This window comes from Nomascus leucogenys, chromosome 15 (genome assembly GCF_006542625.1).
Source record: "Nomascus leucogenys isolate Asia chromosome 15, Asia_NLE_v1, whole genome shotgun sequence".
Lineage (NCBI taxonomy): Eukaryota > Metazoa > Chordata > Mammalia > Primates > Hylobatidae > Nomascus > Nomascus leucogenys.
The window spans coordinates 12,499,829-12,644,007 of record NC_044395.1 but is presented as its reverse complement, the minus strand read 5'-3'; positions in this window follow the sequence as shown (position 1 = coordinate 12,644,007).

The following is a 144,179-nucleotide window of genomic DNA, read 5'->3' as shown; positions in this document are numbered from 1 at the left end:
AAGAATGTGTCCAGCCATTTTTATGAAAATTAAAAGCTAAGAGCACAGATGGCTGAGTTGAAGGGAGCTGTATGGCATATTTTAAGTGTAGAGGACAAAAAATGGCAAGTGATAGTAACACCCAATAAACCCCAAAGGTTTTAGAAGGCAAAATCCAAAACCAAATTAACTTTTCCTTTTGTCTTCAGATACAGAAGCGTTTCTTAGAGTCACCAAGAAAAGGCTCTACATCTTAATAAGAATGTTCTGAAAGAGATTTCTATCTAAGAAAGGACTTTGGAGTCAATAAATTTGGATTTCAGTCCTCTCTACCTTATTAGGTGTATGGTGTTGGATGCCTTCCTTGCCACTTAGAGCCCCAATTTTCTCATCTATAAAATTGGAATAATGATGAGATATTATTTCACAAGGCTATTGGAACAATGCAAAGAAATAATGCATGTGAAAGTGCCTAGCCTTGTGCCCAAGATGTATTGAGATTTCAGTCAATATTGAAAAGAAAACACACTTCATTTAGACATGGTATAGAAGGTAGTTGCCGCTTGAGCCCTGTCTTGACTTTGCCAGCGAGCCTGAGAAAATAAAGTGGTGATTTAGGACTATTTAAAGGGGCCATCCTTTTGAAAATCTCAAATTGTTTTAATTCTAGAGTTTCTGTGTTTTTCAACTGTGCTTCATATTACTTTAGAAATTAAAAGCAAATCACAGACCTTATGATAAGCCCTTTTATCAAAAGCTGGAGTCTAAAGACTCAGAGACACATTGAAATGTATCTTATAAGGGAAGGCCAAGATTATTGATGCTAACACAGGGTGGTGATTTTGGGCTAATGAATTACTAGGGTCTAGAACCCTGTCTAACACATACCAAGTACCAAATATGCACTAAATGAACACAAGATTGGATGCTTCTAGCTACTTTAAAAGCAGGAACAGACTTTTAAAAAAAAAGGTTAATAGAGTATGGATAGTAGAGATGGTGAGGCTAAACTCTAAAATTCACTGGAGATCTTAGGTCACAGTTAAACAAGACATCTGGAAATAAGCTAGCCTACCAATAACCTAGATTGCTGATGCTATTTAAACATTTGTCATAATTCCACTAAACTCACTGCTACGGTTTGAATGTGTCCCCTCCAAAATTCAGGTGTTGCCAATATGGTAGTATTAAGAGGTGGGGCCTTTAAGAGGTGGTTAGACCATGAAGGGTCCTCTCTCATGAATGGGATTAAGGCCCTTAGAAAAGAGGCTTCATGCATCATTCTGCCATGTGGGGACACAGAGGAGGCTGTACCCCTCTGGAGGATGTAGCCCTCACCAGACAACAGAACCCACCAGCACCTTGATCTTGGACCTCCCAGCCTCCAGAAATAGGAAAAATAAATTTCAATGTTTTATAAACTACCCAGTCTGTGGTATTCTGTCACAGCAGCACAAAGAGGCTAAGACACTCAGGTTCTGTCACCTCAACAATACCAAGTTTTTTCTTGAAAAAGTTTCTAAGGCAGAGAGTTAAAATTCCTCAAGTGACAGCCGCCATCTTCAGAATTCTTTGGGCCTAAAAATAGAGTACTAAGATCCCTTAGATGTGGTTTCTGACTTTCTTACTGTCTCTCTCCTTCCCTATTACTCTCTCACTCTCATGTCTCTCACTCATACTCACTCTCATTTTCACCTCTGAGTCAGACATCTTGGCCTGCACCTTCCTTAGATGCAGTCTCACACATTTCTTGTTCACTGCCATGTGCCCATCCCTGGCATACTGTCAGGCATACAGAAGTACAGAAAAAAAAAAAGTTGTTAAATAAATTACATATTAGCTGAACAAGTCAGGGAGATTTCACATCAGGTAGAAAATCTCATTGTTTTACCTCTAAAAGTATCCCCAGTCATTTGTACTATACTCCACTGTTTCTTTTTGCTAGGCATATATTATGCATTTCATGTACTTATTTGTCACTATCCTATGGGCCGTGAGAGCCTAATGAATGAGGAAAATATCTTCCTCCTCTGCTTCCTCCCACAAAGAGCCACCCCAAGGCTCCACCCACAGTGGTTGCTGATTCATCAAGTATGGCTGACTGACTCAGAACCAACATGATGCTTGCAGCCCACTCTGGACCTTCCATGGGAGAAGGGACCACATCTCACTCATCCTGGCACTTAGTCCAGTGCCTGACACAGTAAAGACACTCAATAAATATTGACTGAGGAAGAGAGAGAAGCAGTATGAGTGAATAATACTAAAAAAATCCGAATGTTTCAGCAAAGCCAAACATGAAGCAAAATAAACTAACGTACTTCTTCCATTCATTGTATCCTGCATTCATTCAACAATCTATTGAATGCCTAGTTTGTGCCAACCATTGTGCTTGGCACCAGTGACTTACAGAAGAATCATATATGAGTGACAAAACAGGTCTGCATGGAATTTCCACTCTAGCGAGGAAGGTGGATGATACACAAATAATTGCATATGTGCTAGCATTGTCCGTGGACAATGAGAAAGTACATCTCAGCCAGGCACCGTGGCTCATGCCTGTAATCCCAGCACTTTGGGAGGCCGAGACAGGTGGATCATGAGGTCAGCAGCTGGAGACCATCCTGGCCAACATGGTGAAACCTTGTCTCTACTAAAATATAAAAAATTAGCTGCGCGTGGGGGCTTGCGCCTGTAGTCCCAGCTACTTGGGAGGCTGAGGCAGGGGAATCACTTGAACCAGAAAGGTAGAGGTTGCAGTGAGCTGAGATAGTGCCACTGCACTCCAGCCTGGCAACAGAACAAGATCCCGTCTCAAAACAAAAAAAAAAAAGGGAGAGAGAAAGTACTTCTCTTGTAGAAGTGTTGAGGAAGCACAAAAGAGGAAGGTGAGCAGGGAGAGATGAGGAAAGGAGGAAAGAGGAAACTAAAAATTCTTCAACAAAATTCATCTGCCTCTGCAACAAGGAACTTCTTATAAAGACAAATGTGCTCAGTACATCAGTCACCCCTTAAACTTATGGCTTAGTGTGACGGCAAATTGTGATATAGCAAATAGATATATTTTATGCATTAGCAATATTGACATGCATCAGCCAAAAAAAACCCAACATTCCCATTTGATTGACTCATTTGACAGACTCAAATGCCTGTGCTCACGTGTAGTCTGGGCTTCCTGACCTTGACACTAACACACGAGATGTTTCAGTATGTTTCAGCAAGCTCTTAGAAGTGGTTGGATTTTGTTTAACTTAGTTTTCACAGAGATATCTGTTGCCTTGCACTTGGCAGTCAGTGTAATATTTTTCACCAGGGATTCAAGCTCACTGGGAAAGAGCAGCAGGGATAGAGGATGAGGAGGAAAGGCATCTGGGAAATTTTCAAGGTAGAAGCACAGGAATTTTAACACTAAATAAACTACTTGAAAAAGGAACCCAGAAGTGAGTTACAACATTGTTTTAGAATAAACTCAAGCTCAAGTGCAACTACTTTAAACATCAAGATGAATAAAAGGAAAACCAAGGAGTTCCAGTATTTGGCCATACACAACCCTTTGATCTGGCTCTGACAAATCATCTCTGTTCCAGATTTTTACCTCCCATAACCATACTGGCCTGCCCTATACCAGAAGTGAAGTCATGGACCCTGATCTCTATCTAACATGGAACCTTTGTAGTAGCATTAGCAGGAAAGATGGGGGAAGACTCAAGCTTACATATGTGGAGAAAAAATGAGTGTCCCCCTGTATTGGCCTGTATACAAAAGGAGTGCATGGAAACAAGAAAATAAATCTTCAAACAGAATATTTCTTATCACAAAGCATGTCCTTTTATCCAGGTTCTCAGAATTTTCTTTTTGTCCTAAGGAGTTACCATGTAGAAATACAGAGGCAGACAGCCAAGGGTTGCAAACACAGTCCTACCACCTAGGTGGAAGCTCTGGATAAGTTGCTTAACTTCCTCATATTCCGTTTTTTCCATCTAAAGCATGTTGAGTTGGAGAGTACGTAAAGTCACCTGGCACCTACTGATGTCCAATAAATATGGATTACTTTTTCTCATTCCCTAACAGAAATACCAGGTAAGAACCAAGGTTGTGTTTGCTTAAATGTTTTTGTAAAACAGGGAGGGTTAATGAGCAGTATAAGCAAGGATATTAGGAACACACCTGAAATACAGTATTGAGTGACCAAAGGTGAATACAGGACTCTTAGAGCAATAAAGGAAAGAAAAACAGCACTGTTCCTTTGGGAGATAAATTCTTTGTTTCATTATCTTTGGCTCTTGTTACCTTCCTGTTTCTATGGTCCTTGCACATGCCCACTTGCTTCTGAATGCCCCAATGCCCAAGGCTCAGTGACACCTTATGAAGAAGTTGGCTGCTGTAGGGAGCTATATCTCAGCCATGCTGCTATCCTTCCACCCTAACTTCTCAGGCGAGTCCTCCCACTGGGACAACAGGCTCTTGAAACTTCTTGCAGCACATGCTGCTGCCCTTACTTGGTTGGACATCCCTGAGTCAGGCAGGCCCATACCATTCTAATTTTGCTTGTTATTTCTTTTATGAAATCCAAGACTGAGATAAAGAGGGAAGGGTGCACGTCCACAAGACTGCCGTGGCCTCCTAAAGAATTGTTCTATCTGAACGAATGTAATGACAAAACTGCTAACAAACTAAATGGCAATTCACACATTCACAAAGGTTCACTCAAAAGTCTTACATCCATAATCTGTAAAATTTCTATTTGTCATAGAAAACAAACATAGAAGGCACTTTCTTTTAGTGGTTTTTCGGTTAACTGAGCTTCCAAAATATTATGTTCATCAACACATTACATAGAGGACTATTGCATTTTCCTTATGGGTATAATATAAATAAAATATAAATAATAAGTTATTTACATTGTAATATAAATATCCATCTAACAAACATTTATTTTGTTCGTTTTTATTATTATTATTATAACCTTCTGTGGTTGAGCAATGAGCTAGATGAATAGAAATGCATACATGGAAGAAATTTTTATATTCTCTTGAGTAGTATTTATTGATATAGTTTGGATACAGATTTCATAAATATACAGTGAAATATCCTGCCACATTTTTCAAGTGCATCACATTTAGCTTTCATAATATTTTTATAAACATAACATTTTCACCCTTAGTGCATTCTTTCTTCAAATTATTTTTGGCCAATCTCACCAAACTGCCATCTCTAGCTTTAAAAAAAGTGGGATTCCCTGTTTAAGATGATGCTACACTTGCTATGAAAATATTGATTCTGAAAAGAAAGACTGAGATCAGATACTGTTGGACTCAAATGCTAAATAGAAGAGAAGCACATTAATGCCAGGATGATGAGTGTCCTCACATGAGGTCATCCTTTCTTATAGTTTCCAAGGTAAGTCATGTTTGCAGGGGTCTTTGGAGAGAAGAATGAGGAATAAGAATAAGAATGGAGAAGAGAAAGACAAGTAAGGTAGGAAAAATGTCTGTAGCTAAAATACACATTACATATCATTAATAAATTTTAAAAATTATTAAAACATTTTCATTTCAAAGAAAAGTAACACCTGTTAATAGGGGGCTGGTAGTCTAATGCCAATTATTATTTGCCCATAAGAAGTGGGCTTAAAGATGAGAATATGGCATCTCAGAATATGAGATGCCATATTCTCAAAGTGGTGATTAAATCATGGATTACTGCTCAGTCTTAAAAAAAAAAAATGAAATCATGTCTTTTGTAGCAACGTGGATGGAACCGAATGCCATTGTCCTAAGGGAAATAACCTTGAACTAGAAAGTCAAATACCACATATTCTCATTTATAAGTGGGAGCTAAGCAATGGGCACACACAGACATACAGAGTGGAAAAACAGACATTGGAGACTCCAAAAGGTGGGAGAGTGGGAGGAGAGTGACGGTTGAAAAATTCCCTATTGAGTACAATGTTCACTATTTGGGTGATGGGTTCACTAAAAGCCCAGACTTTACCACTAAGCAATAGATGCATGTAAGAAATTTGCACTTCTACCACCTAAATCTGTAAAAACACTTTAAAAGAGTTGTGGTTAAAATAAGTTGATACTTATGAGGAATAAAAATGGCAGCTAATGACTCAGTGAATAGACAAAGGCAGGAAAAAGTTAAAAATGCAGAAGGGAAGAAGACACATGGCACTGGCCATCAGCCCACATGCTCTGGGGACATGAGTTCCATGGGGCTCCCACCACTATTAGCTACTGGTTTTTGAATATTTCTCAAATGCCAGGTGCATTGCATGATTTACATATATTCTCATTTAATTCTCAATGGCATAATGAGGCAGGTAATATTTTATCAATTGTCTAAATAAGGATGTGAGAAATAGAGAAGTGGCATGTCTAAGCTCACATACTCAGGAAATGTAGAGGCAGGGTCTAAGCCAGGACCCAAGCTTGCCTTGTGTTGCTTACCTCTGATCAGGTTCAATCCAAAATTCAAAGTGGGAAATCTAGTTGTAAGGAAACAAGGGCTGCTTCAGAATATTTTCTCCATCTACAATAGTGACTCTTATTATTTGTTGGGTCTCAGACTCCTATAACAATTTTATAAAAGTGGTAGACCCTCTCCTTAGAGAAAGGCATATATGTTCACAATTGTGTGCATGTGTACTTTTTAGGGATTTCAAAACTCTTCAAAACTAAGGCTAAGAAACTGCGAACTAAAAGTTGCCACTAAAAAGGGACCTAGATCACAGATAGAACCTGACTGGGATGAGTGCACAGAAATATCTCCTTGGCCAACCCAACTCAGTTGGTGCAAATCCTCTAGTGTAAGCAATTCTTTACAAGCATAGAATTGACCCTTAACAGGACTAGTCATGATAGACAGAGATCCCCAATGATAAAGGTATTCACAAAGAACACAGGTTACAACCCAATTATTGAGGAACCCTTGAGTAAGCCAGATGCAGCGTGCAAGGGAGAAGGAAGAATGTTGCTAGATGGGCTGTGCCCCTTGGTCATGACCTTGAGGCTCAAAGAATTGGCTCAGACAGTTCTGAACGGAGTAGCCATTTTACAGACAGCCCACAGCCCAGCAGGTCGCCGCTCTCTAACTCTGCCATCATGACACTGCCATCTGCAGCCACTGAGCTGAGATTTCTCAAGACCAAATTTATCATGCCCGAGATTCCATTCTTACATAAGAATCACCTGTCGATGATGCATAAATTTCAGCAACTAGCAGAGCCAAGGGTAATCAGGATTTAAAAGGAAGGGGCCTGAATAAATTCAAGCAGATTTCCTCTCTGTGGGACTGAGTCTTGAAAAACCTTTGTGCCCTCATCTGCCCCTCAACAGAGACTGTCATTTTTCTACTTTCTGTCTGCATCACTATTGTCGAGGGAACGATGCTCTCAGAGCCACAGGCACTCTGTCTTCTTGGAGGTTCTGTTCCAGCTCTGACCTCGGTTTATTGCAGTTTATGTCTCTTCTCACAAGTTTCAGCTTGCTCTCATCACCAGCTAAATTAACCATAAAGCAAAACCTTGACTCACATTACTGAAGCCTCAGATAAATTGGTAGAAGCCCGGAGTGATGCATCACTATATCAAACAAAGCACTTTGGGTCAATGAGAAGATTCCCTTGTCTTGAAACCTTGGAATGAATGTACAGGTGTGCTAGATGAGAGCAAAGAAAATGCCATTTGAAAGCACTGGAAGGAAGGAGAGTTGTCTAAGTAGTGGTGGGATAGGGACAACACTCGATGGTGGGAAGGATCTAGGAAGGAGGGTATTTCCTAAACTAAAAAAGGGCCAAGGCCAAGAAAATCACCTACAGTTCTATTCAGTGAAATGTGGGGAAATTAAATTGGGGTTAACAAATATCTGAGAAGGTCTGCATCTGTGACCTTGCGCAAATAGTTTTCTTCTCTGGGTTTCCATCTGTAAAATGTAGGAACAGAATGGAGGCTTCTTCCAGCACTAGCATGCCAGGATGGAAGGTAGAAGAAAAGGCCTTTGAAGCCAACATAATTACTCCTCTGTCCAGAGAAATATAAACAACAATAACTCCAACAGCCTTCAGCTCTGCTTTTGAATGAGTTCTTTGCTTCTGCCTGAGAGGTAAAGTAGTTCATTCCTTGGGGAAAAGTTGAATGTGGAATGCTAGGCCATGCCCTTCTCGCTTTGGTTTCATTATGTGATTTCAAATTATTAATACAAAGAACATTCAATGTAAGTTAACAAGGCTTTACTGAGTACCATGTATCCAGGCCTGCAGTTGGTCCTCTAGGGTAGACGAAGAGTGTGTGACATGTTCAGGGTCTTCAATTCCCTTAATCTCCCTTAACAGAGGTTTGCATGTCGCATTTCAAAAGCCAAGCACAAAATCAGCAAAAATGAGGCTAATTGTTTGAATACATCTTACTTCTCTGTATTTACATAAGCAATTGAATTGAATGAAATTTGCCAGCTTTGATGCTCTTACTAATACATACTGCATATGTGTTTCGTATCTTTGCTGTGTATGTCTATGAGAAGCCTCACTTTAGCATTTATAGGGTGTGCATTGGCTTCATTCTAGTCAGATGCCTCTGGGTGAAACACAAATAAAAGTCAATCAACAAACTTTTGACTTTTCAAGCAAACACATGCTTATACATTTTGAAGTTCCACTGAAGTGCAATCTCTATATGACATGAAAGCAAACTAAATGAATCATTTTGTGGAAACGAATTCCTAAGTATGCACACTGGTTAGTATTTTTGCATATCTCTGGAACACCAATGCTGCTTCACATTAATTACTGGCAATGTACTATTATACTTTGATGAGTACTTATTTTTTGATACCAAGTAGATGATCAATTATGACACCTTCCTCAGACTCTTTTGTCTTCCTTTGAGGTTTTCTAAAACCAATCAATCAATTTGTTATAAATGGCAATCACATCCAAAATATGCCTTGGGTACAAAACAGAACTTTTCAAGAAGTAAAGATGATCCAAATGAGGTTTTCCCAAGGCCAATTATCATCATGACCACCTGAAAGTACTTGTCTTAAATGTTCTGTATAAATACTCTTGTGTACTTTCAATTACATGTATGTAAACACATAAGGATGATGTAAAACATGGTTCCAATTACATATTTCTAAGCACCAAGAATGATGCACCAAGAATTAAGGTGCATTATTCTTACTTAAGAACTAATGTACTATAATATACTGTATTGCTATGTTTTTCTCCCAATACCCCAAAGCACTATTTTTAGAACTTGGGTGTTCAGAGTTGAGCTGATTATTGTATTCTTCGGTTCATGAAATGTCAAAGCGTTTTTATTCTGCTGCCCGTATGGTGAACACAGTAAGAGAAGAGAGGCAGGTATTTAGGGTGACCAACCATCCTAGTTTTCCCCAGGACTGAGAGGATTTTGGGACATAGCACTTGCCATGGGAATGGCCAAGTCAAATAAGGGACAAGTTGGCCATCCTGCAGGTATTATCATTCCTGTTTATAATTGGAGAAACAAAGGTACAGAGAAGCAGAATGCGTTGCCCAGCTTACCCAGGAAGTGAGAAGCAGATGTGGGACTGAGTTCTATGTGTTCTAACCACAGCCAGTTCACAACTACACAGATCGGTACTACTTCTTCTGCACCTTACTTTCTCCTTGAGCTTTAAGAAAACCCATGTTGTCTTTTGCCTTTTTGTGTGCTACCCTTCCAAAAGTGCTAGGTTGAATACCATGGGCAGTACTGAATGGGGTCCTTTGTCTATGCTGCAAATTACTCGGGAGAAACAACATCGCCACTTTGTGTTTGAGAGAGAGGAATGAGACGTTATAATTATCACAGCACTCTAAAGCAGAGGAAGCACTAGTACAAGTTCTGTCTACCCACCAATTATCTGTTAAGACCACTAAGATATCTGGTCTTGACTGGGCCAGATGTATAATTTCATGAAATGAATCAACCTAAATGAACCTCAGGAAAAATGGCCAGGTAACCACCTTTTGAACCACTATACGCTGACAGCTAACATTTACTGAAGGATTACTGTGTGCTGGGCGCTGTGCTTAGAGCTTTATAGGGATTAATTCAATTAAGGCTCACAACAATAATTCCATGAATTTGCAATTATTGTTCCCATTTCACATGTAAGAAAAGTGAGGCTGAGAGAGGTTAAGTAATTCACCAAAGTCCACACAGCTGATACAGGTTGAAACTTGGATTTAACCCCAAGCAGTCTGACTCCAAAACAAGTGCTTTTAGCCACCCAGTACATCACTTTTAATAAAAACAGCCAAACAATGTTTAATCTGTCCAAACAGTGTTCTGACTTCCAATCAATGAGGCAGTTTATTAGGGTAGATCCAAAACTAGCTAGACTGCAAATTGCTGTGAAGCAAAGCAGGTATGTCTGTCTACCTGTTTAGGTCAAAAGGTATGAGGCTTTCTGGTCATAGGCATTAAAGGATCTGAAGGGAGAGATTTTAATTTGTTGATTAATTTAGGAGATTAACTGCCTGCCAAGCTGCTGTTATGTCTTCAGTACCTCTATTTCCTTCTCTGAAAAATGTAAATAATACATCCTGAGCTTCTATAAGAAATGATGGTGTAAAACAACAGAAAGCACTAAGCAAACTGTAAAGTGCTTTAAAACAATTATTTCATATGTTAAGCAGCTTACAAAATAGCAATTTCTTCAAATGCCCTTGCAAAGCAAATGAGACACAGCTGCTAGAATGCTCTGCAAAGAGGCGGAAATCCAGCTCTTTAAAATGTCCAAGGGGAAAACGCACACTGTAAAATTACTCCAAAGATGAATTTTACAAGAAGGATGGAAGTGTCATCAAGTTTTTCCATGGTTAATTCTAAAAGAGTGGCAGCATCAAAAAGATAAAAAAAGGCAATTCTTCAACAGAAACCTGGGGAAATATTCTTCAATGACATTGCATAATAGAAATAGGAATTAAACTCACCTGAGGAGCAGAAGTGAGGAAGCCAAGTTTATGAGTTCTTCTCAATTTTGTCCAAAGACAAGTCTGTTGGGAATAAAAAATATTAAGAGAACTTAAAAAAGGAAAAAGGAAAAGGAAAAAAAAGGAAAGTCAAGAAGGATGAGCTGTAGTGGAATGCTGTGAAGTTTGAGAATGACTCAGCACTAGCTAAGAGGCAGCAACAATTAAATGAGTTTGTTGAAAGAACCCTAATAAAACTCAGCATTCCCTGTAATCTCAGAACAAGGTTGCACCACTAAAGAAAATGTTAAACTGTGCATTAGGGGGGCTGTGGTTTGATGAAGTTGGTTGGGGGTGGGGAAACTCAGGGCTGAGTCACCGGCTCCTTGGAGGCAGCACCACTGGGTCTCTGCCCTCTTGCCTGTTTCTCTCCCTCTCTCCAGGGAGTTCAGTTCCTCTACAGTTAGCCAAAAGAAGCAAGTGAGCTGGCCATTGAACGATGACAAATTGTGATTCACTTGTAGCATAAATTATAAAATACATACACTGTATAAATAAGTCCTGAGATGGAGAGGGGAAAAGAACTTCTGCCACATCTGGGCCCACGAGAATCATGAGTGCAGGTGCCTGTTTCTAGATGGAAGAGCACCTAGGCTATCCAAAATGGATGCTGAGCAGATTTTTTAAATTCTCTGGGAAAAAGAAGATCACAATTCCTCCTAGTAACTAATTTACATCTTTAGTTACTGTTTCTAGCCATTAAGCCCCATGCTAAAACTACCCTAAATTTCTCCTGTTCTAAACTGACCTTGGTGGTTTTGGGTGGGCAAATTGTTTTTTCATTATTGAAAAATATAAATCCTTCATATATTTGCACAGAGTTATTCTTATACTAAACTCAGAAAGGAAACCAGGCAGTTCTCCTCTCCCTTCCAGAATGAGAATTCTCCACCTCTCCATCCAAGTTACAGAAAGAAAGAAACATTTTGAGGCTCTGGCATCATTTTTTCCTGTTTTCATGGGGTCAGCTATAGACTCAGTAAAGAGTTTACATGTTCACGTCTTTAAAAAAAAACTCAAAGGGTTAAAAACTGGAGGTTTGACATTTCCATAATAAGTGTTCAAATGATTATATTGATATATATTTTGTTCTAGAATAAACTCAGGTACAAAATATAATATTTGTAAGTTGTTCTGCCAGCCAAACTGTTCTCCTTCGTTTATAAATGAAGTTGCTCAGTGTTCAACAACTGATTGCCATAAATGAATGGGGTATGACATCCTTCCAAGTATCCAAAGAGCGCTACAACTTGGCCCCCTTAGGAGAAAAAAAAGTTATTGTTCTAATTGATTTTTTCTGTTCCGAATAGAAACAAAATAAATTAGATCCTTCCTTCCTTCCTTCCTTCCTTCCTTCCTTCCTCCCTCACTCCCTTTCTTTTTCTCTTTTTCTTTCTTTCTTCTCATTCTTTCTCTTTCTTTTTTTCTTTTCTTTTTTTTTCTTTCTCTTTTCCTGTTTCTGCATTCCTACAGGAAGAGAGAAGGAATATTGTGCTTTTCATCAACCACAGCAAGAGTCGTTTGAGTTGGAAACACAGCTAGTTTTTAAGGAAACTATACCCTGGTCTTCTGGAATGGGAAGAGCTTTTTCTTTCAAGGGACAAAAGGTGAGATTTTCTTTTTGTCTTCAACCTTTACCAGTACAAAAGAGTGAACCATCTCTACATGCATGTTCAGAGGCAAATCCGATGACTAATTGCAGAGTAAGCAAATCTCTTGATTCTGATCAAACCAGCAACATGCATTTGAATTTAGGTTGGATTTAGATGAGCAAGTCAATAACTTAGTATAGTGAAAAGAAGGCTGAGGACTTAGGAATCAAATCCCATAGTGACCTTGGTAAGGATTTTGCTCTTTTATGGACAGCTTAGTAGATACGGTCAGTCTTTTAATTTACTTAACAAATTGCAGACAGCTCTCCCATTGTAGCATTTAATCATTTCCCCCCAACTCAATTTCCTCATTCATACAATTGGGTTAATACAACTTACTGTGCAGGGCTATCATAAGGACTAAATACAATGTGTATCTAACGTGCTTACTACAGTACCTGGCACATAAAAGCTGGACGAATTGTTTCTTTCAATTCATTCTTTAAATTCGTGCTTGATAAACTGATGCTGGCTATAGTAATCTTCTGTCACCCTCTGCCCACAACACACACATACAAACCACACACACACACACAAACCACACACACACAGCAGCTAACTAAGAACAGCCCTCTAATTTTGTCAATTTTATGGAATTTTTCTTAAGGAACCCCATCACCATCTTATACCTACTATAGTAATGTATTAGTCACTTACCATGGGCCATGCATTGCCCTAAGTTACTTTAAATGGACAATATCACTTCATTTCCCTACAACCCTATGAGCTCAATACTATAGTTATTCCCCTTTTGCTTCAAATTCACTTGATCACGAATATGAAAGAATCTTAAAAAGTATTTTTAAAACATCTATCTTATATGTTTTATTATTACAATGGACTGAATATATGTGCCCCTCCAATATTTATATGTTGAAATCCTAACCCCCAATGTGATGGTATTAGGAGGTGGGGCTTTTGGGAAAAAATTAGGTCATGAGGGTGGAGCCCTCATGAATGGCATTAGTGTCCTTATAAAAGGGACCCCAGAGATTTCTCTTTCCACCATGTGAGGATACAACAAAAAGTTGGCAGTGTATAACTCAGGAGAGGAACCTGCACAACCAGGCGTGTACTCTGATATTGAACCTACAGACTCCAGAAATGTCAGAAATAAGTTACTATTGTTTATAAGCCACCCAGTTTATACTATTTTGTTATATTCCAGCCCAAACTAAGATCATTACAATTGCAAAACATTTATGCAATACCTTACTGAGTTGTGTTTTGTAAATTTTGTTCAAGCAAATCACTAAAATATAGTTTCTAACCTCCAAAAAGTGACTTTTTTTTATACCAGAGAAGAAACAGAGTTTAGATTAAAGGGTCCAGTATGTCTTTTGAAAAAATCATATAGGTGCTTCCTATCTCTGATTTAAGTTTATGTACTTATTATAAATAAGAATAGTGGAAGCTCCTGTTTATATCTGTTAAAGAATTGCAGCCAATATCTACAAAGTACCAAATTGACAACACTGATAAGATGATGGGGGCCAGTCATCTTGTTGAAATGAAGAGCAAGAGATGGCTAAAGATTTTTCATAGAAATTACTCCACCCACATATAACATCTAAAAAAGTTACATTTATGCACATTTAATTGGCAAATAGAAAAACTTACATATAAATATCCCTATTTTTGAATAAATCTGAAGGTTAATGAAGAAATGAAGAATGCCTGTGCTTAATACAGAGACATTCACCAGGAAAAGAAGTGTCCCTAGTTGAAAAGACATTAGATCCCTATTCTAAAATCTCAATTGCTTCATGCAGAAAAACTCCAAAAATAGAACATTTGTGGCATGTTTTTTGTATTATGTTTAGCTTTGTTTTATTTTTTGAATAAATATTTATAGAGGCATATACCTGGGCTTCATTTTCTTTTGAACAATTTTTGAGATTGTATGAGGTAATGTTTCCTACTTCATGGAGAAACTAGGTGATAAAAAGGAATTTTACAGAGGGCCTCTCTGCTATATCTACTCCCTCCCCAAGCAGCATTACTACCCTAAAAATGCCTGTTACTGTGGATGGAAATAATCTATATTCTCTTTGAAGCCAAATCTTCCACCTGGACATTAGATACTATCACTATTTGCTGACTCAACAAAATTGCTTAAGGAATTTTTGCTATGTTTCCTAAAACATGAATCTCTCTGTCTCTACTGGACCATTCCCAACAGCACATAACCATATTGTAATTTATCCTAATCAAAAACAGCAGCAATAACAAACCCCTTAGGTTGACCTCACTTTCCCCAGGTGTTTTCATCCAATTTCTTTGCTTCCCTTTGCAGGAACCTCAAGAGTTGGATTTCCTCACTGTTTCCAATTCCTCTCCTACCATTCCCAATTAAGCTGCTTAAACCAGGCTTTAACTATCACAACTCTACCAAATTATATTGTTGTTCAGGTCACCAGTGATGCTCGCTGGAAAATTCAATGAGTGACTTTCAGTATTCATCATACCAGATCTATCAGCAATATTTGGCACTACTTTTGACTCCCCTCTACTTGATGCAATTCATTCTCTTGGTTTTTAGGACACCACAACCTCCTAGTTTTTCTTCTACCTTGATAGTCACACCTCAGTTTCCCCTTATAATTCTGAGGACCCCCAGAGCTGAGTCCCAGTCTTCTCTACTTTATTTATACACACTCACTTGATAATATCACTCAGCCTCACAGTTTGTAATCCCAACATGTTGATGACTCCCAGGTCTCCATCTTTGGCTGGGGGAAGTTGACATTCTGATTAGCTCCAAATATGCATGATCAACAACCGACTTGACATCTATAATTCGGTGTCTAATAGTCGTTTCAATACCAGTATGTCCAAAACCTAAACCCCAATATTCCTCACAAACTGGCTCTTCCTATAGCCCTCTCAATCAATAGCATCTCAATCCATATCTCAATCCATAGCAATTTTATATTTCTAGTTGCTCAAGCCAAAACTTTGCTTTCTTTTCAACTCACACTCCATATCCAATCTATCACAAAATCCTGTTGAATTTTGATTTCAAAATATATCCATATGCAGACTACTTCCCATAACCTCTACTGACCAACCCATGACCTGAGCCACATCATCTTTTTCTTGGGTTACTGGCACAGCCTCCTAATTAGTCTGTTTGCTTCTATCCTTGCCCTGCTCATCTAGTCTCTACATAATATACTGAAAGACCCTTGTTAAAAAGTCAACTCTTCCTCAGCACCTTGAAGTAACACCCATTTCACTCAGATTAATGCCAAAGTCTTCTATCAGTAACCTACAAAGCCTTATGGGGCCTCACCCTTGCCTCTCTGTTATCTCTCTGACCTATAGTACATTCCCTTCCATCTCTTTAAATCAACCATGCTGGCTTCTTTGCTGTTCATTAAATGCACCAGGCAGTCTCCTGCCACTGGGCCTTTGCACAGGCTGTTCTCTCTGCCTGTGATACTCTTCCCTGGATATATACTTATAGTCTCACCTGCCTCAGATCTTTGCTCAATTGACACTCCTATTTAAAATTGCAACTGTGCACATGGTCCTCCTCTGCCAGTGCCCCACCCCAGTCTTAAACCTAATCACTCTGCTTTATTTTCATCTTTTCCATAGCATTTACTATGAAGAATATAATATATTGGCTGATGTACTGTTTACTGTTTGTCTCCCTGTGCTAGAATGTAGATTCTGCAAGGGTAGGGATTTGTGTTTGTCTTGGTCATGTCTTTTTTTAAGTCCCTAGAATAGTGCTTAGCATAGGAAGTCACACAATGGGTGTTGAACTGAACTGAATAAAATGAGCTTCCAGGAAAAGAACCAGAATTGATAACATTGTACCTATATGAAATAAGAACTTGACTTAAAAGAACTTGACAGATAATAACTGTCTACTGTCTGATTAAATCACAAAGCAAGAGGGTAGAATACCTGAATACATGGCCTGTTTGTTGGAAAAGAGATGACAACCTGGAATGACCACCTGAAAGAAAATGAAAACATATCTCCTCTCCCTTTTTTTTTAAAGATTCCGGCAATATATTTTCAGATGACTCCAGAAGGAGCTTGGAACAGACCACAATAATATGTCCTACAAAGTCATGAAGCAGCTGAGCTGAAAGTTTAAATCTGTTTCTCTATATCTAGGGTTCACTGTAGTTCTATACAGACACTCTGACCCATAGATGTCTGCCTGTGGCTTGTGCTATTGATGGCTTATCTAAGTCCTATTTCATTAAATCGGTCTCAGAAAAGAGCAGCAGTCCCATGGAACATTTATTTTCACCAGGCTTGGCAATCTAAAGGAAAATCAAGTAGCACGGTGTTCTCAAGGTATAGTCCCCATCCTGTGGCATTAGCACCACCTAGAAACTTGTGATAATTGCAAGTTCTTGGGATCCACCCCACCCCCAAATTAGAATTTACAAAATCAGAAGAAATTTTAAGGGCAGTACCCAGCCATCTGTGATTTAACAAGTCCTCCAGATGACTCTGATGCCCATTCAGGTTTGAGAGCCATTGAGGAAGCAGAATTGTTCATTTACAAGTTTACAATGACTTTCTTAGCAAGGCAATCTTAGAATACAGACTTCCTCCATTGATTAATGCAATAAATTTGCTCCGCTTTCCAACACCCAACAATGACTCAACGGACTTCTCTTTTGCACTAACCTTTGCGAAATACTCTTTCTGGGCATTCTGCCTCAGATTAATGAGAAAGTGGTAGACTGCTCACATATTCCAGAAGCCTGACTTAACTGATTTCATAATGCTGTGAGCTGCTTGGTTCCAGGTTCTTCCTGTTAAGATTTATGAATCCAGACTGCGACACCATTTCTCAACGTATCTTCAAGTTGATGATTTCATTTCAATAGTAAAGTTGACCATAATGGAAGGTGAATTAAGGAAGAAAAAAAACAGATATCGCGGGTTGTGTGAATTTGTCAAAAATGACTTACTAATTAAAAATATTAATCCACAAGTTTGCTTGGATTATTCATGTAAAGCCTGTTAGTCTGTAAATTATTCACTTAAAAACTAGAACTCCATCTAGTCTGCGAAGTCTAAAACAAATATTCCTTAAGATCAAATTTCCTAGGACTCTCACATTCCCATTAAAGGTAGACAGAGATCCCATTTCACCGATGACAAAACAGAAGCTCAGAGTCTTAGCTAAGGTCACATCATTATGGACAAAGTCACAAGGCTCAGATTTCTTGAATTTTCTTATAGATGTCAATTCAATGTAATTAATAATATATTAAGTACCTGCTCTGTGCCAGACCCTGGATTAGGGGATGGGGCTATATAAGTTTCTTTTTTCTTTTTGAGACAGAGTCTCACTCTGTCACCCAGGCTGGAGGGCAGTGGCACAATCTCAGCTCACTGCAACTCTGCCTCCCGGGTTCAAGCGATTCTCCTGCCTCAGCCTCCTAAGTAGCTGGGATTACAGGCATGCACCACCACGCTGGGCTTTTTTTTTTTTTTGGTACAGACAGGGTTTCACCATGTTGGTTGGGCTGGTCTTGAACTCCTGACCTCAAGCAATCCACCCACCTTGGCCTCCCAAAGTGCTGGGATTACAGGCGTGAGCCACGGTGCTCGGCATAAATTTCTGACATAGTCCCTGTCTTTAAGGAGTTCAATCAAGAGACCCTGTCTCCCTGATTATTTAATATCTTCCTTTGGCTGACTTCAAACTCCAGTGAGGTAATGAAAGGAATAGTAATGATGGTTGATTTTTACATTGAAGAAATCTTGTGACAGAATGAATTTCACCAGGAGGAGAATCAAGGTCCTCACACTGACCACGCGCTATTTAATCAAGGCACCAAGATGTCCTACATCTTGGTGATGAAGAGATTAAAAGTGCCCCATTGTGGGCCATTAATATTTCATACCAGAACACAATGTAGAGACACCATGTGAAAAAATGATGAGCTTGTAGAAAAGGCAGTGAGAATTGGAGCTCAAGGTCAGAGAAGAATAAAAGCTAAGTATGAACAAGTCACATTTTACAATTAAAAAATAACATGATGTTCAGATATATTCCCAAAACAAAGGCATATTAGAACTGGTCTGCACTCTTGTTATTCTCTTCATTATATGAGTACAAGGTTGAGTTTGGGAAGTCTACATTTTTCAAAACACTAGCACCACCACTGTAGCAAATGTTCAGGTTAAGGCAATAAACTTGTGTGGCTGGAAACTGGAGACCAAGTTCTGGTCTCCACTCTAATACTTACTGACTTTATAACCAAATGTAAGGTTATTTTGGGTGGTGGAAAAGGTGAAAATAAGACAACTGCAGACAGGACTTTTTAAGGAAATTGAAGTTTTCCATAAAGCATTAAAAGCTATAGAAATATAAGGTCATATTTATTCAGTCACCATTTTAAGCACCTGTAATATACTCTGAGTGGCACCAAGTCCTGGGGATACCCAAGTGCATATACTGTCATCACGTGGCATCCACAGAGAATTGGTTCCAGGATCCCCTGCCAATACCAAACTCTGCAGATGCTCAGGTCCTTTATATAAAATGTGTAGTATTTGTATGTAATCTATGCACATCCTCCTGTATACTTTAAATCATCTCTAGATTACATATGATATCTAATACAATGTAAATATTATGTGAATAATTGTTATATTTTATTGTTTAGGGAATTACAAGAAAATAATCTGTAGGTGTACAGTACAGACACAACAATCCTTTTTTTTTCCCAAATGTTTTTGATCCAGAGTTAATTGAATCCCCAGATGTGAAACCCATGGATATGAAGGACCAATGGTAACAAAGCATTGGTGTTTTTTATTTATTACTAGAATAGCTGGGAAACATCCTTAGAACATCAGCCCAAAGTGACTTGAAGTGTAAAAAAATTGGATATAAGAGAGCTTTTCAAGAGAGTTAAGTTTCCTTGATTAGAAAAAAAAAAAAAACTAGGGAAGGTAGGCTTTAATAACTTAAAAAATTTACAGTATCATTTTAAGAAGAGCTTAGGTCAGCCAGTATGAAGGCAAAGAAAAAGAAAAGTTAGCCTCAAGTCATACCAAAAAAAAGAAAAAAAAAAAAAACGATTTGGAAAGAGATTAGGGAGACTTTGATTTTTCTGGAACACTAGAGCTAGTTATGGGGGGAGCGGGGCAGAGAGAAAAACCCTGTCGAATTGCTCTGCTGAAAACATTTGGAAAGTAATTAGCTAATTCTTTTTCTCAATGTGTTTAAAGATATGACTAAAAGTGGGTGCTAGAATACTCCTTTTCTTGAAGCTCCACTTCTAGAACTCTGAATGGCAATGAGGTGGATTCAAAGTCTATTCTCTTCTCCCTCCCTTATTTGGCTGGCATGTCTAATTCCAGAATTGGAAACTCATAGACATTGCTATGAAATGTATCATAGATCATGACTCACTATGAAAAGGACAAGTGTGCAAGTTGCCTTACCAGTGAAAAATCCTCTGCCTGCCCTCTTTCTTCCTGAGACAAGACTTCAGTTCTTTCTCTCTGATTCATATCCTGAGGAAATCAACATGATAAAAAATGGCTGTGTTCAATTAAAAAATGTCTCCAACCCACACTTTAAAAACGTAAGCTCTTTTCAATCCAGATATGTATTATCTTCCTGAGAAAGTCTTTTCCTTCAGAAGAATTTTGTGCCATTTAAGATAGGCAAAACAGGCAGAATGCCATTCCTGCAATGAAAGTTACGCATTTAGCCAACAGATCTGCAAAGTGCATCTGCCATGGCAATGGATTTAAAGATGGGAATTAGTAGGAGAAAGAACTATGGTTTATTTGAGCCCACCAGCATCAGGTATTCTAGGTACTCTTCAATAGTAGCAGTTAACATTAATTGAATGCTTGCTAGATATCAGGTACCATTCTAAGTTTTCCTTGCATTATTTCATTTAATCCAAACAAGTTCATGAGATAAATCCTATTATGGATCCTAACTCACAGATGAGGAAAATGAGGCTCATCAGAGGTTAACCAATTTGTTCAATATGAGGTAGCAAGTAGCAGAGAGGGAATTCAAATCAGAACTGTCTGACATCAGAACTTAAACTTCTAACTATTCCTCACGTAGTCTTTTAGGAAAAGGTAGATACAAGATCCCCATTGTGGATATGAGAAAATGGAAACTCAGAGAAGAAGAGTAGCTTGATTAAGAGCACAAAGATTACTGATGTTTTTGGCCTAGGATTTGAGCTCAGGTCAGGAGGACTCCAATGTTCATGTTCCAGTCATATCGATAGAAAACCTAGGAGATGAGTAGATGTCCTGACATTCATTCCATGTAAATTATTTTTAATTCAAATAAACAAATGCCCACTATGTATAAAACTCTGTACGAGCCTTATTGCATGTAAGATTTGAAGATAGTATGAAAAAATTAAATATATTGTACCTGCCTCCAATGAACTTTAAATTCTAGTTGACAGAGAAAACACACAGATGAATAAACTACGATCAGTTGCAAACTATTGTGACACCATAGGTAAAATAACATCCTACGCATTAAATAGATTCAGAAGAAATACTGGGAGAAGCAGTGATTAGAGAAGAAAATTGATAAGGAAAGCTTCCTTGAAGAGGTATAAAATGATATGTATGATGAATAGAGTTGATCCCATTGCCTGACTCCCTGTCTATTTTTGTGGGTAGAAAAGAAAAGATACTTTGGAGAACCTTTATGGAGAGAAAATATGATCTTAGCACCTATGGGAAACGTCCTATGAAAGATACTGCTCACAATTACAGAGCCATGGAAAGGTTGAAGGAGAGGGAAGGATTTCTCTGTGATTACAGTTAAAACTACTAGTGATTACTCTTTCTCTTGGCTAGTAGTTTTCCATAGGGTCCCGTCAAATATAAACTATAATAGTTACAAATCAAATCTACACTCATTCTTTATGAAAAAAAGGCAAACAGCCAGAGGAGAGGGAGAGGAAAAGTCCATTTCAGCATTTTCAAGGGATTTTCCATGAGATCTAGCCAGTAATAGAAAAGAAAAAATTTTTTTCTGAATAAGGAATGGGCTCGAATGCTGATTGCTTATTTCACCTCCCACCTCCCCGGCAAACCCTCAATTTAATAAAGAATTGGCTATTAAAAAGAACCCTTGGATGGTAAGCATGTATTCCTCAATTATAAGATTTATCCAAGCTACATTCAACTTTTTTTCAGTCTAAAGCATGGACTTCAGCCTTCAAGAGGACTATTTACTGAGACTTCTCTAAGAACATTATCTTCTTAAAAACTAGAAGCAAGAACTATTCAAGGTGTTAATGAGTATTACTAAATATAACAGTTCTAAAGTCAAATAACTGGGAAAGCAAATGTTTTATTTTATTTTACTTTATTGTATTATTTTTATTTTACAGCCTTAGATATGCTCATGGACATTTTGAATGTCCAGTGGAGACATATTCAGGATTTCTTAAACTTGTTTGACCTTAGAATACCTCCTTATTTTGTAGAACTTGTATTGATATCTCATAGACTTCATATTCCAAGAAAAGAGTCATGCTCTCTTTCCTTACATAAGTTTTAGAAAGGTAGCTCTTAGAACAGTTAGGTCCAGGTGGATGAAGTAATGGGTGGAGAAAGAGGACTACCAACTGACCATAACTTTGAGCCCATAGCTGGGATTGATGGGCCTCCAATTTACCTTCCTTGAATTCATCATTAAGCAAGAGTGAGTGACAAATCTCTAATGTTTCTCTTGACGCTTTTCAGGGCCATGTTCACAGCCACATGGAAAAGCACTGGAGTCACTCTCCTCTATAATGATCAGCTCAGTGTTGGTATCAGTGGGAAACAAGGGAGACAAAGCAGGGGTTTCTTCCCACAAGATAGCCAAGGGCTGTCTAGAACTGATGGAGCACGTGGAGTGAAGGATCATTTACACTGCATGCCTGAACACACTGTGTCAATTACATTTTGGTATTTCATCGATAGTCTTTGAAAAGCACTCAAAAGAGTTCAGATGCCATTAGTGGGTCATTCTGTATCTGTTGGATATTCCTTGCCCTTGCCTACATCTGACCAGAGTATAAGACTAATGAAATCAAACTTCTCTAAACATCACTTGTATGAGTGTGACTTTAAAATGCTGCCATTGCTTATGGTCATTTAAAGAGGAGGAAATGGAGACAGTGAAGAGAAAGTTGCACCACTGAAGAGTTCTATTTTGAGACAGAAATCTTCAAGTAAAACTTCTGTCTACAAGAATGCAGTTTGCTTAGGAGAGAGTTTGCCTCAAAATTAGCACACCTGAACTACTTAATTCCTAGCACATCACACGTACGGCTGAATGAGACGGCCTACCCTGAAGGGCTGTTTTTCTGCCCTATCCTAAGAGTCAGAAATGTATAAAAAGACACCGTCAACTCATTAACACATTTGCATTTTTCAATAGCATTAACCAAGATTTTTATACAGTAAGTAAAATTAACATATTTTTAATGTAAATATTGTATCATTGCATGTAAGTATACTTATGCATCTTTTTATGTCATCCAAATATCTTTATCAATGAAGAATTCTCTATTTTACAGATAAACAGTTTTAATGAACAACTTATGTTTGTACAGTGCTTTACAGTTTACAAGTCTTATTTTATCTTCAATACAACTCTGAGAGTTGAATCTTAGTGTCTTCATTTCATGATGTAGAAATTAAAGATTGAGAAAATATCACCAGGCTAATAATTGGAAGAGTGAGACTGAAACCCAGACTTTTTTTATCTCAGATTTAGCACTGTCATTTCTCAAGGAGTGAGTCACAACCCACACTTTCTGAGAGATTTCCAGAATAAGTGCATGGTGATCCATTCTATACTCGTAGTTCATTGTACTGCAAAATTAGTACTTGATTGGAAACTGTCTTATTGTCCAACTACTTCATGTGTCTCTGTCTTATCTATCACACCCAAACATAAGCCTTTTATTATGTTGCTCTTTGGGGCATCCCCTGACTTCCTCATTTGCTGTTCTTACTGCAGAGAATGCTCTCTCCTTTCAGACCCCACACAACAAGGCCCAATCATATACAACAGAACTCAGGCTACGGGTGGTGCCTTTCCCTTCTTGGAAACTCTTGCTAACATTCTCAACCATCATCCTTGCTCCAGGAAGGAGACTCTCCTCTATGCTCCTATAGCATCCAGCGCTGACACCTGTAATGGATTCATCCCACTGTCTTGTACGGCCAGTGTCTATTTATCATGCATTTCCCACATGACCTTCACCACCTTGAGAACAGGAATCTTATGTTACTTCTCTTTGAATCCTCAGAACCTACCACATAGTAGGCTGTTAATAACTGATAAATAAATAATTGAATAAATAAAGTAACACAAAACCAATTAAGGCAGTTGGTTAATGTCTTTGAGGAGTTCTCAGGCTCATGGGAAGAAGAATCTATAAAGAGACCAGGACAAGCAACACAGCAAGGTGTACTTCCCCAGTACAGATGGACTCAGTGCCTTGGGGGCATACACAAGAAGGGACAGTGCTGCCCTGCCAGTCAGGCCTGAGAAAGCAAAGTTGAACAGAGTCTTGAAAGGAGAGTAGAAAGTCGCCAGTGTTTGCGGAGCTGACAGAAGTAGGGTTGGAGTAGGCAGCACGAAGAGAAGGCAGGCTTTAGCAAGGCTCTATTTTATCTTGGCTGTGTAACAACCTTTTCTCTGGGGGAGCTGACCTTCTCTGCATCCCACCTTAGGGTTCTATAGCAGCTGCCAGTCATGTTTCTAGTTTTCCTGGCTCAGAGGACTTCCCAGAGGTTTTGCACATTTTTCCAGCCTCATGGAGGAAGGTCTAAGAGAATAAAGCTGACCCAGAGAGAGAAGCTTAGGGCAAAGTGGGAGGAAGTGCCTGGGTCCCTGATTCTAGTAATTTCTGGAGCCTGGTGTACCCAGCCCTTTCCAGAGTTTGGTTTGTTACCTAACTAAATTAAGCTGGGTTTCTTTCACTTGCAAACACAAGAGTACTGACCAAAACTAAAACCTTAAAAGTGGCCGGGCGCAGTGGCTCACACCTGTAATCCCAGCACTTTGAGAGGCCGAGGCAGGTGGATCACTTGAGGCCAGGAGTTCAAGGCCAGCCTGGCCAACATGATGAAACCCTGTCTCTACTAAAACTACAAAAATTAGCTGGGTGTGGCAGAGTGTACCTGTGGCCCCAGCTACTCCGGAGGCTGAGGCACAAGAATCACTTAAACCCAGATGGCAGAGGTTGCAGTGAGCTGAGATCATGCCACTGTACTCCAGCCTCGGCAACAGAGCAAGACTCAGTCAAAACACACACACACACACACACACACACAAACACACCTTAATAATATTTCCTGTGGGCTGGGCATGGTGACATACGCCTGTAATCCCAGCACTTTGGAAGGCCGAAGCAGGAGGATCACTTGAGCCCAGGAGTTCAAGACCAGCCTAGGCAACATAGTGAGACCCTATCTCTACACAAAATAAAACAATTAGCTGTGTGTGATGGCATACACCTGTAGCCCCAGCTACTCAGGAGGCTGAGCTGGGAGGATCACTTGAGCCCAGGAGTTTGAGGCTGCAGTGAGCTATGATCGCACCACTGTACTCCAGCCTGGGTGACAGAGTGAGACCTTGTCTCTAAATAAGAATAATAACAATGAATCTCCCCTACAGCATGCACACATGCACATAGAGATAGGCACAAAGTAGCTACTCAAGAGTTTGTTCCTCAAATGGATCTTTTCCCATCATCTGTTCAATCCTTTCATTTAAAGATGGAGACACAGATTTAAGTACCTTTTCCAAAGCCACCCATTCTACTCATAATAGATTTTATCATTTAAAGATGGAGACGCAGACTTAAGTACCTTTTCAAAGCCACCCATTCTACTCATAACAGATTTTATCCTAGAGCCTGACTTTTCTTCCCAGAACAGTGCTCTATCCACCAAATACTGCTTCCTTTGCTTTTTGCTGGATAATTAGCCTTAAGGTAAGAGGTGATCATGGAATTCATATTTGATGAAAAAAAAATCAAAATGAACAAAGAATTCATTATATGACTATAAAGTGATGAAATTATTGTTTTTTATTCATTTAACAAATAGCCCCCACATACATCTGTCTCTGTGGTAGACGGGTATTCTGGGATAAACAAGACATGCTCCATGACCTCAAGTAAGTTCACTAAGTGGAGGGAGGAACTGTACAACTTACCAGAGCTTCATATATCTTCAAATCAGCAATCTGGGAGAATATATACTCATTATTTTTTCATTTGCTGGTAAGTCCCTTTGAACCAGTTATATGAGTCAAAAAAAATGTCAGCTTACGATTTTATAAGTGCATTTAAATTCTTTTTTTAAATTTTTTTTAGATGGAGTCTTGCTCTGTCGCCCAGGCTGGAGTGCAGTGGCGTGATCTCAGCTCACTGCAACCTCTGCCTCCTGAGTTTAAGCAATCCTCCTGCCTCAGCTGCCCAAGTAGCTGGGACTACAGGCATGTGCCACCATGCCCGGCTAATTTTTGTATTTTTAGTAGAGATGGAGTTTTGCCATATTGGTCAGGCTGGTCTCGAACTCCTGACCTTGTGATCTGCCTGCCTTGGCCTCCCAAAGTGCTGGGATTACAGGTGTAAGCCACCGCACCCAGCCTTAAATACATTTTTAATCAAAAATGGTATCATCCAGCTGGACCAATTGAATATGGCACTTGGGTTTTTTTTGAAAACACCAAATAGCCTCAAAAGACAATGAATTTCTTCCACTAAGTATATTGAAAGAATATGCTGTAGATTCTTAGGTCTGCTATAAAACAGGAGGTTCAAAGATGTTTTGCCCAAGGCTAGGCAGCATCACTGCCCTGAAAGTAACTATACTATTCAAGATGAGTGTGTTTGTATGCATTTGTTAAAATAATGAGTTCTAGAATTTATATTAAATTTCCAGACAGGCCTAGAGGCAGATGCCAGGATCGCCTTAAGTCACCTTGATGCCCTTCCAGCGCTGTGATTCTACGATTGCTTATACTGGATTTCTCCAACCCTGTGATGGGCTGAAGAGCTATTTCTGTCCTAGTTCTTTGCCTTATATAGGTCAAATCCCATTCCAATGAGTACCATAACAATAACCACCTCATGGCCTGGTTATTTTAGACAACCTGATAAAATGAGAATCAAGTATGACCTCCAAACCGAAGTTGGCTGTTACAGAATTTGACCTGAATATTACTTAAGCAAGGAGGTGGCCAGTGTCTCAGGTTTTCATTTTCATGGCACTGAACCATTGCAAAACAGTCAGATTGAAGGTACCAAGAATCTATTAGTGAATCCAAATAATTGTACCCAGAATCCCTAGTCAGTGACTCCATGTGCCTGATAGATACTACAAAATCAGAATGTCAGGGGACTGAATGCTATGAATTTCCATGTAAGAATGGTCTCCAACTTATGTCTATCCACTATAGCCAAAGAGTGTCAGGGCAATTGCCCATCTTAATTCAGGGCTATTAATAAGCCTTATTTTCATATTGGGCATCCCAAACCTGAGGTTTCCTTCTCCAGTCTCTCCCAGGGAGCTAGATTCATGCTTCTTTTTGCATATATTGTTCCTGCTTGAAACGAGGTGTTAGTTACTGCTCTCTGAAACTTACCTTTACAAAAGTGTAAAGACCCTGAAGGTACATATTTGTTTGGTTGATTCCCAGCTATGCTTAATATCTGGGTCCTCTCATTAGAATTTAACTTCCACAAAAGCATGAAATCTCACGCCTAGAACAGTGCCTAGCACAGAGTAAGTGCTTGATAATTATTTGTTGAAATAATGAATGAATAATGATGGATAGTTATTAAGACCCAATTCCAATGCCACCTGTCCCCTCCCAAAGCAGCTATGTGTCTCTCCTCTGATCCTTTAGTACTGTTTGCATTTCTCTACAATAATACTTACAGGATACTCTCTGTATTGTTTATATCTGTTTTCTCAATTAAGCTGGGGAATATTTTATGGCAGGAACTATGTTTTATAATGCCATATGCTTTGTGCCTAAAACAGTAGAAGTTCAATAAATGCCTATTGCTTCAACGGCTGAAAGAATTCATAAAAATATTTCTCTTGTAATGATAAATGCTAAAGATTTGTAATTTAACCTTATACCTCAAATTTTGCCTGGACTCAAGAGCTTTCCATGGATCAAACTGATGAAGCCATGAGTCACTGGGCTTGGAGGGAGGGGTGTTTGTTTGTAGAGGATTTGCTTCCCGACCTCGATGAATCACATGTATAATCACCCAAACTGCATCCTGTCTGGGGAAGTAACCAAAACCCCTATTTCTGGCCCCAATGGCTTTTTGGTTTTATGAGTAAATGCCACTGGCATGTCATTAAATAAATGCCCTCAGAAAGTCCTCAGCCAGTGCTATAACCTACAATAGTCAGGGTTGTGACAGAGAAGCAGTCTTGCAATTAGACTGCAAGGTGGAGGAGGTACCTTTTTCACCTGGCGTCTTCTGGTGACCTGCCTCCAAGTTCTTTTCCAACAGCTGTCACACTACTCCCAATCACAGGTGTGATCATGTAATTCTCCTGCACACAAAGAATCAATGGCTCTCACTATCTACAGAATAAAGACCAAACTTCTTAACTTACAATCTAAGGCCCTCCAGAATCTGGTTCCATCCTGTTTTACCTCCCTCATCTTATTCTATTCCCATATAACCATACGTTCCACAAACACGGAACAATTTTCTGAACACATCTAAATCCTACTCTTTGCTCTTATGCTTTTGTTCCCTCCTAGAATGCCACCCCTCCCATTTTCAGATGCCAAACACTTGTGTATTCTTCAAGTCTCACAAAATGCCACTTCCTCCATAATGTCCTCTGTGATTGTCTAAGGAAGAATGACTTCTCCACTGAGCATACTTAAGATTTTATCTGTACTCCCATCCCATTGCTTATTTCTAATAACACGTAGGCACATGTTTGTTTCTCTAATCAATTTTCTTAGTCAATGTGATACTCCAACTCTTACCAGTACCTGCCACAGTGGACACTCAAAATAAAAGTTGGTTGAATAAAAAATTGAATTAGTCCAACTGTTTAAATACTTATCTTTGGCTTGGAATCTTCAGGAAAGGTTCGATGTAAAAATTTCTTATTCTTACTTATCTCATTTTATCCCTCACTCCTTTCCAAGAAAACATGAGATTAAGAAAAGCTTTGGTCCCAGCAAACAATTGTTTTATATCTATGAATCTCAAAGGCAAGGTTTTCATTCCAGGCTTCCTTCCTCTTGATATCTAGCACTTCAGGGCCCACTTTGCTAATAGATGTCCTAAGCTCGAGGGGAAAATATAATTTTGCTATTAACTTGAATAAAAAAGAAACATAATGAAGAGAGGATTTACCGTTTCAAAATGCAAACTTTTTAAAAGATAGTGTATTCCAAAAACAAAGACTTTTCTGTTATCTGCTGTTTTGGAATATTCATGCCACACTGCCAATTTCAGCGTGGATACATTCCCTTCAGTATGGATAAGCAAGAGTTGATGCAGTAAAGTTTAGCTTTGACTGCAAACCACTTTGCTTTGCTTTCTGTTTACTAGTATAACTCTGGTTATGAGAATAAGGACATAGAAGCAGACAAGGCTAAAATCACCCCAGCCAAGGTCAGATAATGAGAGAAAAGAATGTCAAGAGTTTTATTTTCCCTACTGTCTTTGGGCAATGGTCACATCTAGGTGGATAAAAGAGACAGGTAGCCATTATTGCAGTTTGAAAGCCATCTCCTTTCCTGCTTCTTGAAAGCTGCCACTGGGGCAGCATTCTTCCTTCTTTAGAGGTCAAGTCCTCCCTACACCACTTTATGGCTGAATGGCTATAGAAAAGTCAGCAACTGGTCATCAGAGAAATTCAAATCAAAACCACAATGAGATACCATCTCACACCCGTTAGAATGGCGATCATTAAAAAGTCAGGAAACAACAGATGCTGCAGAGGATGTGGAGAAATAGGAACACTTTTACACTGTTGGTAGGAGTGTAAACTAGTTCAACCATTGTGGAAGACGGTGTGGCAATTCCTCAAGGATCTAGAACTAGAAATACCATTTGACCCAGCCATCCCATTACTGGGTATATACCCAAAGGATTATAAATCATGCTACTATAAAGACACACGCACACGTATGTTTACTGCGGCACTATTCACAATAGTAAAGACTTGGAACCAACCCAATGTCCATCAATGATAGACTAGATTAAGAAAATGTGGCACATATACACCATGGAATATTATGCAGCCATAAAAAAGGATGAGTTCATGTCGTTTGTAGGGACATGGATGAAGCTGGAAACCATCATTCTGAGCAAACTATCGCAAGGACAGAAAACCAAACACTGCATGTTCTCACTCATAGGTGGGAATTGAATCATGAGAACACTTGGACACAGCGTGGGGAACATCACACACTGGGGCCTGTCATGGGGTGGGGAGAGTGGGGAGGGATAGCATTAAGAGGAATACCTAACGTAAATGACGAGTTAATGGGTGCAGCACACCAACATGGCTGTACATAGGGTACAAACCTGCACGTTGTGCACTTGTACCCTAGAACTTAAAGTATAATAATAAAAAAAAAGAAAAGTCGGCAATTTCTTCATCAGTTAAGTGAAGATAATAATACCTGTTACAACATAACATGGTCAGACTTTATAAACTCTAAAGTGCCGTTCAAATATTACCTACTGTTATAAATTCAAAGATGACTTGTTTTTTTTTTTTTTTTCATTACCTAACACAGGGGTTGGCAGACGTTTTTTGTAAGAGAATGATAATAGCATTTTAAGATTTGTGGACCATGTGGTGTCTGTTGTAACAACTCCATTTTGCCTCTGTAGTAGAAAGGCAGCCAAAGACAGTATCTAAATAAATGGATGGGCTTTGTTTCAATAAAACTTTATTTATAACAGGTAGTGGACCAGATTTGGCCCATGGGACACATTTGCAAATCTCTGCCCTACACCTTTGGTGAGAACGAAACACTAGAGGCAGAGGGGAATATCTAAACTCTGTTTGTGGCATGAAGAGTAATATCGTTGCGTTTTGTGATCAGTTGTCTTGAAGCTTTCAAATATCTTTTTAAAGTACTCTCTTTAACATTAGAGTTTTAATTTTGTACACTATCACCACCATCTTCATCATCATCAATATCATTTTGTGCCATCTGAGAAGTATTACCAAGAGAGGTATAAAAGAACCCCAGTTTTCTATACCTATCACTTGACCATACTCTGTTCTGGGAAAGACAGCTCTGATTATTGTTAAAGAAAATATCAATCATACTTGTGGTGAAAGGTCGCTACATTTTTTAACAAATTGGTCCTTTGAGCAAGATGAATTTTAATGGATTGGTTTATTAACCTAAAGGTTGAACAAGACTGAGAGTAACTGAATGATTTGCTCATAATTAGTATTATTTATAATTATTTTACTTGGGAAAAAATATCACCTTAAATGTCAGGATGTTTTTTAATTGCTTCAGATGAGATTCAAAATAATTGACTTCGCAAATTTATTTTTAAAAACTCATTTAAAAACATCTGAAGCTGCTGACAGTCTGTCTAGAAGAGGCAAGATATTGATATTCATTACCAGGAACAGGGCAGAAATTGATCCATGATTTTTTTTAACCACATGAATTGTGTATTGTGGTCACTTCTGGACTCTGAAATAGCTGCAATGCTGACAGAGTGATGCGTTTGTTCCTCTTCCCCATGAAATCTGCTTTCTAAGCGAAGATGCTGTGTGTGTGGATGTAGGTATATGTTTCTTGCTCAAATACATATTTACATATATTTTTATTAAAAGGGGAATAGGCGCATGGGCGAAAAAAGGATGTATATATGTATTTAGTATTTTTAGAAAAATACAAATAGTCTATGTACACATTGTGCATCTATTCATGTGATTTAGATAGGAGACTTTTTGATGGTGAGTAGGTATATAACAAATTTAGCATCTTTATAAATATTTGATTTATCAGTTGATTGGTGGAAATAAAAAAAGTAAGAGACTATATTAACAGCTGGGGAAAGACAGCTTTTCAAATAATTTTAATTGTGAAATACAGGTAAATCACTAGTAAGAAACATGCAGCAGAATAATGATGATAAAACCTTACAATTATGCAGCACTTGGATAGTTACGAACTGTTGGTGTGTGCAGTATAATCGCATGTGCTCCTTACATCTACATTTGGATGCACAAAGGAAGGATGGTAACAGTTTCATTTGACAGATGAACAAGAGAAGTCAAGTGATTTTCCCACCATCTACATTGCCTTCCCCATACGCCACATGGCCTCTGGAACCCAAGGGGAGGGTGAGTGCATCTATAGGCATCAAAGCCAACTTCAGTCTTCACAGGCAGAATCAACCAGCCAGATCCAGTGTGCAGAACCCAATTTTCATCCAAGACATTTCAATGAACTAAGTAACAAATGACCCAGACCAAAACACACACACACACACACACACACACACACATTTCAGGCAGTGAATATAGCGATGGGATGATTAACTGATTAACAGAGTCTCTTATTTGCTTCTTCCAAGCATATTAAGTCTGATCATGTGCCTGAGACATGGTGTGACATTTGCTCCGGCAGCAGTGTCCAGGACACAGACAAATCACTCATCAGTCAGGTAGCCAGGCAGACACCATCAATCATTATTTGCACGTTTGAGAAATACAAAACTGTAGCCGAGGTCGGGGAAAAGAACATTTGATGGTGGCTAAAAGGTAAGTACACAAAGATTCCTATTTATCTGCCAGAGAAGTTACTCTGACATGTGCTGTGGAAATAGAGTCATAAATTCTAAATTTTCTCACAGATAGTAGGTTAAGGCTAATATACCTATATAATGTATATGTTATATATTATCTTATTCTTCATATACATATATATATTTCTCCACAGCTCAGTAGGTAAACACGCTGTTGAGGATAGGAAGAATATATTAACTGATTAATTATTATTAATGCCATCTTTTATTTAACTAGCAATTGTAATCTATTAAGAGCATTCATTCACACTATCTGACTTATTCAACCCTCAGAAAAACCCTGTAGGGCTAATAAGTAATATATTATTGTCTTCCTTTTATAGACAAAAGAAAAGGAAACTCAGATTTTTCCTTTCTTAAGCTAATCCCACCAATAAGTGGCAAAGCCTGGACTAGAACACGGAATTTCTGACTCCTAATCCATTACCTAGAGCAACTGTGGAAGAGCCGAAGGAAGAAAGGGAAAGTGTGAAACATGAGTTCCGAGCGGAGAGGACCTGAAAACACCCCCAGACCAGAATTCCTTCTAGTTTGGGTTAAAGTCCAGAGTGGGTGTGGCTATATGACACACAACCAGAATGATTAGATTGACTTTCTGGCACACCTACTCACTTTGAATTTTCTTGTGCAACTGAGCCTTTAGTGTCAATCTCCCATCCTCTCCTGTCTTGTGAAGTTTCTGGGGTGGCCGAGTTGGAATCAACTTCAAACCTTCTTATGTCTCTGATTCACTTTCCAAACCCTCCCTCTCCCACTCCGTGGTCAGCCTTTTGCATCACACCCTGCAAACATTTTTTTTTATTTTACACTCCTTTGGGATTCCTCCCTCCTCTCTCCCTCCATCTCCCAACTTCTCTGCACTGCCTTTCCCCTTTAATCTCTGCTGACCACCTTTTGTGAATGCTCCATCCACTCCTCCCCCCCGTCACGACTGTCCTCTTGCGGGTACCTACCTGTGTGCTCTGCAGCCACACGCACCTCCTGGTTGCCCCTCAGATGTCTTGGTTCTGTCTGTCTGATGCCGCCAGCCTCCACCCGGGGCCTGTGAGCCGTGCATGTCTTCAAGCTCTTTGTTACTTTTCCTCCTTAATTTATAATGCTAGGCAAATAACAGCACACATTAAAAGATGATATCAGCTGTGTTTCTCGCCTGCAGCCTCCAGAAGTGTTATCTTAGACCCCATCATTGCAACAAAGAAATCTCTCAGTTGAGTGAGTGAAAACCAGTTACAGGACAGGAGGAGAAAACTTCTGCGCTTCCAAAATTCCGCAGCCCCAGCTGCCCTCCGGGGGCTCCCCCTTGTGGGAGATGTGGGGCATGGCAAGGCAGTGCCCAGTTGGGACGGTGCCTGGGTGGGAGGAGGGCGAGAGAAGAGTGCTCACACTCAGGGATGTGCCCCAGAGGGCGTGGGGTCCGGCTCCGGCCACGAAGAACAGCCTTTGTGTGAGTTGCAGGGTTGAGGTCCTCTGTAATTTCTCAGGGAAATACTTCCGGGAGATGGAGTCCTCAGTGCCTGGAGGTCTCTGGGTCCAGGTGAGTGTGGTGTGAGTAATAAGCCTGCATGGCTTACGCGCTGCATAGGAAGTCCTGTATCACAATCACAATGTATCATAAAGTCGGATGTTCACACAGGGCTGTTCCGAGAGATAAGGCATGGTCTCCACTCTCTGAGTAAAAGACTTGATGGTCCAGTCTCCTGGATTCTCTTGCCACCGTGGACACTTGGCCTTTCAGTCCCTCTAGAGCTCTGGACACATACTGCTCCCCACCTTAGTGAAAACGGACTGTATGTCCAAATAGTATCTTCTCCAGAGGAACACGGTCTCATTTATACTAACCCGCCCTGGCAAATATCACTGTCATCCTCCTCCTCCTCATTTTAGTGTCACACAGCTTCTTTTGCTTAAGGTTATTATTGTTTTGGTTTTTTTAGTCTTTATTACTGTAGTGTCTATGTTGCTTATGGAGAAACAGCTCATGAAGCAGCTGTGGTTTTTAATAAATAGAGCTTTATTATTTTATTCCAAGTTCAATCTTCACATACGGTTCGGTACAGAGCTGCCACCAACATCAGAAAGGTAGTGGAATTTAATAGTGTCCAGTGGAATTGGTCTGAGATTTGTTTCGCTGAAATTAAGAGCTCCCTTGCCAGGACTGCTGGAAGAGTCAATGAGACAATGTGACATGGCAAAACAAGCTCTAGGCTTCAACAGATCTAGACTTGATACCTATCTCTGCTACTTATTTTATGCTCAATTAACCACTCTCCCCTCAGTTTCTTTGTCCATAAAATGGAGTTAGTTTCACAAGGAAGATCTCACAACTGGTGTGATGGCAAAATGAAATAATGTGTCACAAACCACATGCTCACCTACAGTTCAGTGGCAGAGCACGGTTGTCATTCTGGAAAGTTTCCTTGTTTGGATTCCACTAACTGTGCTGATAAATAGAGAGCATCCCACCAGGCCTATTGGTTGGTTGTTTCCTCCACATTTGACATCATGACCAGTTTTCTCCTGCAGGCTCAGTCTGGGTCTCTCTGTCTGTGTCACACACAGCATACTGTTCTCAGAGCAGGGGAGCCAATCAATACTCCTTAATGGTGTGGCTCATTGCCGTGTACTGAGGATGATCAGTGAGTGTCACTCCAACTTTTCTCCAGAGATGGAACATAGTCTAGACATACAGGGCAGGAGGAGGTCAGGTACCCTGGGTTCTAATCTTAGCTCCACTTGCTAGTGCATTGGAAATGATGCTTAAGGTTGCATGAGTCTCTGATTCTGTTGCAGCTACTTTATGAGCTCTTTCTCCATAACTAACATTGGTATCACAGGAATAAAGACAAAAGACAGCTATAAGTTTAAGCAAAAGAAGTTGTGTGCCACTTAAATGATGATGATGAGGATGACGAAGCAGAAGAAAGTATGTCAATTGATGATATTGCTATGAACCATAAACTCAATAAATATTTCTCAGACCTATGTTGGGCCTAGGGCTGAATATGAAAGGGTTAAACTGCCCTGAAGATAATTAAACCTTGTTACCAACTCAAGTTAAAAAACAAACAAAAAAAAAACAGCAATAAAGATTTAGAGAAATCAAGAAAAGCAGCAAAAACATTCCCTTTCACGCAAATAGATCTAAAACTGAGAACCTTTAGTGACAAGCCCACTGTGAAAGATGGGATCAAAATCCAGAATTACTGCTATAGGAGGAAGTATCAGAGGGTCTGGAGCATGTGAGGGACATGGGGTCACAAGTGGAGAAACAGGAAAATGAGTGGTGAGGGAAGGAGAGTCTTGTTCCCCTTTGGAGTGGCAGAGCATTCCATTCTGCTCTGCACCCCACACCAGGAAAAATGCAGGACCCAGACGATAGGACTACAAAGATATAGAAGCAACCATGTCATGAGGAACTTGAAGAACTGGAAATATTTAGGCAGATAAAGATACAACTCTGTAATTGCTGTCTTCGAATATTTAAAGGACTCTCAATTAGAAAAGGGTGGGATTTGCTCCACCCAGCTTCAGGAAATAGAATGAAACTAATGGAGAGACATGTCAAAGAGAAATATTTTTGATCCACTATATGAAAAATATTCTGGTAGTTTAGTCCAGATTTGGAAAGGTCATTTTTGTGTCTGGAGAAGGCTGTGAGGGCTCTGTCATTGGACATTCTTTGGCCAAATGGAGGGCCAGTCATGGAGGCTGCCTGCACTAAAACCTTTGGGGATCCTTCTAGCTCTTGGACTATTTGAGTCTGTGAATGACCTGGGATCCAAAAGGAGAAACTAGACAAAAGAAGCATGTGACATCCTTACACAGAGCATTTTAACTCCTGCTGAGGGATCTCCTGGTCTAACACATTAGATGATCAGATAAATCCAAAGTGTGCTTGCAGCCTTTTCCTCTCTTTCCCTTGAACAGCACTATTTCTTTAACTATCACAGGTAAGTCCAAGAGTTAGGTATCTCCTAGGTGGGGCAAATGGCCTTTAATATAGTGGAAAACACACAAGAAAAGGCAAAACTCTTACACTGAATGATCAGTTTAAGGAGAATCGCAGGTTTTAAAAGAGATGATGTTTAGAAGCCATCTTATCAAATACCTCCCCCGATGTCTGAATTCCATCCATATCTTCCCTGATTGAGTGGTTGTCTGATCTCTGTTTGAACTGAGCCTCTGAAGTCAATTTGATTGGAGGCCATTCTGATTGGGCTCAAGAATAAGCAAAACACACGTATAGAAAATGCAATCAGTAAGACATGGACGCAAGGGAAAACGTACCTGTGGTATAGTACCAGAATACAAGGCAGAACCTAAAGCTAATTAGAATTTCTTGAAGTCAGAATTACAGTAAATTTTAAAAGCCCTACCTACAGTTTGAGGAGATATACTTGGGACACACAGTACCAGTAAAAATTGTAGGTGACATTGTTGCCTTTTCTGCAATCTTTTGCATCTATGTGTGAGCCTTACATTGCAGGCTGGGAAGGTACAAGAATAGGGGCAGGGGCGGTAGAAAGGGTGCAGATTGCTAAAAAGGAAGGAACTATGGGGCTTTGGGTGGGGCTGGTATGTGGTATGTGTTTGGAATTGCTTTCATGATATTATCCTGGACAGAGTTGCAAAAAAGGGTGCAAAGCTGATGAGGGTGTCAGATAAGAGAAATGGAGCATTTGAGAATTGACCTCTGATTGAGCAGAGGGAACACTGAGCTCAGACAAAGGAGAAAAAAAGAGTTTGGGGATGAAGAAAAAGGGAGAAAAATTTAGAGGTAGGGAGATATGAAGGGAGAAACTGCATAGGAGGTCTAAAATATCTGGGACGTTTCCAGGACCATCATGGGGTCTCAAGGGGTGATGAGAGGCAGGAAAAAGGGTAAATGCTGAGGAGGAAGAAGGAGGCCAGGCACTGAAAGACCTTCTGAGTAGAAAGAAACAGAAAGAAAGCTAGACCCATCGTAAGACTTGGTGTCTCCGTTTCCTGACTAGGTCACTTCTCAGGAGAGAGAATCAAAGGGCACCTTCCTGGCTGCAAAAGATTGTTAATTCACGAGAAAAATCTGAATCCATGAAGTGTTGACTAGACACCTCCTATATGCTCAAGACACAGGATAGAAGTAGAAATCAAGTTCCACAGTAACCTGAATTACTATTAGTCAGTTAACAATCGTTTGCTTGGTAACTACTCTTGGCCAAAGACCATGGTAAGCATCGGGAACCCGACTGGGATGACTAGGCCAACCCTCCCAGGGGTCACAGAGTGACAGGTGAAGGGGAGAAGCACAGCCAAGTGTAAAACTCCTGCAAAGGATTATAGGGTGCTGTGAAGGAAAATAACAGAATATCCAAAGAATCATTTCTAGGTTTTATGTTTTTAACAGAAAAGACATGTCAGACGCCACAAAGAATCAGGAGCAGTCAGTCTATAGGAAGTGTCGTCCTGGCCTGGGAATGGCAGAAACAATATTCCTAGTCCCCAGTGCCCAGAGAAGGGCAGTGGAGGCCGAACTCAGAAGAGGACCACGGAGCAACTGGCCACACTGGGGGCTGTACTCCTCAGGGCAATGAGGAGGCTGAGAATGGAAGGAGGAGGCCTCCTACTCTACATCCTTCTCCGGCAGACCCCACTCACCCTGCCAGGTGACAGCTCAGTGGATGTGACTTCCACCCGTGGCTAAGCAAGGAAACAGCTTCTTTGGAGCTTCTCCAACATTGCAGCTCTCCTGTCCCCCCTTGCTGTTCCACTCAGGCTCGCAGATGAGCCCAGCTCCTCTCCTCCATTCTAAACGCCTCTGTTTCAGGGAAGCGTTTGCATTTTCCTTGGCACAGGTACAGCTTGCTGAATTCTTTTAGGCCAGGCCAATTACAACAAGCCCTAAAATTGCTGAGCCAAGTGGTTTCTTCAGAGATCTGCTTACATTCCCTCCCTGAAAAGAGCAGGGGGCCCACTTTGTGCAGTCTCTGCACACAAAAAGTGCATGTTTCGCTTTGAAGGTGGAGTAGGCATAGGACAGTTTTCCCAGAGAGAGGGCGAGATGCAACCTATTTTCACTCTGATTTTACTTCGCCTAATTGGGCTTCATCCCATTTCAGAGGACAGACAAGATGGCTCAGGGCCGGCTCCCTTGAAGACTGTCTTGAGAAAGGGCTAGAGAGGCTTTTAGCGCAAGCCCCACGGGATCACAAGTTGAAAGAAGTATTTACATGTGTCAGTACCCTCTCATTCCTGAACTTCAACTAGGTTCAGGGTTCAGTATTGCAATCACATTCTCGTAAGTTCTGGCTTTGGGAGGAAGATGGAGTCAGTAATGCATAACTTTGATTTTTTTATATAATCATGATATTTGGGTAGAAATAACTCAATTCCAAAGAATTATTTAGATTAGTCTAAAGTTGTTTTTTTTTTCCTGATTTTGAAATTGTTACACCATGACTTTTCAACAAACTCACCTCTTTGTTTATTTTCTATTATGCTTACATCAGAATACATAACATTCCCTAGCTATTTCTAGCTTAGAGGAAGACATTGAGAGATTATCTTAATGAGAACAGGTCAAGCGGTGGCATAGCCAGTTTGGAATTTAAAATTATCCATGAATATAAATAAAGCATCTAATCTAGTGCAGATCATTGAGAACTGACCATTTCTGAGAGGTACTTGCCAGAAAACCAAACAGTGTCCTTCCTACAATAAAAACTTATCACAGAAAGAAGTGTGTCTTTGATTCTTGCCATTAACTCATGGCTAGTAAGGCCACGGCATTGCAGATCTGTGCTCCGAGTCTGAAGGCATTCTTCAGGTGGGGAAACAGGATCTCTTGAAAAGGGAAATTTGAACTCATTCTCATAGATGAGATGACCTATATGTGTCCAGAGATATGAGAGCAGTCATTTAGAGCAGAACTTTCTTACTCAGACAGAAACTACAGGGTCACAAGGTAAAAAACTGCCATTTTTAACTTAAAAGACAAAAAATCAGGGCAAATCTCATTTGCAGATGGATAAATAAATTCTAGGAACCTAATCTGGTTCTAACGTCCTTATCAAAAAGCCTGGCATGATGGACAAGGGGGTCTCTGGTGGTCATTGTCCTGGGAAGGGGCTCTACCAAGAGCCCCCAGCACCACTCAACCCAGAGACTTTCAGCCCCCACTGGGTACTTGGCAATCAGAAGTAACCACATGTCTATGCTTTTGAGGAAATTTTACAAACTGAAATTTGCCTGGCTTAATTACAAGGACGCTTGGTTTCTCTATATCAGCTAATGAACAGTAGAGATTCACATTTCCATACCAAGAAGGGAAAGAACATCCTAAACTCAGAGCAGTCTTCAGTGTGGGAAACCAAATGAGATGGTGAGAGGGTCAAGTTTCTTGTCTTTCATTTAGAATATAGCTGGACTCAAGAGCTGCTCATCTTCAGGGAATTTCATAGGTTTTTCACTAGGGACCAATCTGGGTCATAAAAAGAGGAAACCCCCCTGGGCCCAGGTAGACGTCTAAAGAAAAAGCTTTGGTTGCCTGGGCTTTGTTTAGCAAAAGAATATTTTTTTCTTGTCCTAGAGTCAGCAAACACACTGCCAGGTAATCTGAGAGGCCCACAGTGAGACTCCGAGAAGACAAGCCCAATAGTCCCATACCAAAATCTTTCATCTTGAAGGCCATTAAGGTGCCACATCTTCACTACATTTCCAAATGCCTACTGCCTTTGGGTGGCATCACAGCAATAAACACAGGACTTAATTAAAAGTCATCTCCATTTCATTGCTAAAGCCAAGGAAATCTGGTACCACAGCCTTGAATTTATACGTAGGAAAATGGTACAAAAAAAGTGAGGGTGGGAACTAATTTAAAACACTAAAAGTCACTCAACACTGCCGGTGGGTGGTGCAGGATATTGCCATGGCACTTTCTGTTAAATTTCTTCCTCCCAATTCTTTGCAGAATTCTCCTCACTTGTGTGTGCAGAGAGCCCCACTAACTAAAAGCAACCTGAGTATTAGATATTATCACCATGAAGGGTTGGGGCAATGGGACGCATTGAATGGCATCATCCCTCAGGGAAGTACAAACCTGCATTCACTGCCCTATTTCTAATCTTGACTCACCCAATGACAGGGTCATACTCCCCTCATCATGAGAGGTTATGGGGGAGTTTGCACAGCCAGCACGCCACTGTTACTCCCTGCTTGTTTGTCAGCAAGAAAAGTGCAGAAAGTTCAGTTGCTCCCATTGGCCATTGGACAAATGCCCAGTTGCTCTCTGGGGAAATCTGATTGTGTCATAGTTAATTCCTCCCTCACCCATGCCCCTCCTTTATAGCTGCTTAGCTGCCAAGCTCTGTCCATTCTTTCTCCATTGTATTTCTTGAATTAGTCCCTTTCTTTTATTCCTACTGCAGTTATCCTCGGTGAAGTTTTCATTTTTTCTCGATTGGACTATTGCTATATCTTCTTACTTGGTTTCTTACTGCTAGGATCTATCCACTGTAATCCATTTTACATGTGACTTGTAGTTTAATCTCCCTAATACACGCCTCTGATTATGTCACTCTTATGTTCCAAAACTCATGGTGATTCTTTGTTGCCTGCTGATCACAAGTGATTCTGCATTGCCTACTGACCAAAGTCCAGTAAATAAATTGACAGCTTTCTTCACAAAGATGAAATTGTCCTACGACTCACATGTTACCCCGTAATTAAAGGACTGAGACCCAGAAAGTTACTCAAACTTCAAGTAGCCCATGCCCCAGAGGTAAATTTCACTTGCCCTATTTAAACAAGGTTTTCTTCAATATATCCTCCTCGTCACAATCAGAGAGTTCTTTCCAGTGTCTGCCTTGAATTATCCCTTAAGCTCTTGAACTCTATTATCTTTAACTATTATTTGTTTTAATAGCAAGTTCCACTCTCAGAAATGAGACTAGCACATAAAAAAGAAACAAGTGACTCCCAAGAAAAACACTAGAGCATGACATCATAGTGAGTTGAAAGGGGCTGAAATTGGAAGTGGGCTAATGGCTGTTTATGATTTTTGTTTGTTCAACACCCTATGTCTTAGGACCTTAACCCTCTACAGCCTATTATCTTGATGGTGATGGGTATTTCTCTGCTGCACTTATACTTCCGTTCCTCAAATCATAAAGCATTTATTATATATCACCACAATCAAGTTGTAATAATAATCCACGATGGTAGCAATAGTCTAATGAAGAAATACGCTCTGGTAAAGATCCTTGGATATCAGAGAGAAGTGTAAAGATTGTAGAGGACGGGTGCAGTGGCTCATGCCTGTAATCCCAGCACTTTGGGAGGCCAAGGCGGGTGGATCACCTGAGATCAAGAGTTCGAGACCAGCCTAGCCAACATGGTGAAACCCCATCTCTACTAAAAATACAAAAAATTAGCCAGGCGTGGTGGTGTGTGCCTATAATCCCAGCTACTTGAGAGGCTGAGGCAGGAGAATCACTTCAACCTGGGAGGCAAAGGTTGCAGTGAACCAAGTTTGCACCACTCCAGCCTGGGCAACAGAGAGAGATTCTGTCTCAAAAAAAAAAAAAAAAAAGATTGTAGAAAGCAACTTGGAGAATAATTCTTAGAAAAACAAATCAGACACTTTACCCATCATTAGAGCATTGACATTTCTGGGGTTGAATGCAGTAGTGGCTAGGAATGGGCATTAACTTTTCACACGAGGGGAATAACACACGATACCACACACAGTGTTGAGGATTCAAATTCTAGAGAGTGTCTTTGTCTTGTGTTAATGATGGATATAAAGGTTCTCTATATGTGGCCTATGATAGTCAGTGGTCATTCCTCTATCTTGGGAATGGTATGAGCTATACAGATAACAGCCTAGAGAGGTCAGAAGCTAACTTTTCTTTCAAAAAAAGATGAAGGGAAGAGAAGGGAAGGGAAGGGAAGGGGACTGCAGGGGAGGGGAGGGGAGGGGAGGGGAGCTCAGCAAATTCTGGGGCACAACTTGTAATTTTGCCTGATATCTTACCACACTGCACAGCTAGGAAGTTCTTCTGAGATCTAACCTGTGTTTCTTCTGGTGTTTTTGTTTATTTGTTTACCATAGATTATTTATAGCATTTTTCCAGACAGAGAGATACTCACAGCCCTTCCCAGCTGGCTGTTTGGCTCAGCTAACAGAGCTGCTTTAAAAGTCGTGGTTAAAACCTCTTTCCCCTAAAAGGGTCATGGAGTTTGCTCCATAATAGAGCTATATCAATCACCCTTCCTAAGTGACAGTCTCGTCATACATAGAAGAGAAGCCAGGGAGGTGAGTAGATGCTGTTGTCACCACCGCTTCTATCTATTAAAAAATTAAAAACAAGATTTCTGCCTACTCTCCAACCCAGCCAAAGACAGCCTCAAAGTCAGACACCTGGAATTAACCCTCATCCCTGCATCCACAGAGGACGCCTGGCCAGAGCAGTGCCGGCAGTGACAGAGCTGGGACCACTGACATCTGAAATGCATCCTGCACTCCAGCCCTTATGTGGTACTTGCTTGTCTCGTAAAACCATTTAGTTTTTTGAGGATGGAGATAAGGTTCTTTAACAAAATTTTCAATCTATAGTTGTACTCCAACGTGTTCCTTATACATCTACAATTTCTTCTATCTAATAAAATATACCCCTGATTTCAGAAAAAAAAAAAAAAAAAAAAAAAGCACAGTAGCATTAAAAAAAGGAACCTCAGAGGCCACGAGGCTTTTCACATTTTGCCAGAAGCAGGCTTTTGTCTGTGCTGGTGCCCTGGAGCTCAGAGATTTCTTAGGAACGAGCGTACAAGTGGCCTTAGGACCTCAATGATTGGAAAGAGACACGTTGAAGGCTGGAAGGAGGAGGTAAGGGCAGAGTTGCATCCAATCTGTGCTCACTTTCCTGTTCAGAATTACCTGGGCAGGTAGCTTAACATCTCCTAACCTTGGTTTCCCCACCTGTAAAATGAGAATAATAAGACAACACATCCCACGGGATCTTTGAGAACACTTATTCAATGGAACGAAACCCTTAGCACAATGCCTGGCACCTCGGGAGTGACCATTAATGATGCCTCTTGTTGTTAATAGTATCACAGTCATCTCCGGGGGGACAAAGTAGCAAAGAGTGACTGTGGGAAAGAGAGCTGTGGGAAAGTGACAGAGGTGCTGCCATCCCCTCGGCGCTGCCCATGACCCCACTGTCGGGGGTGCAGAACATTTCTCCCATTCACCAGGTCCCAGCCCACTCCCAGATAGAGCAACGTGGTGGAACAATAAAAGCCTGGCTCCCGCAAGATGGCACCATGACGGGCTGTGCCTGGATCCAGAGGAGACGTCTCTGTCCAGCATTTCCATCAGGCTCTTCCGAGCCAGCTCCTGGGGCGCACACAAAGACCCATTCAGGATGGCTGGAGTTCTGAAAGCCAGCAGATGAGCCCAGGGGCCGGGAAGGGGGTGGAGAATCAGCACAGCGCCTGGCACTAACCCCACTAGGACCTGCCCTGGGCAAGCAGGCATGGAGGGCTCAGGTCTGCCACCACGGCTGCACTCTTTGTTTTCCCGCAGATTCCGTTCTCTGATGGTGGTCCAGGGCATCAAGGACACCAGCTGCCATGGCTGGGATTGAATGACCTCCCTGGGGTGGCTGGGAACCCCCACTCCCATAGTGCCAGCCCAATGGGCAGGATACCCAGTGGAAACAGGCCATTACTAACAGGCCTGCCATTTCGAAAGTGCCTCTTTCTGGGAAAATTGACTCTCAGAGGTTCCCACCCTGGGAAGGTACAGTGAGAAATAAGAAGCTAAATTACTATGCAGTAGCCAATAGTTATTCCCCAGGGCCTAGAAAGTGACTCTGTGCCCTTCAGCCTCAGTTTTCCCACCTGTACAATGGGGCTAGGTACAACAACCTGTTGGAACTCAAAAAGTAGCTGCTGTGAGAGCATTTATCTGTAGTAGTTGGTTTATTCCCTTTCAACACAAATATATCAGATCTGATGCATCAAGGATACGCCAGTCCTGCAGCTCCCTGAATGTTAGAGCACAGAGGCTGCTTAATGGACCATGACCCTTGGCTGCAAATGAAAATAAGATTCCCTCTTTTACTCTTTCCCTCCTAAGTCTATAAGAGGCTGTCCCAACAAGGTGGCAAGCTGAACATGCAATAGAAAACTGAGCCCCTTTAGGCTGCCAGAATTGTAAGACATTTCCTGTGGGACAACAGCATTTCCCAGATGACTCAATTCAGAAGGACTAAAAGGAGTTTCTGTGACCTGAAGATGTTTGTACATCAGCTAATCTAGCTTTCCGCCTTTGCTGGAATATGCTGACTGCATTTATTCCTCTAGATCTCTCTCACCCAATAGTAAGACTCAGTAGAAGCACCACCTCCTCCAGGAAGCCTTCCCTGACTACACAGCTTGAATTACTGCACTTTTATATTCTCCCACAACACCCTGGGCACACACAGTTCTCTCTTAGCAATCAGGAAATTATATTGAAATTGTCTGCTTGTTTGTCTCTGTCTTCTTGGTGACCAGGTACTATATTTTGCAATCTTTTTCACTCCAGTATCTAATACAGTGCTGGCATAATGCAGGAATTTAATAAGTGTTTATTGAACTAAATGGATGTGTATCTCTCTCTAGAATATTTGCTAGCATAAACCCCCATTTGTATTTTATAAGGGTATCCCATAACCTCTGCTCTTAGGAAGTTCTATCTCATATCTAACTCAGTTCCTCCTGCATGCATATATTTCTCTTTTTTCAAACCTCGGGAGACCACAGCCGGTCACGACCCTCATTCTTATCAGAGTGATCATAGAAATCACAACTTGCACTCATCATTGTTTTTCTCTCAGGTTCAGCTTTATTTTTTTGGTCTTAAATCGGGAATGAACTTTCACAGTCTCAACTCTGGCCATTTTTCCTTTTAACAAACAAATAGAAAAGAAGTTCCAAGAAGGATTTTGACAAGATAGAGTCTGCTCCTTTTAACAAGATTGTGTGAAGCACCTACTATGTGCCAGGCTGTGTGTGATGGAGAGGGAGCAAATGCGTAAGTCCCTGACATCAAGAGATCTTCAACCTAAAACAGAGAATAACGGGGGTACTTAATTCATAAAAAGTAGCACCCCACTTTCTTGTGATCCCTTGGTTAGAATCACCAACTTTTGTGAGTTTGTAGAAAAGCCCAGAGTGCTAATAAGTAAAAAGCAAAGATTCCCATTTCTGAGCAATTTGGGAGAAACTAAGTGGCCCAGTCAGGGGACACATTGGGGAGTACCTTAAAGGGTAAGTGTCATGTGTCTGTTGATGTTTCTAAAGAAATCCATTTGCATTTTCACTGCTAAGGAGAGGCCGGGCCTCCACTAGCCACACATTCAGAAAGCTGGCAGGAGCCACTGGTCAGCAACCCCCAATCAAACAGGCTTCCTCTTTCTGGCCAAAGAGCTCAGGGTCTGCGTGACTCGAGGCAAGTCATCCCAGGACATTTGGGATTCTGATCTAGTGAGCCAGTGAAGACGGTACAGATAAGGCCCAGACAGAAATCTGGCAGCCTAAATAACATCTGGTTGGTCTGAGGTTTGGACTCTGGCTGGGGCTGGGAGCCCAGGGCTGGCGACTGGGGAGCCTGCATTTGGAGCTGGTGACAGCAGGTGGCGCAGGAGCGCAGAAACCGACCCTCAGTGGGCCCTGAAAGAAATCATGGTGTTAATGCCACCCCAAACCACAGCCAAGCAAGGCAAAGGCAACCTTGTTGTCCTCAAGTCCTGAAAAGGGCAAATTGCACAGATGGAGCATAGAACCATAGACGGGCAATTCTCAGGTAAAGAAAAGCCAAGGTAGGTCGTCAGAGATCTAGGTAAAAATCCTTGGATGGTCAAGGACTGCAGAACTTTAGGAAATATGCAAAGAAAATGAAAGAGAAAGACAACACATGACATTAACTTCAGGAGCAATATAAGAGCTCCTGGGGCGGAAAGGCTCAAGCCACTTTGAACCCTTAGGGTAGCTGATGAGCCAGGTTTCATTCTCCAAATAGCCTCTCCTTCCCTCCAGCAACAAAACGCAAACAGAATATTCACAACAAAAACCTCACCCATTACAGTTAGTAAAGCCTTGAAAATCAACATTTTTAAACAAAAAATGGAAATGTTATCTCCATCTTAAAGCTAGTAGAAGGCACCTTCTTGTTGCCCCAATCTTTGCATAAGTTCTCCTCCAAAGCATATCACTGGGGGAAGAAGGGAGAAAGTTCCCCTCCAGTAAATATCCAGGGTTCTTCAGTTTCTGTGCCCAAAAGGGACAAAAAAGCAAAGTCCTACTTATCTATTTACCCAACACCATAAGTCAAGGAATTTTAAGCAGCTGATTCTAAAAGCTAGAATAAAAGCATTACACACAAGATATGAGACAACCTCCCTCCTCCAAAAGATAACATGCACAAGCAGTAGACTGCTGAGATATGCAATGGAGAATTTTTCCCTCATCCACTTAAGCAGTAAGGGTTGGCTTTGGGATAAATCTCAGGGAATGCAAAGAATATTACTTATTTTTCCATTTGGTTTACTTTCATGTTGTTACTTCTCTCGTGGGAAGTAGATGCCTAAGCTCTGATGTATATAAATCAATTTTCAGTGTTTACTTAAGTACATATACATACACTATGGCAAAATGTTGCTTTGCTTGAAAAGGCATTGAAACATTTGATGTGTTTGCTCTCAACCAATATTCCGCAGAAAGCATCTGGGTTCACTGCTCAACTAGGACAGTAGAGAAGTTTGGAGTCTTTTCCATGAGCCACCTGCCACTTGTCAGCTCTATGGGGTCCCACATCACAGTTGTCCCAGTAGCAGAAAGTATAAGGGCTATGTGATTTAGGCTGCAACAAAGGGTGATGACAGAACAGAGAAAGGCAAGGTGAATTCCCTCTGCATGTGACCAGAAAGGCTTCATGGAGGACACTCCAGTTGTTTGACTACTCCATGCCTTTGGACATGTTGTTTTTTTTGCCTGAAACGCCATTCCTCAACTCCCACCATCATCCTTTTGAGGGAATTTCCAGTTTCCTTCAAAAATAAGTTCTGATGTTATCTAGAGCCCTCCCTGACCATCACTTTGCCCCTTAGAAGTCCTATACAAATCTCATTCCAAATACATGGCACAGGAATGATGTTTGTGTCTTTGTTGTCTTTATTATAATATTCACTCACCAGCTGGGAGACTCCTTTTTTTTTTTTTTTTTTTTTTTTTTTTGAGACGGAGTCTCGCTCTGTCGCCCAGGCTGGAGTGCAGTGGTGCAATCTCGGCTCACTGCAAGCTCCGCCTCCCAGGTTCCTGCCATTCTCCTGTCTCAGCCTGTCCGAGTAGCTAGGACTACAGGCGCCCGCCACCACGCCTGGCTAATTTTTTGTATTTTTAGTAGAGATGGGGTTTCACCGTGGTCTCGATCTCCTGTCCTCGTGATCCGCCCACCTCGGCCTCCCAAAGTGCTGGGATTACAAGCGTGAGCCACTGTGCCCGGCCTGGGAGACTCCTTTTTTCTACATTTTTTTTTTTTTTTTGAGGTGGAGTCTTGCTCTGTCACCCAGTCTGGAGTGCAATGGTGCGATCCTGGCTCACTGCAACCTCTGCCTCCCGGGTTCAAGCAGTTCTCCTGCCTCAGCCTCCTGAGTAGCTGGGATTACAGGTGTATGCCACCACGCCCAGCTAATTTTTTGTAATTTTAGTACAGACAGGGTTTCACCATGTTGGTCAAGCTGGTCTTGAACTCCTGACCCTGTGATCCACCTGTCTCAGCCTCCCAAAGTACTGGGATTACAGGCATGAACCACCATGTCCGGCCTTTTTCTACTTCTTAATGGTTTCCCAGATACCTCTCCCTACAGCTCCTCACTAAGTAGAGTTGCCAAATAAAAACAGAACTGCCCAGTTCAATTTGAGTTTCGAACAAACAACAAATAGTCTTTTAGTGTAGTGTGTCTCAGATACTTCATATATCATATTCTCATTTGTTAACTATGGCAGTCTTACTCCTGAGATCACTGAGTTCATGCCTTGTGCCCCCTCTCCGCCCTAGGGCAACCATTCAAAGCTTCAGGTGCACTTTCTCAGCATTAGCCTCTCTCCCCAGCCCTCCAGAAGAAAGGGGACACTCCTTGCACACACTGTTAGCAGCCTGGAAGAGTCATCTAAGGTCAGTTTCAGATCCATTTTGAGTTTTTTTTCTTTTTCTGTCCTGTATTGGCTGTATTTATACAATAGAAGTCAAGTTTAAGTGTTTCAATTCAATATAATACCACTTGTTCAATTAATTGTTAAATAGGAGAGTATCTCTTACTTTTCATTTAAATGTGGTTTAATGAATTATATGAATTGTATGACTAAGACACTTTGCAATCTGTTAAATCCATGTTTAATTTCAAAGTATGGCAGGCTGGGTGTTGTGACATTTACCTTTTCAGTTCCTGCTGTCTCTTTCTACCATTTCTCTCCTGCAGAAAACAAGGGAGATCCAGCTGGGAAGGTAGAAATCTGCAGAAACACATCCAATCCTATCAGAGTGCCCACCACGGAGAAACACCTTTAAGTTAAAGTTGCCCACTTCATTTCACTATCTTGTCAAATGGAGCTTTAAAAATGAAAATGGAAACATCTCGGATTCTTCTAACAAGTCCCTTCTACCAAGACTAACATTGTTTTCCATTTACGTCCACTTCCCAGGGTGAAAAATGGCAAAAAGGATAATTTCTAACAACGTTGCCCTACCTTTTTTCACTTCATGACGGGCACAGAAAATTATAATAGCTGAATGACTGGGATCAATTGGAAAGAATCTGGGAGATTCAGTATGAGGCTTAGTAATAAAATTAATTAATATGATTTAAAATTAATACAAATTATTTTGTTCATTATTTTAAAATATAAAATGTTATATAAATATATTAAATGTGAAATTTGCATAAAACCTCCCAGTTAATGGTTTTCTATTTAGAAATGCCTAACATCTGATTTTAAAAGGTAAAGATAAAAGTCACATATGCCTTCTACCTTATTAGAACAATACAAAATATAAGAGGAAATTAAATCAGAAACTAATCTAATATTTTTATACTGCAGGCAAAGCGAAGAACTTCCCTGTGAATAAATAAATCATGACTAAGAAAAAATTGAACTCATACTAGGACATTTTAACAGGAAGATCCAGGGAGTGAAATGTACTTCAGCTGTCGCACAACACGCTCTGGTGGCAGGGTCCATTCAGAGAGTTGCATACACCTAAACAGTCATCACAGAAGCTAGCGAGTTTATAGACAAAGCTAGCGAGTTTATGTTCAAATACACTCGAAAATTTCTAAATGGTTGTCCAAATGATTTTCACACTCTACCACTACAAAAAGCACATAATCATGAAGAACTCAGGGCACACCTGTAGGCCATTCCAGGTGCCCCCAAGACCACACAGCACCTCTGGGAAGCTCTGCCTTATAGGAAGAGGTCACAGTGTGCTTACGTCCTGGCACGTTTTAAATGAATGAATACCAAAGAAGAGAACTTAACTAAATGAAAATATTCCCCTAACTATTAAAGATTGTAGTGGGAAAATGCAGGGATAGCCTCCCTTCCCCAGCCAGCCCTGGTGTATGGAAAGGGCAGGTGAAACCATTCTGTTCAATCCCACATGCAAGTAGCTGTGAGGTGCCAGGCACTGGGGTAGGCACTGGAGAGAGAAAATATGCAAACACCTTGGTCCTATTTACGATCAGCTCACAATGTGGGGAGTGAGACTAACATATATATAAACAGAGATCCAAGAGAATCTATGTTTTATCATCATCACGCCTGTGATAAGAGTCAATGATTCTTAGAATTCAAGGATTCTTCTCTGCTCACCCTCAATGTATGCTCTAACCAGACACACATGATTTTAGCATCGTGCTTTCTCCTGAATAATTCTCTTCCCCCCCAATAGCTTGCTTTAAGCTTGCATCTGAAGAATGTTTTTCTCCTACTGAAGAGTCTGCCACTGTTCTCCCTCTCACTCTCAGCTAGCCCAGATGGTTTCAGAGCTTGGGAAGAAGAGCACAGCACCACCAGTTACCATTTTGTGGCTGTATTCCTACATGCTTCGAATGCTAAACTCAGATGGCTGGAGAGCTGGGTTGACAATGAACCCAACGGTGTTTAAGGAAAAAGAGTTTTCTCTATGCATCCCATTTTCTAGGCCTCAGCAGGGTTTCCTCGAGCAGATGACTTTGAAATTGTCAGCCAAACCAGTGCCTCTCAAGAGCCTGTCTCCTTTAGTTCCAGCCCTAGAAGGATCACAGTATTGAGCCATGTGGTTTTGTTGACTCTGTCATGGATGGCACATCCATCAGGGAGTCCCATCTGAGCCCCCAGCAAAACAAAATTAACTAATGTGCATAAATTAGCACCAAATGTCTCCTCTGTGGAGAAATGCCAAAGCCATTCTTTCCTACAACAGATAACTGACCGTCCCCCAGTTCCCATCAGACTCTCTTCAACAATGACCTGCACCTCACTGCACCTTGTGTTTGCTTTTATACCTTACCAAATGATTTCAAATGTATTTCCTCACTTGACCTTTGGCATTTGGGAGGGAGACAATGTAGATGTTTCATTTCCATTATACACATGAGTAAAATAAAGCTCTGAGGAGTTAAATGGCGAGCCCACGTCACACCACTGAATCTTGAAGGGGCGGTTGTTGGACCAAGATCTTCTGATTCTGAATCCAGTATTCTTTCCACTACACCATATCCAGCCAGAAGCAATAAGAAAAATATTTGAGAAAACTAACATTGAAGGAGCCAGCATGTCTCTTTCTTGTTCTCTCAACCTCCAAAACAATTCACCAGGAATCTCTGGCAAGTTTCATAAATGTCTGAGTCACCTTTGGTGCACAGTTGATTCTGAAAAAAACTACACACATATGTGCCCACACATTGATACATGCATAAAATGTATTATCATCGTAGTATTGAAAAATCTTTATCACGTTCCATGTTGTTCTTTTCAATGCAGTGCGTGCCTGTAACCTAGTTCGATGACTATTTGCTGAATGAATACATTAATGTTTATCTCTCTCACGGCTATGTCTTCTTTTACATCTCAGAATCATTCTTCTATTTCAGCCTGCCCCATACCCTAGCTGCCCCTACCAACCTTGCTGCAGTTTTGGAGCAGGCTCAGCCTAAGAGGAAGCCACACACAGATAAATGAATCACAGCCAGACAGAAATAAAACAACAGTCCCTATTCTGCTGAAACACAGCCTATAAATTCTAGCTTCAGAGATGAGTGGGGTAAATAAATGCTTTAATCCTTTGAGACGGATAACCCCTTGAAATAGATATGCAAATCTCATTTTATAAGTGAAGGGCTATATGCTCAGAGGAGTTAAATAACCAGTCAAAGTTCACACAACAGGCAAGTGACAGAGGCCAAATTTGAACTAGGTTCTGAAAGTTCAGTTTACTGCTGAGTATCCAGTGTCTGGCAGGGTAACTGGCCTCTCTGGTGCTTCTTGAAGAGGTGCTGTATGATACACTTGAAGGCTTTTGTGCTGGACGTGTACTTGGCCTTCAAGGCTCTTCCTTAGCTATTTGCTAGATGATGGCTAACTCCCTCACCGCCTTTGAGGGTTTGCATTTTACTCAATAACCCCTCCTCTCACCGCCCTAAATTGCAACTCATCATTTCCCCTGCCTCCCTCACTCTAGATTCCTCTTGCTCTACCTTGTTCCTCTATAAAACTTATTACTATATCCCACATATAAAATTTAGTCATTTATTATGTTTATGGTTATTTTCTAAGTGGGCTTTGCTATAGTATGGATTTTTGTCTTTTTTTTTTTTTTTTTTTTTGAGATGGAGTCTTGCTCTGTCACCAGGCTGGAGTGCAGTGGCACAATCTCAGCCCACTGCAATCTCTGCCTCCTGGGTTCAAGTGATTCTCCTGCCTCAGCCTGCCCAGTAGCTGGGACTACAGGCATGCCCCATCATGCCCAGCTAATTTTTGCATTTTTAGTAGAGACAGGGTTTCACCATGTTGGCCAGGATGGCCTCGATATCTTGAACTCATGATCCGCCCGCCTCGGCCTCCCAAAGTGCTGGTATCACAGGCGTGAGCCACCGTGCCCAGCCAGATTTTTATCTTTTTAAATGTACTGATGCATCCTGAACACTAAGAATTCTACCAGAAAAAGAGCATGTGTTCACAAAATATTTGCTGAATTGAAGGAATACATGAATGAGAGATACTTATTAATGGTAGTTAATATTTGGTGAATGAATGAAGAGTCAAGACTCCTTGCCTTATCTAAGCCATCCTGTGAATAGATTCCATTTGTTATGCATCTCCTGCCTGCTAGGCCCAATGATGCATAAGTGATCTCACTTAATCAGCCCCCAAGTCCTTTGAGATGGAGAATAGCATCTCATATTCTAGATGAAGATATGCAAGTTCAGGGAAATTAAATTAAATTAGCCAAAGATCATACAACTGGTAAGTGAGAAAGGCAGAATTTGAACTCAGTTCTGTCTAACTTCAAAGTTCAGGGGTCATTCTGCCCTGTCATGGCACTTCTCAATGCACTTACACCTAGAAAGGTGCTCCTCTGTAAATGAAATGCTGCCCCATATGAATAGGTAAGTTTTAGCCATTCATAGTTAATATTATTTTCTCATTAGACTCATGTTCAACTGGAGATGCTTCCATTAACTGAGATGAGGCTGTTTATTTCCTCTGCTATCCTGGAGCTGGGCAGCAGTGCTCCATGCTGAACCAAGCCTAGTAATTTACATTTCTAATCACTCCACAATTTAATTAGTATCATGGCCTTTATCAGGTGCACTGCAAATACAGCTGATGTCATCAGTGCTTACTTAATTAGTTTGAAGGAGAAAAAAGTTTTTTTACAGTCTGAATATGTCTCCACTGGTATGGCCTCAGGGGTTTGTGGAGGAAAAAAGAAACCAACTTAAAATCTGGATTCTGTGATTACTTTTTTTATATATAACCTGGGAAAGGTTTATGAAATTGTAATATCACTGGAAATAAAAATATGAAGGTAAACAAGTGGTAATTTCAACCATTTTTTACAACCTTATTGAAGTATAATTTACATACCTTAGCATTCACCCATGGTAAGTGTACAATTCAATGATGATTTGTAAATTTATAGAGCTTAGCAATTATCACCACAATCCAGTTTTAGAACATTCCTATCACCCCTCAAAATTTCCTCAAGCCTGTTTGTCACCAATTCCTGCTCCTGCCCCACCCCTCCCCATCTTCTGATAATCCCAGGCAACCAATGATCTGCTTTGTCTAGAGTTTGTCTTTTCTGGACATTTTATATAAGTGGAATAATACAATATGTATTCCCTTTTCTCCCTTCCTTCTTTCCTTCCTTCTTTCCTTCCTTCCTTCCTTCCTTCCTTCTTTCCTTCCTTTCTCTCTCTCTCTCTCTTTCCTTCTTTCCTTTTTTTTCGAAGTCTTGCTCTGTCACCCAGGCTGGAGGGCAGTAGCGCTATCTAGGCACATTGCAACCTCTGCCTCCCAGGTTCAAGCGATTTTCCTGCCTCAGCTTCCTGAGTAGCTGGGATTACAAGTGCATGCCACCATGCCCGGCTAATTTTTGTAATTTTTGTAGAGATGGGGTTTCACCATGTTGGCCAGGCTGGTCTTGAACTCCTGACCTCAAGTGAACTGCCCACCTAGGCCTCCCAAAATGCTGGGATTACAGATGTGAACCATCGTACCCAGCAACGCCTGGGTTCTTTCTCTTAGCATGTTTCTAGGTTCATCTATGTTACACCATGTGTCAGTGTTCTATATCTTTTTCTTGAATAGCATAAATGCACTCCATTTTGTTTCATCACTCATCAGTTGATGGACATTTGGGTTGATTTCATTTTTTGGCTATTGTGAACAATGCTGCTATGAACATTCATGTACAAGTCTTTATGTAGACGTGTACTTTCATTTCAAAATATTGGGTAGATTCCTGAGAGGGGAATTGATACATCTTATGCTAAGTTTCCATTTAATTTTTTAAGACACTGTCGCCAAACTGTTTTCCAAAGTGGCTGTTTCGTTTTACATTCCCACCAGCAACAGATGAAGGCAACCACTGATTTTTGAAATTGCTTTAGATAGTGGAATTGAAAGTCTTCAGCTTTGGTTACATTTGGTCTTTGAACTGTAGCCTTGAAAGAAAACTGTGACATACCCAAATCATACTATATACTCTTAAAGAGAAAGAATGATGGGAAATTAATTGAAATAAATGAGGTTTAGATAACAGAAGGGATTTGTAAAAGTAAGTGTTCTCAGGGATAGTATTTTCAGCTTTCATTTGCTAGGAAATTAAATCAACCAATTAAATAAAATAACTCTCCATAAAGATCAGTTAGATTTGCCATATAGATTGTTCATTTACCAAAATGCACTTTGAGAGTTATGTAACAAAGACACTGGTTTCATTTATTTCATTCTCCCTTCCTTTAGCTCCACATCTTGGAAAGAAGAAATATCTTATGAGCTTCATCCAGTTTTAGTATTTACTAGTAAAGCTGAATTGAGCCCACTTCCACATGGAAGCTATAAATTGTTTTATTTTGTTTGAGATCTTCAGACAAAACTCCTGCATCACCAAGATGATGCAGCCAAATCCTAAGATGCAAATTTAGCTGGGGAAAAAATTTAGGCTCTCTATTTCACAGTTCATTAGTTCATTCGTTTACTCTGGAAAGCATTAATATGTTTCTTGAGATACCAAGACTCCTAAGGCATGGGTTGTGGCTTCAAGAGAGAAATAAGCAGGTCAACGAATACTGCAGTAAAATACTATAAGTTCTATCGTGAAAATAAATACAAATTGGGGAACAAAACCAGACACACAAAAAGGAATAGATTAGGAAATATAATATAGATATAAAAATATAATTTTGACTTAAGATCATGCAAGAGGTAATTACTGAATTGCTACATTAAAGACAAGTAGATGTTTGCCAGAGAGTCAGCCATGGGGTGAGGGGGTGGTCATTGTAGTTAGATGCTCTAGCAAGAGCAAAGGCCTGGAGCTGTGAAACAGCAGAGAGTGTTTAGAGAAGTGCAAAATCCTGCAGTGTGTCTGGAGTGCTCAAGGGACAAACTGAGTGGATGAGGCGGAAGAGAAAGGCTGGTGAGGGCCTTATTTGTCTTAGCAAAGAGAATAAGTTATTTTATAGAAAAAAGGGAGCTATTTTATGCTAGATCTGACATAAGATTGGAATTTTGCTCAGTTTATTTTGAATGCAGTAAAGAGGATAACTCAGAGACCAATTAGGAGACTGTTACAGCAGCCAGCCTCGAGTCTGAACTAAGGCAGCAGCAGCAGAAGTAACAAGGAGGCGTAGGATATGAGTGATGTTAAGGCGTAGGATCTAGAGAAGTTATCTAGGGTGGATTACCATGATCTCAGGCTCATCATGAGATGCAAACTTTCAGGTCCTATAGGCATGATTTACAGGTCTGGACTTTGGCCTAGGAATCTTCATTTTCATAAGCATTCCAGGTGATTCTAATGCATCTTGACTGAGGATGCTGACCTGAAGTTTGTAAGCTCACAATACAGAACCACTGAATCTCCAGCTACCACTGGAACCAGGGGAATCAGGAGACTTCTAGGAGTAAATAGACTGCCAAATGTTAGATGAACTTTGACGCTGGTCTTCGCTAAGTTAGCCCCTCATTCCGGTTCAGATAACTTTGAAAAAGAAAATTGTAATTCAAAGGAAAACAAATTGAAATTAGTCAACAGACACAACCAAATTTAATAGAAATCTCTTGCCCATGCATGTATAAGGTTCCAAATAGGGTATCTCATACTCATCTAAAATGAATTTATATGTCACCACATAGATAAATAACATTTCTATGAACTAATTCAGTACAAAAATATTATTCTGCCTTAAGAGTATCTTCTCTCTCTCTCTTGCTCCCTCTCCCTCTCTTTCATCTCTCTGTCTGTCTACCTATGAGACAGAGCTCAGTATTGTCTCTTTTATACCACAAACTCCAAAAGGGTAGAAACTCTATGCATCAAAAATCATGTTATTCTGGTGTGCATATGGAAAATAAGTGCAAAATAAATGCTTTGTGATGATGAATCTGCAAATATGTTGATGCTTTATTTGCATATTGCCATAGATGCTGAATGTATAATTTGTGTATTATGCCAATTTAAGAGAGTGGGGGCTGTGCTGTGTTTTGTACAACATTGTTTAAATGCAAAAACACCAGAGCAATAAATTAAACATTTTAATTAAGTGTTGTAGCACACTGCTAGTAGAATTCACTGTTACATGGCTCCAGTAACTGTGTGCCAAATAATGTCCTTATTACACATCTGCATTTACTACAAGCATGATAGAACATGGTTAGCCTATAGCTGGTCAACTTTCATTATGTCCCTCAACCAGAATGATAAATATTGTCAGATACAACCACCTACATTTAGTGCCTAGTTATTTCGTGCCAGATGCTAAGTACTTTACATGGAAGATTTCATTGAATGTTCACACAGACCTTAAATAGTTGATGTTATTATTAGCTCCATTTTACAGATGAGAAAACTGAGGCTTCAGTTAAGTAAACATAGTCAAGGCCATGTGATAAATAATTACAGAGTAAGAATTTAACTTAGGTCGAGCAGAGTGAGCTCTTAAAACGAGCCCATTATTTCTTAAGTTTCCATTCTATGTGAGCAATGAAATAAGTGAATGTCATGTGATAGAAAATGAAGAACGAAAGAATCAAATCTAGACTATGGAAGATCCTACCCCACAATGGTTATCTGTGGGAATCACCAACTGGAAATTCACCCTACCTCTCTTTTAGTGGTGTGATGGTCAGTGTTTACCATGCCACTCTCCAGGGAAGAAAAAGTCCTGATTTGTAGCATTTGCAGATTTCCGTGTTGCAAATACTCTCACCAACCTGCCATTACTAAGAGTGGAGTTAGGAAGAGATCACACACACAACTGGCTTGCATGAGCTGCTGAGAGCCAGCTCCAAGATACCACAGTGCCTGTTCCCTCCTAAAGATCAAATTTCTCATCATCCCTGGACATACCCCAGAGACCTCGGAGCATGGAGAAGATACTTACCTTTCTCTGTGGGAGGAGCCAGTGCATGAAGGAAGCGTGGTGCTCAACTGTCTACATCAGAATGCTGGAATGTCCATGCCATCAGGCTATTTTTCATTAAAAAGTGATGACAGCTAAATATATTCCCTGACTCTGCAGCTAATAACTTCCTGACCCAGACCTCACTTGCTAGACCCATTCCTGAAACCAGACCGCACTAGTCCCTGTGGGGCTTCTATTATTGGCGAGCCATCTCAACAGAGGCAGGTCTAACCAAATCCATGTCTAATATAAGCATGCAAATTGGGAGATGAAAGGGAAAATTTTATGTGCTGAATCACAATCCACAGAGAGAGAAGTAGGGGCATAAGCAGCTGTCTGGAAGACAGGACACCAAAAGTCATTGTCATGGAGGTCCTAAGCAGCACGGGGTTCATTCTGTCCAGCCATCATTCATAGCTATGCCCTTTGAATATTCATTTCTCACATTAAAAATATTTGCCTGGCTGCCCTGTTATGAAGGCAGCATGTGTATATCAAAGCATGATTTCTGCAGTGAGACACACATGAAGCATTTTATCTGCATTTTAATACCATTTAATCCTCACTATTATTATGCCCATTTTACAGCTAGGAGGACTGAGTCACAAGGACACAAGTGGAAGTTCTTGAATTAAAACCAAAATAAGCCTAATTCTAAGAGCTGAGCTCTTTGCCAATTTATTTAAAGTCTCATTTCCCTGCTGACCAACTCTCCCTTCCTCTTGCTTCAACAACCACACTCATTTCTTCTTCTTCCCCTATTTTTTTTTTTTTTTTCTGAGACAGGGTCTCACTCCCATCACCCAGGCTGGAGGGCAGTGGCATGATCATGGCTCACTGCAGCCTTGACTTCCCGGGCTCAGGTGATTGTCCCACCTCAGCCTCCCGAGTAGCTGGAACTACAAGTGCATGCCACCACACCCGGCTTTTTTTCTTTTTTTTCTTTTTAGTAGAGACTGGGATCTTGCCATATTGCCCAGGCTGGTCTCAAACTCCTGGGCTTAAGTGATCCACCTCTCTCAGCCTCCCACAGTGCTATGATTACAGGCAAGAGCCACTGCACCAGGCCCATTTCTTCTTTTAAGAGCTTGCCAAATGCTACTATCCTAACTTGGAACTTCTCCCCACCTCCATCCCTTAAACCTATCCAAGTTCTAGCCACGCTTTAAGGCTCTAGTAGGAAAGTCTCAACTTTCCTGTAATGTTTTCTCAGATGATTCGAACCCAGGTAGATATCCCACTCATATTACACGTACTGCCTCTGTTGGCATTAATTTGGCATTGCCTCCGTTGTACCGTTTTGTAACTTGTTTGGCTTATTTTCTGACCTAATGTGCAAATTGTCAAGGGCAGAAACCATGTGTAGACCTCATAATGCTAAGTTCTAAGTAGATACTCAAAAATTTTTTAATTAATGAATAATACTGATACCATAGGTCTACTGATGGACTGAAGCTCTGAATATTCTAGAACTGGGAGGAGGATTCAACATCTTTGAAGGCTTACTACGTGCTAAGCCCTAAGTTAGGCATTTTATACAATGATTTTATTTAAACCTATATGGCTGATATTGTGACTTCCATTTTACAGATTTTTTAAAAGGTCCAGAGAGGTTAAGAAATTTGCTAACACTGGCCTGGGTGTGGTGGCTCATGCCTGTAATCCTAGCACTTTGGGAGGTTGAGGCGGGCAAATCACGAGGTCAGGAGTTAGAGACCAGCCTGGCCAACATGGTAAAACCCTGTCTCTACTAAAAATACAAAAAATTAGCTGGGTGTGGTGGTGGGCGCCTATAATCCCAGCTACTCGGGAGGCTGAGGCAGGAAAATCACTTGAACCCGGGAGGCGGAGGTTGCAGTGAGCCAAGATCACGCCACTGCACTCCAGCCCAGGCGACAGTGCAAGACTCTGTCTCAAAAAAAACAAAACAAAACAAAACAAAAAAACAGGAAATTTGCTAACATGTTATTAGATTGTGGCAGAGCTATGACTTAAATGTAGACTAGTCTGACTCCAAAGCCCACACCACACGGCCACCTGGGTCATCACTGCATCTGTGAACAAGTTAACCTACACAAACCCCAGGGGACGGGGATCGTAGCTAGCCCAGAAAGAAATGACAAATGGTCACTTGGTAATACATTCTAGGTTCTGTTAACTCTAATATTCAGAAAGTTGTTCTTCATGTCTGACTTAATTCTCTCCTGCTTCCATTTCATGCCATTTCCCTTTGTTTTGTAGTCAAGCATACGGAAAACATCTGGCTACCATTTCCTAGGCACCACTCCTTCTTGGTCTAAAAAATTCCTATGGTAGCAGCTCAACTTTATTTTGTGTCATCTAAAATATAGTCACACACCTTTTAGAGTGTAGGTCATCCTAATTGATAGGCTTTCCTACCCAGGCAGAATTATAGCTGTCAGCAGGGAAAATGAGCGAGAGCTACTGGCAAGATGAGCTGATCTGTGGTCAGATGCTCTTGGATCAAAGATTCATGCTGAAACCAGCCGTCAGAGCAAAGAAGCCAAGTTCATGGATGAAAAAAAATGAGGCTGGGAAGCACAGTGCACCCCAGTTACCTACCGTTACCACTGGCCTCAAAACAGCCTTGGAGCCAGGATAGGGGGTGGGAGAATACAGAAACCAGGCAAGTAGGCCATGGCAGAGATTAATTTGGGGAAACCAAGGATGGGCAGGCAGCCCCCATCCCCTGGCATCTGGGGAACAAGGGTAGCTGAACAGGAAATATAAAAGCACAGTGGAGACCAGAGGAGGGGAGTCAAATGAGAATGCTAAATGTTTGGAACCCAGTGGCTAAGAAAGACGTTGCCAAGTGTCACACTGAAAACAGGAAAGCTTTCCTGGGCCCTGGGTGTGGAGGCCACCGAACAATGAAAGGGGAAGCCTGTAAGAAGAATAACAATGACACGGAAGCCTGCTCCAGCCTGGTGAAATCCCTTCTGCAGTTCTTACAGGAAGCAAAACAAACAACAGTCTGACCTGTCGGCTCGCCCCCGACGCCACACCCCCTCCTCAGTCCGCATGTTGGGTCAGGAAGGGCAGTGGTGTGGCCAGATCCATGAAAGGGATTCTAAGAACAAAGCCTGTGCCGTTTACCTGCAGATCAAAGTTTGCTGTTAATAACATGTGTGTTGGAGAGGGCAGAAAGAGGACCGTTGCCCCTGCATTCCATTAAAAAGGGATTATGGGCTGTCTGACCAGGTAAGCACTGTGATCTGTGAACAGAAACTTGTCCTTTGGAAGTGGGGCTGTGGCAAAACAAAAGCCTTAGGAGACGTAATCAGCAACCGTTCACTGCAGCAGGGCGGTGGCGCGGTGTCTGTGTTTGTGCCTGTGTGCAAGGGCATGTGCGATATTTTCTGCTGTTGCTAAGATGGGTTCCCCCTTCACTGGCCTCTCGCCCAATCGAAAGGTAGCTGCTCCTCATTGGCTGCCTGGCTTTATCGAATGACCATGACGAGCTGGAGCAAAGCCCACCTCATTGGCTTATTCCTATGGCCATTGTCAGGGGAGAGCAAATCAGACACCTAATCAATATTTTGTGAAGTGGCACTAGACTCTTGGCTAAATTTGCATTAAATTTCTCCCTGTCTGTGCCTTTGCACTCAGATAAGCATCATATTAACCTCGGGGATAGAGAGAGAGAGACAAGCAATCAAACACTGTCATCCTTCAGCCATTTTGGATGAATTTCTGAGTCTTGGCAAAAAATCTTGGAGTGCCGAGCATGCAACAGAGAAATTAGTCATAAACAGATGCAAACCTCCCGAGCAGTGACATATTTAACTAGGCTAGAATAGTGGTGGCCCTTCTAGACAAAACCTGACTGACTGACTTCTTCCTTCCTTCCTTCTTTCTTTCCTTCCTTCCTTCCTATATTTATTCAACAATTATTTATTGCACACCTATTCGGAGTCAGGTTCTTCGATGGACCCGGATATATCACTGTGCCAGGCAAGAAATGTTTCCCTGCTAGGTCTTTCAGGGTGCTAAAGGGCCAGGGTTCATCACATGGTAAATTACCTGGCTCTTAAAGAAAAGAGAGGGGGCTCTGATCATCATCCATGGAACGAGATGGAACCGAAGTCCCACAGATGAAAGTCTCCTGAGTAGACACAGATTCTGAATGAAAAACTGGCCTAGTAACTAGAGTTCCCCAGAATTCTACATAAATCTCAGTTAAAATGTGGATAGGTAGTGATCCTGAGGAAGAGAAAAAAATGGATGTCAATACATTTCCTGTCTTTCACAGAGAAAACCAGGAAAGAAATTCCACATGCCTTCTACCTCCCACCACTAAGCAGCTAAGCTGTACCTGCACCCCTGCCCTCTGTGCTCCTTCCTGTTGGAACAAACAACGAGGCGTGTTTCTATCAAAATCAACCCTTTGGCTCGTGTACAAGTCCCAGCCCCATTCGCCCACTCAAGCATCTCCTGTCATTCTCACCTTGTTCTCTTACATCATCAAATTTTCAATCTGCAATATCCCTCATCTTTAAAAATAAAGATAATAAAAAAAACACACACACACAACTCTTTATAGATCCAAGGCTGATGTTCAGCTGGCGCCCATGAGCACCATTATGGTAACTGCTAAAATACTGAAAGAATTCTGGATGGGTTGGTGAGCACTGCTACCCTGAGCCTCCTGAGTATCTGCCTCTGACCTTTTCCAACCTAACCTCTTCCCTGGGATCTCCCGGACAGCCTATAATCCAGAAACCAAAAGGATAATGCCAGGACCAGCAAAGCCCTCCAAGACCCTGCTCCAGACCTATAGGCAGCATCCCTTCTGACTCCTCAGTGCCCGTGCCATAGTTATTCTACTATCATCCCTGCTTAGACTTGGCATTTTCTTCGAGTCATTCCCTTTTCCCTTCGCCACTACTTTCCTCTCCTTTAGAGTAAAACCCCTGAAAGAGCTGGCTATCCTGTCTCCATTTATCTTTTTTTCTTTTTTGAACACATTTCAACCAGATTATCTTTCCAATCTCTCTCCTGCATCACTTTTCTCAAGGTTATCAAGGAAACCTCCATTTTGCCAAACCCAAAGATCAGGCCTCAGTCCTCATCTTATTTGGCTTACTAGTGTCATTTGACACAGCTGACCAATTCCTTTTCCTTAAAACATCTTTTTTTGTTACTTTCTTTCCTTGTCTCTGAGATGCCACTTTCTCCCGGCTCTCCTTCTTCCCGTCGGTCTGCCTTTTGCTCTCCTTTTCTGGTTCCGTCTCACCATCCTGGTCCCTAAGGCTGAAGCACTCTAGGGCTCAGTCTCTGGATCTCCTCTATTTTCCTCTCTGCATTCACTCTTTGGGCTATCTCTTCTAGTCCCTTGACACTGAATACCATCTATATGCCAATGATTGTCAAATTTCTATTTCCTGCACCAACATTTCTACACTCATACATCCGATTGTCACTCTGCACCTTCACTTGAATATATAATATACATCTCAAATTTAAATTGTGTAGAACTGTGCCCTTGCTATTCCCCTCAAAACTTCTTCTTCTTGCCCCTGGTCTTCATCTTAGAAAGTGACAACATCATTTTCCCTATTGCTGAGGCCAAAATCCTTGGAGTCAGCCTTGACTCCTCTCTTTTCTCTCACACAAAACTATAATCTACCAGCAAATTCTGAAGCCCTACCCTCAAATCAGACCCAGAATCTAATGATTATCACCACCTCCCACCACAGCCATGTAAGTCCAAACCACTATCATGTGTCTCCTTTATTAATGCAATGATGATGCAAAGGTTTCCCTGCTGTCAGCCCGGCCCCTTTTACAATCTCTTCTTTGCACATTGGCTGAATAAGTCTCTTCAAGTAAATTTAGTTCATTATACTCCTTTGCTCAGAGTTTCCAAATGGGTTTCATCTCACCTAGAATAAAATTCAAAGTCTATACACTACACTTAGACACTAAATGGAGCCCACACTTTATTAGCGGGGTTCCGGCTTTGCACCACAGTGTGACCATCTTCCAAATATGTTATTCATCACAAAGAAGACTGGGTAAGAATATGAATGTTTTATTATGCAAATCTAAAAATAAACAAAAACAAAATATTTGTGACCAAGTTAAATCTTAATGATGGTCCCTTATAAACTTCAACTTTTTATTTAAGGGCACTATATTTCCTTAATGTGCATTAAAATGATTTCATTTTGTCTCCACTCATACCATAAGCTGAAATTAAATTATGTCTAATTGTCAGTGTACATAATGGGCAGTATTGAATCAACAAATGCTTAGAAAATGACCTTTTTTTTTGAGACTGGTTCTCACTCTATCTTCAAGGCTAGAGTGCAGTGGAGTGGAACAATCATGACTCACTGCAGCCTTGACTTCCTGGGCTCAAACAGTCCTCCCACATCAGCCTCCAGAGTAGCATGAACCATCGCATCTGGTTAATTTTTGTATTTTTGTAGAGATGGGGTTTTGCCATGTTGCCCAGGGTAGTCTTGAATTCCTGGGCTCGAGCAATCTGCCCATCTCAGCCTCCCAAAGTGCTGGGATCGCAGGTGTGAGCCACTGGACTTCTTATTAATTACCTGTGAGGATGATAATGATAACCATAAACTGAATATTCCTGGGCAAGTTATGGCATTTTATGTATTTAAATTACATATATTTCCAACAACTTTATCTCCATTCTAAAGGTGCAGCCACAGTTTTGTGGCTCAGAAAATTTGATGCCTTAATCAAGGTGTAGTACTTGCTATGGTAAGTAACACAGTTTGAGAGCAATGGTCTGTGTGGTTTCGATGTTTGTGCTTTTGCAATAGCCATATCATGGTGAGCCATTTATAGCTGTAATACTTTTGTCTTTATCATGCTATCATCATTTTTATCTCAACAAACTCTAAGGATCACTGACACGTGAGAAGCTGATACTGCTGTCCTTGGTCTGTGAATGGGTATGCTGAGCTCAAAAGAGCCTCAAGCTCAAGTAAGAAGAAAACCCCAGTCCTCTGTTCCCCTCTCCCAGTATGTTTCCACTAGTGTCTCATGCTACTTTACCCACATTTTTCTTAGCTAAGTGAGTGAATTGGACCTATTTACCCTTAGAGTTCCAGAACAGATTTCCTAGAATCTATCAGTTTGCAGGTCACCTTTTTCATATACCATGCTTTACAATGCCAATTCCCCATCTGCTGGAACATAAGCCTTCTTTCTGAAGATGCTCTCAAGCCCATGGGGAGCTGAGCCCAAATGTACTAATTTTCTGATGTCAAATTCCAATCAGGTGTTTGTTTTTAATATGAAAAAGAAACTAAACAAATTCAAAACTGTGCGCATGCACTTGTATATTCTGACATAATCTAATAAAGAACAACTTCCTGTGTGGCGGAGAATCTCCTAGATTTCATAGTATTTTTTGAGAATTTAGTTTTTATGAACTAATCATGACTTACCCCTATTTGCACCAAATATGCCCCTTTTGTCAATAGCCTCTGTGTTGAATGATTCTTCTGTCCTTGGTCCAGGGAAGAACCAAGGAAGGAGAATCCTATTTAGGAATCAGAACAATGGAGTGACATTGTGTAGCCTCTGCCACAAGAAGGCTGATCTTCTAGGTCACATAAATATGAAGCCCCAGCTGGCCAAGTGAATCAGGATACAAGTATAGCTATTAGGAGATGCATGGCTTAGTTTCACTTCTCTAAAGAAAACAGAAATTCATACAAAGCTCTGCCATGGGGTCAACTGCATGGGTTGAATAAAATAAATGAATGGTCATTCAGTCATTCAACAAGTACACCTGCTGTTTTCAAGTCACTGCTGTCAGTGTTACCAAGAAAAATCCTTTTTAAAGTTATTCATTGTATGTACAAGTTATATATAAAGAGTCACTTTGATTGAATGTTGCTGCTAGATACTTCAGCACTTGGATACCTGCACATTCTGCTGAAGGAAACTCACCCTGGGACAATCATGGTTAAGGAAGCAATGGTATAGTAACACATCCATTTAGTACAGTCCGCAGAAATAATTTTAACACATATAAAACACAACCATGACTAATGAAGATAGTAAACCTCTTTTAAATGAATTGCTAATATTATACTCTACTTAGAATAAATATTTTCAGACAAAGACAAGCCCAGTGGTTGCACAAGCTAAGCAAGCCCAGCTTATTGTCCAGGAATTTAAATAAGTGCATTTTTTAAAGGTGTGTTAATTCTGGGTTGGTTTATTAAAATTAATCTTGGAGATGATTTTTCAGCAATCAATGAATTTCTTTAGGATGAGTTATACCGTTGAGATATAATAGTCAGATGCTGTCACATTCATAGTTAACAGGCTTTCTTCTAAGTATTTTTCATGTGTGTTATCTGTGATCATAAGATTCCTGAGGGCAGCATTACAGTTACCCTTTCAAAGAGGAGTAGCTGCTTATCCGCCAATGTTTTATCAGTGCTGAGTATAGAAAGGACTCTTGTACAAAGTTCAAAACAGCAATAGATGGTCTCACTAATAGGAATACTTCCATGGACTAGAAAAAGGTAACCATGACACCAGAGACCAAGGGCATCTGTAATATATTGGGGACCTACCAACTCACATGATTCAGAGGGATAAGGAACCGGGTAGGTCTGGCTTGCTTCTCTTGGTACCTGCATGAAATCTGCAGGGCTCTGCAGAGAACAGTTTGAAGACCACAGATATAGCCTACCTTTTAGAGAAACTGAGACCAAGAAAGGCAAAATGGCTTCTCCAAAATTATATAACCAACTGTTACTGAGCTGAAATTAGTTTCCTGTTTCCCAAGACAGTACTTTTCCTCATCCCAGACTCATCTCAATTTCAGAGTTTACTGCAGCCTCCCTCCAGCAACCTTTCCTCTCTATTTCAGGCAACCAGAGCAGGCCAGGTTGGGACTGAGCCACCCAAAGCCATTTGTCAGTGCCAGTCTCCCACTGGGCAATGCTAACCCCAGCATCTGGTCCTGGTTTCTAGCACTTACGCTGTCGTGATTAAAGAGCTGACATATGTAAACAAACCATAACTTAAGCACAACATGGTCAGTGAGTAGAGCCCAAACGTGGATGAGTGCTGACTCATAAGTTAAGAAGGAGCCAGTTTAGAAATTTCTAATCTTGTTTTTCTCTGGTGACAGGTATATAAATAGTGCAGTTGCTGCAGACAGATTTTTTTGTGCTTTACATTTATTTTTATTTTCATTTTATTATTATTTTTTTCTTTCCAATGTTTAGGTTCGGGGGTACATGTGCAGGTTTGTTACCTGGGTTAATTGTGTGTTGTGGGGGTTTAGTGTACAGGTTGTTTCATCATACATATATATATATTATACATATATATATATATATATGTCCTATTTTATACGTATATATCCTGTAAGTCTGTACCTCTAGAGAACCCTAATACAATGTGATATACCACATAAACATAATTTAAAAACAAAAATCACATGATCATCTCAATAGATGCAGAAACAGCATTTGATAAAATCCAGCATCCCTTTATGATTAAAACTCTCACCAAACTCTCTGGTACCAAGCCTAGTACCCAATAGACAGTTTTTTGATCCTAACCATCCTTCCACCCTCCACACTCACGTAGGCCCCATGTCTATTGTTCCCTTTCGTGTGTCCATGTGTATTTAATGTTTAGCTCTCACTTATAAGTGAGAATATGTGGTATTAGGTTTTCTGTTCTAGCATGAGTTTGCTTAGGATAATGGCCTCCAGCCCCTTCCATGTTGCTGCAAAGGACAGATTTCATTCTTTTTTTTATGGCTGCATACTATTCAATGGTACATATGTATCACATTTTCTTTATCCAGTCCACTGCTGCTGGACATCTAGGTTCATTCTATTTAACCGTTGCTATTGCGAATAGTGCTACAATGAGCACACATGTGCATGTGGCCTTATGGTAGAACAATTTATATTCCTGTGAGAATATACATAATAATGGGATTGTTGGGTTGAATAAAGTTCTGTTTTAAGTTCTTTGAGAGATCCCCAAATTGCTTTCCGCAGACAGCTTTCTGTAATTCTTACCCTCAAATATTTCTTAACCTCATAGCAAGTTTAACAAAATATATTCTACCCCATTTTGACTAAGTAGGACTTTTTGAGGGCCAGCAGGCTGGAGTTACTTTCAGATTTGAATCAGGGCTTGATTACTCAGTGGGACATACCAGGGCCAGCATGGTGAGAAAACTCTTTGGGGCTCTTTTCAGGTCACCAAAATAATCTTATTTGCTGAGAGTGTATATAAATTTACTGGCTCTCTTCTTGACACTATTTTGAGTGGCCACACTCAGACAATATGTGAAACAAGATTGAAAGATCTACAGCAGCATCAGCAGCATAATCTGAGACATGCTGCTTTCCTCTGTTGCTGAAATCTGGTTGCAGTTATTTTGTTTGACTAACGAGTTGTTATTTCCCACTTTGTGAAACAAGCTAGAGCCTCGCCATTCAAATTGTGGTCAAGTGCATTAGCAGAACCTGGGAATTGGATAGGTAGACTCCCAAGCTTCATAGAATCAGACTCACTCAATCAGAATCTGCATTTTAACAAGATGCCCAGTTGATCTGTAAGCACATTAAATTTGAGAAGCACTGATCTAAAGACCATGATCCTCTGGCTTCACCATGAGCTCCATCTATAAAATTTCAGTTAGTGGACCACGTTGGTTCCGGACAGTTAAATAGAGAAGAAAAACAAATCCAACGCTTCCTTAAAGTGAATTCTCTTTTTGCCCAGCAGGTTTATCACTTCCATCTTTTCCTTTAAGAGCTGTTGGAGAATGATAATGTTTGACGTTGTACCGCCACTCAAATCTCATCTTGAATTGTAATCCCATAATCCCCATGTGTCATGGGAGGGACCCAGTGGGAGGTAATTGAATCATGGAGGTCTTTTCCACCCATGCTGTTCTCATGATAGTGAGTGAGTTCTTGCGAGATCTGATGGTTTTATAAAGGGCTTCCCCCTTCACCCAGCACTCATTCTCTCTCCTGCTGCCCTATGAAGAGGTGCCTGGTGCCATGATTGTAAGTTTCCCGAGGCCTCCCCAGCCACGTGGAACTGTGAATCAATTAAACCTCTTTTCCTCATAAATTACTTAGTCACGGGCAGTTCTTTATAGCAGCATGAAAATGAACTAATATAGAGAATAATTTTTTTGAATCACCAATGAGGACTTGAAGGAGGTTATACATCGTGGATTGTTATAGCTGCTAGTATATATGTTGGCTTTAAATTAAGAGTCACTTTGGCTGGGCACAGTGACTCATGCCTGGAATCCCAGCACTTTGGAAGGCTGAGGCAGATGGATCACATGAGGTCAAGAGTTCTAGACCAGCCTGGCCAACATCTACTAAAAATACAAAAATTAGCCAGGTGTAGTGGTGCATGCCTGTAGTCCCAGATACTTGGGAGGCTTGAAGCACAAGAATAACTTGAACCCAGGAGGTGGAGGTTGTAGTAAGCTGAGATGGCACCACTGCACTCCAACCTGGGTGACAGAGTGAGACTCTGTTTCGGAAAAAAAAAAAAAAAAAGGAGTCTCTCCTTCATTTCTAGACATTCAGTTGGCCGCCAAGACCTTTTGATTTTACCTCCTGAATTGTTTTCTAAACTGAGTACTCTGATTTGTTCCCACTGCTGTACTTTAGATCACATCCTTTCACCTATAAAGTGGATATTAAAATAGTCTTTCAACTGCATGACAGGCCTCCCTATGTCATGTTCTCCTCTCATCTAGTGTGGCCTCCAATCTGTTGTCAGAATATTCTCAAAGGCAGCCCTGATCATGTTAAAGTCCACCAACAGTATCTGATAAAGTCAACACCTACACGTATGTTATGCAAGGTCTTTGGTCATGTTGTTTTTTTCTATCTGCCCAATCCCATTTCTTCTACTTTCCCACTTTTATTCCAACCTCCCAACATACACTCCATGCCTTCCCCTTTGCCCAGGCAGCCTCTCTGCTGTGATTTCTCCTTTTTCTCTCTCTTCCAGATAAACTTCTCCTTCTAAGATCATGTCATGCTTTTTATGTGAAGCTCTTCTTGACCATGACTCTGTACCACTAAGGTAGAGTTGACCATCCTCAGAGCCTAATAGCACTTCATACTTGCTCTATAAGCAGTGCTTTCACTGAACTGAAGTGTTGGTAAATGTATCTATTGTTGCACTAGTCTGGAAAAACTTAGGGCCAGGAACCATGTCATATCTTTTTTTTTTTTTTTTTTTTTTTTGTATCTTGAGTATCAAGTACCATTGCTAACATATAGTATGTTAACTCTCAATAAATATTGATGAATTAAATAACTAAATGAATATAGTCATTGTGCAAAACAGCTATCCCATTGTCCCTGGGAACTGTGAAAACTATGCAGCCTCCACAGATCTAGGAACTATTTTCAAAGGATTAATCTTTGAATTTCTCCAATAACGGATATTAAGGAATTGGACTGACAATAACAGTAAAAATTACCTACATGAGCTCTGCCACTACCATAAAGGAAAACAATTCTATCTCACATCCTGTATCAAACACCAGATCACCTGTGACATCTAGTGAAGAGCAGAATTATAGCCTAAGGCACAATCATGTTGTGCCCTACCTTCCAGTGACTTGGTCTGTTAACGTGAACACCAGCCACTCTGCCAGATGGTCCTAGAACTCTTTCTCTTGGGGCCTGATGTTGTTGTCAAGAGGGGAAAAAGACAAGGGGCCAGAATAGGTGGAGAGAACAGATCTAAAAATTGGGTCTTGGCCTCTGCTCCTCCATATCCCCACAGTGAGGTTCACTGAATCCTCTGGTTCAAGCTTAGTTTAGAGGGTCTCCAAAAATGATTGGGGCCTTGATCAGGAAAGAATTCAGGAGCCCCAGCCCAGCATTCTTTCTCAGAGGTCAAGCTACACTTGCACCCTACCTCCCACCTCGTATTCCCCTTCCCCTTCCCTGTTTTTGAGGCCCAGAACCTACCTTATACTCCAGTTTCTGTTGATGAAAGCAGTAATAATAATAATGTGATTTCACATGAATGCAACCTTACTATTTGCCAGGTACCATTCTGGGTGCTGTACATGTATTTACAAGTTTAATCACCACAACATATTGCCTTACTAGGTACTGAATTATCCACATTTTACAGATGAGGAAGACAAAGGCACACGAAAGCTTCGTAAGTTGTCTACTTTTTGGTTTCTCATCATTACATTGTGCCTCATTACTGCAGACTCCATGATGCTGACTGCTGTGGATTGTCTTACCCTTTCGATATTATGCCTTGAACACTTGCGGCTAGACCTGCACACCCATGTCCCCTTCCCCCTTTCCCCTGCCACCTCCTGTCCCCTGCCACTAACTATTACAGATCTACCTGCTCATCCCAGCCCTGTCCTGAATAGGAAAGGAAAAGATAGACTAAAGCTCATTTATTCTCTACTCTATTAATACGGGTGCCTAATTAATGCTGATAGAAGAATTAAACTCAGTGTATGTAATATGAGTAAAAGGCCTAGTGGTGACAGACAGCCACGGTCTATAATATCTGAATTAAGGTCGAGGAAAGACAAGGCACTATTTGAAAGAATGTGTCATTTTGTAGTATTCTCTTAGACATGCAGACTCCACAAACTCTCCTTATAATAAAACACAGGGCGTCCATTAACAAACTGAAATATCTACACAGAACAAGAAACAAATAGTCACTGCTCCATTACCTGGGAGAGAGAATCCATGGAAACATCAGACTCAGGATTTTATTTGTCCCTAATGAGCATTTTCGATGAACTTCACACTCACTTACTCTCACATTTGCATAGTTCAGATAATAACAGCTCTCTGTTTCATTCTCAATGTTGAGGTCAATGTCAGAAAAAGCTTTTTTAGCAACGATTCCCCTTTGCAGTCAGTTCTGGGATCAGGTAGAACAGACAACTTGAAGTGGGAACTGAAACCATCTACTGTGCTGTGCTTGGAGTTCTAAAGCAGATTGCACTTCCAGACATACATATGGTAATTTTAAGAAAGGAGTGCACAGCAGTGTCCTCTGGAGAACTGTGAGAAACATAGATTATATTTCATTATCCTACTCCATCCCTTTAAATCAGAATTTCCCAAGTGTGACCTGGGTATCTATCTATCTATCTATATTTATATATGGATACATAGAGAGCTATATATATATAGCTAGAATACATATACTGCACATCGTTGGTAATGTAAATAAATTCTTCCAGAATGATAATATAAGGTTGAGTATGAAAGAATTACCATCTTGGAAGAGCAAGAACATTAATAGCATACATATTCTGCTCTAATAATATCAGGAAATGTAAATGAGATACTAACAAACTAAACCAAAAGAATTAGGAACAAGGGAGTGTCCTTAAATACCAAAGAATTCTGATCATGTTGAAATGGGTTCTTCAAAACCTCATAAATGATGACTGCCCCTCAGAGATACTTAATTTGAAAACAGAGGGGAGAAGTGAATGTTTAGCTGACCCCTACCTTAGAGAAACATGTATTAAAAATTCCTAGCTAATAAGAGATTAGGTACAAATTAGGAGAATGAAGATGGGTTTGAGAGAAGATTCCTGGCAGGATTTTTGATTGTAGTTCATTGACTATCTGGTACATTGAAATGGTAATATATAATTTACAAATATTTGATAAACATAATTTGAAGAAGAACATGTTCTACTATCTACTCTATAAAAATAAGCTGATCTCTGGACTAGAAGTTTCCAAGCCCACGAAGGTAAATTTTCAGAAGTCACAACATTGGTCAGATTTTCCTTCCATTTCCTGTCAACTTCTGCCCCAATGTTGGTGACAGCGGTTGCCTGAGTCGAAGACCTCATCCAAGACAACGCTCTTATGTGATGCAATGTGCAGGTCCCACATGGAGCTGCAGGAGCTTTGGGTCCTTTTTAACCAAGACAGGTCATTAAAAGAAATGAAAAGATGTCTTCTGGAGGCTTAATTAAGAAAGTTAATTCTAGGCCCCATCATAGGCCCATTAACCTTTCTCTGTTCCTAAAATATCTTATGTAATGTCAAAAAGAAGCAAGGATGGGAAAAGGAGCAGTGTAATTAAACCTACTTAACCTTAAAATGGAAATGTGTCAAGGGATAGAAGCAATTGGTATGAAGCTCCTAACCTGTATTTATGACCCCAAAACCCAGAACCCATAAGCCTCATTTTGCTATGCTCTTCTCACATTTTCTTTGCTACAGTGTTGGACAATTTGGCCTGCTAATTTACTTAGCATGTCTGACCTGAACCATGAGAAGTCAGTTCTGAAAATTCTGGAAGGGCAGCACTGTCCTGGTACAGGGAACAAATAATTTGCTGGTTTCTATAAAGATTTCTTGTCGCATGGAATATTTCTCAAGATTTTCAAAGTGGTGGTTTTCCCTGACCCAGGAACACCTGAGTACCGACTTCCCTCTCCCCTGTCCTGTGAGAATGTGGCCTGGCTGGGGTTGAGTTTGGTTAAGATCCAGGAGAACCTGATGGATGTATTTTCTTCAATTAAAGCACATTGTTGGCCAGTCGCGGTGGCTCACGCCTGTAATCCCAGCACTTTGGGAGGCCGAGGTGGGCGGATTACGAGGTCAGGAGATCGAGATCATCCTGGCTAACATGGTGAAACACCGTCTGTACTAAAAATACAAAAAACATTAGCCGGGCATGGTGGCACACACCTGTAATCCCAGCTACCCGGGAGGCTGAGGCAGGAGAATCACTTGAACCCGGGAGGCAGAGGTTGCAGTGAGCTGAGATGGTGCCATCGCACTCCAGCCTGGGCGACAGAGCGAGACTCCGTCTCAAAAACAAACAAACAAAAGCGCATTGTTGTTAATGTAGATGAATTCTTCCAGAATGATAATATAAGGTTAAGTATGAAAGGGAGGGGCATAGCAAAAATTTAGCTGCCTTGTCAACTCCAGCAGAACCTTGTGAAGGGAGTGTGACCAGCAGGTTCCTTCCCTAGTAGGGAACCATCGCAGGGCCAGGAAACCATCTGGTTACAGTTGTTTCTGTTCTGCTTAGTCACCTCATTTCTTCCAAGTTCTGTGTCCCAGGCTATATCAGTTAGAAAGAGAGCATTTTCCACCAATCTAAAACTGATCAGAAATGCTGCAAGTTCCCAAAATTAACATAAGCAATCAAGTCTCTATTAAATATAAGTAAATTATGCACACTTCAGATAATTCATGATGACTCTGTGTCCCCCAGGAGCCTCTCAGTGCAACCTCTTATATTGGGGTTGACATAAAATACAGGACATCTTTATTTTTATTTGAAAAATCTGGCAACCCTATTTGATATCCAATGGGTAATCATCACCCATCACCATAAGACAGAGAGAACTTGGAACCAGCCCTGGTATCTCATTTTACATATGAGGAAATAGAGACCTGGAGCTTTCTTTTTGATGGGGGTGGAAGGGCTGCTTGTACTTAGGTCTCACAGCTAGTGAGGGGCAGAGTATGGACCAGAAGCCAGCTTGATTTCTACCCATTTTGTTTCCACTGCCTATGCTGCTTCTCTAATAAATGCACATTTTTTCAAATCGTTGTCATATTAACTGGGCTTTCCAAAATCTTTCGAAAAACCTGACATTTGTTGAGCATAACCCTTTGCAGGCCTCTATGCTAAATGTTGTGCACAAACCAAAAGAAGTAACATGATCTCTCTGACCTTTAGCGCTTTTATAGTCTTATTCAGTTTAAATGCTAAAGAAAATAAAAATTAAGGAAAGTTTTAATACTGGAAAATGGCCAAAGAATAATTTTTCAAGCTCAAATATAAAGATATTCTTTTTAATGAACAATTTAAAATTAATTAGGCCATTGTCTTCTTCCATCAATGTTAATAATCCATGCTGGCATTCCAGGCAAAGGGTGAAAAATACAGTGAGGCTTCAGCCAACTGTTAGATCACTCAGTTCTACAGAATCTGTTGTGGAAGTTTATTCCACTTTCCATTTAACTCCAGCTGGAACGTCCCTCATACCTTCAGTCACTATCCATCCAGAACCTTCTTTATACATTTTTTCCAGTAGAAGACATGATATGAAAATTTGACGTGTACCTAAGTCTTTCACTCACTCATGAAGAGCTGAACAGTAAAACAGCATTGTTTATATTCCAGGTATATGCAATGGAGGGGGAGCTTCATCTTTTCATTCATTTTTGGGCTGGTCCTGGCGGCTCATGCTTGTAATCCCAGCACTTTGAGAGGCCAAAGCAGGAGGATTGCTTGAGGCCAGGAGTTCCAAAGATTAGGAACTCCTGGTTGACCACTAGGTTAGATACCAACTTAGTCAACATAGCGAGACTCTGTCTCTACAAAATTTAGAAACAAAAACAATAAGGACATGGTGGCGCATACCTGTAGTTTCAACTACTCGAAAGGCTAAAGTGGGAAGATCACTTGAGCCCAGGAGTTCGAGGCTACAGTGAGCTATGACCATGCCAGGGCACTCTAGCCTTGGCAATGGAGAGATCCTGTTTCAAAAAAGAAAGATAAGCTTGTTCCTCTCTAGCCATCTCATGCTACGTAAACTCCATACATGTTTGTGCCTTTCTTATTTAAAACAATATTTTTTCAAGTCTTTCTCAGGAATAATTGATTTTGCACCTGTTTACAAAATATGGTCTTGGACTTTTTAATAATAGGCATCACATACTAACATAAATGAATCCAGTCTAGCTAGGACTTTTACAATGATAATATTAATCCACTTAGAAATTCAACTTTTATTTATACCTTTAAATAAAAGATTTATGTTTTCAGATGATCAGACTGATTGGTGTCCCCCCAACTCCAGCAATTCATATGTTGAAGTCCTACCCCCAATGTGATTATCTTTGGAGACAGGGCCTTTTAAAAAGGCAGTGAAGCTTAAATGAAGTCGTAATGGTATGGTCCTAATCTGATAAAACTGTGTCCTTATAAGAAGGGAAATGACAACAAGGATGTGTGGATAGGACAAGCATGTGAGGACACAGTAAGACAATAGTTGCCTGCAAGCCAAGGAGAGAAGTCACATAGAAATCCAACCCTGCCAGCACCTTGATCATGGACTTCCAGCCCCCAGAACTGTGAAAAACTTAATTTCTGTTGTTTATACCATTCATCTGTGGTACTCTGTTATGGCAACTCTAGCAGGCTAATATAATCAGAGTAACTTTTATAAGCATTAGCCAAATAATTATTAGAGTACGACATGAATGAAAGCAAGAATTCTATCTTGTTCACTGCAATATTCACAACATGTAAGACAGTGCCTAGCACATAATTGGTACTGAGTAAATAGCTAGCAAAAGATTAATAAATGAATTATTCCCCATAAGCTGTATTATCTATATAATGTAACCACAGTGTGAGACTGGGAAAACTGGGCCTTTGGGGTCTGACACACTGGTTTTATCCTTAGTCCCTTTAGTCCCTGGGACCTTGGGGAAGTCTCCTTATCTTTCTGGGCCTTGGTTTCTCATCTATAAATTGGCAATGGTAATGTTTTCACCATTAGTTATTGCAATGATTAATTGGGGTAATATGCCTGAGCATATAAAGTGATAGCTGCTATGGTGTTGATGCAAATGGTGGGGAGCTTCATTTTTTCATTCATTTATTTATTCACCAACTATCTATTGAACCCCTTCTATGCACCTAGCATTGTTCCTGACATTGAGGATAAAAAATAGGTAAGAAGACAGTCTCTTAGCTCATGTGCGCTTTACATTCAAGAAGGTGGAGTCAAAAATAACAAGAAACAATAAAATAATTTCAGAAGATGGTAATTGTCACAAAGAAAATAAAGCAGAGTAATGTGATGATGACTGTGGGTGACAGTGTCTATGTAAGGGAGCCGAGGAAATAAGTCTCTTGGAGAAGATGACAGGTGAGGCCGAGTCTCAAATGAGAAGTCAGTCAGCCTAGAAGGTGTCTGGGGAAGAGCATTCTAGAGAGTATAGCTGGTACACAAGTCCTAAGTGGGGAATGACTTTAGCATACTCAGGGAGCAGAAAGAAGGCCGGTGTGGCTGTAGTGTTGTGAGCAAAGAGGAGAGAGGTACAAGATGAGGTCCAAAACATTAGTTGGAGCCAAATCATGTGAGGACCTACAGGCCAGGGCAATGGGTTTGGATTTTTTACAAATGCAATGGGAATAATTGTAGGGTTGAAGGAGGGGAGTGCCATGATGCGATTTATATTAAAAACAATGTTCTGCTGCTATGAAGATGGGTGATAGAAAGGCATGAGTGGAAGCAGAAAGCTGGTCAGGAGTCCTGCCTAGTAGCCCAGAAGAGAGAGCATCGGCTTGGACCAAGGTGGTGTAGAGATGGACAGTGGATGAATTCAGTTGCTATGGCAGCAAGTGGACAGTCCCTTGATGGATTGAATGTGAGGAGAAAAAGAATGAGAGGGTCTGGGATGACTTTTGGGGTCTCAGCTTAAGGAACTTTGTGGGATGGTGCCCTCTGTTGTGATCCTTTGTGGGTTGGGGGAGGTAGAGAGAATCAACAGAGATGACATTAACCCTAACTTTGTCTCTATCCGTTGAGTTGATGCAGCAACCTTTTTGGCATAGCCAGCAGAAGTCTGTCCCCTGAGAAAAATCACTGGTGATTGGTCATCAACATTTCAGATTAGTTATTGACTCATTAATCATTGCTGAGAACCGCACTTTAAACAGTTGTGTGAAAAATGATCTGGGTGAATCTTAAGTTTTTCACTGGACTCCTATGCTAGGCTTTGGTTTTCTTTGCTATGGAATGAGGTTTTCTTGAGTGTTTATTTTTTAAGACACTTCCCAACTGAGCCACATCATGTACCCTCACTATAAAAAAGCAAAACCAGAGCAGAAGCATCTCCTAAGAGCTACAAGGATGGGAGAACAGACCCTGGCCAAAATGTGGACATTCTGTACCTTGTGCAGAGTTCAGATTTCTTGCTCTCCCTTATTCTGCTCTTGCCACTCTTCCTTTCCCTCTCAGGTATCGTCTTCTTCACTTAGGGCTCATATGGCTGCCATTGGCTGGCTTTAATTAGTCTGGGGTACTGAGCATCATTACCATGTCAGTGGTGTTAAATTTCAATATACTTAAATACCATGAGCTGAATTTACAGCTCATGACAACTGCAGGAAGCTAGCCTTGAACTAAGCTGGGAGGTAATTAAAACAGGCAGGAACAGAGATTGTTCATACAGACCTCTCCTGCACTCCGACCCAACCAGCCTCTTTTGGTGTCATATCTTTCTTCCTTTGTCTTATTCATTTTCTCTCCAGTAAAGGTTATTCTAAAGTGGGCATCTAACAAGGATGACAATGTTGTGAGCAAGAAAAGAAAGCAACTAGAAATACAAAATGTTTGTCCTGAGAAACTGCCTCTGATGGGTTTAAAATCATCGTGGAATAAAACCAGAATGAATTGTTTCGAGCAGTACCAAGTGTGCCTTTCAGGCCCAAATACTTCTTTAGTCCTTCTATTGTGTCTACATGAGGGTGAGCAGAGTTTTTCCATTGTACTAAAGAGAAAGAAGACAGTCACAAATAGTAGCTAACCCAAAATCAGATAGATAGCTTTGGAATTTACTTAGGCAAAAAGCATTCATCATAGGCAGTCAGCAGACATGCTATTTGTCACTTAACCTGAAACCCACCCACCACTAACCCTCACTGTCGCTGGGCCCAAAGTAAAGTGTAAAGATTTTTTTTTCTTTTTTTAGATAGAGTCTCGCTCTGTCACCCAGGCTGGAGTGCAGTGGCGTGACCTTGGTTCATCGCAGACTCCATCTCCTGGGTTCAAGCAATTCTCTTCCTCAGCCTCCCACGTAGCTGGGATTACAGGTGCGCACCACCACGCCTGGCTGATTTTTGCATTTTCAGTAGAAACGGGCTTTCGCCATGTTGGCCAGGCTGGCCTAGAACTCCTGACCTCAGGTGGCCTCCCAAAGTGGTAGCATTACAGGCGTGAGCTACCACGCCCAGCCAGGTACAAAGAATTTTGATTGGCAAACAGAAAGCTTGCTTCTGTGTGGTTTGGATACATAATTAGCCTTGTTACAAATCGAGGTAAGACTGGACTCTAGGAGATGCAATTATGGGAGCTATAGATACAAACAAGCAAGTAAATGGCTTAGTATCTAACCCCAGAGCAGAGATATTTGGGAAACAAGCCTGAACTACATGGACTACCCCCACTTCCAGGTTTAAGTTGCTTTAGGCAAAAATAAGCTCTAAGAAGAAAATCAAGCAGATGTGGTGATAGAGAAGAAATAAGAGGCAGGAGTGGCCTCTCTGAGAAGGTTAAATTTAAACTGAAGCATGAAAAATGAGGAGCAGCCAGGCTCAGAGCCAGACAGGGAAAGAAAACAACAGGTGCAAAGCTCCCAGGGTGGGAAAGAGCGTGGAGTGTCGTAGAAACTGTCACAGAGCCAGGGAGGGCTGGGTAATAGTGACAAGGGGCACAGGAACGTGGAATGAGGTTGGAGAGCTAAACAGGTGGGCAGAAGCCAGATCCCATGTGGTGTTTAAGGCAGAGTAAGGAGTTTAAATATTTTCTATGTAGAATTGGAAGTCATTAAAAGGTTTAAGCAGGGAAAAGACATGAACTGGTTTTGTTTTGTGTTTTAAAGATCACTCTAGCTACTCTCTGATGAACGGCTTGTTGGGATGGGGTTGCAGCAGGGAGATCAGCGAGGCAGCCACTGCAATAATATGGGCAGTAGATAAGATGACTTGGGTTGGGATGGTAGCAAGAGGAGACCAGGAGAATAAAACAGTTTAAGGTGCATTTTAGATGTGGAATCAACAGGACTTGCTCATAGACTGAATAACGGGAATGAAGGAAGGGCAGAAATTAAGGGCAACTCCCAAGTTTCTGGCCTGAGCACACAGGTGGGTGAAGAGGCCCCTTTTCTTTGGGGGCCACGCCAGGAAGGATGAAGGTTGGGTGCAATGAGAAAGAGTTTAGGAGCAGGAGAAAATCAAGAGTTCCATGTTGGACATCTAAATACTGGGATTCTTATGCGGCATCTAATTAAAGGCATCATCTATCATTACTTACATAGTTAAGTACATGAATCCGGAGCTCAGATGAGAGGGCAGGGGTGAAGATATGAATGTTGGGGCATCGTCATAGTGATGGCATGTACGTCACTGCTTTAGATGAGCTCACCCAGGGAGAGAGTGGATACAGAGCCAAGAGGATAACCCCGAGGTCAGATACAGGAGGAGACTCGCCTTCATGACAGGAAGAAAGGGTGATTCATGGCAAAGGGTGATTCACCCAACCCAAGGTGAATGGACCCAAAAAGAGGGAAACAGCCAAAGAGAATGTGGTCCCACCCCAGAGCCTAGTGCCTACCAAGGAAACCACAGTGGGACCCTGTGAAGATTAAATAAATAATGCATAGGAAAGCATCTAGTGAACTACAACTTATTGTACGATAGGTGGTAAAAGGATTACTTTACTATCTCATCTTTAATTTTTGTATGTGTTTACTGCTTTTCCTCTTACTAAGGGGCAAACACATAAAGACAAAGATGCCACTTCATTCGCTCGTTTTGTTCTCTAGCACCTAGAACAAGTAAATGTTTATTGGCTGATGGGTCAATTGTTGTTTTGACCATGCCTAGGAGAATTACTCTCCAATGCCTGCTTCAGGTTGGCTTCTGATAAACCATTCTTGCTGCTTCCTGCAACTTCACACTTGCAAGACACACATCAGAACTCTTTAATCCTGAGGAAAGCATGCAGCAGAATCTCCTTCTTTCCAATCGATAGGAACAGAATAGATGCTCATCTGTTCAGGATGGATTTTTTTCCCCTTTAGCTTTGCCAAGAAAATTCAAAATCACACACAAGAGTAGGAGAACTCATTTGAACTAAAAGGAAACGAGGGTTTAACTGAAACTCTTGTAAGAGATCTGGACTTCAGCATATTTCTCGGCAGGGAACATCAATAAGGCAGGCCATCAATCAGAGCAGAGCAAATGCTACTGGAGAACTTTGCAAGAGGAAAAAAAATAAATTTTCTTACTTTTTCCTCTATCAAGTTGTTCTTGCCTATTTTTCAAAGAAGCTTTTCTTTTCTCCTGCTAAAGCCAAATACAGCCTCAAGAAAAAAAAAAAACTAACAGATCTTCTCGCTTATGTTAGAAATCCACCCTTCCTTCTCACAGGACTTCTAAACTTTCTTCTTCACCTAACTGCCTTTCAGGAAATCTGAGGCAAAAAAAAAAGATTAATCTTTATTGCAAAAGGTGAGAAGGTTTAGAGGTTAAGCCATCTCAGCAGACAATAGTAGAATGTACTTTCAAAACACATTTTGAGAGGATGCACACCACCCTCCTCACATCAAAAATAAAACTCCATGACAATAGCCAACATCTAAAAGGCCTAGAAGTAGAATTACAAATGATATTAACATGGCATATATGGAAGCCGTCCAGACTTCACAATCAAAAGGAATTGGTTTCTAATCCTGATTTGCTGTGAAACTTTGGACAAATTATTTCTCTGTATCCTTTTCTTCATTTTACAATGGATTGATATTTCTTACTTTGTATAGTTTTTGTGAGGTTTAGATACAAAGCACAAAGAGTTGGTAGTCGACATGGCAGAATATACGGGTTGGGAGACAGACACAAATGCCTACTTGCTACTCTGCTGTGGCTGTAAGGACACACGGGAAAACTGGTGTACAGTAATAACAGCGAACAATATTTTTGAGCTCTTGCTTTGTGTTAGACACTGTTTGAAAGCAGTACAATCATAAAATTTAAGACATTTTCTTGAAGTTGCTCAATAGGAAGCAGTGAAACTGGAATTCATATCCAGACATTTGGACTCCAGAGTGCCTTCTCTTCCTACTAATAATATACTATTTCATAGGTATATCAAATATATATATATATATATATATACACACACACACAGGGTACTTGGATTCTAGTTTGCATTTCCCACAAATTTAATTGTTTGGCTCTTGGGGAAGTCATCTAATTCCTCTGACTCTCAGTCTTCTCAATTTAAAATGGGTAGAGTGGCTGGGCACAGTGGCTGATTCCTGTAATCCCAGCACTTTGGGAGACCAAGGCAGACAGATCATTTGAGGTCAGGAGTTTGAGACCAGCCTGGCCAACATGGTGAAACCCCATCTCTACTAAAAATACAAAAATTAGCTGGGCATGGGGCACAAGCCTGTAATCCCAGTTACTTGGAAGGCTGAGGCAGGAGGATAGCTTGAACCTGGTAGGCGGAGCTTGCAGTGAGCTGAGATCATGCCACTGCACTCCAGCCTGGGGGACAGAGCGAGACTGTCTCAAAATAAAATAAAATAAAAACAGTGGGACAGTAGACACTATTGGATTGCTCAGGTTGTGACTCTTCTATAATCATGAAGTCCTGTGATTTTATGCTTGTTTTAATCAACTATGGACATCCAGCTTTTCAAAACAGGCCAATCCCTTGGCTGACAGAACAGAAACCATGAAAATCTGCAAAGACGAACCAAGGTTTCACACATCTCAAGTGGGCTGAAAAACCATTGGTTCTATCTTGAACCCACAGAAATGGAAGGAATTGGCATTTTTTCAGAAAGAACAATGAGAAATTCCACAGTCTTTCTCTATCTCACAGTCTTGGTAGAGTTTCCTGCTATAATCAAACATGAAACATTTTATATTATAGATGACAAGAAAAAGCAATAGACCCAAGGAGGTAAGGACAGGCCTAGAAAGCAGTGGAAGCCACAATCACAGCCCACTGTGATGACCACGTATTACAGTACTCATTGCACCTGTGGCAAAACAGGGCCCATACCACCTAGAAAACAGCACGGTCATGTGGAAAACCAGGGCTGGAAGCCAAATGTCTGACACTCACATGCTGAGCTCTTCTTTTGACTTTTCTGTTTAATAGCATCAGTAGGAATCAAAGAGCAGATTTTCCTGATCCAACATGATTAGGTATCAAATTTTCAGATATAGAATGATGGTGTTCCCCTGCCTAAACAGCAATGATTAAGCTCCATCTGAAATGGCTGACAGAAGCCCTGTCGTGGCTTCAGTCTAAATTGTTGAAGCATCAGAATTATATGGTGCTTTTATTATCTTGTGGAATGCAGGTCCCTGGGGTACTCCTTTGAGTTCAACTAAAATGACAGTTTAATTCTCAGTAAATGAGTGCTAATTAAAATGCTGGGGGAAAGACTGTCATAATTGAATAATGAGAATAATGCAGCATACATTTGTTTAAAGTTTCCTGTAAGCTGAATTTCAGGATCAGAAAATGGTCTTTAGGAGCTCACAGGCAAAACCAACTCTGAAAAACCTTTAATACTCGTCATGTATATTCACTAAGTTAAGTCTCCACCCTGAGTAGGAATTGTTTTAAAGCTGTTGTAGGAGTCTAAATCTTTCCTTCATGTTTTATCTCTTGCAAATGTTTGTGAACGTGTTCTTTGTGCTTAGATTTTGTGAAATGTAGGCTAGAGCAGAACTTGCAGCATTGAAATCCATTTCTGATTTACTCTTAGGTAGCTGTGATGGCATCTCTGGAGCCAAGTCTCTAGAATGCAATAGGCTTTGACATAATAGTGCTTTCACAAAGCTGGAGAATTAGACAATGCCAAAATTAGAAGTGTTTGGAAGGAAGCAATGTGAAGTTAGTGGGAAGAGCATCAGATTCTAATCTTAGCCTTGCCAATAATTCTAAAACAGGATATAAATAATCTATCCTGGATCCTTATCATTTAGTTAAACCTGTTTGGAGGGTAAAATGAGATAATGCATTTAAAAATAATTCTAAAAGAAAAAAATGATAAAATGAAATAAAACTTTATCTCAACAATGGGTTGACTTAGTATAAATTTATTTAACATTGGTTGACTTTGGTATAAATACAGGTTGAGAATCCAAAATCTTAAATATTCCAAACTCTGAAATTTTTTGAGTGCCAACAAGGCGCCACAAGTGGAGAATTCCACACCTGACTTCATGTGATGAGTCACAGTCAAAACTTTTTTTCATGCACACAGTTATTTAAAATATTATATAAAATTACCTTTAGGCTATGTGTATAAGGTGTATGTGAAATAAACGAATTTTCATGTTTAGATATGGGTCCCATCCCAAAATTTCTCATTACATATGTAAATATTACAAAATCTGAAAAAGATTTCAAATTTGAAACACTTCTGGTCCCAACCATTTCAGATAAGGGATACTCAATCTGTAACATAAACCTCATATTAATTTTCCTAATTCAGATGAGTCTGGTATTAATATATTTAACAGGGTAGGTCTGTAATGGCCAAGCTCATTACAGTAGTATATTATTAGGGAAATCTGTATTATCCTAAAATACAAAATGTATCCTTAATCCCACACAATGTTCAATTTATATACTAACCCCCACCCTCAGCTGCTGAGATAATTGGATTGACTTTCATGCTTCTCAGTTTCTACGTTTCCTTTAGCTCTTCTATCCTGGTAATAGTTAATTTCAAAGGCTTTAGGGTTGTATTGAATGCAATCTATTCAGTGAGTTTCTGTCCTGTCCTTAAAGATCTATGGGAAAAATAAATTCTATAACCTCCTTCTACGCCTAACAACTTTTACAGTGAGTAAATTCTGTACAATCTGAATTCCTTGATTGTGAAAAAATGTCCCCAGGGCCACCCATTGGGAGGCCTCCCATACACTTACTAATCCAACACAGCTTAGAGGCCTTGACAGCTCCAGCGGTGCTGCTTAGACACCCCCCTTATGAATATGCAAAGACAATCTTTCACTTACAAAAGAAACTGATATAGCCATTATGGCCTGTGGTTAATCAAACCTCCATTCACTTCCCTCTGCTTTGAGAACCGTCATCAAGAAAATGTGTTGCTAAGCAAACTTAGCAGTAAGGACCTGGTTCCCGTGTAAATGACTGCCTAGAGGGCAGCTTGCTTAGAAGTAAGAATCCAGGTTTTTTTCAGCTTCTAATTTGATTTCCTGTAAAATTCAAGCTCATCATTCAGTTTAAGGAAGATTTGAAAGTTGCTCACACTTTTATCTTTTAAAGAAGTTTGAGTTTACACACACACAGACACACATGCACATGCATGCACATGCACACAGACACACACACACACTTCCTCATACCAGGTCCTCCCTCTTGCTTCTGCAATTGTTTTTTTGGAAAACCTCCAAGCTTAAGCCAAGGAAATGCATAATAGAGAAGCTGCTGACTTTCCAAGCATCTGGTGAATTCACAACTTTCACTGAGCCTTACATAATATATCATCAATATTCATTCTTTCATAGACATATATCTTAGTCATTCCCACCTCCCCCAGGAAACTTGGTCAAGGGAACACATAAAGGACATTTCATTGCAAATTCTTAATAGAGAGTACACATGAGTAGAAATATACCCTGCTTTGCAACTAACTTTCAGTGTAACCTTAAAAGATCACTTAAGGCCAGCTGTGGTGGCTCACGCCTGTAATCCCAGCACTTTGGGAGGCCGAGGTAGGCGGATCACAAGGTCAGGAGATCAAGACCATCCTGGCTAACATGGTGAAACCCCATCTCTACTAAAAATACAAAAAATTAGTTGGGCGTAGTGGTGGGCGCCTGTAGTCCCAGCTACTCAGGAGGCTGGGGCAGGAGAATGGCATGAATCTGGGAGGCAGAACTTGCAGTGAGCTGAGATAAAGCCACTGCACTCCAGCCTGGGTGACACAGCGAGACCCCGTCTCAAAAAAAAAAAAAAAAGAAAAAAATTACTTAAAATAATTGGTGCCATGGATTCCATAGTCCCAAAATGGAGAACAATATACTTTCTATGGTACCAAGATAAGGCCTTAAGCCTGCTCACACAAATAATTTAATAAATTTCATAAATGACCTGGATTATCACATTCTGTCTTGGTTAGCCAAAACTTGTTTTATAGGATTTAGGCACTAATTTTCTCCTGCGGGTGGTAAACCAGTGGTCTCAATTCTCCATTCTATGCAACAATTTTAGTTTTCCACTTGGAAAAGAATTCAAAGAGATGAGATAAGACCCAGGCAGGATAGAACTGGATTGTGGTATTAAGTAATCAAATCTGAGCTACCAAATTTATTTTAGAAAAATGCTTTATTAGATGGTGGATGTAGATTGCAGGTTATGTCATACAATGTTCACATTTAATTGCTTGATGCCAAATAACCTTGCTTTTACCATTTCTTAGGGTATTTGCATATAATAAACATGCTTAGAGAATGATGTGTTATTCTGCATTTTCCTAGATTCTGTATTTGTCTATTTGGCATCCATTCAGCACAGGGCCAATTATATTTGCTACTTTTTTTAAATTTTCTATATTCTTGATGTTTTGGCATTTGAGGGTCTTACATAGCCAAGAAGAGATTGTCCCTTCCAGGGTTAGCTAATTCCTAAAGATAGTAAACAAGTTACTTGAGTGCGTGTCTCTCATATGCAAGCCAACCACCCCCTTTATCTAACTCTCACATACAAAGCCAATATTTCTTCTGCCCTAAATCATCCCAGGACCAGTGCTATGATTTGGGTGTGGTTTGTTCCTGCCAAAATTCATGTTGAAATTTGATTCCCAGTGTGGCAGTGTTGAGAGGTCAGGCCTGGTAGGAGGTGTTTGGGTCAGTGGGGTGGATCCCTCATGAACACATCAATGTCCTTCTGACATGGTGAGGGAGTTTCTCACTCTTGCTAATAGGTTAGTTCCCATGAGAACAGGTTGCTAAAAAGGGTCTAGCCTCTTCTCCTGCCATGTGATCTCTGCACATACCCTCCCTCCTTCCAATTTCCACCATGAGTTGAAGAAGCATCAGGCTCTCATGAGGTGCAGCTGCCCAACCTTGAAATTTCCAGCCACCAGAATCATGAGCCAAATAGATCTCTTTTCTTTATAAATTATAAATTACCCAGCCTCCAGTATTCTGTTATAGCAACATTAAAATGACAAAGACAGCCAGATACCAGGCATCTAAGGACTACTCCTATAGCCCGAAGCCCTCTAGAATTATTCAAACTAGCCAGTCCAAAACTGCTTACTCTGCCCTGCTCTTCCTTTCCTTTGGAAACCCCATAAAGAAAGGCTTTGGCTTAGGTTCTCCTCTCTCCACTTTCTGCCTTGTGACCAATACTCGTGCTCCCCATGTGCACTTGTGTAGCATGACATGGCCCTTCTCTGGGGAATGCAAGGGAGAAAAATGTTCTTTTCCATGGCATGAGCTTCCCCATGTCACCACTCAGTAATCTCCATAAATTAAAACCCCGTGGGCACAAATGAGACATATGTCTGCCCTCAGTTTAGTTTGTTATGGTATTAATATTATTTGATATAGGATAAGTGATATGGTTTGGCTCTGTGTCCCCATCCAAACCTCATCTCGAATTATAATCACCACATGTCAAGGGAGGAAAGTGATTGGATTATGGGGGTGATTTCCTCCATGCTGTTCTCATGATAGTGAGTGAATTCTCACGAGATCTGATGGTTTTATAAATATGGTTGTTTTTCTTGCACTCATTCTCTCTCTTGCCTGCCGCCATGCAAGATGTGCCTTTGCTTCTCCTTCACCTTCCACCATGGCTGTAAGTTTTCTGAGGCTTCCCCAGTCATTCAGAACTGTGAGTCAATTAAAACTCCTTCCTTTATAAATTACCCAGTCTTGGGTATTTCTTTATAACAGTGTGAGAACGGACTAATACAATGAGAGGTAGCAACAAGTAAATTGCCCTCTAAAGACTTAAGCTCCACTCAACCCTGAACTTCTTGATTACAGAAACGGTGTAATTATTTATCTCTGTCTCCTGGACACAGTGCTTGGCACATGTGAAGTTCCAATTAGTTTTCACAGAATAAATACCTTGGAAATGGCTAAATTAATATTTTCCATTAGTGTGATGGTGACCACACATCAATGGTCCAGAATCATCTGAGCAGTTGTGCAAAGATGAGATTCTGAAGCTCTACTCAAGGCTTTCTGAATCCTAATCTCTCTTTACGAGGTTGAGGGATCTGCCATTTAAACAAATTCCAAGGCAGTTCTTGGTTACATTTTGGTAAGAGAATCTCTGCTTTGCTTTCTTGTCTCAAAAGCATCATTCTTGGCTTTAATGGAACTCTTCAGTCAAGATGAAGCACATAATGATTCTAAAATATGAGGAACTCTTATTCCAAACACTTACTATTCACATGTAGTTTGAGGACCTATATTTTTGATATTCCAAAAACCTATCAACAATGCCAATATGTGGATGACTATTTGGTGCTCAATCCATCTCTGACATCAGATGCATGAAATCAGTTTCTCCTGTATCTGTTTTGCCTTCTAATTAATATGAATTGATTGGTTAAGTTTTTCCAATAAGGAAACTAACAGACTTTTGAGTCAAATAGTATGTGCGTGTGTGTGTGTGTGTGTGTGCTTGCATACATGTTAACATGTGTTTAAATGCTTTGGTTTTCTTTTGTTTTACTTTATTCAATTCATTCATTAGCTTGCAACCAGTCAAGTGTGACTTCTTAATAGTGTGGGTTATGTATACTCCTTCAATCAACTCTTGGCATCTTATGCCCTCATCTTCGTCTCAGAACACTTGTATGAGACCTCTGCCTGCTTTGGCTACATCTTATAGAAAAGGTTCTCTGAGGGCACTTGTGGATTTTTTTTTATTCAGTCATGAGAAAACACATGAAAGTACATTCTAATGAATATTCAGGTCCACATTCCTGAAAAATATGCTCCTCAGGGGTGCCATGGCATAGCTTTGTGAAGGAGCCCTTTTCTAATAACAGTTGATATGAATCAAGGTCTCATCCAAGTCTTCAGTGGAGTTTTCCATCCAACCTTTTCTCTTAGAATTGACAATTCTGGCACTTCTGTCAACATTGTGCCTACAGTTTCTGTGACATGACTGAAACTCCTCAAGGGCAGTAAGTGATGGCATGTCTTTTTTTCCTTTCATCTCACCTTCTGTCTCTCTCAAAGGCATCAGGAAAAATCTGAGATAAGATGCTTACTTCTACACAGGCGACAATGCAGCCACATGAATAAGTAATTAAGTATAAGTCAGTTTCTCAGACCTCAAAGGGCCAGAATATTAGAATGGAAGAGGGTAAGAGATACACACTGAGTGTCCCCTGGCAAATCTGTGGGGACCTCAGCTTCTCTAGGCCTATCTCTGGGCCCCTGGCAGTTCACATTTTTGTCCTAAAGGGCTGAGCTTCCCCTCTGATGCTGCTAATCATGTCTCTCCTCTGTTTCATGAGCTAAATTCTGGCTGCCCCGGAACTCATGGATCTCATTTGCTGATCACCACCATTGTTGGCCTGTTCTCTCTTACGAGTCTCCTTGTGCTGCAGTTACATTGATCCTTATAAGGTTTGGACTACATCAACATTTTCAAGGTACAAGATTGGGATGGAAAAGGAAGAAAAGAGGTAGAAGAAAGCCTCTTCCTTCCCTAGCATTTTGATGGCTTCATGAAGTCCAAACAAAATGGCACTATTCTTTTAAGGCCTTTAATTGTGTCCCTGCTGTGAATAATATTTCATTTGATTTGATTTTTCAGTGACTTTCATGAAATTCTGTCCTTCAAAGAACAAGAAATAAAACTTTTGCCACTAATTCTCTGTGACTGCATCAGACAACAATGTGAATGTGTCCAATTTTAAGACCAAAACTCTTTGCTCTCCAACAACCAGAAGCCCTGGACAAGGAGAGTGCAATGATTATCCCACTTCTAGTTGTCCTACACCTAGGGCTAGCTATCAAGACTACAGGTCTTGCCTGTCCACTTATTGATCCTCTTTCTATGAGACCCTGAGGAAATAATAATTTAGCAACCTTCACAGTGAAGCCCACGTGCCCTAGAGCAGCTACCTTCAAATCTTTTGTCAAGTAAGACTTAGCCAGATTCTGCCACAGAGATGAAGGTGAACCCCCTCCAGCCATCCAGTAAAATTGCCAATTAAATAAGATAAACCAAATTGGATCTAGTAGATATCTCTAACTCAACTGGCTCTAGGGAAATAGTGACTGCCAGCAGGTGGTTCAGAGCAACTCTTTGTAATACTCATTTCACGTTGCTTAAAGAGGTGAAAAAGACCAAGTCTACCAGCTTCTGGTGTTTGACAAACCAAGCTCCTGTTGGATCATATTTGAACAGACAGCTGTATCTGAGTGTGCCAGGGAAAGCCTTCCCAGACAATCAAGTAAGGTCAGCAAAAATTCCCCAGACTAGCTAAGAACTGGTAATCACCTAATCCCATGAAAACCTAGTGGCAAGCTATGCACACTGTTGACTTTTTTGTACACGTTTGTTCATTCACCCATCACTCATTCACTAGCCATTCAACAATTATTCATCCAGCTCTAATCTGCACCCATCTCTGTCCTAGGTGCTGGGCACACACTGTCCCAGCCAACGCAAAGCCTGCAGGCTAGTGGCCAATAACAACCATGCCTGTATTTTCTCATGCATCAATCGGAACCTTTCCTGAAAAAAACTTACAGGATGCAATTCTTGCTAATAAAACAAGATTGTCAGCAATGCTTAATTATTTAATTTTGTAACCGCAAAATAAAGTGGCAGAATAAATGAAGTATTTATACGCTGGATCAAAGTCAAATAGAAGTTCCTGTCTAACCCAGGAATAGATTTCAAGTTGCCTAATGTCTAATCTGGTTTTCTCACTAATCATCACTTCATCCCTTTGCAAGAGAAAACCTATAAAAAGTGTAAGAGTCCCATGGCTAGAAAAATATGTAACTTAGATTATGCCTAGAAATAAAACAAACAAGAAAATAAAACCCCAATAAGACACAATCATATAAAAGGCCAATTCTTGCTTTCTGGATAACATCTGAACCAGGCAATGAGGGCAAAAACATCTGAATTCTGAATTAGCTGTCATGAGAGTGTCTTCTTTTTCCCAGTCTTCATCTATTCCCACTGAATATGAGTTCATGCATCTTCTTCTGTAGTTGGCCAATGGAGGCCTTACCAATACTCACTGGCATGTAATTCTTAATAGCTTATTTACTTAGTGATTTGGAATGTATCATATTATAAATAACAAAATAGAAGGGAACGGGGGGTAAGAAGCTTTTACATTAGGCATGATAAGAGAAGTGCACGTTGATAACGTGGGAAGAAGAAGAACTGGCATTAGGCATACAGCTATTCTCAGGAGTTAATGTTCATAATGATACTGGGTGTTCATCCTGCTGATACCGTCTTGCTTGACTAAAGAAATAACCGAAATCCAAAAGAAATTGAGTTTTAAGAAGATAACAATATCTATGGTACATTTTTGATAGATTTCCATCAACAAATAATTTAATAACATTCATTTACTCATGAATTTCCAAATAGTACTTTACTCTAGAATGGCAGCTTATAGAGTTCCTCAGACATGTGTTCAACCCATTGATCTTCATAGCAACCCTATTAGGCACGTAGATATTCATTTATTTATTCATTGTTTGTTCATTTGTTTTCACTATTTTTTTCATTTGCCTTCTCATTTATTCTGCCAGTCAATAAGTATTTGTTGATTTCTTCCCCATTCTGGGCACTGTGCTACACTATTATCCTGGACTGTCCAGTATGGTAGCCCCAAGCCACATGCGGCTATTGAAATTAATTAAAACTAAATGAGATTTTAAATTCAGTTACTCAATCACACCAGACACATTTTAAGCACTCCAAAACCACTTGTGGCTAAAGGTTACCTTATTAAAGTAGAGTACAGATATAGAATATTTCCATCACTGCAGAAAATTCTATTGAACAGTACTGCATATTATCATCCATTGACAAATAGAGTCACCAAGACTTGCCAAGGGATGCCAAGCTGATTTACATCTCCTTAAGATTTATTACCTCTGACTTTGGAAAAGTACTATCCTTCTACCTCACACTTACTTATACTTCCAAGTCTCTATATGGGACAGACAGGGGCAAGAGAGATGAGGGAGGATAACGTACACTTGTTCTCGTCTAGAAGATGCTCAGCCCAGCCACTGCTCCACACCTACCTGTTGAAGGATATCCTGCAACTTCCCTTCTCCTGTTAGTTACGTTTTGTTCTATCTTCAGCACATCTCAGTCACCTACACTGCCTGAGCCAGTTAAGCAGGTGACTGTCTCTCTTCTTTTCTCAATGATTTCCAAGAACTCCACATCCACAATTACTAACCTACTCTAAGGTACCATTGCTTGCTTTAAAATTCTGTCTATATTGTTGACAACTATGAAAACAATCCAACTCCCTTTCTCTTCTTTGCCTTTACCTCCCTTTTTCAGATGACAGAGCCAAGGTTGGAGAATTCTTCCAAAGAATCCCTCAAGGCAACAAAACTGTCATTTCTTACAGAGGAGCTGCCCAATCTTTCACCTTCTGCTGTGCTCACCTATGATACCAGCCCCCATAACAACAGAATCTTTCTCTTGAAGAATAGCTAATGTAACTTTTCCAGGAATGCTCATGTTTTTCTCTCAACCAGGAAATTAGATATTGAAAAGGAATAGTCTTTGGTACCTTAGAGTTATTCTGAAAGTTTAATTTCTTTTTAAGCAGAAAATATAGACTCAAAACGCAGAGGAAGCATTTCTGTATCCATGCAAGAAAAAAAAATGATAAAGAAACTAGAGTGGATATGATCTAATAAGGCTGTTAGGGACAAACCCTAAAGATAACTCAAGGATTTTAAAAGGATTAATGGCAAGTCATGATGATTCATGCCAGTAATCCCAGCACTTTAGGAGGCTGAGGCGGCAGGATGACTTGTGCCCAGGAGTTCAAGACCAGCCTGGGCAACATAGTGAGACCTCGTCCTTACGAATAATTTAAAAAGAAAAAAATTAGCTGGGCATGGTAGTGTGTGCCTGTTGACCCAGCTGTATGAGAGGCTGAAGTGGCAGGATCACTTGAGCCAGGGATTTTAACGTTGCAGTGAGTCATATGGACTTCACTGCACTCCAACCTGAGAGACAAAGCGAGACCCCATCTCAAATAAAATAAAATAATTAATGTTGTTTATGAGAAAAGAAGTAATAGAAATGTGAAGAGGTGATTCTGCAGGCCAACCAGAAGCTATGGAAAAGACCACATTAAGCTCAAAGGAAAATACAGACTCAGTCGTTACCACCGAAGTCTTATCAAAAACCTTCACCAGTCACGGAGCTTTGAGGAAGAACTGCAGCCTTAACCAAAAAATAAAACTAAATACAACAAATATAACAAAATAAAATAAATAAAGGTTGCTTTGTGAGGGCCAGTACAATGAATGAATGAAGGGACTGTTGTAATTTAACACAGCCTTTAATTTAAAAAAAATTTTGGGGTGAGGACATTTTCCCCTGATTGTCAGGTACTGATTAAACACTGTGGCAGCACAGTCTGCAGTGAAAGAGATATGAGAAGCGCATGAGTTCCCATTCAGAGGGAAAGATGATGACCTGAGTCTCAAAACCAATAGTGGACCCTGAGGCCCCCAGGTGCCCAGCACCAGCTGTCTGCAGGTGCTGAAAACCATCAAGCACAGGGCTTTTCTGTGCCTACCCCTGAATGAATGTAAGCTCTAAGGAACCCCACTGCCCTGAAACCCCAGTGGATGAGCCCACAAGAGATCATTCTGCCCGAGGTATACTTCAGTCTATCCAGCTGAAGCCTTCCTTTCTCCTCCCTGTTACCCAATCACTGGTTTCCAGAATACCAGCCAGTTCTCTCCTGGACTAGAGTCCTATTCTGCACCCAGGTGATTTGCTAGCATTCACAGGGAAGCTGGACCCTGCCAGGCAGTGCTTAACACATCTGGAACCACCAGCCTGGGGCGTATTCTCACTGCTTCAAGAGCCTTATTATAATACCCTCCTCCCATATTGACCCCCTAAGGACATTGAGGCCAGCCTACATTGGACCCAATCTGCCATGTCCCCTCGATGTTGTGATTTGACCACATTTTGACAGCTGTGTTTATCCTCCTAGCTCTGGTCTAAGCTCTCCCAGCCAGCTGATCACTGAGATTCTAAGCAAGCTGTCCAATTTTAAGCTGATCATTGCAGATCCAAGATGCTAGTATCATACAAAATCAAACACATGAATGCCTGTAAAGCCTTGTAGACCAAAGTAAAAAATTTGTATTTGATTCCAAGTTTAAGTAAAGAGTTTTATGCAGAAGAGTGGCATAATATAAGGTACCTTTTAAAAATGCAACTCTGGCTACGATGTGAAGAATAGATCTTAAAGTGGTAAGAGAAGATGCGAGGTAACAAGTTGGGAGAAAACCTAATAGACCAGGGCTTACCTAGTTCATGGTAGTTCAGATGAGAAACAGTGATGACTTGGACTAGGGTGGTAGGAGTGGAGATAGAGAGAAATATAAGGTTTAGAGATATCTTTCAAAGGTAGAATTGATTAACATTCTCATACATAAAAACAATGGATGCCAGCAGCCCTTGTCCATATCAAGAGAACATCAATTTAAACTATAACACACAAAAAGGATTTCAGTAAGACATAAGTAAGAATTTCATTTTAATTTAGGACTAGATAGCACTGACATAGTTATTCATACATAGATGTTGGAACTTTTCATGGTGGTGGGGGATTGCTTTAGAATAGAACAAGTATCCAACTCCCTAATTTAAATGAAGTTAATTTTAACAGTAACTTTTTGCTTGGACATAGTAAATACTTTTGCTCTAAAAATTATTCTTTCCCCTAAATAAAAGTTTCCCAGTGCAACAACAGAAAACCAACATACTAGCTCAACACTGTGACTTTTCAAAAGGATTTTACAATGGAATTAAACACATTTTAAACTGTTTTGAGAGACTCTATCAAAGTTTGTTGCCTACTATGAACAGATTTTTTAAATTCCACAAATGAATATGAGTTGTTGACAAAGGATTGTCTGACTACACTTATGGAAAAAGAATCTCGGGCAAAATAAGCTAAATAGCCTGGAATATGTTTTGTTCGTTGACAATATTTTCAATGTTATAATCAATTAATCAACACACACGGCCTCTATTAATGCTTTCATTTGAATTCATTCAACTGTGTGTGTACGGCTCAGCCCATGTATAGAGATTGCCTTCTGATATGACAATACAGTTTCTTTGCTATACTTTATGTACAGAAAAATCATTCTTACTACTTATAACTTCAATTTTTCATAGAATTATTCTCTGGCCTACCCCCCGCTCTCTTTCTCAGTTTAAATTATAAATCAATTTTATAACCATTAAAATGTATTACACAATTTTATCAACGTGAAAAGGTGAGTCAGGAAAGTCTAATGGTAGCAAATAATCGAGCAAAACCCGAGACTGGAACCGAGTGATGACTCTGGGCATCAGCATTAGATAAAGTTCTGCTAGACATGTGGCCCAGTGTGCAGACATATTCCCTAACCAAAGTCTTCAAATGTGAAGTTGATCACATATGTGTAAAACAAAAACATCATTGAATGGGATTATCAAAGAAAATTATAAACTAACAAAAACTGCATAGACATTGCAGCCACAGTGTACGTGGAATTTTCTAAATCGTTCAATAAGAGCACAGGTTCCCTGTCAATCTGGATACTGATTCTGTGTGTATACATTCTTTAGTAGGAAACCATCAGGGCCTCAGGGCTATTTATTATGTGTGGTCCTTTACCATTCTAACATTCTGTCATTCTGTCACCTTGTACTGTGTCTTCTGAAGAGATACACAAGAAATAATAATAAAAAAAAACACCCTTTTACCCCATAACAAAATGAAGTAGAAATCCTCAAAGCTGTGGTTTGAGACAGATGGCATGGTTATGCAATATAAGTGGCAATATCTCCACCAGACTGTGGATTTCATTTGTGAAATATGTCTCTGAACTATGACTGATGATTGTTGGATTTTTTAAAGTGCCTTCAATAATCTCATCAGTGTAATGAATTATCAAATATCTTGATCCCAGATAAAGCAAGAGCCATGACAAGTACAATGGTTAGATGCATTTGTGTTGCAGAGACCATCAGAAGTTGTGCATGCTTGGGCTTCAGATCTTTTACTGAATTTGCTTCAAGATAAAATGAAAGTAGTCTATTATCACATGAATTCCAGAAAAGAGGCTTAAAAAAAAAAACTCTCCAGCAGGCTCAAAAGAAGTAATTTCAAACACAGGATCTACTGAGTTTCTAGGTTGGAAGCGGCGTTCAATTGCTCTTGTAGTACCTGGGAAGGGATTTACAGTACCAGCAGCTTCTCACCTCGCTCCTGAAAAGATTCCCTTCTGGTTGCTGGAAGATGTTCTGCCTAAGTAGGCAAGGGTGACAAGGTCTTCTGCTGGAATCACATAATGGAGTCAAATACTCCAATCTAAAAATCCAATTTGTAATAGCATAAGCTCTGTGAGCTCAAAATAACAAAAAATCTCTACAGTGAACCATAGTATTCCTGGCATATGTAATGTCTGTGGCCTGTGCAGAGGCAGCAAGCACAAGGGCTGTCTTGTGCTTCAGCTCTGTCTACCTAGTACAACAGATCTGTGATGTTTCTGAGGCAGATTATCTGGTAAATTGACCTTTTTTCTTGTAATTTTCTTCCAATTACCTACCTTTAGGGAAAATGAATGCAAAATCACTGGCCTTGAAATGCCTTCTTACATTTTCAATTTAGCAAATTTTCAAATTATGATGGGATACAAATTCCAAAATGATTTCGCAGAGATCAGGAAGGAGGACTTTGGTGTCATCAGAAAGAAACGCACCTGTTTGATGGGGGCAGAGGAGGGGATTACCCCGGTGTCAGAAATCCTGAGCATGTTAATGGTGCTCCATTCACTAACTGCATAACTCTGGAAAAATTCTCTAAACTTCCATTGCTCAGTTGCCCCAGCTGCAAAATGGGAATGATCACACATCCCCAGCCTACCCCACCAGACTGTCAGATTACCGAAAGGCATAATCCTTTTGCAAATTGTAACCCCACAATTCATGTAGTTAAATGCCTGATCAGTCAGTTATACAATTGGGATTTTTTTTAACAAGAGGAAATAGGCAAAACTCTTCCTTAGTTGACCTGGAAATAAAATGTCTCTCATCAACCTTTGGAGTCAGAAAAACGAAAAATCAAAAATTCAGAGAGGTAAATTTGATAATAAAGCAAATAATGGCAGAGCACTCACTAAATGCCAGGCGTCAACTTATTCACGCATCACATAATTTAATCCTCACAGGAAGGCTATGAGGGAGAGACTCTTCCTTTCCTCTCATTTTGCAGAGAAGATAACTGAAGCTTGGCAGATTCAGTATTTTTGCCCTTGGCCACTTCCCCAGTATGTAGCTGAGTCAGCACTCAAACCAGGGCTATCTGATTATAGAATCAACGCCCTTAACCACAGGGCTGATTATCTCCTATGGAGCTGTCAATTCAGAACCCAGCTCCATCCAGTCTAGCCTCACACTCCACTCATCACTCAGCCTCAGCCCACTGGTTGTCTCCAGCTCTGCCCTCTTCCTCATGCTCTCGTTTCCTAAATAGTCTCCTCGGCTTCACTGCATTCTTTGCATCCTCAAACCGCACAGGAAGCCTTGTCTCTGGCACACGCCTTCCTAATAAAATTCCATTTCCTACTGATCACTCTCTGTGTTGCCCTGATTGGTTAATTATGTCTTAGATGTCTCCTGTTGCTTGGGTCTTTCATGAAGGCCCACATTTCATAATACATGCCTTCTCTCTCTCTCTCTCTCTCTCTCTCTGTCCCCCGACTAATAAGTGCCTAAGACTGTACTAGGTTGAGAGAAAACTTCTTAAATAATTTCTTGGAGATATTAACAACACTTTTCCTTGTCCTACTCAAGTCCAGGCTGGCTTTCCCATTCCTCATATCGTCTGGAGGCAAATATCACACACAAAAATATACCATACGCAGGTGAGCAAGACAAGGTCCCTTCCTCCAGTAACCTGTTCAGTTTATCAGGGAAGACAGAAAGCAAGCAATCCTGTTAGGCTAAGGGAAGTGCAGATTATGACAGAGGCACAAAGTAGCCACAGCCGCCCCAGTCTATAGAACCATGAGAAGGTTATTTAATGAGTCTGGTATTTAGGCTGAAATTTTAAGGACTGTATAATGATAATAACAATGAATTATTGAATGTGTCCTCTCTTCTTAGAACTTTATATGTATCACCTCATTTAATCCTCTTAATAACTCTACAAAGCAGATGCTATTATATCTCCCTATTTTACCGATAAGAAAACTCGGGCTAATGCAAAATAATTTGCCCAAGGTTACTAGTAAATGGTGGAAATAAAATTCAAACCCAGGCAGGCTGGCTTCCAGAGACCACACCTTTAACTGGTATGCTATCCTTCCTCTCAAGTAGATAAGCCACTGAAGCGAGAGAGAAAGATTGTTCCAGGGAGATAGCCCAGGGTTTGCAAAGGTCATGAGAGGAATTCAAGCAGGATATGTAGAGAAACTAAAAGAATTTAATACAGGGCCCTGACAACTCCAGATGAGTCACTGGGCACCTGAGATGGACATTTAGCCATTTTCCAATGAGGGTGTAGGAAAGCACCCGTCCCTGCAGGGAGGTTTGCAGTTCTGCCACAGAGAGGCCTTCGTTGTACTTGGATCACCAGGGATTGCGCTTTCCTGGCCTCAAGAGCCAGCAGAGTCTGCTCCATTTTGCATCAAGAGGCAGGTCTCTGACTCTCCTTTTTAACATCAGTCTGTCCCAACCCTATGGAATCAGAGAATCCTCAAAGATCCTCTGGTTCTAGAAGAGAAGAGAACTAGAATGGCCTGTTCCTCTGTTGCCAGGTTTCCACACCATCAGATTCCAAAGAAGATTCCAGATCTCCCTTAACCTCTCATTTTAATGTCAAATTATCCTTTCCATGAAGACAGTCTTACTTAGATCTGATGTAAACCCTTCATTCTAAAAATCTAGCCCCAATCACAGCTCTCTTTTCATGAGTGGCAAAACAGTAGGTCGTCTCCTCTGAGGAGACCACCCCAAATGCCTGTGACACAGCCATGCCTTGGGCTTGCAGTCACCTAGGGCCTCCTGGCTTGACCACTTGTGAGCTGTGATGTCAGGCAGATTACTCAACCTCTCAGTGATTTCATTTCTTATCTGTAAAATGGGAACAATAATTGGGCTTATACATGAATGTGTTTTGAGGATTAAAAATAGATAAAAGGCTTAGCCCAGTTGCCTAGCTCATCATAAATGCCTATCAAATTTTAGCTTAAAAAAGAAAAAAAAAAGGTATAATTCCATCTTATCTTGGGCTAATGTGCACACAGATTAGGGACTAACAAATAAACCTCTGGTCAACTTTTCCAGGGAGGGTAAAAAAGATCAAATGCCTAAAAGCAGTAATTACACTTTCAGTCTTCTTATTTTCTACAAGTATGCAGATGAATAGAACATCCACTTTTAAATGGCAGGTATAAATCAGGTATAAAAGTGTTAAATAGATCTGTGAAGGCCAGGAAAAAAGAAAAAAGAAAGAGACAGGAACCATCCTGCTGTTGCCATGACAACGAGGCACATTACCTGGACAAAGATTTTGGAAATCTCTTAAAAGAATAGCCAGAGATGCTTCTGTCTATTTTGGGAAGGACATGGTCTTCTTTTAACCTGCACTAAAGACATGCATCCACTTGTCTGCTGAATATCTCCCAATTAACACAGGGCAAGATCTGAGAGGAGCGGGGATGTCATGAGCAGGCAGGAGGTGGCACGGAAAGGGACTTGGCAGGGGGCTGAGAGGTGAAGGCAAATATCAGTGGAAAATGCAAGATCAAACTGCCCAGAATCTCTATTGTTTCATTTAAAATGCCCAAAGAACATTAATTAAAAAGCATCGTTCTCACGCATGAAGGCCCCCAACTGCTGCAGATGAAGCTTACACGAAATGGAATCCTAAACCAATAACACTTTTATTTTTATTAACAGTAGTGACATGAAGAAAGTGACTGAAAACTCTGGTGAGCAAGGCTTTCCCTGAAAGTCATTTTTATGTGTAGAGGAATAGAGAGCTTAAGATTCATACGATGTGTTTTCTCCTCCATCTCTTTGGGTGTTTGTAAGTAGGTCGTGTGTGTGTTTTTGTGTGTGTGTGTGTGTGTGTTTCCCTCCTTCAATCTGTAGTTTACACTTAACATAATAATCTTGCACACCTCTCTCATTTTTCAGTTAATCGATAGTATTTTTAAAGCAACAAATAGAGGCTATTTGTAATAGTATTTCCTTTAATTGCATATTTTTCAAACATGAGACTATTAAAGTAGCTGTCCCTGAAAGCAGTCATTCAATTCTCCTCTGAGGTGCCCCTTCATTCTGAAAGGGCCTCCCTCATCAAGCTCAATAGCATCTCTTGGCTGCCTGAGAAAAAGCACTGGAGGAAAAAAAAAAAAGAAATCTATTTTCCAGATCAAAGTAATCCCTGCTCCATTGCCATGGCTCCAGACGTCTCTTTTTTCTTTTCATTGACCAGACAAGTTTCTTCTCAGCTCCCTGCTTCATTTTTTTTTTTTTTTTTTTTTGCCTGAATTTGTTTTCTCTTTGGGAAAAGTGGTCATTAAAGTATTAGTTTAGGTTGATTGGTTCTTCAGCAACAGAAGAGCCTTCTGATGCTTTGTTATCTTTGACATGATCTCAAAACGGTTGCCTGATTATTATACGATATGGAAATAATAACTCAAGGCAACTGGCCTCCCTCTGAGACCAATGCAGGTGCCAGGTACATGATTACACACCTAATCTACTAGTCTTCTCATGGGTGCTTTCAGGACCTGAGTGTCTGGCCACACCCGTGGATGTTACAGGGGACTTCACCTCCCTGCTCTAGCCAGGGAGACCCCACCCCCACCCATGGACCTGAATTCTTCCCAAGTGGTCGAGACTACTCAGCACTTGTCTCCATTTATACCAACCAGTGGCACATTCAGTGGGCGCATTCAGTGGGGAGAATGAGGCGGAGGAGAGGATGGCTTTGATGTTTCCAGGGGCAGGAAATCACTTGGATGATCTTCCAGGGCCACTTGGCAGCAGGTAGAGGGTGCGACAGCTGGTGGGAAGGTCAGCGGCTGGGATGTGACCACTCAACCATAGCAGGGAACTGCTCTGCCCTTGCAAACGGAGAAGTTTATTTCTATAGTCTGGTGGGGGGAAGGGATGAGGGAGAAAGATCAGAGGGCCTGGCACATACCACCTGGGAAAATGAGAATTCAGAAACAATCAAATAATATGCCAGAAGAGCCACTACTTTTAAAGACCAATTGGCCCAAGCCTTTAAATCCAATCTAATAATAATGTATGCCTGCCAGGGCGCAAGAGGTAGTACAAATGGTGGTTAGCCACATCAACTTTGAATCCAGACTTTAAGCCTCTCTTTGCTCATCTGTTAAAATGCAGTTAGTAACAGGCTTACTGTGAGGATTAATAATAATAATAAGGCTTACTGCATGCTTTGTGTCAGGCACTGTGCATGGTGCTTGGCATGCAGTGTCTTATTTCCTACTCACAATAACTCTTCGGAATAGATACCAGTCCAATGCCCCACTTTCCTATCAGAAAACAGGCATAGAGAGTTAAAGTTATCCAGAGTCACACAGCTAGTAAGTGAGGCCAGAATTCAAATCTAGTCAGCCCGAACTCTAGCACCTGCACTATTAGCCATTACTTAGGAATGAAATGGAATCACGTATAAAGTATCGATTCTGGTACCAGACAGCAACATTACCCATCATTAATTTTAAATTGCTGACATTATTATTAGACTCCCTCTGTTGCTTTGGCCAATTGAATTAAAGTATGTGAGAGTACTTCAATAAGTGAAAGGGCTTTATTAAAGCATGCACATGAAATACAATGAGGATGACTAGAGCTGGCTCAAAGAGATGGTGATCCAAAAGTTCCATGGACATAATCACACTTACAGAATTTACTGGTAAAAGTGGCAAAAGGAAAGGCAGTAAGGAAATGGCGGTTGGGGGTGGGAATGGCAGCTCATTTCTAGAGTTTGCCCAAACAAGAGGTATGACCAAAAGGTCTGGAGACACTGGTATCATTGCTGCCTTAGCTGGGTGGAGGTATAGATGTATGTAGACAATGTCTCAGAATTAGACAGGGAGAGAGAGGCTGTCCAGATGACAGGTGCATTCCGATTAGCCAACTAAATAACACCTAACCACATGCTCACTCCCATTCATATTCAGAAAACACATTCACAGAGGAACTCAATCTTTCCCCACTCCTATCTGAAGACCCCCAAGTAATCAAGTGCTACTGCCATCTGCAAATTCTTAAGGAGACCCAGAGAGCTTATTCAAAAGCCTCATTTATTTATTCATTGGAGCAGTATTTATTAAAAACCTTTTATGTGTCATAGGTGCAAAGAATGTAAGAAGAGCTTACTCGGTCCCTGACCTGTAGTAGGAGAAGATCCGTGTGCTATGTCATCTTAGGGAAATGTGTGCAGACAACTCTGGGAAGGATGGCAAGGCAAGGGTGGCCAGGTCTGACTTGAAGGTGGAAGGAGGGTGGGATTGTGCATAATTCAAAGCAGTTTTTTTCTCCTCCCAGATAAGGAGTATCTTGTTTGTTATCAGAATGGAACTTATCAGTAGAGAAAAATGGGAGACAATTTATGAAAGAGGAGAGAACATGGAGAGCTTGTATGCAGTGGTTCCAGCTGGGAGCCCTAGGCTCAGCAAGAAGGAAGACACTATATTCTCTGATTCAAGTAGAAGAAGGAGAAGCCAGATGAAGATACAGATAATTTTGATATGGAGGGAAGTTGAGGCAACTCATGTCAGATGGTCCCAACCTTCTCAGCAAGGAGAGTTCATCTGCTGAGAGTTTTAGGAAAGGAAGTGAGGATGTTGCTGGAGAATGCCTAGATAAGTCACTGGAAAATGCCATTCCCCATTTCTGTCTGCTTGGCAAACCCCAATAATCCTCCAGGACTCAGATCAAACAACATCTCCTGTAACCTCCCAAGTTCTCAGACAGAGTTGGGAGCTCTGTTCCCTGCACTTGTTTGTTTTTCTATTACCTTATTAGTCATATCATATTGTAATTCTTTTCATTTCTGTCTCTCTTTTCCTCTTGCCTGAAATTCTTGAGGGTGGAGACCATATTTTACTCATCTTAATTTCTCCATCTCTAATCTGGTACAAAATGATATTCAGGAAATGTGTGTTGAATGCATAAATTACTCCATAAGCCATACATAAAAGAATTGCAATTCAGATCCAGAAAGATTAAGGAATAACATTTTAGAACTGGCATCCTAAATGTCTAGTTTCATTTCAGAGCAAAACAGTCTGCTCTTGGGCAATTACCCTAACCTCGCTGCATCTAATAACCCAGGCTCTGAAAAATGGAGACAACAATTCATGGAGCTGCGAGTTTCAGCATGAATGCCTGTAAAGGGCTTTTTAAGTGGCAAAGCAGATAATTACAGAAAAGGCCCTTGAGGAGGAAGGATGACTAAGACATGTCTCAGAGACAATGAAAGACAATCCTTTCAGGATTTCTACCACATTTCACTGTGATACAAGCCGTTACAGAGGATCTAGGGCCCTCTCAACGACCTTGGCACCACTAGATTCCAAGATTCTGTGTTCACCAAGTTCATGAACTGTTGTGAAGGAAGAGTGGTTAGAAAGCACCACAGTCCTGCTGCTCAGCGCCTCCCAGCTCAGGGCCACTGTGCTCTCTGCGGAACTTTCAGCTTTTTCTATTGTTCTGTTTTGCCTTGGCTCCTAGTTTCCTCTCTTACAGATCATCAACAGATCACTCAAATGTGCTTGACCTTTGGAAATACACTTGTGTTCCTGGGAAGTACATGATCATTTATCACTGCCATTTACCAAGTGTTAGCAAGATAAATAGCTACTGGGTAAGCCTTGAAAGCAGCCACTAGCCCATTTGCACAAGATGTGATACAGTGTATCCCAGAAGAGCCACAAAAAGAGTAAGATGCTGAACAATAAGATCTGTTAATAGATGCATACATTCTGGAGCTTTATAAAAACAACAAATAGATGAATAAGACATTTTATGCCTATTTCTAAGACTGTAGAAACCTAAGGCATAATCGACACTAGATTGCCTGTTCTAATTTACAGTAGCATTGCTATGAATAAAATAAGGAAATTGATAATTCTAAAACATTGTTTGATTCATAATTCCCCTCTACACACACAAATGCACACAGACACACAAATACACACCTGCGTGCACGTGTGTGCACAGACACCTGCCTCTAAAATTGGATTTTGTTGAAGATAAATTTTAATTAGTTTGCCCCCCAATACACATACTCTAGGTTTAGCAATATGTGTGAAAATGATCGGTAAAGATAGCTTGGGGTTTTTAATTGTCATAGTTAATCAAAAGGTGACTATATACAGGAGAACAGATTAGAGTTAGAAAGAGTAGTAGAAGAAAAAAAAAGAATTGGGACTAGAATAGAAGAAAAAAATATAAAACCAAAAAAGAAGGATAGACCAGGTGCGGTGGCTGGCATCTGTAATCCCAGCACTTTGGGAGGTCGAGGCGGGCGGATCACGAAGTCAGGAGTTTGAGACCAGCCTGGCCAATATTGTGAAACCCGATCTATACTAAAAATACAAAAATTATCCAGGCGTGGTGGCGCATGCCTGTAGTCCCACCTACTTGGGAGGCTGAGGCAGAAGAATCGCTTGAACCAGGGAGGCGGAGGTTGCAGTTAGCTGAGATCACACCACTGCACTCCAGCCTGGGAGACAGAGCAAGACTCTGTCTCAAAAAAAAAAAAAAAAAAGAAGAAGGATAACAATCTTTATTACTAGATACGAGTGTCAGTTAGTGGTCTCAATTCTTTCCCATACTGATTGTCAGTACATATTCAACACATAAACACCTCCAGAGTAGGGGCAGTTCAGATTTGAGGAGGACCTTAAATAGCTATATACATTATCCTAAAAGAGCTTTTATTTTCTGAAACTGCAGGCTGCTTTCTTATCACCAGAGCCTGCAGTTATGCATCAACATTAAATGTAGAAAGTTTGCTACAGCTATAATTAAAACTCTGGTTAGTATCTACATTAGCTAGTTGATATTAATATTAGCCACTCGAAGTTCTTTTGAAACTTAAAATTAGTTGGAAGAGAAACAAAATGACAACATTTCTTATTATTGATATAACTTAAGGGTCCACACAGAGCCTGAATTAACTTTACTCAAGGATTCCATATATAGAAGCCTTTCAATTGCTGGAAAGTTAGATCACTTATAACTGTGAAGTATGATTGAATGACCTTGTGTGAAAATGGCAAGATTATTCTGTGATGTAGCCTTCATTGGAACGTTCCATCCCTGCCAGAAAGGCCACTTGTTCATTACGTGGGAGAAATTGCTAAAACAATAGTCAGTCCTACCCTCACTGATCAAAACATCTCCAGGGATCCTCTATGCTGCTTGGGCCCAAAGGACCCGACTCTATGTGCCTTGATTAACTTTCTTTGGCCCTAGTTCATCACTCAGAAATGTCTGTCTTTAGTGGAATCTTAGCTTGTGACTTTTTTTGGGTAAAGTCAAGGTAAATAATTTTGGAGCCCAACATACTTTAGAAATTGTGGGTCACTATTCCATCAATAAAAACATAAATAAAAGAAAGCCTCATTCAGAAGAATAAACCGGTATGTCCTCAGTGTAACAGACACAAATTAGAAGAGTTAGAAAGATATTGTCTTTTTTGAGGTTTAGGTCTTCAAGTATCTCTCCTCAGTATCTCAATTCCTTCAAAAAAAAATTCAAGTACTGAATTTGGAAAGATTAAAGTCTAGGGAAGAAAGAGTAGGGTGAAAGCAAGACCAGTAGCTTAGGAGAAGGGGGGAGAGGAGAAGAGGAGCCATATCATGATTAAAGCTTCCATCATGCAATCAATCAAATGCAGGATATAAAAGGCAACAATAATGAAAAGTACAAACACTCGCTGCATACACTTAGAATCTAACACTTGTAGAAAAAAGTAGGATATAAGTCATCACTTCAACTGTCCATTTATAGATTTATAGAAACTAAGGCTCAAGGCTCTTAAGTGACTAATGAGCTGTTTTAGAGTACAAGAGAAGCCAAGCCACAACCAGAATTTAAAAGCCGAGATCTGAAAACCAAGCAAACGTATGAAATTCTCTTCTTTTTTCTTAAAAAGCATTCAAAGAGAGAAAAAACTAATCTCTTCTATGGCAAAATGCATAAGTATATACAATAACTCATAGATAAGGGTTTTTTAAATCTAATAATCAAACTGCCTCAATTTCTTCTGCTTGTGGATGCTGCATTTACATCCATGCTTTGTCAATTACTTTATGTTTCTTGGTTCTGTCTCCCAAACTAAACTCAATTCCAAATACTTGAGGGTAATGTATTTTTCTTTTATCAATATCAATTCCTTACCATGCTCACTATGATTCATAGTGTCCCATAGAATCACTGAATATGCTTAACACAAGTCTAACTTTGGTTTTTCCTTAGGTAAGAGGGATTTGTTGAAGTGCAACACTCTTGACCCACTGCAAATATCACTACCAAAATTCTCCATTTGAGATGCCAATAATAATTACTGCGTACCTTCTTTCATTTGGATTGTAGTAATTGTAACGTTTCAAAGCATATTTTATGGCTACCATTTCACTTGAATATTTGTTTCATGAGTGGACCTCAAAGAACATTACAACTACAAAGCTGCCAATTGCCCCACCTGCCAAAAAGATTGTATCCTGGGTCTTGGTGTGTTTTGGTGCACTGGTAATTGGTTATTCCTCCTCCAGGCATGGAAATCTCGATTCACAATTCACTGGGTTAGAATATAATGACAGTCAGCACTGGAGACAGACAGTGCTCAATTGACAAAGTATATCAACTCCAACTGTAAAAAGATCCAGAAGGCAAAAATACTTCAAGAACAAACACTACAAGAACTTCTGAGTTCTTGTAGTGTTGAGGGAAGAGACCTCAGTGTCCTTCCATGACCCCCTCCTCCAGTAATGTGTCCTTAGTTTTTATAGCATCCTCCCATCCTGACATTTCCTCATAATTTAGCATTCCTGGTAAGGCTTAAAGGAAAGCTGAATTTTTCACTGGAGGTAGGTCATGCTGACAGTGATAGCAACTGACAGGAGATTAAAAGGAACCAAAGATACAGCGTTGAAAAAGTCTCATCAAGGTCACCCACTCGTGATAAGGCAAGTGAAGAGTGAGGGAGAAATATAGGCTTATCACTTAAGAACCAGCAAGGACAACTACATTATCTAATTATTCCTCTTCATTTCCACCTCCTCTAGTCTCCCACTCCTGTACACGTGCTTTTAAGCTAGTCCATTATTTTAAAATTACTTTACGATAGTTCTCCTTATCAGTTCAAGGTACAGCTGCCTTTAAAGGCAGTGCCACCAGCAGTCCCAACCTGCCAAGTAGAGGCAGCTGCTCCCCAGGGCACTCAGCTCATCCTTTTACTATAGCACGTACATGTTTACATGACTTTCTCCCCCCAGAACTGTGAACACTTCATGTGTTACAAGCATGTCTTATTCATCTTTCTACCTACCTGCATGGTGACAGAGCTAGCCAGCTATCTATTAAATTCAGAATTCTCCCCTAGCACTGAGTTGCTGCTGGGAAGCTGCTACCAAGCCAGGGACTACATTTTCCAGCTCAATTTCCATCCAGATGTGGCCATGGGATAATAATTAGCCAATGGAAAATAAACAGATGTGAGGTATTTCACTTGGAGGCCTTTATAACACATCATATATATATACATGTATGATGTGTTATATTTTATATATACATGTATACATATATATGTATATATATGATGTGTTATATTTATATATATTTATATGATGTGTTATAAAAGCCTCCATATATATATATTTTTTTTTTTTTGAGACGGAGTCTTGGTCTGTCACCCAGGCTGGAGTGCAATGGTGCAATGTCGGCTCACTGCAAGCTCCACTTCCTGGGTTCACACCATTCTCCTGCCTCAGCCTCCCAAGTAGCTGGGACTACAGGTGCCCGCCACCATGCCTGGCTAATGTTTTTGTATTTTTAGTAGAGATGGGGTTTCATCGTGTTAGCCAGGTTGGTCTCAATCTCCTAACCTCATGATCCACCCCCCTGGGCCTCCCAAAGTGCTGGGAATAATTTTTTTTTTTTTTTTTTTTTTTTTTTTTGAGACGGAGTCTCACTCTGTCACCCAGGCTGGAGAGCAGTGGCATGATCTCGGCTCACTGCAACCTCCGCCTCCCAGCTTCAAATGATTCTCCTGCCTCAGCCTCCTGAGTAGTTGGGCACTTGCCACCACACCAGGCCAATTTTTTGTATTTTTAGTAGAGATGAGGTTTCACTATGTTGGCCAGGCTGGTCTCGAACTCCTGACCTCAAGTGATCCACCCACCAAGGTCTCCCAAAGTGCTGGGATTACAGGCGTGAGCCACCATGCCCAGCCATATTTTTATAACACGCCACGGTCTTTGGCCTGCTGTCAGGTAAGTGGATGCAGAGGTTGATAAACAGTAAGGAGCTGGCCGACCCCTGTGATGGAAAGAACTTGGACTCCTGAATCACTGTATCAGCTACTACTGACCAGAAACAATGTATTGGACAATTACGAGAGGAGAAAATAGGCTTCTATCTTTAAAAATCTATATATATTTTTGGGTCTTTTTTTTTTTTTACTGAAGTATACTCTATTTAATACACGAATTTAATACAGTGGCATATATAGGTATTCAAGAGATGGTGAATAACTGAATAAGGCACTTGCCCATTTGCCCATGGAAGAGCCTGAATATTTCATACTTTCCCAAGAAAGATTATTTATGGATTGCAGCTCATGAAATTATATGCAATAATTGTTATTATGGAAATCTTCCCAGAATGCTATATGAAACAGACTAATGTGACTAGGGTTTTATTTAATCTCATAGTTGTTTTTTACAAATTCATAGATACACATTTAAATTTTTTTTTTTTTTTTACTGTGGGAGAATGTTGAGGTTGCCATAGCAACAAGTTAAAGCAATAGAGTGTATGTGATGTACTAAGATGCTTGGTGCTAGCCATGCCAGCAAAAAAATAAAATGATTGTATCATACAGAAAACTAGGCTAAGGGCTATATGGTGTGATAGTCAACTATTTGTCTTTCACCTTCTGTTTATTATAATTTAAGACACTGATTAGTTAACAATTTTGACAATATTGCTAGTTCTGTAATGAAATTAATTTTAGAATAAAGATCATCATTCTAACCACCCTATCCCCACCTGCCTGAGGGGAAAATACACACACACACGCGCACACACACACACACACACAGACAACCACTGCACGACAACATTTCGGTCAACAACATACCACATATACAATGGTGGTCCCATAAGGTTTTAATGGAGCTGATAAATTCCTATCTCCTAGTGACGTCATAGCCATCGTAACATCGTAGCATAACACATCACCTTTTCCATATTTAGATATGTTTAGATGCACAAATACCTGTTTTGCAGTTGTTTACAGTGTTCAGTACAGTAACATGCTGTACAGGTTTGTGGCCTAGGAACAATAGTCTATACCAAATAGCTCAGGTGTGTAGTAGGCTACACCATCTAGAGTTGTGTAAGCACGCTCTATAATGATCACACAACAATGAAATCACTTTATGATGCGGTCCTCAGAATATATCTTCATTGTTAAGTAAAGCATGACTATATATGATGCACGACTCTCTCTCATATCCATTTATGTATCTATTCATGAGAAGTTTGGGAGCAAATGTTTAAAATAATTACTCCAACTCTCTGATTTACTTTAGCACACAGACAGGGTCTTTATTGATCCCTTCTCTGTGGACCGGGAGCCTATTTTTCTGCCACATATTTGCAACTCATTCAAATGATCGTCATTACCTTACAGAAAATTAAACAATTCAAGTGGTGCTATCCTACCTTCCCCCAGAGATATTATTCTCCTCTCCAAGTGACCCTAGGCTTCAAAGTGTCTAGAGGCACTGTCTTGAGACAACAAAAAAGACAGGTGACTTGGATTATCATGCAGGATCCAGAATAAGCATGTGTTCAGCTAGAGTAGAGTAGTTTGGCAAGTAAGGGTGATTTGGGGTGACTAATATTCCTAACTGTTCTTTGAATGAGTAAAATAAAATAAGAAAAAAAATTTCTTATTTTCAGATTTCTTTTCTCGTGGAAGCCCTAGAAGGTAATTCAGGAAAACCTTCAACTCTTGTAGGGGGCGGCGGGGAGAAGAAACATGACATCTCCACTTTTAGCCTGGAGTCCCCCTTTTCTCCTCATCTCATTATGTCATTTCTATTTACATGTGCTGATTAAATAATTTCTTCTCCAGCCCCCTCCTTGCTTCATTCAGAAACTGTATTGACCCAACTTCCTGGAGAGGAAACCCAAGCTTTGAGAGCCCCTTCCCTAACTGGGACAGCAGGAGCCATGCAGGGAAGAGATTCTGACCCTGAGAGAAGTCATTACTATATTGAGAAGCATGACACAAAGGATGCAGACCCTCAACTCCACTGCAATAGTATGAAGCATTTTAATGTAGAACAGGAAGGCATACGCAAATGTAAAGAGGAATTAAATTCAGTACAATGCCAGACAGTCTCCAGCGCCCCCAGCCCCTTTACTGCTCCTGCTACAAACCAGGGTCAAAGGCAAAGGAGATCAATAATGCTAAAGAGCAGTGTCTGCAGTAAGAAACAAATCATTGCAAATAGATAAAATGGTCTCTGTGCTCAGGGATCCTGATGAAAGCCCCACATCTGCCATTTGACATTAGCCTAGTGACACCCCCTCCATAGGAGAGGGGAATAAGCAAGAGAGATAGGAAAAGAAATAGCAGGAGCCGGGGGTGATATCACAGGATTGTGTTGTCTTCAACTGAGAAGTCCCAAATAGCTGTGTCCGTCTGGCCAATTCAAGGAGAAATCACTGAGGTTGTAAACTATTTTTAGAATCACTGGGGATAAACTATACATCAGTTTCAAGAGGTCATAAGGTAGCTTAGTGAAGTCAACAGAAGGATAAACAGAAAGCTAATTGTATTTAATGACTTATATTTGTTAAGTGCTTATAACATAAACCATGCGTTTTACTAATAAGAAATATAGGCTGGGCTCAGTGGCTCACGCCTGTAATCCCAGCACTTTGGGAGGCCGAGGCAGGTGGATCACCTGAGATCAGGAGATTAAGACTAGCCTGGCCAACATGGTGAAACCCGTCTCTACTAAAAATAAAAAAAATTAGGCAAATGTGGTGGTTTATGCCCATAGTCCCAGCTACTTGGGAGGCTGAGGCATGAGAATCCCTTGAACCCAGGAGGCAGAGTAGGTTGCAATGAGCCGACATTACGCCACTGCACTCCAGCCTGGACAACAGATTGAGACTCGGTCTCCAAAAAAAAAAAAAAAAAAAGAGGCCGGGCGCGGTGGCTCACGCCTGTAATCCCAGCACTTTGGGAGGCTGAGGTGGGTGGATCACGAGGTCAGGAGATCGAGACCATCCTGGCTAACACAGTGATACCCTGTCTCTACTAAAAATACAAAAAAATCAGCCGGGCGCAGTGGCGGACGCCTGTAATTTCAGCTACTCGGGAGGCTGAGGCAGGAGAATGGCGTGAACCCGGGAGGCGGAACTTGCAGTGAGCCGAGACTGCGCCACTGCACCCCAGCCTGGGCGACAGAGTAAGATTCTGTTTCGGAAAAAAAAAAAAAATAGGAAAGATAGAGAGAGAGAGAGAGAGAGAGAGAAAGATGAGGCTCAGAGAAATTAAATCACTTTCTCAGTATCATAAGATTATAAACGGTAGATCCAGGACCAAGGTCTGCTTCACTATAAAGCCAGATAGTGCTCTTAACCCTAACGTTACCTCTCTCAAGGTTCATTTGTAAATACAATTAAATATCTTTCTCAAAGCATTTCTTGTTCTTGTGGTCTTCAACAGGTAGAGGTCATTAAGTGTGCACGTGACATATCTGGATTCATAGCCCCTGATGAAATAAGGAGAAAAGTGTCTCTAAAGGTGATTGTGCTATCTGGTTATAGGGTAGAGCCATAAAACAATGGATTGTAGGGAAATGCAGTCAGCATAGAGATTTAAGCCTAGTACTATACCATTTGCTTCCCTTGGCTAAATCTGTTCAGAGAAAATTATGCTGTTGAATTAAAGCCATAAACTGGTGAATTCTACTGTTGGTCATTAATCTTCTGTGTTTTTGTTGTTGTTGTCAATATATGACATATAATGGTGAGAACCTTCACTGATAGAAGCAAGAATAGTATAGGAGACAGAGAACTGCTTGCCAAGAAATAAATTCCATGTTGGGAGTGCACTTTTGCCTTTTCTACAGGCAAAGTGGCCTCAGTATTCCCAAGTCTCCTGACTCACTTCACAGATGCTACCCTAGTGGTAAAAAAGGACCAACATCCACTTTGTTTTACTTGTGGTTGAAAATTATTCTTCTGCTTTATGAAGGAAAGTAAGATTTACTGAGCAGGTACAATACATTTCTTATTCTAGGTGATTTATACACACATTATCTCATTGACTTCTCACAAGTGTCTTTCGAGATACTACATGCCCACCTTCCAGCTGATGGAACTGAAGTTAGAGTGATCAATTTGCCTGGAGCAGCAATCTGTGTGGCTGCATAGGAATTCAAGTCCACGTTCTTGGGACTTTCCAGTCAGTACTCTTTCCTCTACTCTCTTCCTTGGTCCTCTTTAATGATTTAGGTCCTTGTCACACCTCTTTGGGTTATCATTCTAAATTTCAGCAGTCATAGTTCAATAGAGTAGGAGGTATAGATCAGAGGTGACCAATCTTTTGGCTTCCCTGGGCCACACTGGAAGAAGAAGAATTGTCTAAGGTCACACATAAAACACACTAACACTAACGATAGCTGATGAGATTTTTTTTTTTTAAATCGCAAAATATCTCATAATGCTTTAAGAAAGTTTACAAATTTGTGTTGGGCCACTTTCAAAGCCATCCTGGGTCACATGTGCCCCATGGGTCATGGGTTACACCAGCCTGGTATAGAAGATTAAGCTGAAAAAGTGTACTGAAATAAATGTATATTCTTGAAGTTAATGCTTTGTCTAAACTCTTAAGCTAATTGGTTTATCTCTCTTTATCTCTTTCAACTAAAGTTGGAATATAGAAAAATCATTTTAATTACTTGAAAGTTTGGGTTAGCTGATTCCAGATTTCCAGAGACTTAAAGATAAGCATCTCATGTCAAAAAAAAAAAACCCCACTATTGGGTAATGAATAATTGGTAAAGAATGTGAGAGGAGGTGATATAATGTGTCTTCAACCTCTGAGAACCATGTATGTAGAGGAAACAGCTGGACCTGAAAGTCACCCAGTCCCACATGAGAATGCTGGATCCACCACTGGGTAAAGTGGAGCAAGTTATTTTATGTCTCTCAGCCTCTTTCTCTTCATCTTTATAATCTAAATGCTGCCACCAACCTTAGAGTGTTGTTTTGAGGGCCAAATGAGACGATATATATAAAATGTCAAGCATTCTGCCTGGCACATAGACACCTTCAGTAAAGCTTAGTTTCTTTCCCAATCCCTTCTGATATAGCTTTTTATTCATATAGATTTTTTAAAATTTTATTTTCAAATTTTTGAGATTTTAAAAATATTTTTACATTTTGGGGGGTTCCATCATGATATTTTGATACATGTCATGTGTAGTGATCAGGTCAGATGAATTAGCATATCCGTCATCTCAAATGTTTGTCATTTCTGTGTATTGGGAAATTCACTATCCTCTCTTCTAGCTATTTGAAAATACGTATTATTGTTAACTACAGTCATCTTACAGTGTGCTAAAGCACTAGAAGTTATCTCTCTCATCTGGTTGGTACAGCCACTATGAAGAACAGTATGGCAGTTTCTTAAAAAACGTATCCAGCAATCTCACTACTGGGTTTTTTGTTTGTTTGTTTGTTTGTTTTGATGGAGTTTCACTCTGTTGCACTGCTGGAGCACAGTGGCGCGATCTCGGCTCACTGCAACTTCTGCCTCCCAGGTTCAAGTAACTCTCCTGTCTCAGCCTCCCAAGTAGCTGAGACTACAGGTACCTGCCACCACGCCCAGCTAATTTTTGTATTTTTAGTAGAGACAGAGTTTCACCATGTTGGCCAGGCTGGTCTCAAACTCCTGACCTCAAGTGATCCGCCTGCCTCAGCCTCCCAATGTGTGGGGATTACAGGCATGAGCCACCATGCCTGCCACAGTACTGGGTTTTTATCCAAAGAAAAGGAAATTGATATGTCAAAGAGGTGTCTACACCTTAATGTTCACTGCATCACTATTCACAATGGCCAAGATATGGAATCAACCCAAGTGTCCAACAACAGATGAACAGATAAAGCAAATGTGGTATATGTGCCCAATGGAATACTATTCAGCCATAAAAAAAGAATAAAATCCTATCATTTGCAGCAACATGGATGAGAGCCTGGAGAACAATATGTTAAGTTAAATAAGCCAGGAACAGAAAGTTAAACACCACATGTTCTCATTCATGTGTGGAAACTAAAGAAGTGGCTCTCACAGAAGCAGAGGAGAACAGAGGTTACTAGAGGCTCAGAAGGGTGGGGGAAGGAGGACAGAGATTTATTAAACTATGCATCTGTTTATTATACTTGGATAAGATGGATTGAGGGCATGTGCAGTGCCCACTGTAGTCCAGTGGAGAGTCCATCTAGGGAGGAAATTGTTTCTTATTCTCACTTTCTGCAAATTGAATTGGTTGGAGGAAGAGGCCATTTATAGCCTTGCCGTTTATAACCATGGCTACACTGGTATTCATGGCTGGGAAGGTGGCATTTCAAACAAAGAATGTCTGACAATTGTAGGCCCAGATGATTACTTTACTACTATTTGTTGTGTTGTAGAACAGATCTCCATATTGTGTCATTCGGAGTCACTCACAACTGCCTGGATCCCACAGATGGTGTCTCTGCTTTTATACTGCCCTACTTTCCTGGAATTTCTCCATATCCAGGGCCATTACCGCCTCCTGACTCTCTCGCACTTATCTTATTATGCTATTATCCTGCACCCAGCACTGGCTGTTTTATTTTCTACTTTCTGCCACAATATTATGGTCCTGCGTTGCAGCCTCCTAGATAGTGTCTGTCTGCTCACCGTTTGTGTGCTTCGCTGGGGAAAAGGGTGGTACGCAGGCTCCATTTGTGTATACATTATCAGAGGAGAGGCAATGCCAAAGCATTCAGGGGAGCGGGAGCATGCTACTGGGGACGCTGCAGGCAGAGGGAGAGGTAGAGCACTCCAGCTAAAAGAATTCAAACCCATAGTTTAAAGTCACCACATACCCTGATACACAAACAATCCAGACTGAAAGGGAAAGTTAGCAATTAGCTGGTAAATTATTTTTACATTCGTTCTCCTTTTTGAAAAATCACTTTGGAGTATTAATATCAAGAGTGACTGCCTACAGAGTTCTCTGCCTCAATTACAGCCATGTTTGCGTATAGATGGAACAGAATGGAATTCATAGGTTGTTTGGATCCAGTGCCAGGTTCAAATTACAGCTTGAGTTTCAAGTATTAGTTGTGTCATCTGGATTATAGTCTTAGCTCTGCAATGAGTCGGCCAGATTACTCAATGTCTTTGAGCCTCCATTTCCTCATCTATAAAATGGGAATAATACTGTCTATCTTGCATGGTTTTAGGAAAGATAAATGAAATACATATGAGCTTCTGATTTTGTGCCTGATCCATAATCAGAGCAACTGATGTCTCTTTACTCATCCCTCTTCCTTCTTTAACACTCAAATTCATCATCACTCCATCAATCCACAAGCAATTAATTATCACATAACCCTGATGGCCTATCTTACCAGCTAAAATGAAGTTTCCGTGGGGCTGGAATCATTGCATTTTACTCAGCCCAGGGACTTAAACTAAAAGCTCAACAAATATTAGTGGATTTAGGAGAGAGTGGGATGATAAACCTGTACAACAACTGATGAGTTCAAGGGAAGATTATAGTTTTCTTAATTTGATTTTTTAGCCACATTCTTATACAAATTATCATTAGTAGTAACCTCTTCAGAAATATACCTTCTCTATTTTTATGTACAGAAAATGAGAGAGAGAGAGAGAGAGAGAGAAAGAAAGAAAGAAAGAAAGAAAGAAAGAAAGAAAGAAAAAGAGAGAGAGAAACAGAGAAAGAAGACAATCCTTAGAAGCTTCCTATGCCAAGTAGCAGTCTCTGACCCATATTAACCAGAATGCTCACAGAAAACAAACCAATCACTTCTAAGGATAATTACTACTAATTATCTTTATTAGTAAAGATATTGTAAGGCCAGATGATTACTTTACTACTGTTAGTTGCAGGCATGATAAAGTTTGAATCAAACTCTGATTTACTATTAATTCTCTTTATTAGTAAAGATAACTAGCAGTAGTAATATTAGTATTACCACTAGTTTAGTATCAATACTACTAAATACTAGTAGAACTAGTATTATTACTACTACTGATTACAATTAACTACTAACCACTTCTAGAGATAATTTAGAAGGAAGATGTGATTTGGGAAAAGAGGGAAGGAGAACCCCTGCCTCCCACAGCTAAACAAAAGTGACTTTTCAATTTTCTGACATTTTAATAGTATCAGTGTTAGTATTACAGTCCAGTGATGAAACAGATTGAAAGTTGACAGTGTATCTTTCCTGAACTCTCAAGCAGATCATAATCAGACATCATCTTTATTTACTGAACACCTACTACGTGTCCCTAGCTCAGTAACCCAGAAACTAATTCAGATCAGCTTAGCCCCCACGGGATGAAGTTTGAGCCATGCATGATAAAGTTTGAATCAAACTCTGATTTAGAAGGAAGGAACAAGCGAGCCGCCTCAAAAGGAAGGAAAAGGGCACCGGCCCCCATTCTGGGAGGGACATCATCTCGACCTCTCCTCAAAGGAAGTCTTAAGTGTGGACCCAGGTGCTGCTGAGGGGGGCCAGTAGGGCGGGGGAAGATAAAAGGCTTTCTGGAGACCCTCTGACCCCAGCCATCCCACGGGAAATGAGCGAGGAGGCTGCTGGCTGGCAGACAAGCAGGTGTGCCCTTCAGAAGCCACGGAGATTAGCTGGGGCTTATCCAAACCTCTGCAGGAGGCAAATCTCTCCTGGTTCTCTCAGGAGACCTCGGTGCTCCTCTGGCATCAAATAAGCCAGATGCAGAATGAACGTCAACTTGGCCTTTTGTGAAGCTAGGGCCCCAGACTGGGAATCTGGACACTATCATATTCACCAGGGCCCCAAAGAGAATAAGTTTTTAGAGAGTAAATTTAAAAAAGGAAAAGGGGGAGAAAAATGACTTCAAGGCAGGATCACAGATGAAGCTTCACTTATGTTTGAATCTTTGTCTTTGGAGCAATTGTCTGCCACCCATATTAGACCAAAAGCTGCTTTTTTCTCTAGAAAACAACTTCTGGGGAAAATAGGTGATATTTGTTCTTCAGCAAAGGTAAAAACCAGAAGACTCAAAGTTTGAGAGCTCTCTTTCTCAGAAACTCCAAAAGAAGAAAGCAAATTAGCAATTTCAGCAGTGAGAGGAGGGGGAAGTAGGTCCCCATGGGTGTAGAATATGTCAGCTTTGTACTGTGTCAAAGTATATGGATGTCCAAGAAAGATCAGTGGTGTTAGATCCAGCCGATCAAATATGCATTGAAATTCTGATTCTTCTATGTATCTGCTGTGTTATTTTAAGTCAGTCACTTAACCTCTCTGAGCATCAATCATCCCACCCTAAGATGAGTCCAGCAATGGCTCCTTCACAGAGCAGTTTGAGCATTAATAGGATAACTTATGTAAACACCTGGCATAGTAACCAGCACATAGAATACGCTAAAGAAAAATTAGCACCTTCTATTTTTCCTCTTCTTTCAGCAATCCAATCATATATATATTATCTATACAGATAGATATTATCTATCTACTATATATTACATAAAATGATGGATTACATATTTTATATATCTATGATGTATATTATATAATTGATATATATGATATATAATTGATATATATCAGTGTTACTATTACATTCAATGATGAAACAGATTGAAAGTTATATATAATATGATATATTATATGATATATAAGAGATATATGATATATAATTGATACATATCAATATCATTTATGTCATAAATCACAGGTATCAATTATATATCATATATATTATATGTCAGATATCAATTATATATTATAGATTATAGATATATATTTTATATATATCTATATATCTATAGTATATATATCTATATATAAATTTATATTATATATTTCTATATATAGCTATATATTATATAAATCTATACATATATCTATATATATCTATATATATATATCTCCCTCATATAAAACAAAAGATAAAATCCTTACTATTTTGGACCTGTAGAAACCCATTCTCAGCAGGATAAGTCACTTGCTCAAACTTCACATAGACATAAAGAGCAGAGGTTAGAACACAGATCTCCCTGATGCCCTTGCTAGAACTTGCTGTTTAATTGGCACCATAAAGACAGCCTAATACCCAGTCTCAGAATGATCCAATAATGGCCACAGTAGAAGAGAGACCTCAGAATCAACATACCAGTATACCACAGGCCACTTCTTGAAGAGGCGGCCATCAGGGAGATGGTAGTTGTAATTGTCTCTCAAACGTGGTTGAAACTTGCTCACAAAACATGTGGGGCATATGGAGTATAGGTGGGACTGGTAGGGGGTGGTACTCATTTTTGTTGTTGTTGTTTTTTGTTTTGAGACAGGGTCTCACTCTGTCGCCAAGAATGGAGTGCGGTGGTGCGATCTCAGCTCACCGCAACCTCTGCCTCCCAGGCTCAAGTGATTCTCCTGCCTCAGCCTCCGAGTAGTGGGATTACAGGCACACACCACCAAGCCCAGCTAATTTTTTTGTATTTTTAGCATAGACGAGATTTGGCCATGTTGGCCAGGCTGACCTCAAACTCCTGACCTCAAGTGATCCACCTGCCTCATCCTCTCAAAATGCTGGGATTACAGGCATGAACCACCGTGCCTGGCCTCAATAGTTTTAACTAGTAATGTCACTAAGAGCTCTTTTATCTTTTAAACTGGTTGTGCCACATATATATATAAGACAATTCACTCTGGAGAGGCTGAAAATGTGGAGCTGTCCCTGATTCAACAACAACAACAACAACAACAATAATAGTAATTTTATTTTATTTTGAAAGCGCCCTTCTTCACGAGCACTTATGGCAAAAGCAGGAATATAACTCTGAGGGCTGATCCACAGCCTTCCCTCTAACTATCCCAATTATTTTTGTGGTAGGAAGTTTCTCTGTGAGAGATCAGATTGTGGTAAACCTTGTGTTTGTTTGTTCCCAGAAATAGTTGAATTTCTACTCCTGTTAGAATTGTCTTGTCACCAATAGCTAAACTTTCATAATTTTAGAATTAGAAGGAATCATGTACAGGTTCTAATTTTCCCCTCTTGCTTTCTAAATGAAGAAATTAAGGGAGACTCAGAGATGTGGAATAACTCACCCAAAGACAAGAAACAAACGTGGCCAGCTCTTCGCCTCATGCTTTGCCCAGAGTTTCAGGGACCCACGTGTGGACAAAAGAAACAATCTTCTTGGGCAATCTTTATTTTCCCCACAGAGCTAACTGTGCACAGAGCCCATGATAAAGGCACTTAAGTCCAAAAGAGCACAATTATTATGACAAATATCCAAATATTTCATTAAACATCCTCAGGAAAAAGTAAATAAATAAAATGCCAAAAAGTCCTTCAAAGCTTTGAAAGCAGCATTGCCTTTTTAATTTAGAGCTTTCTTTTTGGATTGTCAAAACACTTAAAATTTTTGAAACTGCTGTAATTAATTATTATTAAGCTAGCAAATCATTAAAAATATAATCTTTGGTTTATTTTCATTATATCTGATGAAATTGTTTCATACAACTAAAATTAACTGAGCACTTACTATGTGCCAGGTGGATGCTAAGTGCTTAGAATACAATGATGAAAAGCCACAGTCTCTCTGCTCAAGAAATTCAGAGTCTAGGGTGGGGTAAAACAGGCACTACACAAAATTGATCAATGACCTAAATGTAAGACCTAAAACTATAAAACTCTTAGAAGAAAACATAGGAGAAAAATTTCATGACACTAGATTTTGCAATGATTTCTTGGCTATAACACCAACAGCACATGCAATAAAAGAAAAAGTAGATACATTAAACTACATCAAAGTTAAAAGCTTTTGTGGACTAAAGGACAGAATTAACAGAGTGAAAAGACAACTCACCGGATGGAAGAGAACATTTGCAAATCATGGATCTGATAAAGGATCCAGAATATATAAAACACTACCAAAACTCAACAACAAAAAAACTAGACAACCTGATTCAAAAATGAGTAAAGACTTGAATAGACATTTCTCCAAAGATATACAAGTAACGAGTAAGCACAGAAAAAAATAGCATAACTAATTATTAAAGAAGTGCAAATCAAAACCATGATGAGATATCACTTTACCCCTATTAGGATGGCTACCATTAAAAAAACACACAGACACTAACAAGTATTGATGAGGATATAGAAAAATTAAAATCCTTACTGGAATGTAAAATGGTGCCACTGCTATGGAAACTAGTGTAGTGGTACTTCAAAAAATTGAAAACATAGTTACCATTTGATCTCTCAATTCCAATTCTGAGTTTGTACCCAAAGGAATCGAAAGCAGGGGCTCAAAGAGAGATCTGTAGCAGTATTATTCTTAATAGCCAAAAAATGGAAGCAAACCAAGTGTCCATGGTTGGATGAATGGATAAATAAAATGTGCATATACATACAATGGAATATTATTCAACCTTAAACAAGAAGGAAGTTCAGACACATGCTATAACATGGATGAACCTAAAGGACATTATGCCAAGTGATATAAGCCAATCGCAAAACAACAAATATTGTATGAATCCACTTATATGAAGTATCTAGAGTTCAAATTCATAGAGATAGAAAATAGAATGGTGGTTTCCAGGAGCTGAGGTGAGGGAGTAATGGATAAACATTTTTAATAGGTACAGAATTTCAGTTTTGCAAGATGAAAAGAGTTCTGTGGATGGATAGTGGTGATGCTAGCAAAACAGTGTGAATTAGTTTACAACTACTGTACATACACTTAAAAATGGTTAAGATGGTAATTTTTATGAATTTTTTTACCAAAATTTTAAAAATATACAAGTACTATAATCACCATTATTAGTAAACTCACCAGATGCCAGCATAGGTCTCCAGGGACTATATTAGGTGGAACCCCTATAGAAATCCACTCAAAAAGAAATCTTCAGATTCTATTGAAAGTATAATATGATATACTGAGAGTAAAAGAGAAGAAGCTTTGTTGAAAAAAGCTGGTAAACTGCAGAGCCCTATCTAGTCTTTTTTGGAGACCATAAAGCTCACTAGAACTTTATAAAACCAATAGTGCTAAATTTTTCCATTAATAAAAATCATTTTAAATGCCATTTCCATCTCTATAGAATATACACACTAGGACAGACAAACATTAGTTTTTGCCATTGACCATTGAGAGGCTGTGCTTCATTGTGTGTGGCAGAGGCATGGGTACTGTTTGCCAGGCACGGGGGATCTTTGTTGTTATTTGGTACATTTTAGAAACAAACGTTAAACTTGCTGGTAAGGACTTACCAGTTGTACTTCCTCGAGGAGATATTCTAGATCTCAGTTCCTCTTAGCAGTGAAGGTTTCCTGGAATGTCATAGTCTTGGAAGGAGGTGAACGATTGGATGTATAACACCAGGATCTTCACTGAGAGTGAATACAAGAAAGATCAATTATCTAAGATGCAGGTAAAATAATTTCCCATGACCCCAACATTCATAGATGTCATCCAGTCTACCAGTGCCTTTAAAAAGCCTTTACTCAGAGCATTTAACAAGCTCTCCTTTTATGTCTTCTCTTTGCTGGCTACTGTGTGAGGTTAGTTGTGTGTATAAACAAGATACAATCCCTGTATTTGATAATCTTACATCCTAGAGTATGACAAAGCATAAAGAAGGAATGACAATGTCATTATATAGGATATATTTTGGTTTCGTCTACATAAGCTAAAGAAAGCACACACACCTCCCCTCACACCACTTTCCAACAAGACAGCCAAAGCCTATAGAAACAAAAAAGTGAATCAAGTAATGCCACTTCATACATTTTGTCCAATGAGGTGACTGTCTTAAGTCCATAGTCTCTGATGCCCAGTGTCCCCCTCATAAGATGCCCCATCTCCATCTGAACTTGGTTGGAGCCAGAAACTAAGACTGAGATTGTAGTCTCCCATCCTCATTCAAGCTCCTGAGCCCCCCAAATAGGAAACACTCCCTGTCCCTTGGCCACAGAATAGGCAGCCATTTGATCAGAAAAGCAAGCAGCCAGCTAGTGCAAATGGCAAATCCATCAGCACCATTATCCAAATGGTAAGGTTGGCAGTATTGTCATCACAAATTAAAAATGACACATCACAACAATTACATGGCTTCTCACTGCCTGACATGCTGGTTCAGCCTAATTCCCAGACTGTTTCAGACACCCAAACAAATTAACACATTTTCTAATGATATAAAATTGTGTTGCTCTGTTTGTGTGTGTGTGTGTGTGTGTGTAATCCTCCATACAACCACATCATCATCAATTAAATATTTATCAGAGTTCCACTGTCCTGTGACAAGCATCAGCAATTGGCCCTTGGAGCATCAGTGTTGGCTATTTTTTAAAGCCAGCTTCTAGCCTCGGTCAGTGGAACATGTTAAACCTCAATGAACAGCTCTCACTATCTTTTGTACTGGATCCATACTCCAGGCTGAATGAAGCTTTTAGAACCAGCAAGAACCAGATGGCCCTCCAAGATCATTTTTGAATGTTTGGATCTGAGTCATTTGTATGCGGAAGCCTTCACAAAATAGCAATCTGGGGAACATGCTCCAGGCTGAGTCCAGCTTTCCAGACAGCCCATCTTTGCCTACAATTGAGAAGACAAGCACAATATTGTAGGGTTCCACAAAAATATTGCAGCATTTATCTATATGTGTAGCACCAAATACATGGAGTGTCCCAGTCAGGCTGTCACTACAATGGTAGTTCGCCACCGCTCTTCCTCCTCACTCCCCCTAATTATTTTTCTTTTTTCTATTGTACCTACAGTTTCTCTTCTAGCACAGGCGTAAAGCCGTCTTTGCGAATCGGCCAGCAGAGGGTACTACAATACTGGTGCAATAATCCAAATCACAGCAAATTCACAGCTGAAAAGATTTAGACTAATTAAAATGGGCTTCGGTTTTATTATGTGCTTGGAGCTCCCAGCCAGAAAGAAGAGAGTGGTGGGATGGAAGAGATGGAACCAAAACTGGTAGACAGGGACTGCTCATCAGAGGAAGAGGCAAAGCAGCAGTGTAGTTTCAGTATCACTAATCCAGGGGTGAGGCAAACCTAGATTCAAAAGTGAGAAGGAATCAAAACTAAGAGGTCAACCACTTCTAGGTATTCACCCTAGAAAAACTTTTAAAATACCTGTACGTTAATATTTATAACAGTTCTATTTATAATCACCCCAAAATGGGAACAATCCAGATGTCTTTTAATCAGTGAATGAAGAAACCAAGTGTGGTATATCCATACAATGGAATACTACTCAGGGGTAAAAAAGAAGAAATTATGAATACATACAGTAACAGGGATGAATCTCAAAGGCATTATGTTGAGTGGTGGAAGCCATTCTTAAAAAGCAAGTTATATGCATATGACTCCATTTAGATGACATTCTCAACGGATCAGCAATTGCCAGAGATTGGGGCTGAGGAGAAGGTATAACTATAAAGAAATAGCATGAAAGAATTCTTTGGAGTTATGGAAATGTTCTGTATTTTATTATTGTTGATGATTACATCAATCTATACATGTGTTAAATTTATAGAAAGAGTACACTAAAAATTAATGTCAATGTTTCAGCTTAATGTAAAATTGTTTCATTAATGGTACGTTAAATTTAAAAAAGAAAATCTTAAAAAGAAAAAAAAGACATTAAAAAAGATGGAGCCTGAGGGCAGAATGGGATAAGCAGATAAAGAGTGAGGCCAATTTGTGGTCTCATCAAGCATGTATAGAGGAGGTAAATTATGAGAAGACAGAGTTGAGTTGAGACTTGGAGGACAGGCTAACAGGAAATTGGTGAGAAGTGAGTGAGTTCTTCACACTCACTTTGTTCTTGTGAACAGTGATGTTTCACTGAGTATCAACCAGCAGTTTGAGCTGAAGGGACCACAGAAGCCACCTGGACCCACATGGTGTTGATGGAGCAAGAAGGTCACCAGTCAGGGTTGGGGAAGGACTAGAATCTGCCCACCCTAGGAGCCAGCATCTATGCTGGTGTAGAAAAGAATCGGGTTAATTCTAGGAGCCATCATCCATGACAGTATAGACAGCCTCAAGTTAATTCTTCACCTCACTTGCTGGTAGGAATAGGCTCATTGTCTTTGAGCAGGGGTATAGTTGAGAGAGGAAGAGATAAACAAAACTAGATAAATCTAATCTAACCCTCTCATTTACAGATGAGGAGCCTGGGAGAGCAATGCAGTGTGAGTTCTCCAAATTGCACAGTTTGTGAGTGCCCTTCAGGGTTCTGTAAGTTGGCCCCGGACCAGGGACCAGGGATGGTATTTCTTCTCATCTGCCTTAGGTAGGTGAGATTGTGTTTTACATTTAAAAGATAGCAAGACAAACAAAGGTGACTCCATAGTATGCCAGTAGAATCCATTGAAAAATATACTACCTCCCTTCAAAACTTTGCTGTTGTTCTTTTCTCAAATGAATTGCTCGAGAATTCCTGTGTCTGATTCTTATATCAGCCTTCTCTTATTCAATCCAACGATTAGACTGCTGATTGAAAAAAATAGTCCAAGAGTTCTTATCTATCAGATTGCCTCTTATGCCTATCTATGTTTTTTGTTTCCGTCTAACTTTGGAGAGCTCAGAAGGAGGACAGTCTCACACTTTGCCAATGTGGTGCTCTTCGATTGAACGGTATGCGAAAAAAGTCCTGGTTGAGAAGTTGAGGCACAGGTTTTGCTCCAGATTTGCTGATAACTGCATGTGAGATTTTAGGTAAGTCTCCTCCTTTCTCTGGGCCTTAATTTCCTCCTCTATAAAGTGAGCCAGTTGGATTTGAAGATCTTTAAGGTAATTTCTAGTCCTACAATGTTTCACTTCTGTGTTTAGTCTTAAGTGTAAATGATAAATACTTAAACTGATGCACAAAAGAACTGATAATTTTCAGTTTAATTCAAAAATATGTACTTAGAGTCTTTTTTCAGGCTATACACTAGCCATGAGGGTTATTAAAATAATTAAGAAATAAACCCTGCCTTTAAGGACATACAATCTACGGATTAGAACAAGAGTCTGGAGTTAAAGGTTACAGATTCAAGGACACTGCTCTACTTGAAATGAATCAGACCATTTATTTAACCTCTCTGAACCTATTTCTTCATCTATAAATTGTGAATAATAATAGCTCCCACTGGGAGTGAAGAATAAATGAAAGTATATTAGTTTTTATTATGAAGTCATTCATATTACTATCCTGCCCTCTTGAAACAGCATTTTTCTTTCTCACCCATACCTTTTGGCAAATGATCTCCATTTTTAATCTCTCAAAGCTGAATAAGCTATTAATACTTTCAGATGCAACTCAAGTTTCACTTATCCGAGAAGACTTATCTGTCTGCTCCAGACAATACAGATCTCCTTGCCTCTGGTTTTCTGTTGCCAATGTTTAACACTTCTATGGTACTGTCTATTGCTTCTATTCTATTGCTTCACAATTGACTTGGGTATCTATGGTTTTAAGCTCTCCTGAACTCCAGTTCTTTATATTATCAACTGCCTATAGTGACTTCAAATTCTACCTGTATCAAGTAGAATCCACAATTATGTCCAGAAACCCTACTCCTCTTCTTGGGCTCTTTTCAGTTTATAGTATCTCAGTCACTCAAACTAAACACCTATTTGTCATGTTTCCTCTCCATTACACCTTCGTCAAATCCATCTTATGTAATTCCAACTCATGTGCCTCTCAAATCCATTCTTTATCATCTCCATTGTCACAGCCTTACTTAAGTACCTCTTGGCTAAATTAAAGCAATGGTAGAGGGAAGGATTTATCAGTATCATCTAGCAAGCATTTTTCAAAATGCTTACTTTCCCATAACCCCATATCGCATCAGAAGTGTGGTTGAAGGAGAAGACAGAAGAGTGGAGAAAAAAACAGGCTTGTGTATTTTGCAAAAGCTTTTCAGATTATTCTTACAGATTTCCCATTCCTGTTGAGAATCACTGTCTTAATCTTTCTCCTTCCAATCCTTCCTGCCCCTCCTGCCTAAGCAACTTTTCAGAACTTCCAGTTAATCAATAAAGGCTTCTCATTGCCTTTCTTCAGGTTGGCTTTCACATTCCGCCCCAGGCCACTCTCTTGCCCTTGTTTTCTTCAATTTCTTCCATGCCTATATTAGTCCATTTGTATTGCCATAAAGAAATACCTGAGGTTGGGTAATTTATAAAGAAAAGAGATTTATTTGTCTCATGGTTCTGCAGGCTGTACAAGAAGCATGGCACTGGCATTTGCTTCTGGTAAAGACCTCAGGAAGTTTCCAATCATGTCAGAAGGTGGAGGGGGTACAGGCACATCACATGGCTAGAATGGGACTCAAAGAGAGGAGGGCGAGGTCTCAGATTCTTTTAAACACCCAGATCTCATGTTAACTAACTGAGCATGAACTCACTCATCATTAAAGGGATTGCACTAAGCCATTCAATAGGAATCCATCCCCATGACCGAATATCCCCCACTAAGCCCCATCTCCAACATTGGGGATGACCTTTCAACATGAGATTTGGAAAGGACAAACATCCAAACCATATCATTTTCCCCTGGCCCCTGAAATCTCATGTCCTTCTCATATTGCAAAATTCAATCATCCCTTTTCAATAGTTCTTCAAAGTCTTGACGTGTTCTAGTGCCAACTCAAATGTCCCAAGTCCAAAATCTCATCTGAAGATGAGATCCTTCGACCTATGGGCCTTTATGATCAAAAACAAGTTATTTATTTCCCAGATACAATAATGGTAGAGGCATTTTGTGGACATTCTCATTGCAAGAGGGAGAAGTTGGCCAAAAGAAAGGGGCAACCGGCCCTATGCAAATCTGAAACCCAGCAGGGCAGTCATTGAATCTTAAAGCTCTAAAATAATCTACTTTGACTCCATGTCCTGCATCCAGAGCACACTGGTGCAAGGGCTGGGCTCCCAAAGCCTTAGGCAGCTCTGCTTCTGTGTCTTTGCAGGTTGCAGCCCTCATGGCTGCTCTCATGGGATGGAGTTGAGTGCCTGCAACTTTTCCAGGCTCAGAATGTAAGCTGCCATTCTTGGGTCTGGAAGGCAACAGGCTTGTTCCCACAGCTCCACTAGGCAGTTCCCTAATGGAAATTCTATGTGGAGGCTGTAACCCCACATTTTTCCTCTGTGCTTTCCTAGTAGATGTTCTCTATGGGGGCTCTGCCTCTGTAGCAGGTTTCTGCCTGGACACCCAGGCTTTCTCATACATCCTTTGAAATCTAGATGGAAGCTGCCTAGCCTCCTTCACTGTTGCATTCTGTGCACCTGCAGGCCTAACACCACGTGGAAGCTGCCAAGGCTTACAGAGGTTTGGCACCTGCTGGAGCTGCCAAGGCTTACAGAGGCTTGCACCTGCTGGAGCTTTGACCTGAACTATACCTGTGGCCCTCTGAGCTGAGGCTGGAGCCAGAGTGATTAGGATGCAAGGAGCAACTTCCCAGGGTGGCATAGAGCAGTAGCACCCTGGGCCTGGCCCATGAAACCATTCTTTCCTCATAGGCCTCTGGGCCTGTGATGCAAGGGGCTGCCTTGAAGATCTCTGAAATGCCTTCAAGGCCTTTTCCCCATTGTCTTGGGTATTAGCACTTGGCTCCATTTTAGTCAGGCAAGTCTCTCTCTCAAGTGATTGTTCCACAGACCATTTGTATTTCTCACCTGAAAATGCTTTTTTCCTTCTTTACCACATAGCTAAGCTGCAAATTTTCCAAATTTTTATATTTAAAGTTCCAAATTTAAGTCATTTATGTGCTTCTGTATATGATCGTAGGCTGTTAAAAGCAGCCAGGTCACATCTTGAATGCTTTGCTGCTCACCAGATATTCTAGGTCATCACTCTTAAGTTCAAGCTTCCTCAGATCTCTTGGGCATAAACACAATGCAGCCAAGTTCTTTGCTAGAACATAGCACAGGTGACCTTTACTCTAATTCCCAATAACTTCCCCATTTCCATCTGAGACCTTGTCAGCCTAGCCTTCACTATTTATATTTCTATTAGCACTTTGGTCACAATCATTTAACTAGTGTCTAATATGTTCCAAACTTTCCCCCATCTTCCTGTTTTCTTCTGAGCTCTCCAAACTCTTCCAACCTCTCTCTGCTCATTACCCAGTTCCAAAGTCACTTCCACATCTGCAGGTATCTTTATAGCAATAGTAATACCCCACTCCCAGTACCAATTTTCTAGTTAGTCCATTTGCATTGTCATTAAGAAATATCTGAGTCTGGGTAATTTATAAAGAAAAGAGGTTTAAGTGGCTCAGCGTTCTGCAGGCTATACAAACACGGTGCTCCTAGTGAGGGCCTCAGGAAGCTTCCAATCATGGTGGAGAGTAAAGGAAGAATGGGTGCCTCATACGGCAGGAGCAAGAAGGAGGAGGTCTCACACTCTTTTAAGCAGCCAGATCACATGTGAAATAACTGAACAAGAACACACTCATCACCAAGGGGATGGTGATAAGCCATTCATGAGGGATCTGCCTCCGTGATCCAATATCCCCCACTAGGCCCAACCTCCAAAACTGGGGATCACATTTTAATGTGAGGTTTGGAGGGGACACACATCCAAACCATTGTCAGTGCCCCGCAAGTTCCAGCCAAACCAAAGTAGACCTTGTTTCTCTAAATACACCAGAGCTGTTCACAACCCCAAGCATTGGTTCATGCTATCTCATCCTCTTGGGATTTTCTTCTGTTCTCATTTCACTCTTCCTACCTGGGAGCATTCTACTTAATTTTCAGTGTTCAGATCAAATGCTGCCTCCTCCATGAAGTCTTAAGAAATGTCTACCCTCTTCCAGGCAAAATTAGTCACTCCTTCCTCTACATATCTTCATATCTCTCTATTCACAGTGCTAGTACACTGAACAGCAGCTTGGGTAGGCCACCTTTCTTAACTCCCTCCAAAAGGATCTGGATTCCTCCTTTGGTTTCCTAAAACAAATTTTAGACCTCTGTTATAGTCTATATCCTATTCCATTTTGTGTGTACATGGTGTGTTTTATAACCTGTTTGTCTCTTAAATTAGACAACAATCCCCCTCAAAGATAGACACTGCCTTCTCCTTTAATTTCCCAGCATGAAGCAAAGATTCCACAGTTTTAATGGGCACTAAATAAATAATTCTTTAGGCAAGATTCAGATTAGACATCATCTTCTCAGGAAGCCTTCCCAAGCCCTAACAAGTGGTAGTGAGCTGCATCTGCATCTGTCACATCGGCACCCTACATGTAGCACATTCTATTGAAATCACCTGCTTATGAGCCTATATCCTTCACTAGACTGCAAGTTCCTTCTGGGCAGCAACAGTATTTTTCTCTTTCTCCTACCATGGCACATTACACAGTGCCTGGCAGACGGTTGTACTCTTCAGTGTTCTGGAACAACTACGCTGAATTTACTGTAATTTCCTTGCAGATGATAAACACTCCAAGTGCACTTATGGCATCTTTTACCACTCTCAAATTTTTGACAGCATCTTCCTCCAACCCTGAATTGAGAGCAAACATTCAAACAATATTTGTCAATTGACAAATTATTATTAAATATTCATAAATACGTTTAGGCCTGCATATGAGAGGATGGAATGTCCACTTAGATGTGTTCCCAGGAAAGGAAGGATTCAGTCTTTTAATGGCCATACCCCAATTCTGTTTGTTGTCATGTATATATATCCTGATATTTCAGCAATGATTAGTCAAGTCTCTAGTAGGTTGGATCTGTCACTGATTCAACCTCAGCTTATTGATCTGGTTCCATACTGGCCACTTTCCTCCTCTCCTGTGGTCCCAATATATACACCAGATTGGCATATTAACCTTGTCTAGGAATTTTCAAAAATTAAAGGCCGGGTGCGGTGGCTCATGCCTATAATCCCAGTACTTTGGGAGGCCAGAGCGGGCAGATCACGAGGTCAGGAGTTCGAGACCAGTCTGACCAACATGGTGAAACCCCATCTCTACTAAAAATACAAAAATTAGCCGGTGATAGTGGTGTGCACCTGTAATCCAACTGAGGCAGGAGAATCGCTTGAACCTGGGAGGCAGAGGTTGCAGTGAGCTGAGATCACACCATCGCACTCCAACCTGGGTGACAGAGAGAGATTCCGTCTCAAAACAGGAAAAAGAAAAAAGAAAAAAAATTAAAAGGGACATGGAAATAAAATTTTCGGAAAAATTCAAAATAATGCCTATTCATGAGACAAGTGCCATTCCAACAAAGCTGAGGGTTGGGTCATTGCTCTATGCATTCATAATACATAGACCCGCTGGGTGATGAAAACTTATAACATTACTTTATCTAAAACTGAAATGTTTTGGAATTTTTTATGTGAATGTAAATATTAGGATATTTGTGGAAATAAACCCAATCTCACATCATCATTATTAAAATAAAAGTTACAATGCTACTATGTGATATGTTTTATTTTAAGCATAAAATAAAGCATGTTTTACTATTATGTTTTTTAAAAGCATAAACATGAAAAGAAGCTCCCTTTTTCTCCATAACATAAATCTCCTTTTACAAGTTTATAAATTAATCAACCATTGTTGAATGCCTGGGCATAACTTAGCTGACACCATATCCAAACATCAAGCTAGCTGCTGAGCAACCAATGAGAAGGTAGTTTTTCTGGAAGTTGGAAAATCACATCAACTTGATGTAAATAAAAAGAACAAGCTCAACATTGATCACAGCATATCAACTGGGAGGAGGAATGGAAGCATGGTTGCCATCATAATATATCACAATCGCAGATATGTCAAAAAATGTTAAGGGTTTTTCCAGATATGTCTAGTATGAAATTACTTGGAGGCAAAAAATAATGATGCTGCACTTCTTACTTAAAGTAAAACTCATGGGATATCAGTGAACTTTAACTCACATCTTATGATTTTATTTAAAAGTCCCCAGAGTCCTGATTACTCCAAAATTCTGTGATCTAGGATTGATGATTTTCTCTCTGCAGTGAGGTCATTGATGTGATTAGCTGCAATGCAGTATTTTAAGGCTCCATTGAGAGGAATGGAATAAAGTCAAGAATTGAGGCACTCGTCCAGATTGGTCTTATAAAATCTGATACTAGATGAGAAAAAAAAAAAAGTTGTTGTGGACTTGAATGGTCCCAACTGACTACCTGTACAACCAAAATTCACTGATATAAAATGGGATGATGTGGAATATCCAAAATTACTAGTCCTAGTCAGTGAAGGACAGGCCCCACTAAAGGTCAACACTCTGTAGGCCTGAGTTGCCATTTCAAATCATTTCTCAGGTTAGTAAATAGTGGGGAAAAAATAAAACAAAACATTTTAAGGAGTTCTGACACTTCTCATATTATTCATTCCAATATCCCTACGTTCGACTTTTGTTGAAGTTTTACATAAAAGAAATAAAAATTCACAAGTATTTAAAATGTCTCAAATGTGCAAAAAGGTTGATTTTCTCTACCAAGAAATAGGTGCCTGAAACCAGCAAAGGGCATCATATTGAAATAACTTTCTTACTTGGTTGTGAGTTTCTTAAAGGGCAGTCCAGGTCTCAGGTCCTATTAACCAGCCCAGAGCAGCAACTGAATTCCTATAAAATCTCAAATACAACCTTGAAAAGTAATGCACGCTAGCACAGGGATCTGGACCAGGGAGCACAGGTCTTAGCCTTGGTACATGCTCCAGCACAGAGAAAGGTAAGCCAAAACTGTCTTTGTTGTTGTTGTTGTTGTTGTTACGGAGTCTCGCTCTGTCGCCCAGGCTAGAGTACAGTGGTGCGATCTCAGCTGACTGTAACCTCCACCTCCCAGGTTCAAGCAATTCTCCTGCCTCAGCCTCCCAAGCAAGTAGGTGGGATTACAGGCGAGTGCCACCACACCCGGCTGATTTTTGTATTTTCAGTAGAGATGGGGTTTCACCATGTTAACCAAGCTGGTCTCGAACTCCTGATCTCAGGAGATAAACCTGCCTCGGCCTCCCAAAGTGCTGGGATTACAGGCATGAGCCACGCGCCCAGCCCAAAACTGTCTTCGATCTTTAGTTTTCCCTTACACATGGCAGGGAAAAAAAAATCACCCTTCCAAGAGTATGATGATGAAATATATATGGACAGTCAAATAACTTTAATTTCTTGGAAAAAAAGGCTTTGCAAAATAAAAATAACCTATTTTCTTAAAAAAAACTGAATAATATGAACACATCACATTTACTTTGCCAGTTCTTGATTTATAGTTAGATACCCTGATCTTACTGGGTAAGGGCACTGGTATTCCTTGCCAGCATTTATTTTAGCTCTACCTTGCCAGTGGTTGGGGCAAGGGTAGAACGAGAGGACCCAAAGGAATGGGGGATAATAAAAGGGATTGAAGAAGGGTAGAGAGGCACTGCTAACTTTTTAAAGAATTGCTAATCTGAGATATCCCTGTTAATACCTGCCCACAAACTTTCTTTTTAGCACTTGTGGAGTAGGTATTTTGCATATATTCTTCTCATTCTTCCAGATTTACACTCAGAGAAGAGTAGAGGGGGCATTTTCTCCAAGTCATCACTGTTACTTTTACATAGACTTTCACATTAAATGAATATATATTCACTTAATATGAATGAATATATATTCACTTAATATGAATGAATATATATAAATATGAATATTTAAAAATACATATCAATAAAATAAATATCAGCCATGGATTACAACATAACTTCTCTTAGAATATGCTTGGGAGTTTTGTAACCTACTTAACGCACCACTCATAAAAATAATAGAGCTATTTTTCAAGGAAATTCCAAACTTCAGTCTATATGAATGAAATAATACCTATCCTTGCCACACACTAAAAATATATCAGGGAGGAAAACAGAACTGCTTCAGAGCATTCTCTATAACAGGGTCTTCATTTTGCATATTTGCTTATTTTTAACCCCAACTCCTTGAATATAAAATATTATATCCAAATCCTCCCCCTTTGCTAACTTAACAAAGCATGAGAAGGTTTCTGTTTGTTTGCCCAAATATTACAAGCATTGTTTGTTGAGTTGGTTGATTAGCACTGTAGAAAGTCTTTGTTTTGCTGATACTTTTCACATGTTGTATAAGTACCACCAGGAAACCTGCCTCAAAGTAAATTAAATGAGCGTGTTGTCTCCGAAGGCCTCATACAGTTAGGAAGTGGAAGCCATTCCGAAAGGGGAAGCTCAACTTTGTCCTCCCAATTCGGAGTGGAAAAAAGAAATCCAACAAAGTTTAAAAAGTAGGAGCTCTGAAAACTGTGTCTGCTACTTAACTGTAGAGTCTCAGTGACATGCTTTTGAAAAAGAAAACTTTTTCAATTAATAGGGCCATTGAAAATAAATTTAGTATTTTTGGTCATGTGCTGCCGTCTTAGTGATTATTTTAAATCAGCCTGAGGGCATTATGGGTAAAGAGAAGGAGAACAGTTACATCCTATTTCATCTTCTATCTACCTATACATGTGATCTTCTGCTTCATGTTCTTCCAAAATTCCAGAATGTGAGCTATATTTCCCTTTCTTTTTAAAAGATATTTGTATTTTTAGTGCTCGTAAGATATATGTTACAAACAATATTTTGACCATATTATGTTCAGTATGTTAAATATTGGAGCTGGCCATTTTTAAGAAATGCCAGGTTTAGGTCTTCAGTCTGATTTATAAGTTTTCTATTTATTGGAGCAATTACAGACACTTGTTGAAATGTCTGGATTAATGGTTGAACTTGAACCTATGCTTTCAAAATGTCTTGGGATGGACCTTGGCCACAAGATGAGTTGTTCCTTTCAAGTTGTTCCAGAAGTTAAATATCTGCAGAAGACACAGGCTAAGAGATGGGGTTCCTTCCAAATCTGTTCTCCCGAGGGTTTCAGCATTCCTTCCAGCTCCTTGGAGAACTACGCTATTTGTGAGTGCAAAAATAACTTGTTTCAACTGCTTCAACCATGGAGACTCAGCTTTTCATTAACCTCTTTGTCTCTTCTAGCATTTTAGGTGGAAATACTACCCAGCCTTGTAATATTTCAGCCATTTCCTTCCTTCCCCCTTCATTTCACACCTTATTAAAGCATCACTGATCAGAAGCTGGGACCATCCATTTTTCTCCATCCAAAATGCACTGAAGAATTTAGCAATGCCAACTTCTCCTTTCACAAAAGCTTCGGAATCATTTGTTTAAATTTGACTTTTGAATCAGCCCCAAGTGACTGTTCCTTGGCAACAAAATGTGTAACTTTATCACAGATAAATTTTCCTTGCTCACAATTCCTGGCCTGGAGTTGCTGTAAGGATCATCCAGACACATGCTGGAAATTAAACAGTGTACTACCAGGGTGGCCGCAATTAAATTCAGACTTGCATTCAAACCATGGCCTGCTCCGCATTTCTTCGAGAAGTTTGCTTTCTAAAGACATTTCAGAATGTCTTTTCACAAAAGAAAGGCAGGGTGGCTCTGCCCAAGTCCCCTAAATCAAGGCAATGCGAATGAAAAGGGAGAGATGTACTTGCAGCATGCCAAACTAGATGTTCATATACAGGAAGATCTGAGGCTTCTAATTTAGGGTGTTTTCTTCTGGAACCCAAAGGTAATTCTATCCACACCTTCACAGACAGACTACAATTATTATTTGAAAAAGAAATAAATCATGAGTTCTCATCGGACATCAACCCACCAGCACGTGTTATAAAATGGAATGGCTCCTTGAAAGAAAATATTTCCTCCTCTGCCTGCAGACATATCCCCCTTGACTTAAAAATATATTTTAGAATTGAAATGCTGAATGCTTAGCAAATTCTGAAAATAGTGAAGAGCTCTGGACTCCAGCCAAATGTTGTGTGGCTTAAGGGAAAAAATGATCAATTTGGAATAATTTTTTCTAGATACTTATAGATAGTACAATATTTAGAAGGAAGAAAACTATGGAGGACCATTTATAGGTATGTGATATTTCTAGGCTAAAACTAAGTTTATGAAATGTGTAAATTTGTTTTTTAGCAAAATTGTTTAAAGATGGAGTTCAAATTTAATCTGCTCCTCTGTTTTTTTTTTTAGGTAGAATCAGTTTTAATCACTTGTATTGATTCGAAGAAATATAAATTGCATAAAGTTAAAGTGGCTGGAAGACATCTCCACATTTTAATGTTATGTCAAATGCCCATTTGAAATACTTTCCTAAAAATCTGTTTCGAGGGTATAACTCTGTAACCTTTGAAAACTTTGGGAGTTGTCAGGAGTTGGCCTGTTCATAGAAGACAATCACTCATGCATAAATGTCATTCAAAAGAACAGCTATGTTTAAGGTACAAAATAACATAGTACCAAGACTTAACAGCCACACAAACCATAGTCAAACCCTTTTTTTTCTCCTACAGAGCAGAAAGTTACCACAGAAATTTCACATGCAAGCATAAATGATCTGAAAAAGACAATCACCAATTTAGGCTGAACTGATTTCAACATTTGAGCAAATTACCAAAAGCAGACCTGGCCTTCCTTACAACTTCCATCTAGTTGTTGCACTGAACAAAAATAAACAAATGGAAAGCTCGACAGATGAATAAGACTTTTCTCATGATTTTAAAAAATGAAAATGCAACAGGAAAGCAAATATCACCACCGAAGTTCTTCCGAAGAAACTGCCTTTGGTATGTAGGCTGGAGCAAAGACTCCAAAGCCTCCCCTCGATCTCCCATCAGAATCCTCCACTTTTGCTGTATTTCCTAATTTTGTAGACTCTATTGCTGAGCTCTTTATCAAAACAGTGTGCAATAAAAAAGCCTCCACCGTTCTACTAACTTGCAATTTTCTCCCTCCTCCTGGACAGAGGCCACTAGGAAAGGAAAGCCTCAAAAAAAAAAAAAAAGAGCAGTGAAAGCGAAGAAACAATAGACAACCGTGGCTTTGACAATGCCTTCCCTCAACCCCCTTTCTGCTCCTGCTGTGACACTTGCATTCAAGAGCAAGGACGTCTGCCATCCGATGCATGGACAATGGAATGAGGAATACAAGGCAGGGGGGAAAAAAGGAAATCAGATGAATTCTGAGCTAAGATGGCAGGGTTCTCACCTTTTCCATTTTGGGGAATTTTTTTTTGTTTTTTGGGTTTTTTTTTTTTTTCTTTTTTGCCAAAAAAAAATTCTGGATGGAGTCTTCCCGCAGAGAAGAAATAAAGAGTATTTGAATTGTTGGATGGTTCTGAAGGCTTCTGAATCTGCAAACGAATTTTAGAACTATTTGCAGAGGTCTACTTGCTGTCAGCCATCTCTCTCTCTCTCTCTCTCTCTTCTGTTTTATATCCTGCTATCTCCATCATGCCTCTGTTACTATGAAGACTTTCTGCCTGTGTAAGTAAGTGAGAGTGTGCATTCCTTAATGTTTGAATCAAGACACACGTCTGCATGCATTTCTAATCTAAGAAGCCTATAGCAGTTACTACAACTATCAATTAGTCAGCAATAGCTGAGAACTTCAATGCCTCTGAAGGAACAAACGTGGAAAGAAATGCAGATATTCCAGCATCTGGATCATGCAACTTGCTGGCTACAAATAACGGCACCTTCTCCGGCTTTTATCTGTGTTTAGTCCTCAGATCTATGTAATGTTATGGGTTATTAATGTATCCAGCCACATAATTAGGTATGGAGCATCTAAGACATATATGTTTCTTTGGCATTATTGGGAATAAAATGCATTAAGCTGAACTAAAAGGAAGTGCCTGCTGACAAAAAAGAGTTTATCGTATATGTGATCTACGTTCCATTTTAATCAACTCCCACTAGAACTGAAATTAACTATACGGTAGAGTTCTTTGTTCATTTCAGTGGTTTTCATGAAAGAAGCTAAGAAAATAGTGATTTAAAAAGGAAAGCTAAATATTTAGCTGTAGAAAAGCATATAAGAAGATTAATTTTCCTCCACAAATGAAATCATTTTGGTTTAAACTCAAGCCTGGATTTTGGTTAATGTTGAGTGGGTTTGTGTGGGGGGCTGTGTGCGTTTAGTTGCACGTGTCGTGAGTACTGTCTTACATTGGATATGTCTGTGTTAACTTGTATTGAATATATTCTGGGCTAACCACCTGAAACAAAATGAAGACTTCTTTTATCTCATTTTACAGAAACCTCAAAAAAATCAACCCTTCTGAAAAACAATGCTCTGCCTTTCAGTTTTCAAGGACATTAAAATATTGCTAACTTGAATACACAAGAAGAAAGAGGGTGGTATAAGTAACAGCTGATCTCACTCACTTTTAAATATAAATCATTTCAAATGGAATGATGTCCTTTGCATCTGATGTTATCTGTGATTTTGTCCCTCTTTTCTGGTGCATGAAAAGCAATGCTTCTTTCCTCCGCACTTCTTGTTAGAATTGAAACAATTTTCAAGCGAGATACGGGAAATATCATGAAGGTTAACATTTGTCTCTAACTCCGTAAACACGACAGAAAGTCTCACCTGAGCACAGGTATTCACAGCCAAGCCGTAGCAGAAGCTGCAAAACAATATCCCCTCATTTCCCTCTGCTACTCATTCCTTTTCTTGGGACTATCACCCCAAAGAGCAAAATTTTTTTCTTCCCAAAGAAAATAGCTCAGACAATAATTTTATCCCTGTTAACTTGTGAGGTAACCACAGAAGCTGGGAAATTTGGAACTAACATTCAAAGAGAAAACCCAAACAATAGAGCAGAAAAACTGAGTTGCAGGGACCGGGAATGAGAGTCTAGCAAGCTTTTATAATGAGGAGAGGTGTTAGAAATCAGGATAAAGCAAGTCCTTATCAAGATAAAGCAGGGGTAGACAGGGGGGCACAGGAACCCCCATCAAACCCTGTCACTTAAGAAAGAGAAAATTCTAACAAGGTTGAGGAAGAGAAAGGAAATGGTGCTAAATAGCTGGCGAGGTGACCCACCGTCCTGTTTGCTCCTTGGCTCTTGCCGAGGGGAATAACAGCCACAGCAGTGACAACGGAGTTCTAATGTGTCAGGTGCAACCTCTGCCCCGTGCTCTCTACCTCCCAAAAAGGAAACAAAATCATGCCTCAGATAGAACAGAACAGGAACGAGCAGGCGCCATCGTCAAGTCCCGGACCCCATCAGCACCGGCTGGTCTATGAAAGCCTTGTATCAAGGGTCCCATTCAAAGGCAACGAAGAACCAGAGACAATGGCAAATCAAAAACTGGCAGGGTTTCTGGAATAATTTAATTCCTCACTCCAGAATTTAGATGGGTATAGCAAGAAACACAGGCGAGAGCTCCTTCACACCAAGATGCGAGCATATGCCTGCCTCTCTGTGGATGTATTTTTAGACATAATATCATGGGGAAGGCAGCCTGTGCACTCATCAACAGCATTTGCTTCCTAACGTGGGTGCAGCCTCTTTTTCACTCTGAGAGTAGCTGATGAGCAGAGGAAGCAATCCACATTTCTCACCAAGCCAAAGGTCAGGAAGGAGGACCCCAAACCACAATCCATTGTCTCTGTGCTCAGAAAGCATTAAATACATTTTCGAGATGTGTTCCAGTATGAGGTCATGCCGCGTGGCAATTTGCTCACTTCCTATTTTTCCACAAATGACTTATTCTATCATCCAAAAGCATAACCAGAAAAAGAAATCATACCTTGACAAAGACAATTCAAACACTGTAGACGAAGGATAAAAATATTTGACAGGACATCTATTATTAATAACATGTACTAAACTTTTTAACATGTCTGTTAAAAGCAAGAGACGGTTAATGATTTATGTCAGATTTAAATGTGCTTTAAAATTGGATATTCCTCGCATTCACTTCAAGCTTCAAATATTTAAAATAATAAACACACAAAAAAATAGCTCAGCTCTTTAAAATGTGATAAATTAGAAAGGAACAACTCAGCCTGTGCAAACAAATTAACCATAATCTGGTATATTCTTATCTGATCTGGGGAATTTTCCCTTCATGTGGAGGATTAAAAAATTTTTAAAGACTCCTTTAAATTTTTCATATTAAAGTAGTAATCAAATATGTATGTGGACATATCTATACATAGTCAAAATTCTCGAGTTAATTTAAACTTATGAGAGAAATCCAAGGACTAGTAGGTCAAACCATCAGAAAAGAAAAATAACCACGAAAACAATCTTTAACCACATACCAATTTCTAGTTTCATGCACTTCTGGAATAGAAATGAACTGAATGGAAATGAATGAAACTAATTTTTCACAACCACTATATTGCAAAACAAAATTACTTAAAATGAAGAACAAACAGCCCACCTTCCATATTTTTGAGTCAGAATTTGTGTCAGAATTACATTTTTTAAAAATATCATATGTAAGTAATCTATAAAAGAGAGTTACAGGATGGATTATTTCTAACTCTACAAATAAGCATTCTGAGTTTTGATTTTCCTTTAACAATTGAAACAGTTTACAATTTAACATTGTAAATCTCACTAGGACTGAATAATGCTCTCACATGGATTGACAAAGAAAGAATAATTCATGTCAGACCAAAAGGCTTCTTTCAGTCAGTTTCATGCAGCTTTCTTCCAACCGATCTGGGCAAAAACAAATGTAGAATCTTGAGCTGAACTATCCATCACATTTTCCTAGTCTTTCAATTAATGACACTGCAATCAGATCGATAGAATGTAATAAGAAAAGAGCTTTGCATTTCTATACCTATTAATTCGCTGAGTAACTCCAGCAGTAAAACGTGACCTGAAAGGAAAAACACTCAAGGAAAATGAATTCTCTTAACATATTGAGCAATGACTCCCTGACCCAAAAATGAACACTAGAGTTTCTATCTTCCAACCAGGGTTATTAAGATCTAAAGATCAGATTGCCTTGTCAAGAGTGAGCTTATTCTTTTTTCACAAGATTCTCTGCAATACATTCACACCACAAAAGGTCTAGTCAAATTGGCCATTTTTTAGAATTTTGGAACAAACATCTTTGAAGTGCAGGTTAGAGTATCTGAAAGGAAAGGCTTTGTTCTTCACTTCCTAGGCCACCCTGAACTACCACATTTCTGATCTTGGTTTTCTGTGATGTTCTGCACCAAGGAATTGGGTTTAGAAAGGGTGAAGCAGGGAAAGAATCGTAGGAATGCTAATTGAGCTCAGCCCCATTCCAAATTATTGCATTGGTTTGAGTCTATGCAAACAGTGACAGACATAACAATGCAACACGATGTCTGGATACTCCATATTTATCACTAGAGACAGAGAACCAGGAACACACAGGATGAGCTCTCCGTGGGAAGGATGAGGCAAAGAAAGGCTGGCCTGAGATGTCCTCTATTATCATGTGCGTGTCTAGATTTTAATGTCACTGGAGGTTCATAAACAGTAACTTCAGTCATAAAAAGTAGACTCTTTCTACTAAATTCGGGTTATAAGGTAGTTCAATCAACCACTAGTGTAGCAGAAAGAACATAGGTTTTGTTGCCAGACAAACCAGAGTTTGAATTTCAATTCTATCATATACTAGTTAGCACCTCTGAACCTCAAATTTTTATTAGCAAAATAGAAACATTATTGCTTACTTGAAGGGCTACTATGAGGGTTGAGTGAGATAACGTATGTAAACTATGTGGCACATAATAGCTAACCCTTTCCCCTCACAATCCTTCTGTTTCCAAATATAAACTAGCAGTAAAAATACAATCTTGGCTGGGCACAGAGGCTCAAGCCTGTAATTCCAGCACTTTGAGAGGCCCAGGTGGGTGGATCGCTTGAGCCCAGGAGTTCAATACCAGCCTAGGCCACATGGTGAGACACTGCCTCTACAAAAAAAATTTTTTAAGTTAGCCAGGTGTGGTGGATGTGCCTGTAGTTCTAGCTACTTGTGAGGCCAAGGTGGGAAGATAGCTTGAGCTCAAGGTGGTTGAGGCTGCAGTGAGCTATGATCACACCACTGCACTCCAGCCTGGGCAACAGAGTAAGATCCTGTCTCAAAAAAAAAAAAAAAAAAAGGAAAAAATGCAATCTTATTGTACAAATTAAATGAAATAATGTATATAGAACTCTCAAACTGTTCACCAATGCACAACTGAAGGTATTATTATTGTTGACAAAAATAATAATAAAGCCTTAAAAATTGAGTATGTTATTTCATGTAAGACATAAAGAAATAGTATGGTCTGGGACCTCCCTTTTTTGCAATTATGTATTTAAATCCAAGAGGAAATATTGCTACTGGAAGAGCTGTATCAAGTGAATTGGCCATCAGCAACCAGTCTTTCAGTGCACGCCAATCTTAGTTGCCAATGGTAGCACCATCTTTTGAAGGTTAAAAAAAAAAAAAAGTACTTAAAATTCCAAGATGAAACTACAAGAAGAAATCTAGCAGTGAGTTGGCGGAAACACCTTTGATGAGAAGTAAGAATAGCATGGCTAAGTGTTCCCTGTGTTTGCAATAAAAGAGGAAAAGATCTGATTATTCATTTAATAAGTTTTTGTCTATCAGTAGAATATTCATAAAACAGTATAGGTGGGAGATGTAGGGAAGATAAATTGCCCTCAAAGAGCTTCAAGTCTAAAGAAAAAATATTTATGTCATAAAATGAAAATAATTACAAAACCTGAAGTGAGAAAAATACTACTAGTCTTGGAATAAAGTCTGGCAGTAATTGATGTTTGACATCTGCAGTATCAGAAGTATTTTAAAAGGACCTCTTTTATTACTTTGTCATGACAGTCATTAACTAATGAAATCAGACAATAGATGAGAGAGCTTAAAATAATTGCTGCAAAATATCAAGCTTTATTAAGACATCAAGTGCATTACCTATGCGTGGTCTGGATAGAAAATATTGGAAGGCTTGTAGAAACTAAAAAACCAATTCAATAGGTATAATTAACTGAAGAGGATGTCTGCTGCTTTTAGGGGAAAATAATAATAACAATATCTACCACTTACAGAGTACTTATACAATGCCAGACAACGTGCTAAGTGTTTTATGTCTAACAACCCACTTAATTTCAAAATATCCCTAAGAGGTGTGTACTACTGTTATCATCACAGCTTTACAGATGAAGAAACTAAAGCACAAAGAGGGCAAGTGACCTGCCCAAGATCACAGAGTTAGCACATAATAGAGTCAATTTCACACCGAGGCAATTTGATGCTTGAGCCCATGCTCTTGACCACTCTCATCATTTTTTCCTCCTTAGAACCTCTTTAATCTGATTTTCAGTAAAAGTGGGACCAAATGGCCAATAAGCTAAGTTTACTGTGAGTAAACTCTAAGAAAAAAAGAGATAATCCATTTGGTCAAGTATAACTTATGGTCAGAAGCAAAATATAGCAGTGTAAATTTATTCATTCCTTGAGTGCATTCATTCATTCAACAAATATTACTGAGCATGACTCTACTATACTGAGCAGATCTCCACCCCATCAAAGCTCACAGGCTAGTATATGAGACTGCCACTAAAAGAAGCAATTGAGCCAGGTGCGGTGACTCATGGCTGTAATACCAGCATTCTGGGAGACGAGGCAGGAGGATTGCTTGAGCCTGGGAGTTCCAGACTAGCCTGGGCACATTGCGAGACCCTGTCTCTACAAAACTTAGCTGGGCATGGTAGGGTGCACCTGTGGTCCTAGCTATTCAGGAGGCTGAGGTGGGAGGAGCGCTTAAGCCCAGGATTTTGAGGCTGCAATGAGCTATGATCCTGCCACTGCACTCCAGGCTGGGTGACAGAGAAAGACCCTGTCTCAAAAACAAACAAACAAACAGACAAAAACCCACAAGTAATCACAATATAGGGAGTAAGTGCGCTGTTAGAAAAACTAACAAACAAAAACCCACAAGCAATCACAATACAGGGAGCAAGTGCTGTATTAGAAAAACTAGAGCTGAAAACTCAGGGTAGTATTTTTCCATATGGGATAACTGTTAAGAGGGCACGTTCAGGAGATCAAAACTGGCTGCATCCAGATTTCCCAGAGAGGAACAGTTATCAGTAGTATTTTCATCTGGTTTCATGCTAACCACAATCATTCCTTCTAATCTGGGGCTTTGGAAAGTGTCTGGGGAGGGGATGTTTTTTGGCACTGTGTGGCATGTGCAACTCAACCAGGATGCCCTTTTGAGTTCCCTGGAGATGCATGTTCTCTGCTTCTGAAACAACTTACTCTAGCCCAGGTCCTACAAAGGGAAGAAAGACACCTGTGTTTTTACCTCTCTCCCCTGATGCTTTACAGAAATTTAAAAAGAAAGTTCTGTAATAATTCAAGGAATGCAGGTACACACATTTTAATAATGTTATGACTTTTCCTCATATTTCCTGCTATTTTCTGACTTTCCTGATATTTTCCTTGGTATTTTAATAAATTTATTTCTAGTCTTTTACATATGTGAATGTTTATTCATATTTATATATTTTTTACAATGTTTGGATCATAATATAAATATTTATTCTTCCTATTCTCTTAGTTTAACATTGTATCAGGAACATTTTTGATGTTTAAGTATCTTTCAAAAGCAGTTTAAAGGACAATATAATATTCCAGTGTATAGATATAAGTTACTTGATCATTCCTCCAATATTGAACATTTAGGATACTTTCATTTTTTGCACTATACATAAGATTGTAAGAGACATCTTTTTACATGAATATTTGACTGCTTTCCTTAGTACAGATGAGTGAGATTATCAGATGAAAGTGCTTTCTTTCTTTTTTTTTTTAAGTATTGCTAAATAGCTTTCTAGAAAGTTTTGCCAATTTGAAGGGAGTTGAAATCTCACTAGGTTTGAGTTTTATTTAGCAGTGCTTTTTAATTTGGTTTTTTAAAATTGAATTCTAGTGAGATGGGATTGATATTTCAAGAGTTCATTGATCACATCTCT